Raw genomic sequence first — 144,179 nt, 5'->3', positions numbered from 1 at the left:
ATAAGAGGTATTTGAATATGGGGAAACTAGACATAAATGCCACAGAAATTGGACATTGGATCAAATATTCTAAGTAATGGCACCATCTAAAGGCATAAGTCAAATCTGCATAACCTACTGATTCTTATTCTCTGAACAGAAAGAAGAGCTTTTTTTGGCATAAGAAAAAGTGAAACTTCACAAACTGTATTAGCTGGTAGCAGATATGACAATTGATGTTTACATGTCTATAAATTACTGCTCTTTTCCTTATCTCCATGAAAAGAGATGAGTTATTAATTTTTTAAAGAGTATTGCCAGGCACTGTGAAAAGCCCATGAAATAAACACATTGACACAACAGTGTTTTAATTAGAATCCTCCAGCTCTAGTAGAGAAAAATAGACAACAAACTTTAAATTTTATGTGCTAAATTTTATAAAACATATGCTGACAAAATGCCATGGGATCACTGGTGCCAGTGTCTTAATTCTACCTGGGACACTGGGAAAGTATTCCTAACATTTTATTTGGTTCTTGAAAGGAAGCAGTTTCCAGACAAAGAAAAGACAGACATTCTTGGCATAAAAGCAAAAAGGTAAAGGCATCAAGGGCTGACCAAGCAGAGATGTTCAGGAGTTGCAGTAAGTTCAATAGGACTACAGAGCAGGGTTCATGGTTTGAAGTTTCAGGAAAAGAGGATGGAAAATCAGGTGGAGCCGCTCTGTACCTGAGGTCTTTTAAGCCACATGAAACAGTTCACATTTAATCTTTGAGCCACTGACAAGCCACAGATATGTCTAATAACTTTATTGTGTTTTAAATTAGGACATGTTCATTTAAAAATTAGAACATTCCTGAGATATACCTAAGAAAATAAAATCACCAGTTTTCTAAACCACTCAGGGATAACCACTAGCAATATTTATGGGCAGTTTTTCCAGGCTGTTTGATAAATACACACACTCACACACATACACACATACACACATACACACACTCACAAGAATGTAATACATGTGGTGTTTTGTCTCTAGCTTTTTCTACTTACAAACATATTGAATATAAAGCTCCAATGTAATGAATAGAGTTGTACATTATTGTTTCTTAAAAGATACATGATACTGTATAAATAATGGACGTTAAAAGTATTGTCAACAGTGTAGCAGTGGCATTATCAAATTTGATTTTTAGAAAGAGAACTCTGACAAGAGTGTGGAAGATCTATTTGGGTGAGTGAGAAATGGTAGTCAAACCACCCATTTGGTTGCTATGAGAATAGACTAGATGATTGAAGATGAGGCCTGGAAGTAATGTGAGGACTAGGAAATTAGAAAAGAAAAGCTAGGTCTAAGAGATACAGCAAAGGCAGAATTCATGTTGCTTCCAAACCAGTGTAGGAAGCAAAGGGTTACAAAGCAAGCCAGGGTTGCTTGAAACCCTGAGCATTCAAAAGAAAAGCATGACTTCAGGGCTGACCCTTGGGCAGCTCCTAGGAGATAACCTCCCAGCCCTTGGAATATTCTGCCTAAGAAGAGTGTTTTTGTTTGCCTGAGGTCTTGATGTCTTTTCCTGAGGTTGAGTAAGCATGAGGAGGGGGATGGGGTGTTGGAGTCAAAGTGGCTGCATACTTACAAGACTGACCCCCAGTAAAAACCCTGGACACCATGGCTTGGATGAACTTTCATAGTTAGCCACACTTTGCAGATTGTTGGGAGAATTAAGTGCATCTTCATTAATGCACATTAAGTGTACTACTTCACTGGAAGAGGAGGCTTAGACATTTGCTCCTTGTTTCTCCTGGGCTTTAGACAAGTGCATTTTCCCTTGGCTGATTTTAATCTATGTCTATATGATGCAGGAAAACAGATGTGGGGCATGAGGAAGGCCATGTCCTAGGTCTCTGTTGAGCCCCTGGGACGTGCCTCACCAAGTGTGGGTCCTTGGCTTCATGCAGGAAAGAATTCAAGAGCTAGCCACAGTTGAGTGAAGGTAGATTTATTCAGAGAGATGCATTGAAAGGCAAGAGAAAGGCCAGAGGTGTGGGGGTTGGGTGCTCAGATTGAAAGTAGGTACACATTCAAAGAGGGAGAGAGAGAGAGGCAGCCCCGAGGCTTGGTATTGCTGATTTTTATGGGCTTGGTGGCTTCATAGCTAATAAGTGGAAGGACCAGTTTAACTAGCCTGGGGAAGGGGCTGGGATTCCCAGGAAGCTGGCCATTTCCCACTCTTTGACCTTTTGTGGCTAGCCTTGAGACTGCCGTGGTGCCTGTGGGCATGTTACTCACCATGTTAATATATTACAATGGGCTATAATGAAGCTCAAGGTCTGCTAGAAGTTAAATCTCTCATCATCTTGAGCCTCAAGGCCTATTGGGGGTTGAATTCTTCACCATTTTGATGTTAATTGTTGTGGCATTCCTTGAATGGCTGTGTCCTGCCCCCTTCCTGTCTCAATTTTACTGTGATAAACTATAGACAAGAGTATAATCATTTTTCTGAGTCCTGCATGTCCTTTTAGCAAATCCTGGAGCCTATGAGTGATCTTGGAGTCCCTGACACAGAGGGTGGTAGAGAATTCAGAGTCATGTCTCCTGGGAAACCAAGGGAGATAGGTGCTGTTGACTAAAAATGGGAATCACAGGAGAAACAGCAAATATGAATTTGTGAAAACCAGGATAAAGAATTCAGTGTTAAACATGGTAAGATTAAATTATTAAAGTAGAAGAAGAAGAACCATAGTGCTCAAAAGAAAATGAATACATTTAAAATTGGGGGATTATATACAGTAAAATACAACAGATCAATATAGTTACACAACAGATCAAGATGCAGAATATTTCTATCACTCCATAAACTTTCCCAAGGTCCCTCTCTAGTTACTGTCATCACCTGAGGGAACCTCTGGTTTTGCCTCTATAACAACAGGTTAGTTTAATCAGGGGAGAATATAGCTCAAATGGTAGAGTACATGCTTAGCATGCACCTGGGTTCAGTCTCCAGTACCTCCTCTAAAAAAGGAAAGGAAGAAAGAAAGCTAATTACATCCTCCCCAAAAAAGGATTTTAAAAAATAAATTTTTAAAAAACAAGTTAATTTAGAATCATGCATTATAATCTTTCTATGACCACCTTCTTTTGCTTAACATTATGTCCAAAAGATTCATCCATATCTTTACATGTATGATTAATGCGTTCCTTTTTATTGCTGAGTGCTATTCCATTGTAAGAATAAATGATAAACAATCTTGTGTCAGGCTGAATAATGAACTCCCCACGATGTCTGTGTTCTCATACCTAGAACCTGTGATTTGTTACCTTATATTCAAAAGGGACTTTGCAGATGTAATTAAGTTAAGGACCTTGAGCTGAGAAATTATTCTGCATTATTCTGGTGGGTCCAGCATGATCACAAAAATCCTTATAAGAGGAAAGTGGGAGGTGAAAATAAGGACAAGTTGATGTGATGTTGGAAGCACAGATTGAAGTGACACAGCCAAGAGCTAAGAATGTCACAGCCTCTACAAGCTAATACTTTGGAACCTCCAGAAGGAACTAGCCTTTCTGACACCTTGGTTTTAGCCCTAAATGACCCATTTTAAGCTCCTGACTTTTAGAATTATAAGAGAATAAATTTATATTTTAAGTTACTAAGCTTTGGTAATTTGTTGTAGCAGTAGGAAAATCCTAACACGTTTTTATCTATTCTTCTACAAATGGACATTAAGACTACTTCAATTTTGGGACAATAATGAGTAACATTCCTATGAACGTTTTGCACAATGCTTTTTTTGTGGAAAAATTTACTTATCTTGAGAAGAGAGTATAAGAATAAAACTTCTGGGTAATGAAATAGTTGTATGATTATGTTACTAGAAACAGATAATTTTCCAAAGTGGTTTTACCATTTCATACTCTCACCAGTTGCTCCACATCTCCATAAGTATTTGACAGTTTTAGGTTTTTGAAAACCTAAAATCTCCATTCCTTTGAAATGTCTCACCACCTTCAGACCCCAATTTCCAAAACCCTACATTCCATTTTACACTTAACTCAGGAATTGTCTCCTCTAGGAAATTGTCCTTGATCCTCCCAGTTTCTTCTTTATCAGCTATCTCCTTAATGCCCTATCCCTTTTTTTTTGTTACTAAACTTACTATAGTCTATAATTATATGTTTGTGTCTCTCCTCACATTTTGAACATCTGGAAATCAGTGACTCTGTTAGTCATATGTTAAACAGTATAAAGCTTATGGCTAACATGCAAATATTTGTTGAATAAATAAATAAAAGACAAAACTAAACTTAAAAAAATCATATTGCTAGTAGTTATTACTTCCATAATTCCTACTTTCCAGAATTCAATGAGTAGTGTAATTAATGTAGTCTAAAAACAAGTTTAAAAAAAAAATCCTGGATAGTTTGGGAGAGTAGAAGGGCACTGTCTACAATGACAAACTAATTGTAATGATTTAACTTTATGTTGAATTTGATATTAATGAAAACATCTCTGACCTTTCTGTGCTTTTATAGAAGTCTCTTCATATTTGCATAAGGTCCTTGTAACAAAGAAATATTTTTCTTTTGATATGTATGTTTGTCTCTGGATAATATACACTCCTTAAGTCAGTTTTCAGGTTTTTTGGTTTCTGGTCTTTTGATGCTGCAAAGTAGGTGTTCAATAAATCCTTGTTAAATGGGATTTTTGTTGTTGCTAGATCATTGACCAGGCAATGCCTGAGCAGGATCTAGCCTGACAAATGTTATCATCTGACATTAATTCCTAGGCCAGCTCTGTTTTGTCCCCCCAAAAAAGTCAATAAACAAGCAACAAACTAAAGGCAGAAATATACCAGAAACTAGACTTCCTAGAGAGCATGGCCATAATCCTGTTGCCAGCTGTTAACCTTGTATTAGTCTCAGGGAAAGAAAAGGTTTCTCCTCACTTGCAGTAAACATCATGTTCTCCCTCAACAGGAAGAGAGTAGGCTGCTGGGTATTGTCCCACCCAAGTAAATGCAGTTCTGCTTTGAATTAGAAAAATTCCAGCTGGGGTTCAAGCATGGGAATTCCTTTTGGATAGAGCTAAACTCTCACCCTTCTCTGCACCAAGACTCAATGACTTTATCCATTTACTCATTCATTAAGTTACATATATTGAAGCCTCTACAGCAAATACTCAGTAAGCACAGCAGGCAAAGGAAATTAAAAGACCCATATATGGCTTTTGAAATGAATACTAATAACTAGTATACAAATAACTGCTAGCATTATTTTCTTTCCATGTCGCCTTAATCTATTTACTGCTAATAATTTCACCTTAAGAGTTAGCAAAAGGGAGAACTTTGAAGCAAGCAAGATCTAAATTTATCATTTACTTTTCTTCAAACACATCCTCATTATTTTTCTCGTCCTGCAAATGTCAGAATACAATTGTTCTATTTTCACATGTTTGCTCCAGGAGGAATTCTCTTTCCACCTTTGGTTCTTTAGTGCTTTGACCCATTACTTCCATCCGCTTGCTACTTGTTTCCTTCTGTCATCTTGCTCTGAAGGACTCCCTTCTCTCCTTGAATAGCTCTTTTTCCTACAACTTCAGAACCACTGAGCTAGCTATATCTGGAGGAAATGCTTTTAAAAGGCTTATTTATTAAAGCTGTTCTGCCATTTCTAGATGATAAGTGTGACTGGGTTAAAGAATTTAAAGTAGGCCACCAAGCAATATTTTTGCCAATCCAAGCCAATTTCTGACAATTTCCAAACATTTCTGACAACAAAATTGAGCTTGAAAAAATAAAAAATAAACCTCTTAATGCTCAGTGTTGGCAGAGTGTGAATGCTAAATGGGGATGTGAGAAAAGATTTGTCATAATTCTCCTACTCAAAATTGATAGTGTACTAGAGTGAACTCCTGGTGTTATTAATGATATTTTTTCTGGAGTTTGACCTAACAAAACAAGTAAGGCAAACTCTTGATGTATCCTAAAAAATAAATCATAATAAAACTTTAAGTTTAAGGTAAAAATATAGTTTATTTGTCTTATCAATCATAAACCAATCATATTTAACAAATGGGAGAATAGAATGTTTCTAAACACATGGGCATGTTGAATTACTCTCAGATAATACATAGGGTACTTATTGAGTGTCTAATCTAGTATAGATACTTTGATAAGTGCACCTAACTCACAGAGGGAGAAAAAATAGACATGAGCAGTTTTATGTAAGCAGTAGGATATGTGACTCAACTAAAAGTACACAACTCCTGGTAGAGTTTTCATAGATTTTCTCCCTATTCAGGGCACCAAGAACATTGGATATGTAATTTGAGAAGTGCTACAGTATATTTTATTATTTTTGAGGAATAATCTGTTAATAATAACCTTGCTTCTACTGCATAAGTCTTTTCAGAAAATGTGTTGGTTCATACTTATGATTACCAAGCATAAAATCAACACATGGTATATTTTTTAATTATTTTGTGTACGTTCCTCTAAAAATCAAACAATATAGAATAATCATATAGGGTCATTTTTCTGGAGAGCCTCAGTGTGCAAAGTGTGATTTCAGTTTCAAGACCAAAAACAGGAAAGGTGAGAGGAGTGACAGAGGTATGTCCTGGTTGTGATAACTTCCTAACAGTGGGCACCGCACAGGAGGACAGGTCATACAGGGCACAGTTGTGCTGCAGAGTTCCTTTCATAATTGTATGCTGCACAGGCAAATTTACTATTCCCTTGGATTCCTTATATCAGCTGTTTTACATATTCTTCAGTTAGGAGGTCCGGAGTGGAGCATGAGACTTACTACTTAGACGACTGTTCCAATGGAAAAGTCAAACTTAATCTCTTTGATACTTGGTTTTCCATCAGTAAAATGATGAGATCATATTTGACAACTCAGAAAGTCTGGTCCAACCTTCGATAAACTAGAAGATATACAAATCTGCACACAGACATTTAATCATATGAACAAACTTGTGTATCAAGACATTGTCTGGCCACTGCCCAGGTAGACAACACTGTTCCTACACACTTCTGTTATATTCATGAATGTGTTTACTGCATGACCGAGAAAAAGGGATGCAAATTTTAAAGATAAACTTTATCATGAGCCAAAGATGAGGAAGCAGACCTGGAGAAGGGAGCCAGAATTCTGTCTTCTCCCTCAGGACTAATTTTTAGCAATTGTATGAAACTCTGGCTTCACAAGGAACAATTTTGGATAACAGAGTGACAAATTGTGGAACAGAGAATCTAATGAGCTATTAGCAGATGTGGCACAAGCAGAAGCTTGAAAGGAACTTGTTAACTGTTCACATCTTGCACCTGTGCCATTTCTAGAAGAAACTACTCCCAGTCTATCTAACTGGACCCTGGAAAAGAAAGAGAAAGGTGTGGAGTTGTCCTAGCTAAGCCCATCCCAGCTGACCTCCAGCCAACCAATAACCAATAGCAGAGTCTCCCAGCCCCACCCGACCTAGATCATCTATCCCCCAGCTGAGGTACATAGTCAAGAAAATATGATTGTTAATTTAAGCCATTGGATTTTGGGGTGGATTTTAATGCCACATTTTCTGTGGCAATAGCTGTTTCCACATTTGTGAAACAGATAATAACCACTCATACCTCACAGGGAGATTGTGAAGATTAAATGGGTTGATTTATGTAAAGGCTCAGAAGAAATCTGACATCTAGAAAGCACTAAGTATGTTTGTTATTATTTTTTGAATGAAAAATAGTATATACCCAGAGATTTTTAGGTAATTTGCTCAAGAAAAATTGATAGTAAATGATTGAAATCTGTTTTTGATTTTACTAGACTACCTCAAATATCTAAAATTTTGAACATTCAGAATGTATTAGAAAATTGGAGAACATCACTAATGGAAACTATTCTTGGGAAATGAAACAGGTCATAATATAAACAGCATGGGTTGTGAGTCAGATAGAATTTAAACCCATTCAATAAACATTTAAGTATTCTGTGGGGGCCACTCTGCTGAGCATGAGGGATGTAAAAATATATATTCAAGAGGGTTTCTTTCTTTTTTTTGCTTGAAAATTGTACTTTAACTTCTGCAATCAGATTTGATGCAGTGAGATACAAGTATAAAATCTCATTGTATAAACAGAAAATAAAAAGCACATTTATATAGATTTAGCCCAACAGTTTATTCCTGTAAAAAAAAAGTTTGAATGTAATGAAAGCTACTTTATCTTCAGTGTAAAAAATTGGAGATATAAACAAATTCAAGATAATATATACAGCAAATTAATGTACATTTCCAAACATGCTCAGTGCAGAATTTTAAACAAAGTAAATAGCCTCATTTCAGCTTTTACTGTTAAGTGTAAACCACATCTCAATCTTGAATTAAAATGTCACAATATATAAACTCACTGCAAATTCTGTACACAAATACAAGTTTATAGACATCTGACTTCAAATATAAATACATAAATTGTCATGACCTTACATTTATAACAGCTTATTTTTCTATTGTAATTTTTTAAGAAATTTAAAAACAATTTCAATGCACATTCAACTGCCCTGACAGGGGCCATGACCTTGTGACTTTGAACCATACTTCATGAAATGTAAAGCATCACACCAGGCATTTTTGGAACAAAAATTACTAAGATCCTAAGTCTGAAGAGGCTACTGTGTACATATTCCTGTTATAATACGGTAACAAAATTAGTTAGCTCCATAGTGTATCTAGAAGGCAGTGCTAGTTTAAGAAGGCCCACAGAATGTATGCGAGGTTGGCCAGTGAACTAGGGTATTTTTTTAAGTCTCTATTGCAAACCTAACACTGACCTTACTGGTGAGACTTTAAAGGCAACAAACACTGGGCATGTGTTTGTCTCCCAGATGCATGAATCTTAACTCCTCAACCTCCATGACCTTAACAGGCCAACAGGGCATGGGGAGGACAGCAAAGCAATTTCTTGTGTGTACAAAAGACCATTCAGTGCAAAACGAGAAACTCTTTGTCAATAGTTTCAAAAATTTTTTATTGCCCTTGAGCAACGGAAAGTTTTTCTACGCAGGTGACACTCAAATTCGGATCTATACTGAAGAGCAGATATATATAAAAGGCAAGTGTTAGACATGAAACATTCTGAGATTTCTCCACCTTCCTTTTGTGGAATTTAACAGGTTTCCATAGAAAATGAAGAAAACTAGTCCTTACCAATTGTACTTTCCTGTATTTAAAAATATATATATTGTTTAGACAGCAGATCTAAGAAGGTTACCAGGCATGGTCAAGTTTCTTCTGTGGCTTATTTATTTATTTATTTATTTATTTATTTATTTATTTATTATTTTTTTTTTACTGAAGTATAGTTGATTTACAATGCTGTGTTAGTTTCTGGTGTATAGCAAAGAGATTCAGTTTTACATATATATTCTTCTTTATTATAGGTTATTACAGATATTGAATATAGTTCCCTGTGCTGTATAGTAGGACCTTGTTTTTTATCTATTTTATATATAGTAGTTTGTATCTGCTAATCCCAAGTTCCTAATTTATCCTTCCCCCACTTTTCCCCTTTGGTAACCCCTTTTTTACATCTGCGAGTCTATTTCTGTTTTGTAAATAAGCTCATTTGTATCATTTTTTAGATTCCACATATAAGTGATATCATATAATATTTGTCTCTCTCTATCTGACTTAACTTCATTTAGTATGATAATCTCTAGGTCCACCTAAGTTGCTGCAAATGGCATTATTTCATTCTTTTTATGGCTGAATAATATTCCATTGTATATATATGTCACATCTTCTTTTTCCAGTCATGGACATTTAAGTTTATTCCATGTCTTGGCTGTTACAAATTGTGCTGGTCTAAACTTTGGGGTGCATGTACTTTTCAATCTAGAGTTTTCTCCAGATGCATACCCAGAAGTGGGATTGCTGGATTGTATGGTAATTTAAATCACTGAGGTCCTATGTAATAACCATCACTTCTGATATTCTGTCTTCAATAACAACAAAGAAGAGACCAAGCCCTTCCTCTGACACCTACTATCAGAGTGATCTTGATTACCCTTAGTTAATTTTCTGAGTAATCAATTTTCTAAGTCTTAGTTTCCTCACCTGTGAAATTAGGACAATATTACCTGTCCCCGATAGGGTTTTGTGAGGTTTGAATGCAATGGCATATGTAGCAGACAAGGGCTGTTGCATCCTAAGCAGTGATAAGATACTAGTTTATCTTCTCTCCCTTTTTTTGTTTCCTGTCTCATGAGAGTACTCTCACAGCTCTTTATGTATCTTCTAAAGACTGAGTAAAATTAAATTTCTTCACAATACCTCACAAGAGAAGAGACTTAATTAAGAAAGATGCTTTGGGAAAATCACTTAAGTACAGTCAATTGTAATTATGGAATCCAAATCCCAAAAGTAAATAAAAACAATTTAATCAAAATTAAGTTGTGTGAAGACACACAATTGTTTTCATTTAGACTTCATGGTATTGAATATTGAGCATACCTTTTCTTACCTCATCCCCATCTCCAACCCTAAAAACTGGAGAAAGAACAGATTATCACTTCAAGAGATATTTTATTGAGAAGAACTTTATTCTGTAGAATGGGCCATTCTTTCTCCATTTCCTTCCTTGAACACAGTTCTGACATCTGGAGTTTCCATAATCATCTTAAGCCAAAAAGAAATGGGCAGTTATAGGCCAGAGAAAGGACTCAGCTCCTTGATAATATCAAGGGATGATATTCTAAATATTTAAAAATAATTGCCACATGGCCAACAATCATTCAGAAAAGAGATTAGACTGAAATGGAGGATGGCCAGTTCACTAGACTTTACAAACCCCTGAGCATCAGCTCTGAATTCACTGATATGTTATAATGAATTTGGACTGGACCTTCAAACTTCTTAAGCAACTCTTTGGTATACTTTTCCTTGCAGCTGAAAGCAGTCTTAATAGAAACAAATGCACTATCAGAATCCACAAATAATGCAGCACTATGAAAAAGGATTATGTAAATGGTTTTTTAACAGAATTTTTAATAGAAAAATATTTACATAAAATGTAAAAAAGGAACTATTAGCAACATCTACTTGACTAGCAGCCCTTAATAAAATTGAAATGCCTCATATGAACACATCCTCTGAGAAAGGCAAATTAAGTCAGTATTTTAAACACCATTGCTTTGTAAACATTTTTAATCTTTTAGGGATTTTCAAAAATAAAAAATAAAAATGAAGAAAAGAGATCTGCTTTTCAATTGTGTGCTCATAGTCAACAATGCTGTAATGTGCACTTCAAATTTTGTTGAGAGCATGGATCTCATGAGTTCTTATAATAATAAAAAAAAAAGAAGAGTTTAAGTCAAATAAGTGATTATTTGAAGAATAGTTAAATTCAGTCAAACATCTAGATAACAATCAGTGGTTAATAATGGTAAAATAAAACCCAAATGTCACAATACCTTCCCACAATTTCTCTCTATACCTCAGGACTCTTTGTTATGAATGTATTACTTCAGCTAACATTCAGCACTAGATGCATATGTATTATTTAAAGCACCAAGAACAGTGCCTGATACATAGTAAGAACTGCATGATTCTTAGCTCCATTTCACTTTTTCTTTAATTTTAATTTTAATTTTTTATAGAATGAAAGATTCTTTAAATTCTATATTGCTTTGCAGTTTTCAAAAGTTTCACACAGATGATTTTGAGGTTTCTCAAAAATAAAGTTAGAACTACCATATGACCCAGTAATTCTACTCCTGGATATAGATCCAAAAAGAAACAAAAACACTAATTCTAATAGATACATGTGCCCCAAAGTTCAGAGCAGCATTATTTACAGTTGCCAAGGTATGGAAGCAAACCAAGTGTCCATCAACAGATGATGGATAAAGAAGATGTGGTATATATTCATTTCACTTTTAATTTTAATTCCTGGTGACTATTCATGAATGTCTGCTGAATTGAATTGCAAGCACTTCAAAGTCCAGGTGAAGAGAAACTTTCTCAAAGTATTTTTTGACATAATACCACAGTGATCTCTTCCTTATAGTATTCACTAACCATCTCCCTTATACAGTATAATAGGCACGTATCCATACTGTATTGTGTGTTGCGTTTAGGTAGTATCCTCAGTGACGGTATAAACTCTAACAAGTGATTAGTGCTGCAGGTGATTATCATTCATCCTCCTGTTGTTACACATTGTGCTTTTCACACAGAATTTAAATATTTTTGACAAAGTTGGTTTGGTTGTAGGGACAGACATCATGATTTTAAATATGGCAAGGTCACCCACCTATATGTTTCAAATACAGGATATTTACCCATTGAAACAACATATTAAAGGCCAAATGCATCCCAAAATCTCAGGAGAAAGCTACAGCCTGTTTAAAAGTTAGGTAACCTATTTTTCTCCTGAAGTAATAAATCTGTGTCTCCACCAAGTATTATCTTCATGGTTTCTATAACAAGGTTTCAACCTGAACTCCTTGTTGAAGAATTGTCACCTAGGAAACAAATTTTAAATTATTTGCAAATGGAAAATCTCCCTGGAAGAACCTACAATTTTCAATTTCATACATCAGCAAATAAATAATTTTAAAAGATTATTCTTTCACTGACCTGGAGAAATTTAATCAGATGAAGAGATACTTAAGTTTTTCATTTTTTTCCTGAAAAATGCTCACAGAAAACACTAATCAAAGTTTTATTTTTATTAACTCATTTTCTACAAGATTTTCGCTTTACCTATGTTACTCCCAGTATTATATGAAGATAGAATTTCTTCAGCCTGATGTAAAAAATAGCAACACTGTAGGAATGCGACTATATTACTGTGTTCCTTGATGTACAACGACTATTGCTTCTTTAAGGAAAGAAATTAGTAAAAGTCAAACAAAGTGTGAGAATACAATTCTCACCAAAATTGAGCAGCATAATCCTAAGAAAAGTAAGGGAGGAAAGTTAGAAAAAAAGTGTCTAGATTGTGTGCCACTTAGAAAATATATATTATAAATTAATGTATATTAATGTGTGCATACACTATATAGAATCCTAATTACATAGAATTATACAATTTACATAGAATCAAGTCTTACTATTGTTAGTTTATGCAAGGTGATAGCATTTTCCTTAATAATTTTGGCAACCAGCATTTTCCTCCCCTTAATAGACTGACTAGATTAAACCATTGATTACTTAGCAATTTTTAAAGCATTAAATATCAACCATATTAAAAGCAGTAGCAGTTAACAGTGCCAACATCATCCTTTTTCTTTTTTACTTTTTTTCCCTATGAATGTCTCTGGGTTTGGTTCAGCTTGTCATTCTGCCCACTCCAGACACAAATAAACTGACTTAGACTGCGCTATCCAGAGGTAATCCTTAACAGGAAGGTGCTTAGCAGAAGATGACTGAAATCACACTATCGAGTAAACCATGCTCAATTTAGGAAACTATTAACTTTAGTATGAATCTATTTTACACAGACTAGAAAATAATATACAAATTGAATTAGAGAACATTAGCAATCTTTCTTCACTAAGAACCACACTGTTTACCCATCGCCATGAGGAGTTGGGCAATTGTTTCTACTCTGGGTCTACGCACTTCATCAGCCGTCCCTTGTGTCTGTGTTGTTCTCGGCTCTCCTTCGGGTCTGGTGATGATCCTTGCATCTGACTTGTACAGCTTGGTCCCTTCCAAATTCCTGCATTTGAAAAGCTCAGGAATTAAAGGGCAGATTTTCACAATCCATGTCTGGCTACCTCTGTTCCTATTTGCTGCTTGTACAGTCTGTGTAGGGGCTGGAAGTACGGATCTCCTGTCATTTCTTCCAAGCCCTGGGTCCCTCTCTGGGAAGACGTGGCTCTGGAACACCTACTTCACTAAAGTGATGGATGGTTTAAGACTTCTTATACCTTGGAAGGGGAGAACATTGTTGAGTGCATCTCTACCACTTCTTTTCTGTGATCCCGTCTGAATTTAACTCAATCACTCACTCAGCAGATATTTATTGAGCACTTACTGTATGTCAGACACTGCATCAGCGGCTGAAAATATAGCATTCAATCAGAGAGAAATCTGTATCTTTCTGCCCACTTCAGACAGATAACTGGCTGCCCTTCATGTCTTCATGGAGCTTAACTTCTAGTGGTGAAGGTAGACAATAACAATTAAATAAGTGAAATATGGAGTATATTAGAGAATGGTGGATACTGTGGGGGAGAAAAAGCAGACAGAAGAAGTTGCTAGGTCAGGCCAAGGTGGAGAGTGTTGTGAATGTTAACAGAGCAGTGAGGGCAGTACCCCAAGCTTGCTGAGCAGGCAAGGCACGTTTTTTGTTTTATGTTGCTCTGGGTTTTTTCTCCCTGTGCTTCATGCTACATTACCTGCTCTTATGTATGAAGCAATAAACAGTGTGTTCCTCCCTGACCTGAGGAACAACAGGAAAAAAAAAAGGCTCTTGAGTCCTTTTCTATCCTAGTAGCAACTGAACTGCAGAAAGAGTATGTTTCCCACAGTGAAATGTCACTCAAGTTGAATCCGAAGAGCACGTGCATCAGAATCATCTTAGATGTTTGCTCAAACTTCAGACTTACCAGCTGCATTCCAGATCACAGATCAGGATCTCTGGGAGTGAGCCCATGATGCCCATACTCAGGCACCTGACCAGGTGATTCTTATGGGTGCTATTTAAGGTTAGGTAAATGCCTTAATAAGAACCTTAGATCCCGGCAAGAAGGGCCCTACTCTGACCCTGCTGGGTAAGTCAGGCTGGGCTTTCTAGGAAACAATCTGAGACAAAACTTAATGCAGGAGGTTTATTGGTGGTCAAGGGGCACCTTATGAGAATATATTTTATTTAACAGTTTGTTAGTTTGATAACTTTTTATTATTTAGACATATTGATGTATTTACTCTCCATTTGTACTTTTGTCCCAGGCCCTGAAAATATAATTTGCAGGCTTGAAAAAAAAAAGTAGATTTCTCTGGTGGGAGGAAAGTAAAATATTCTTTTATTCACACTATTACTGATCAACATGGTACAACACTGTAGTGATGGGGTACACTAGAGGAGGATTAAATGGAGATAGTGTCATCCTCTAGCTCTTTCTTACTAAAAGCAAAAAAAAGTTCATCTATTAAGTATTAATTATGCTGGTTTCATTTACATTATGGGCCCCAATGCCTGGAAGTTTGGAGGACTGTGAGGATCCTATTAATGCACATTTCCACGTGCTTCCTAAAGAATTGTCTACAGAAGCTCTCTTAGTATTTGGGCATAGGTTAACATTCTGGGAGGCACTTTTATGCTGAAGCAAGAAGAGTAGAAACACAAAGAGTACATTTCCCCATCAGAGCCCAAGATTTTGAGTTGAGTAGATGCTGCTGCCTCCGAGAGGAGGCTGCCCTGAAGTGTGATGACCTCTTTGTATCTTCCTAAATGATAAGTTTTTGAGGTTTGTTGGATTAATTTTTTTGTTTCTTTATTTAAACATTGGCTTTTAGGATAAAGCTGCTTATTTTAGGAGACTTAGAAGCAGAACATCAATGAAATATGGGAAATTATAGAAAGAAAATTTAAATTCCCTAAGATCCCATTACCCAGCCTATCCACAGTTAACGTTTGAGTGACTGTTCTTACAGACAAACCTACAAATGTAGAAATATAGAAATACACACATTCTTTTACAAAAAATATACTATATATGTTTTTGCAATCTTTTCATACCCAAAAATATGCTTTCAGTATCTTTTCATGTAAACACATATAAACATACTCTATTCTTTTTTACTTGCCACATAGCATTTCATTATATACATATAGCTTTTACTGATTGTTTTCCAGATGCTCTAGAAAATATATTTTTCTAGTCTCAAGTAGGATTTGCATTAATTCTAGTTAACTACAGTTTACTACATAGTTAATTACATAGAGGCAAATAATACAGCTGAAAACTTGGTTTTGAAAGTGTTACAATTGGTAAGATGCCAAATATTATTATTCTTTAACTTTATTACTTGTATATGTTTAAATATGACAACTCCATTTTATTTACTGATTGGTACTTTCTGTATTTACTTTTATGGTCACTTTACTGACTTAAAAATGTTAATATAAAACATTTTTGTAGTGCCAAACTGACTTCTGGGCATAAATCTTTGGCCAAAAGGAATTCTTGCTAACCTATCCCATTGAATCTAAAATGAAGAAAGCTCTTAGACTGAACAAATTGAGTAATTTTCTGGTGGGCTGATATTCATGCTTTATGTTTACAACAAAAAAGAGAACAGTTCTCATAATCAAAGTTTTTGCAAATTATTGCCCTGTCAGCTTTGAGTCAAGGAAGTAACTCATTATTTGTATTATTTTTTTAGAAAAAAAGCAAGCTGGAGTATGTTAGTAAACTACAGCAACATGGTTGAGTTTTAAATTACTTTGACTCATGTTACTTTTGCAACTCATTTTATTCTCATTATTAAAATTCAACTGAAAAATAGTTGGATCTTTGGCATGAGGTTGCATTAATCAAAAGTTTCTAAAGTAAATGAGCAAATGATCCTAAAATTTATATGGAACCACGAAAGACCCTAAATAGCCAAAGCAATCCTGAGAAAAAAAGAACAAATTTGGAGGTATCACAGTTCCTGACTTCAGACTATACAACAAAGCTACAGTAATTGAAACAGTATGATACTGTCACAAAACAGACACAATAGGTCGATGGAACTGAATAGAGAGCCCCAGAAATAAATGCATGCACTTATGGTCAATTAATCTATGAAAAAGGTGGCAAAAATATATAATGGGGGAAAAGATGGTCTCCTCAATAAGTGATGTTGGAAAATTGGACAGTTACATATAAAAGAATCAAATTAGGTTATTTCCTCATACCATTTAAAAAAATAAACTCAAAATGAATTAAAGACTTGAAACCATAAAACTCCTGGAAGAGAACACAGGCAGAATACTCTTTGACATAGATTGTAGCAATAATTTTTTTTGGATCTGTCTTCTAAGGCAAAGGAAACAAAAGCAAAAATAAGCTAATAGAACCAAATTAAACTTAAAAAGCATTTGTACAGCAAAGGAAACTATCAACAAAACAAAAAGACAACCTACTGAAGGGGAGAAAATATTTGCTATAATATGACCAATAAAGGATTAATATCCAAAATATATAAACTGCTTATACAACTCAATGTCTAAAAAACAAACAAACCAATTTAAAAATGGGCAGGAGACCTGAATAGACATTTTTCCAAAGAAGACACAGAAGCACATGAAAAGATGCTCAACATCACTAATCATCAGGGAAATGCAAATCAAAACAACAGTTAGATATCATCTCATATCTGTAGGAATGGCTATCATCAAAAAGAACACATGAATAAATGTATATATTTGTATGACCGAAACATTATTCTGCACACCAGAATTTGACCAACATTGTAAACTGACTATGCTTTAACTAAAAACATACATGAAAACTCTGAAATTTAAAAAACAAGAACATAAATAACAAATGTTGGCAAGGAGTGGAGAAAAGGGGATCCTTGTACCCTCTTGTTGGGAATGTAAATTGGCACAGCCATTGTGGAGAACAGTATGGACATTTCTCAAAAAACTAAAATTAGACCCAGCAATTCCACTCCTGGGTATATATCCAGAAAGAAACAAAAACACAAATTCTAAAAGATACATACATCCCAATGTTCAGAGCAACATTATTTACAATCGCCAAGGTATTTCAGAGCAACATTATTTACAATCGCCAAGGTATGGAAGCAACCTAAATGTCCATCGACAGATCATGGATAAAGAAGATTTGATATACATATACAATGGAATATTACTCAGCTATAAAAAGAATGGAAATTTGCTATTTGCAGCAACTTGGGAGGACCTGGAGGGTGTTATGCTTAGTGAAATAAATCAGAGAGAGAAAGGCAAATGCTGTATGTTTTCACTTAAATGTGGAATCTAAAAAACAAATCAAATGAATAAATATAACAAAACGTAAACAGAATTACAGATACAGAGAACAAACTAGTGGTTACCAGTGAGGAGAGGTATAGGGGGAGCATCAGGATAGGGGGAGGGGATTAAGAGGCTATGTATAAAATAATTAAGACAAAAACTACTATGTATAAAATAAATAAGATACAAAGATATAATAATGCACAGCATAGGGGAAATAGCCAGTATTTTATAACAACTTTAAATGGAGTATAAGCTATTAAAATAGTGAATCACTATATTGTACACCTGAAACTAATATAATACTGTAAATCAACTCTACTTTGATAGAATAAAGTTCTTAAGTATAACTGCATAGTTATATAGCTTTAAATGCCACTTGTAAGTTATTTTAGCCCGTTCACTTATTTCTAATGGAAGGATATATGAATGAAACCTCACTTCTCAGATAACATACAACCCCAGATTCTCTACTACTGATTGGCATACCTGCATTGTTTTCTGTGAGAGAAGCAACTCATGAGCTCTCTAGCCAGACAGAAAGAATAGAATATGTCTTCTGGCGCATTTACCTTACTTATGATCCTAGTTCAGGGTCCACTTTGAGAAACTTTCTGCAGTGTTTAGAAATAGTCTTGTAGCTAATTCCCTGTAGTGACAGGGTGCTCTTTGAATAGCATAGAGTCTATAAGTCACCACACTTCCTGTTCGCTCCCCTTGCCTTCCAATCCATGCCCAAATGATGTGAAATCTTCTTCAGCTCTGCATCCATGCGGATGGAGCTCTGACATTTAGCCTAACAGTTAACAACTGCTTTGACTCTCACTCCTGCTCTGCTCCATTCCCTGGCTGTAAAAATGGATAAAGCACCTGGCTTCACAGCTGTGACATCTGTCTGACCTGGTACATCACCACCTGCCATCTGTGTCTACCTCCTGGCCATGCCTTTTGAATGCGCTGGATGCCCACACTCTGCTGTACACTGTCACTTTCCTGTCTCACCATGTCAAATGTGAACCTGAACTCCACTTGAGTTTCCCTCACCCCCTGCCCATTGTTGGACTGTTTATTCAACTGAAGCAAGAGTAGCAACGGTCCTTTCTACAATTTTTGCTTCTGCTGAGTCTGTATTGGCAAATGTTACTAAAGTTCAAAATCCTTATACCTGTACCCACTCATGTTATGAACAAAATCTAAGCAATAATAAGCATAATGGATAAGATATAGTAGCTTATTAAATTCATTAATTATCTAGCTGAGAACAGGGCCCTGAAATAAAAGAAATCATGTGTTTGCTTTGCTTTTTTAGGAGGAGGAACAGTTTCATGAGAATCTACCCAGAATGGGAAAATACAATGACTTAGCAAAATTGGGTGCTTGGGCAATCTGGAGGTGGTAAGAAGTTGGGGGTTTGGAAAAGAACAAATGGAAATCTGTGCTAATGAATAAAAAGAGTTAATACAGTGGACAATCCTTGGGCTCTTTGCCAATGTTTCCTGGAACTCTGGTCAAAGTTCTGAATAAATCTGCTTAAAAATCCCGGTAAGAAATCTTCCTCTCTCTGTAATGGGGTGACTATTGATCCACTTTGAGAAAACTGGAATTTTACTCCATAGAGAAGGTAAAACAAAGATACTCTGAACTGACAGATACCAGTCACTGATGCAAGCAGGGTTCCTATGCTGAAAGAAAGTAGACAGAAGAACAATTGTATACAGAATCCTGACACTGTCAGATGTCTTGCCCCACAGTTTCCCAGAATTCTGCCAGCCTATCTCTCCCAAGACCCTAAAGGTCTTTCTCTTAGGACTCTTACCAACCAAAGGGGAAAAGCTATTCCTGTGTGTAGATTCGTGATGCATGGCTATCTTTGGATCATATAGTGCTTCTCTCCTTTATACTTTCCTGTATTCTTGCAATCTTATATAAGAAGCATATATTTATTCATGTGTAATCATAAAAATTAACATTCATTGAATAAATACTTGAGTGGGCACTATGCTAAACAACTTAAATCCATTCTCTGTTTTAATTTTCACAGTAATCTTACAAATTAGGTACTATGTAATTTTCATTTATTAATTAAGGAAACCATCTTAGAGGGTTAAATGAATTTTTCAACATCCAGTAATGAATAAGCGACAGTTAGATTTGAACCCAGTCTGTCTGGCTCCAAGCCTGTGTTTCTACTCATATCCTAAAATGCCTCAAGTAATTTTAAAACTTATTTTTGAGAAAGGAGTTTCTAAGTCCTTCAAATTGTTCATTCTCGTTATTCTCATACCTCACCCTCATAAGCTTCAAATTATATTCCAGAATCATTTCTTTTGTCTCCAGTTTCTGTTCTCATAATTTGTTTTTATTATGTGTTTATTGATGTTCCAATACATCCTTTGAACCTGACACTTGATATTTGACTCTGCATTAATTGATACAAATGGGGTAAAGTATCTTGTTAGAATGTGGCGAGGGTGGTCAGAGAAAGAGAGAGCTCAGAAGGAGGTTACAGGTGATTGTGTCTCCCTCTACGCCTGATGCAACTATAAAAGCACATATATATTCAGTTCATACCATGAAATCCTATAGACCAATTAATTATCATATTTCAAGTAATATTTGAATAATTTTACATAATTCTCATAAGATAATGTTGCTATAATTGCAGGATCCAGAAGTGTATGTTTCCAATTTATAAATAACAGTATATATGTGGTGAATGAATATATGTGTGTTATGACTAAGCTAAATTAACATTTGTTAAGTAGAGTACAGGATGCCAGGAGTTAGCTACAGTTCAACAACAGACCACAAGAGAAATTAAAATTGAGAAGATTATTCACCACAGGTCCTGGATGAAGTGCAGCATATGCTTCGAGGAGCCACATGGGAAAGTCAAGGCTGAGTGCAGACAGAGAGAAAGGCAGGACTTGAGACACAAGCCTTTATTAGGGTCCATGGGGAGAGTGCTTTGGGGTTCCCAGGCTGGGCTGGATTGATCAATTCAAACCAAAAGAGCAGGGTGCTGGTAAACACTGCTGGGGTCTCATGTAAGGGACATAAAAAGGGAAGGCAGTGGGAGGCAGGGGAGACCACTAATCACAAGGGCTGCTGGGAAAGTCACATCAGGAACTTCCATTCACTTGTGAGTCTGCAGGCTGCAGTCTAGAGCACATGCTTACATATGATCCCTGCAGGCTACTTGGCCAAACAAAATAGATGCCACTGCAGCAATTCAATGGAGAAGCTTAGCTAAACTCTGAACAGTGTGGACAAGTATTGGCATTAATGTTGTTTACAATATAATGGCCCAGTCAGATCATTTTCAAGTGAAGGCAAAAAGCAACAAACTCTATATATTCTCAAAACTTCCAACCAGCTTTTAGTACCCTTTCTTAAGGATAAATAGACAAATAGGAGTCATTGAATATACATGGAAATTTTTATTATGACAGATACGAACAGAACAAACAACCAAGAAAGGCTATTAGAAGGGAACAAACAGATACTAACCTGGGAGAGAATAATTTCTAAAAATGGGAAAAGAAGCAAAGAAACTATCATATTCTGTAAAAAATAAGAAAAGGTATTGCATTCATGAGAAAGAACAGAAGATTTAATAAAAAGAGTAGATTCAGATAACAGAAGAATCCTAGAATGTTAAAAATACAATGGTAGGAAAAAGGAAGACTCAAAAGAAAATCGAAGAACAAAGTTGAGGAAAATTGCCAGAAAATAGAACAAAACATTAAAAGATTAAAAAAGAAGATGATGATAAAAAAAAAAAAAGAAGTAGTTAGTTAGAGAACAAATCCAGAGAATCTTTCATTGGGTTATCAGAAATAAGGAACAGAAAAAACAGAGAGCATGAAATCATCAAAAAGAGTTTCAGGAATATATCTAAGAACTGAAGAATGTGAGTTTTCAGGTGAAAGAGCCCATAAAATTTCCACAAGCGTGGAAGAAAAACGGGTAACTCAAAGTCCTTGTAACAGTAAAAAAAAAAGAGTGTTGAGACAAGATTCTTGTTTGTCTATCTTTGATAGAGAGAAGGTTTAGATGTTTTCATATTCTTTGAAATACAGAAACACTAATTCAAATAGGTATTTGCATGCGTGTGTTTACAGCAGCATTATTTACAATAGCCAAGATATGAAAAGAACCTAAGTGCCTGTCAATGGATTTATATATATATGTAAATATATATATACCACATCTTCTTGATGTATAAATATGTACAATGGAATAATACTCAGCCATGAAAAGATGAATCTTGCTATTTGTGACAATGTGGATAGACCCAGAGGGTATTATGCTAAATGAAGTAAGTCAGATGGAGAGAAACAAGTACCGCATGATTTCACTCATGTGGAATATAAATGAACAAGCCAAACAAAACCAAACAGATACAGAGAACAGATTGGTGGTTACCAAGGGAAACAGGGTTGGGGGAAGGTGAAATGAGTAAAGGGGATCAACTATAGGGTGACAAATGGAAACTAAACTTGGTAACGATCACACTGTAGCGTATATAGAAGTTGAAATAAAATGTTGGACACTTGAAAGTTATGTAATGTTATAAACCGATGTTACCTCAATAAATTTTGTTTAAAAAATTAATTTTTAATGGTTTTATGCAAAGCAAGGCAAACAGAAACCAGAGAGAAACCTTAAACATCCTGAAGACACAGTGCAGACATTTTTAAGACATGCATGTTCTAGAAAAATTTACCTCCCATGTACCCTTTCTTGGGAAGCTCCTACCAAAATGAAGGAGGAAATTGAGTAAGTGGAAGACAGAAGATATGGAAATGAGGGGATATATCTGAGAAGCAAAGGAAATTTCAGGATGATGGTGTCAACTGAAATAAATGCAAAACCTAAAAGTTGAGAGTTATGTTTTATTCGGTGGGCAATTCTGAGGACTCAGTCTAGGATGACAGCCTCTCAGATCGCTCTGGGAGACTGCTCCGAAGAGGTGGGGGAGGAGCTAGGATATATCGGAGCTTTACAACAAAGACCAGGTAGTTGGAACATTAAAAGATTACTTGTTAACTAAAGAAAACCAGACATCTTAAGTTAAAGAATTTAGCACTTTTGTATGTATGGGAGGAACCAAACATTTGGGCTCATTGAATTCACTCCTTTGACAAGCATCTAGCTATCTAGGGCCAAAATCCTGTCTTTTCTTATTCTGAGTTCCCTCAGGGTGCACCATTGTGAGTGGCTGCAGGGGCTGGGCTGCAGGCTTGTCTTCCCTGGGGCATGGCGGCAGCCGCTGATGACCTGATGGTGTCAGCAGTTTTGTTTACTGATATGGTTTGCAGTATTTTTCATTCACAGTAGCAATGGATGGGAGATCCCATATTGATAGTTGTACTTCATGCATGGAGGCTATCAGTCCGGATGAATGCAAGTCTCCAACTGTATTTTCTAAATTACATAAAATCAAAAAACTACCTGATGTATCTGAACATCAAGAAAGTTTTGGCAAGCTCCAGGAAATTTCTGATAAATCAGGATGATGGTCCTTGACTTCAGTGTGTTTACCATCTAGTAGGGAAGTAGAGATGCTAGATTAAATGTTAAAAATAATTTACGTATATAGTGTCATGATAAAGCATGACAAAATATAATAAAAACCAATAAAAATGGAAATAGCATGGGGATAGAGAAAAGTGGGACAGTGAATTAGATATGGATGATCTCATATACCCTGTTTGGCATATTTAACTCTGAAGAAATATGATGCCTTCCAGAAGTTCAGTTCATTCTCTGAGACTTTCTGTAGCTGCAGATTTCCAAAATAATTCTCTCTAGTCTTTGAAGATGTTCCAAAAGAGTGCCAAGCGTGCTTTGGACAGTATTACATTCTTAGAATAAAAGTATAGAAGACTATTCAATTGAAAAAGCATATGGTTAGATTAGGACAGATATGTTTAAGAAACTTTCTCACTCATTTCTAATAAATTAAATAAAAATAATTAAATCACAGAATTTTAGAGTCTAGGTTTAGTAGATTAATTTCATTTTCTAAACTTGATACAATCACTTTTCTTAACTTGTATAATTCACTCAAAACTCTGAAGAAGACATGTCAGAACCTCAATTTAAATAAAAATTATCCTATTTTTTTTCTGTTCTACTCCATTCGGAAGAAAAAAGGGGTGGGGTATAACTAACTCTCAGAAAAATTTATATTTAACAAATATAGGTATATATATAAATATAAATATATTTATATAAATATGTTAACATATATAAGTATAAATATTAAAAAAATCAGACAGACTAGATTACAAAACTGTAGAAATCACAGTAGATGTTTCTGCAAGTAACTGTATATCAATTTCCAGTAAGAAAGAATTTCATATCACATATGGTGAAAAAAAAACCCTGCAAAATATTAATAGATAAGATGATGAAGTTTTTTATATCAATAAGGTAGGTGATAAATTTTTTTTCCTTCACATTATGACTAGAAATGAGTATATAAACACATTTAATGAAAAGCTACTATTTAATGACACATTTCTTTTTAAGAAACAGCCCATTATTTTGCCAGAGTCTAAGGATAGTCTTCCTTTATCAAAGTCAGAATTCAAGGTTAGAGAATTCTTTGCAATTGTCAAGAAAGCACTCAAATTGTGCACATTTTCCTCAAAAGCTGTCTACTGACTACAAGCATTTTAGGTCATGGGGGAAATTCAAGCTCTTATGTGAATGCCAGCTCTCAGTTACCTTTCTAAATTTTCTCAACAATTGAAGAGCAAATGGAAAAGGGAAAAACTGAACACATGCCAAGTTTGCTTCTTTGTACAGACTTTTAGAATCATAGGAAGAAAAATGGAGGAGAAAGAGGCTGTGTTTTCAAAAGATATCATTTCTGCCAATGATTTCGAAGAAAAGATGCTCATTGTTTGTTTTTCTCAAAAAGAAGACATTAAAAAATACTAAGGATTAACGCAAACATCCACAATCATTCTGCTCTTAAGAGCATATGAGGCTTGGACAGGGGCAGAGAACTAAAAGTTTCTGAGTTTAAAAGTGCCCCCATGTGGAAAGAAGCAATCATTACTACCTCTTACAGTTTTGTTCCATTTATTTCCATACCTGGTACCTTGAGATTCATCAAGATTTCTGATGAAAGCTGCCCAATTTATTATGTCAACAAAATAATTATGATTTATCAGCCTCTTATTTTATTTGATGACGACATTGGTAGATGCAAGCAGATAATACGGACAGCATCATTTTGTTTATCATATATCCCTAATGCTTAGCTAAGCTCTTGGCACAAAATAGAAGATAAATAAATATTTTTTGAACTAACAGAGCTCTGATTGTGCAGTCATATAAGCTAAAAATCTAAAGGCAACATTCATGCTTCTTGTCTTCACAGCCCACATCCAATAATCCGGTTCCATTGATTGTACTTCTGAAACTTGCAAACGTCCCTTGAATCCAGACCTATTCCATTTTGCTGCCCAGGTTGAGGTGCACATAAACTCTTCTCTGGTCGTAGGCAGTGCCTCCTAACTGGTCCAGTCTGACCCAGCATTCGCTGCTAGCAGAGATATCCTAAAACAAAGCTGATGAGCTGTCTTCTTGGCCCTTACAAAATAGTGTGGAGAGATGGGATGTCTAATACGGCAAAGTGAGGAAGCTGGCATAGCCTTTCTACAGAAAATGACTTTAAAAGTAGACAGAATGTTTAAAAACAGACATTTCAGAGCCCTAGAAATAGATGAAAGGTAATGAGCCTAAATAATACCTTTTCAGTAGCCATCAGTACTTAATGTTCTTCGGTATTCCTTTTGGTGACATTATTTGAAATAGTTAAAAGAATAATATATGACTAAATTAAAATTGCAGTTTCCTGGTACATTTTTCAAAAGCTTGCCAATCTTAATATATTTACTTATGTCTTCATTAGAAAGTATTTTGATTTTTTTTAAAAAAGATATTCTTAAAGAAAATTCAAAACCCAGATTAGCATGAATGCATTAAAGATTAATTAAGTTCTTAGTTGATAGTTTAATATTATTTCTAATAATAAAAATTGTACGTATATTTTTTAGAAAATTAGTACTTCTATGTCCCTTTTCATAGTCCATTGTCATTGAAGTAAACAGAAATAACAACAATTTTGAGCTAGAATTCTCTCAGTACTAATTAAATTTATTCAGATTTTATTCATGAAGGAAAGGAGGCCTAGTTATTTAACGAGGAGAATTCAGAGTACATCTCTGCGAGAGAGTGTTTTAAAACTTATCATTTTATCAAAATTATGAATAGTTGGTTAGTTTTAAATATATGTGGTGAGAATTGAGAAGCAGGTAAAGATTTTTTTTTCATTACAATAGTATGAAAAAACAAATTCTTATCTTTTACTTATCTCTTTTCTACTCCCTCTTCCTAGTTAATTTATAATTATTATATAGAGGTTGAAACAAAATGATATTCAGCACATTGGGTCCCAGGTCTGTGCTGATATTGATGATGTTTAGCAAAAATGAGTGTCAAGAATTCTCATGTTTATTTGCCAGCACTGCATTACAGATAGGCACGCTGTGCTGTAGCTGGGAGTTTCTCCTCCCTTCCCTTCCCTGCAGCTTCAGTAGATACTCAGAAAAGCTTGACTTTGAATGCGCATTCTACCTGTTGAATTTAGGAATAATTCCATCCAGTAAACTGAGTTGTTTTGTGTTCTATTATAAAAAAAAAAAAATTCTAAGAACTTTTTGCTCTAAACAAAAGCTTAATATGTGTTTTAAATGTTCATTCCATGAAGTATTAATTATAGCCATCAATACAGAACTCTGATTTCTTGTCCTATAAATGTATCTCCCAAAATGTTGGTAAGAACAAGAACTATACACGTTGAAGTATTAATAGAATTGGTGGTTATTGTAACTCTGATCAAAGATATGACTTCATTGAAAAATAAGTCTTATAATTCCATGGCAGACTTTGTTGTGCAGTGGCCCCATAGTGTAGGCCCCAGTCCTCACCCTGATACCCAAATCATCTTTTCTTGCTTCACTAGCATGACCTTGGATAAGCACCAATATGATGGTGTCACTGCTCTGCTTAAACTGCATCAAGGGTTCTCTTGTGACTATAGAGGATCATCAGACCTCTTTTCCTTCAGGGTCTCCCTCATGTGTTCCTCTCTAACCAGATTCTCCTGCTGCTCCTTCTTCTCAATTATTATGTCAGCAACAGTTGACTCTTTCTAGTTACCCAACCAGACCATGATGCTTCATGCCTCTTTGCATAAACTCAGGCACTTTGCTCTCCCAAGAATCCCCTCTCCAGCTCTCAGTGGATCCTCTTCACCTTCCTTCTGCCATACCTAGCAGATTATTATTAATTTATTAGGCCCCAGATTCCCCAAAAAACTTTTCATAACTTCCCATCCCAAGGGAAAGTTCCTCACACCAGTACTGTGCTTCTTCTGTTTTGGGTCCATGGTTCTGTTGTTGCTCTTACACCATGAATGCAATTTGCTCATTTTTCTATCTTATCAGGCAGGCTGTGATCTCCTTGAGATCAGATCACCAATATTTTACAAACATGCTGATACACAGTGGATTCTAAATAAATGTTTGCTGAAAGAGTAAAAGAAAAACTGTAACCACAGAGGGACTTGGGAATAAGGATCTAAGCAGAAATAAGGATCTAAGCAGGTTTGTGGAAACTGAGTCTATGAACAGAGAGCCTACCAATGAGGATGACAGAATGTTAAGAGAGGCAGACATCTCTGAGTACCAAGAACTTGGAAGGCCTTGTACTATTTATTTAATATAGATGACTTCATTTTTGTCTTTCCCAGACTTCAGTCATTGGCATATTCTTTGCCATATTTACTGAACTTTTATACATACTATTTACTTGATATTTGTATTTAGATGGACTCACATTGTACTCACTAAATTTATTTTAATGGGGACTTTGTATCATTACTATAAATTTGAAATTTATGTTTCAAATACACACATTACACTTAATAATAAATGTAATGAGAGTTCGGCTTAGCTAATGTCACAGTGGGAATTAGGATAAACCCTCCTACTGAGAACAACAGGAAAAACTAAACAAGATATTTTTTTAAAGTTTGTTCCAATGCACTGAAGATCTGCCAAGACTCTGAATTTAAAAATCAATGTGAAAGGCTATACTTAGAAAGCAAAAATGAACTAGGAACATGCTAGTCCTCACAAAGAGTAAAGTCCAGTTCTCAATCTCAAACTTTGATTAGGTTAGGCTGGGGTCTCCAACCTGGCCACATATCAGAAAAAAAGAAATCCTTTCTGAAATGAGATTATGTCGTGAAAATCCCAACAGTTATCTCAACTTTGTTTTATATTCAAGAGACAGGTCATGGATTCACAATCAAAAGAAAAAACAATAGCAAAAGAGCCATAGTTACGAAGCATAGACTTTAAAATAACTATACCTATTTTTTTGAATATTTAAAATTATGTTTAAACGACTATGAAACACAGTTGAAATTTTGGCTGAGAACCAGAAAATAGACATAAGAAAACAACCATACTGAGAGAAGGTGACAAAAAGGATAGAAAAGAGATATTTTAAATGTAAACATTATCAGATAAATGAAGTTCCCTTGTGTTACTAATTTTCTATTTTCTTTGTTATTAATAGATATTGCCTGTAATCAAACGTTTATTTTTCATCTATTGAGATTCTTCTATAATTTTTCTCCTTAATAGTACTGGAATTTTTGTATTTTCTATTTCTTTTGTCAGTTTTGATACATTGTTTTTTTCTAGGAATTTGTCCATTGTTATTTAAATTTTCAAATTTATTGGCATTTTAAGGTCTATAGGATATCCTTTTTGTAAACTCTGATTCTGGTTATTTGTACCTTCTCTCATTTTTTCTTTTCTTCCATCTATTATTTTTTCTTTACAATTTCCTTGGATTTTTCTGCTGTTATTTCCCCTAATTTCTTATACAAATTTGTTCTTTTAGCACTTTCTAGATAATGCAATAACATTTGACTATTTCAACTACTTTTAAGCTTCTTCCAACTAGTATTAAATAGATGTTGGGTATTTTAATTTTCTATATACTCTAAATGTCAAAAGACATTTTTTTCTCTTGTTTTGTACAATTGGTATTTATTTGGATTTCTGTACATGTTTGCCCTTTCCATTGCCCACCATTGCTTCCTGCATCTCGGACCTTCAGTCCAGGATCATTTTCCTTCTCAGGTTCTCCATTAGTCAGGGTCTCCTGATGGTGAATATTCAGAGTTTCTGTTTTTCTAAAGATTGTTATCTCACTTCTTTTTTGAAGTGAAATCATTTGTGCTGAGTCCATAATTCTATTTGCTCATTATTTTTATGGGCCCTTTGAGGACTGGGGGAAAAGGGAGAAAAGAAGACAAGCAAGGTCCTGTGCCATGACTGGGGCAGGAGCAAGCGTGGCGACCCCCAAAACAGCAAGCAGGCTTGAACAACCAGAGGGGGTAAGCTCAGCCCAGAATAGCAGGAAATGAGGCCACAGAGAGATTTGGGACTAAATCCTATAAATTTTTAAAGAGTTCTTACTTTTAAGGTTTTTAACTCTAAATGGAACAGAAAGTCACTAGATCATTTTAAGCAACAGGTTTGCATGAATTAATTAATTTTAAACCAGATTATCTCTATTCTATCTTCTGTACTTAGAATAGATGGGGAAGTGGTTTGCAAACTGAGATCCCATTTAGGGAGCCAATGTAATAACTTACACATAATATAATGAAGACTTGGACTAAGATGATAGCAATGAAAATGGAGGAAAATAGTTGGATAAATAATATTTTTAAGGTAAATCCAAGAGGTTTCACTGATGGATTGAAATGTTTGGTATGAGGAAAAGAGAAAAGTCAAAAATAACTCTAAGTTTTTGACCTAAGCAATACAAGAAGGAGATTTTTCTGTGACTACTTGGATGGTAAAGGAACAAGTATTAGAGGGAAAAAGATCACAAATTCATTTTGGTTATAGTGAATATGGAACAAGACCTTGCTTTCAGACTGAACAGGTACTAAAATGTTTTTTGGTTCATCCTAGGACCAAAAGGTTAAGACTGGAAACACACTAATTAGTATTTACCCAATTGATACTGAAAAAAATGCTAATATCATAATTTCTACTTTGGCGCTTTTACAATTAATCCAATCATTCCAGAATTAAGAAGACTCCTCTGGGGAGGGAAGAATAAGTGGTGCACAAAGGATTTTCAGGGCAGTGAAAATACTCTATATTATACAGTAATGATGGATACATGTCCTATTACCTTTGTACAAATCCATAGAATGTACAACACCAAGAGTGAACCCTAATGTAAACTTTGGGTGATTATGATGTGACAATGTAGTTTCATCAATTGTAGTAAATGTACCACTCTGGTGGGGGATGTTGGTAACGGGGAGACTACACATGTGTTAACCAGCTCTGCTCGTTTAAAGCACAGAAGGTTGATCATGGTACTTTCTTCCCTTGTCTGTATGTGTTTATCCATATCTAAATCTCAACCACCTCCTGAAAAGACTACTGTTTTTTATTGCTCTTACACTATAATCCCAATTCCTGTGTCTAATTGGTTAAGTGGTAGTACTTCACTAAAGATAAGTTAGAATCTCAGTGGTCATGTTGAAGAAGTTTTAAATCTAACCAAGTTTTACAGCTCTGTAGAGTTCTAGAACAGAATGGGAACAAGGTTATATTTTACTTTAGTCTTCCTTTCCAGTTGCTTATAAAATCTGGCATGTGTGCACTCTGGAAATATATCTCGCAGATAAATCTAACATAAAAGGAGTGAAAAGTAATATATCAGCTTCTCAGATCTCTTTTTTTTTTTTAGATGCGCCTGTAGTAATTGGTTTATAGAGATTTTAAAGGCTTATATAAATTTAAGATATGAGAACTCCATAATTTCTAAAGGAAAAAAATTTCTTTAACATTTTAAATATGCTCATTATATAAGGGGGGGGAAGTTATGCTATCATAATAATAATGGCTTTTTGATTTAAGTCAATTTAATGACTTTTTGAGGTTTCAAAATATGGGCTATGGGGATATTCATTCCTTCTAAGTGATTTAGCAAATTTCAATACGTGTATATCTCTAAAAAGGATGACAAATAATATATATTTAATCAAGATGAATTATTGAAATCATACTTGTTTGAGAATATGCTTTCTTTCTGATTTTATCAGAATGTAAAAATAATAAAATATAAAACAATATTAGAAAATATTTCAATTTATGCAAGATCTGGTTACTTTTTAAATAAAAAGCCTAAATAGAAATTTCTAAGCTTCTCATTCGGGCTTTACTGGTCAGATGAACTAACACTTATGTCATAAATATTTCCAATTATGAAAAGGAAAACATGTTTTTAACCAAAGTGATTTATAATAACCAAAGTTTTTATAAAACAGATTGATTCTCACAACTTCAGATACTGTTATAAATTATGTGAATTTAGAGAGCTATTCAACTCAAATCGTTTACATCAATTTTGAAAAGTGATTTGTTTTTATGGAACTTTGTAATATCAACAGTGACCATATTGTTTTTTAAAGAATGACTCTAATTTATTCTCTGTTTTAAAGTCATTGGTGAATAATTTTTTAGTAAAAAAAAAAAAAAATTCCTATGGAAATCAGTCTCCCTAAATCAGAGAGAACAAATATACAGGGTTGTCATATAGTATTTACTTATAATCTTGTGTATATATATATATGTGTGTGTGTGTGTGTGTGTGTATACCTATATAGAATATTCCCACATATAGAGTTGACCCCTGAACAACATAAGTTTGAACTGAACAGGTCCACTTAAACGTGAATTTTTTTCTCTATATATATGCTATAGTGCAACATGATCCATGGTTGGTGGAATCTGTGGTCACAGAACCTCAGATAGGGAAGGCCAACTGCAAAGTTATGTGTGGATGTTTGACTGGGTGGGGAGTTTGCGCCCCTAACCCCTGAGTTGTTCAAGGATCAACTGTATAAGTACCTATATATATTGTGCATTTATATCTTATAACAATTAAATCAAAATGCTAAAATTATTTTAATAAATACATTGTCATATATAAATAAGTTTAATTATATTTTAAGGCCCCCCAAAAAGAGAAACTTTAAATACTACTGTCATCTAACATTGTGCAATATGACTGTTCTGTGTTTAAATATATCATGCCATATCAAAAAGCAAAAGAAAAAAGCCTTAAGTGTAATAAAAAGGAGATAACTGAAAGGACATGAAAACTGTGGTCTTAGAGTATTCAGTTAGCTTTTCATATGAAGGGAAAAAAAGAATTATTGTTTGGCATCTATATATTTTACTCAGAAAATCGAAGCTTATTTTTCCTTATTTATGTAAACTTTTAATTCTCCCGAGTCTAATTTTGTGCTTTCATGCTGTCTTTTACCATGTTCCTAGTTTGTTTTAAATATAATAATAAGAATGTTTCACTCCAAGAACTAGAATTTTCAATGTATGTTACATTTAAACTTTGCATATTTATTTTAAATATTGTTATTGTGACTAATGGAGACACCATCACAGATTTTTTGTGTTTTTGAGCAATATGTTCTGACAATGCTTTTTAATAATATCTTTCCTAATTCTCACCCCATATTCAAAACAATGAAATTGTTGTGATGTTTTTTAAACCTAAACTACTACTAGTATTTCTCAGGTGGCCACTGGGCAACCATAAATATTAGTTCATAAAAGGAGGGAAAAAGGAGTTTTTAAGTGAAATACTCTTTGGATTTTATTTATTATAGTTTTGTTAAGTCAAAACAATTTGAAATCTCTTTTGGTTACTAAATAAAGGTTTTTAAAAAATATTTAATAAATCAAGAGAGAGATCAGCCTTCTTGAGTTAATGATACATAAGTAATGTGTTATTGAGATATTACTTTTCAGAGTCAAAAGAGGCATACTTATGCTTACATAAAAGACTGATACTATGTCTATAATTTGATAACAGAAATGAATTTGTTCCTATATTGAATTGATATAATTATAGCATAATTTATACTAGGAGAGAAAAGAGCACGAGGACTTAGAACACTGGGGAATGGGACCAAATCCAAGACTCGCTGTTGGTTTCTGAGTCAGACTATTCTGGTTACTGCTCTGGGTCCATCCATGGTCCTTCGTGGTGACCACACTCACTTTGTCTTTGGTGATTAAGTGCCACCACTTGGCCCCTGCCACCCCAGGATTACATTTATCTACATCACATTTACAGATCCCAGTTTGATGGTTCCCACTGCCATTTCTGACCTACAGAGAAAAACTACCACAGTTCTGTTCAAGAGTTCTGCTGGGACACTGAGGCTTTCTCACAAATTTATTTCGTTCACTTGTGGGGGAAGGTGCGGCTTCCTAGGGTGAGTAAACAGATCTTACATGACAGAAACACTTTAACTTTCCAATCTCCTTAAGCCTTTGGACACCTCCCTTTGAAAGTATACCAAGACAGTCTTGGCATTTCAATTTCCTTAAATGTAGCATATGTTTGAGTCCATGTTTCAGTTAACTAACCAAACAACTGGAGCATTTTTCAACCCCTCAAGCTAAAACTTTGAATCCAGATTGTCTCATAATTGGGCTCATGTCAATAAAGTTAGTCTGCTGCAATTGTATATTTTCTCATTACTATACCAAACCTTTAAATTCCATTCTCACCACATTCCCAAGATTTCTGTTTATATGAACTGAAAAAAAAAAAAATACAGCTCTTTTGATGTATAGTGAACCTCTTCTTAGATTACAGTCTCTACCTCAGCCTTTGGAGCCTGCTGTGAATTGAGTCTAATGACAGGTTTAGCATCAAAGAAGGGTGGTAGGGGATTTGCCCTGAGGAGAATCAGTAGTGCCTTGTCAGGAACTGCTTCTGGGAGGTCATTATGGTCTCTTTAGGCAAAGATGAAAGGGCTGATTTTCCTGGTGAAGAAGACTTGGCAGAATTTAGGGATTCAATATCCCCAGCTTTATTGGGAGCTACCAGTTTTTAGAATTTCATTCCTTCCTAGTCAGTGCCCTCAGTTTAAAAGAAGACTCCCTGGGAGGTTGGAAATTCAGTTTGCATTATAATTCAGTGAGATACAGGATGAGACTCTGGGTTTGGCTTTCAGAATTCTTAGCCCTGCAACTACAGTAGACAAAAGTTTCTTTTAGGAAAGATATAGATGCTTTAAAATTATTTTTCCAGAGTTTGTACTAAGAATTTGAAGCCCTGAGCTCATCTTTTTTTGCCTCCATATTTTACAGCTCAGTTAGGGGCAACCAATCAATCTCATTATACTATTTAGTTTGACTAAAATATCCCAAAGTAACAAATCTGTGGTCATCCAGAACCTTGCCTTCTATAGATACTTGATTAGGAGTATCCAATGCAATGGTTTTCATATCACCAAGTCATGGATTATTCGTACTCCCTTTACTACTGGAAATAGAGTCATTATTGCCTTGAATCTACCAATTATAGAAAACCCAGAACTAATTCAGAAAACTCATTCTTCAGATTCTGTTCCTCTGACTTCACTCATTTGTATTAGTCAGGGTTCAACAAAAGAAGTAGAACCAGTAGGAGAAATATAATAATACGCTTGTTGTAAGGAATTGGTTTATGTGATTGTCAGGACTGACAAGGCAGGTACAAAATCTGTTGGACAGGATGTCAGAAAGAGCAACCTGGAACTCCCAGGCAGATGCTGAAGTTGCAGTCTGCAGGTAGAATTTCATCTTCAGGGAAACCTCAGCTCTGCTTTTAAGACCTTTCAACAGATTGAATCAAACCTACTCATATTATCTAGAATACTCTCCTTCACTTAAAGTCAACTGATTATGGACTTTAATCACATCCACAAAATACCTTCAAAGCAACACCTAGATTAATGTTTGAGTGATAACTCAAGACTGTAGCCTAGCCAAGTGGATACAACAAAAGACCATTATATGCTTTTTTTTTAATATGAAGCATGTATTACTTTTGTAATTAAAAATAATAAAATATATGACTGAAAGCTTCTCTATTTAAACAATAGCAGATATGTTTAGACTAAAGTTTGTTTTCTTCTTTGTACTTTGCTTAAGCAGTAACATAATTGGATCCCATTATCTTTTCTCATTGACTTTCTTTCATTTGGCCCATTCTGCCTGTGTTTGAACTTTCAAAGACTGGTGATGTAGCACACATAACAGTTCTTGGATGTTGGTTCTAAATTAATTAATTTTTCTTTTTCTAAAATGTTAGGTTATAGCCTAAGAGAATTTTACTTTTGAGTCCCAGAAGCTCCATCATCTTCTATTACATCAAAGTCACGAGTCATTCTTTATAATATTATGAATTCTAAGTTTAGGTGAACAAAAAGTGCACAATGCCTATTGGTTAATGAAACAAAAGGCACATTAATTTAAAAAATAAAGGGGAGACACTTTGCCCTAGTTCCTGTAACAACACAGGGATAACCCAATTCTATACAGCGTGATCTTCAGTCTCCTCATTGGCATGTGCTTGTTTCCATGGTAGATTCAGTTATGTTAAAGGCATAATGTGAAGTCTTTTAAACACATTTTATATCATTTTCATTTTGCTCTGGAATCTTGTTTGGTCTCTGTCATGTTCTAAATGGTTCAACAGAAAGACTCTAAACCACTATCCCCTTCATGTTGATTCATTTTTCCAGGAAATCTCAATGCTGTCTCTTTTCATTATAAAAGAAATGACTAACCAGTCAACCAGCAATTTTTGGTGTCCTTGACAACAAAACAGGGTGACTTCTTTTCAATAAAGACCCTGGAGAAAGTCATCTTTGTCCTGAAAACATATTTATCTCAATTAATATTTTTAAAGGAAAAAAATGCCAGTCTCCTAATTGAATCACAGTGGATAGAAACTTGTTATGTGAACCAAATCACATTATATTAAAAGAATGCATAATTTTAAAATAGAAGGAAGGTATTGCATAGGAATTAACACAGAGAACCCACTTATTTGTTATCTTTGAATGATTAAATAGGTAATGGATTTTTATCCTTAAACCAACTTTTTAGTATATTCCTATACTTTTCCCTTTATCATCTTTGTCTAAAACTGAGATAAGTTCTGAGGATTGAATTGCATACAGCATGGTGACTACAGTTAATAATAATGTAATATTATATATTTGAAAGTTGCTGAAAGTAGATCTTACGGATTCTCACCACAAAAAAAAAAAAAAAAGGAAAAAAGAAAAAAAGGAGTTAACTATGTGAGGTAATGGATGTGTTAATTATATTGATCTTGGCAATCATTCCATTTTATTCTGTTTTTTTTGTGTATGTATATATAATCATCTAATTATAGACTTTAAATATTCATACATCAAAAATTCATCAGTGAAGTCAGAAAAAAACTGAATGGAAAATTATTCTATATAGAAATGCTTCCTAAAAATTATTGGTTTAAAAGGAGTCTTTCATACAACTTGACCTCAAAGCAGTTGTGGAAGAATATTGTTTATATTCAGTTGGAATATTTGTCTTCTCAGTCTGAAAGACTTGGGTGGAGTTTCCTGAACAAGAATGGTCTGATGAGATCTGAGCTAGTGTCTGTAAGGAGATGTTATTTTTTAAACAGAATATTCCCAAGCTGGATGGATTGACCTAGGATATTTATATAATTCTTTACAGTTTACAAAGCATTTCCTTAAATTATCTAATTTAATCATTAATCCTCCCAGTAATCCAGTAAATTAGACACTATTGCCTGGGTTTTTAAAAAGAAGAATTTGAACCTGCGAAAAATTGAGCCCTTTTCCCAGCTTCACATAGTATTTAGCTACATTTCTGACTCCAAATCTCATAGATCTTTTTTTTTATTAGAATGACCTTACCTCTCAGATGAAATCGTTTATGTAATGCTTCTATATTAGTTTCCTAGGACTGCCATAACAAAATGCCACAGACCGGGTGGCTTAAACAACAGAAATGTACTTTCACACAGTTCTGGAGGCTGGAAGTCCAAGATTAAGGTGCAAGCAGGGTCTGTGTCTGATGAAGCCTCTCCCGCTGGTTCGTAGCCAGCCAGCTCCTCATTGTTCTCACATGGCCTTTCTTCTCTGTGCATTTGTGGAGAGAAAGAGGACTCTCTCATCTCTTCTTCTTATAAGGGCACCAGTCCTACCAGATGAAGGTCCTAATTATATTACCTCCTCCTTTATTACACTTATAAGCCCTATTTTCTTCTTCTTCTTCTTCTTTTTAACTTTTTTTTAGAAGTATATTCAGTTTACTATGTTGTGTCAGTTTCTGGTGTACAGCATGTTTCAGTCATACATATACATACATATATTCATTTTCATACTATTTTTCGTTATAGGTCACTATAAGATACTGTATATAGTCTCCTGTGCAATATAGTATAAACTTGTTGTTTGTCTATTTTATATATAGTAGTTAGTATTTGCAAATCTCAAACTCCCAATTTATCCCTTCCCATCCACTCCCCACTGCCCCAGTAACCATAAGTTTTTCTATATCTGAGGTGTTTCTGTTTTGTAAATAAGTTCATTTGTGTCTTTTTTTTTTTTAGATTCTACATATAAGTGATATCATATGGTGTTTTTCTTTCTCTTTCTGGCCTACTCCACTTAGTATGATTATCTCTAGAGTCCATCCATGTTGCTGAAAATGGCATTATTTTATTCTGTTTGTGGCTGAATAGTATTCCATTGTATGTATGTTTATGTGTATGTGTGTAATATAATATCACAATTCTTTATTCAGTCATCTGTCAATGGACATTTAGATTATTTCCATCTTGGCTGTTGTAAATAGTATTTCAAAATACAGTAACATTGTAGGTTAGGATTTTAACATATGAATTTGGGGGGAGCCACAACTCAGTCCATACAGTTTCCTTCCAGAGAGATAAGAATCTTTGTGCTTCATACCAACTCAAAGATTTTTCAGTCTGAAGGAAATTCATTTTACAGTAAAATAGAGAGAAGCCAAGAGAGATAAAGAAACTTATTAATATAAACAATCAAGTAATAGTACAATTGGGACTAAAACTCTGTCCTCCGATTTTTATAGCAATGTTCTTTCCATTAAACAATTCATGTCTTATGATGTCATTGTTCATATACAGTTCCACTATGGTGCACACAAGGCAGAAGGTAGATGCAAACTCATCAACTTGGAAGGGACTTCCAAGGAAACCATTAAAATTTATCTAAGTTGTACATTGATCTAATCCAATATGGGGCCTCAGAGTTGCTGGCTTCATTTTGGTATCATAGCATCCAGTCTTTATACATAAGTGAGAGCTAAGAGCTTCTGAACATCAGGTACTGCCAGGTATCAAAGCAATCATTAGGATAAATTTTGTACACATACAAATGTTTAGCAATTAGGAACTAAGACAGTCATGCAATCTGTTCCCTTAAGTTCAATGGAATATCACCTTTCTGTCCATGTTTAAATGCTTTGACTGTGCTTGGCATGAAAGCTTCTCTAGGAAAAAAAAAAAATACAACTAAAGCCAGGACTCTGCTTATCTACTTGCGAGCAATGGACAATCAGGGTTTTTTTCTGCTTATCTATTTGTAAGCAATGAACAATCAGATATTTTTCAAAATAGAGACTGAATACCAGTCACCTTGGGATAAAAATTCAAGAGTCATCAGAACCATACAGGCTGCTGGGCTTGCTATTTATGTGAAGACCAGTGTCTCTATAGTGTTTCTAACCAACTCATAAGTCTTGACCATTACTCAGTTAATTAATGAAGTCGTTTTTATAACATCTGTTACACTAGGTAAATATCCCCTAGTGTTGATTAGAGATAAACAAGGCTCAAGTCTCCTGACAATATCTCTACCCTCAACAACCTCTTTCATCGTCACTCACTGTTCTTAGCCCCACTAACTTTCTTCTCTGAATATACCAACAGTATTCTAGTATATATATAATTGGTTCTGTTTCTCTGGAGAACCCTGACTAATACATCTATGTGTGCCCCCAAAACTTTAGTGATATACATATATAAGGCATTTTTCTTATACTGCTAGGATTGCACTGAAGTTTCTTAAGTGTATCTCATTGAGACAACCCCTAGTTGCATTATACTATGAACTGTTCAGGCATAAAAGGGAAGCCCCAAAGCCAGTCATTTGGTTTAAGAAAAAGGCTACAGTGATGACTTTAAATCACCAGAGGGTGCCACTAACTCAGCAACTGGTTCTTTAATTCTGAGATGAGACATTTTATTACCCAATACATATTTAAACCTTAAAAGATTCCTACATTTATTGAAAGAAGCAATTACTCAGCACAAAGTATGGGCCAAGCAATGTTCTAGGTCCTGGGGGATACGGCAATGAATAAGAAAAATAAGGTCTCCATCACTGAGCTTACTTAGATTTCACTCAAAAATGACAGTTTGAACATCTAAACTGATTAGAATTAAGACCCAAACAAATGGAAAGAAATCCCATGCTCCTGGATTGAAAGTCTTTATATTGTTAAAATGTCTTTACTACCCAAAGAAAGGTACAGATTTAATACAATACCAATCCCAATGACATTTTTTTTTTACAGAAATAGAAAAAACAATTTTTTTTTAAGTTCACATGGAACTACAGAAGACCAGGGAGAGCCAAATCAAATTTGAGAAAGAAGAAATCCACAACTGATCTTCAACAATGGTATCAAGAATACACAATGGAAAAAGTGATAGTCTCGTTAAGAAATGGTGCTGAGGAAACTAAATACCCACAAAAAAAGAATGAAATTGGACCCTTACCATACACTGTACACAAAAATCAACTTAAAATGGGTTGAAGACTTAAATGCAAGACCTGAAACTTTCTAACTCCTAGAAGAAGACATAAGGAAAAAGCTTCGTAGCTCCAAGACATTGTTCTTGCCAGTGATTTTATTGATGTGACACCAAGAGCCCCGACGACAAAAACAAAAATAAACAGGTGGGACCACATCAAAGTGAAAAGCTCTGCACAGCAAAGCAAACAGGCAGTAGAGTGGAAAGGAAATCTATGGAATGGGAGAAAATATTTGTAAACCATATATCTGGTAAAAGCTTAGTCCCCAAAATATATAAGGAACTACTACAACTCAGTCGTGAAGCTAAACAAAACAAAACGCTAGTAACCCAATTTAAAAATGGGCTGAGAAGTTGAATAGACACTTCTCCAGAGAAGACATGCACATAGCCAACAGGTATATGAAGAGGTGCTCAACATCACTAATCATCAGGGAAATGCAAATTAAAACCACAATGAGATGATCAGCTCACACCTCTGTGGAAGGCTGCTATCAAAAAAACCCCCAAAGACAGCAAATGTTGACTAGGATGCAGAGTAATTAGAAACCTTTCACGTTGTTTGTAGGAATGCAAAATGGTGCATCTGTTATCGAAGACAATATGGAGGTTCCTCTAAACTTAAAAATAGAACTATCATGTGATCCAGTAATCTCACTTCTCGGTCATCTAAAAAAATTAAAATCAGGATCTTGAGAGATATTAACACTTCTGTATTCATTGCAGCACTGTTCACAATAGCAAAGATGTGGAAACAACCTACATGTCCATCAATAGATGAGTGGATAAAGAAAATATGGTAAATAAATACACAATAGAGTACTATGCAGACTTGAAAAAGCAAATTCTACTGTACGTAACAACATGAATGAAACTTGAGGAAATTATGCCAGGTGAAATAAGCCAGTCACAGAAAGACACATACTGCATTATTCCACTTATATGAAGTATCTAAAATCATCAAATTCACAGAGTCAAAGAGTAGAATGTTGGTTACCTGGGGACTGAGGTAGGGAGAAATGAGGAGTTACTAATTAACAGGCATGAAGTTGTAGTCAAGCAAGATGGATATGCTCTGGAAATCTACACTACAGCCTTGTATCTACAGTCAATGATAATGTACTGTACACTTAAACATTGCTAAGAGGATAGATCTCATGTCAATAGAATAAAATAAAACAGAAATAGGAAGATGCTGGAGGGAAAAAGGCTACTGTGTGCCATTGTATTTGGAATGGGTATTCAATAGTAAATAAGACAAGGTGGTCTTAGTTTTTATTGAATTTACAATATAGTAGGGAACACAAAATTAATTTTTAAATGTCTAATTATGACCAGTGATAAGATGATAAATAAATCACAAAGTGATACCACAGTACACTGTAGGGTAACCCAACTAATTTTTTAGAGTTTAGGGAACTCTAAACTGTGAAGAAGGCAAGCATAAGGATAAGTAGAAATAACTTGGGGAAATTTTCCAGAAAGACATTCTAGAGAGAAGTAACTGAAGAGAACTCACTTAAATGTGGCATGATATAAGAAAGATGAAAGAACTGTATAAGCACGAAGAGTGTATGGTATAGAAAAGTGGCTGCGTGGGAAGCTGTACTGATTTTCCTTTCATCCTGGTTTTTTGGGTACGTATCTGTTAATATGGCACCTAATCCCGAGTAACCTCAGCCTTAACAACAGCCCAAAGACCAATCCAGAGCCACAAGACTTTGGGACAAGACCTGGATATTGCCTGTCAAGACAAAGTAAATCTCACTGAGTTTAACTAGAATGAGACTAGCTTTGGACTTATAATAAGTTGAATAGCAATACATGTGACTCATAAACAGACAATTATAGAAAACATGCCAAAAGTCCAGGATGAAAATGCAACATGACACAATACAATCAAAATTAGTTTCGTTTGAAGTAATAATGGCAATTAGTCTCTCCAAGAAACTGGAGATCAGGGGTAGAGCCAAAGAGAAGTCAGGGTACCCTCATGAATCTGAGGGAATGAGGGACCAGAGATTTTTTTAAAATTTAGTTAGCTTCATAAATGAAGCAATTACATGTTAATTTTTAGCTTCTTTTTTATAGACCTGAGAGATTGCTATTTTTTTGTAAAATGGAAGTGTCTTTTGTAAATAAAATATATTGCTAAGCTTACGTATTTTTTTCTATTTGGCTTCCTAGAAAAGTGATTTGAGAACTGCCTGAAATGAAAAGATGAAATAAAAAGTTAAAAGAAAATTAAAAAAGAAAGAACTCACAAAGCCTGAATAAGAAGATAAAAGAATGCCAAAACAGCGATATGGAGAAAAGAATCATAGTATACATGTAGTTATTTAGTATAATTAGTAATGGTCTATTGAAGAGCTACTAAGTGCCAAATACTGGATTAGACTCTGCAAATGAAACAATGACAATACTTTTAAAGTAATAATATTTACACCTTAGCTTTCAGATTTTCTGAGTTTGATCAGGGCAAGAAAGGTCAAAACAATCACAATGCAACATGATAAATTCTATAATCCAGGAGAATACAATCTAAGGTCAGGTGTGAGGAGACACTAAAACAGAGTAATAAATAACACCTAGTAACTTCCGTTATTTTTGCCTTTTCAGTATTTCTTCCCTGTCCTTTCTCAGGTGATGAAAGTCCTCTTTTCGGGGAAAAACCATTTCCTGCGGCTCTGTGAGGCCATAGGGGTATTTCCCGTGACCTGGGTCTCGCCAAAAGGGCTTTGTAGAGCACTGATCAGTGATTAGTTCAGTAATGATCACGGGCTACATGCCAGACAAATATGCCTTAGGGGGAACTTTTCTTTAAGGACTATTGGGAAAGATGATCTTTCCACTAATGTTAGTAAGCTTGAAAGATACAAGTGTAGGGCTTCTGGGAGCCATTTGTGAACCACTGGAACAGAAGAGATGACAGGAGATACAGAATCTGAAGGAGTCCTGGGATCTAGCCATGCCTGAAATCAGCTATACCTCACCACATCTACAAAATTTAGTGTGAGGTTTTTTCCTCCCACTTGCAAGTAAAAAATAATTCTGACATATACAGTGAATATCATTAGAATACAGTCAACTAGTATATACATTTTTTTTTAGTATATACATTTTTTACAAAAAGAAAACCTATCTTGAATTTCAATCTTGACTATTTCTTTAAGGATTTATAAAGTCATATTTTTTCCATTCAAAGGATGACATATCTAATGAATTCTGATTCTTTTTTTGCATTGTTGCTTACGTAGATCTAAAATTGTTCAGAAACATAAAAGAGAAAAAGTAAGTTTATGAGATAGTAGACTACAGGACTTCCGAGATTATTCAGACAACACAATGGCTTGTGTTGGATTCTGAGATGGTGAATCTGGCCAAATGATAAAAATACACACAGGAAATGAAGTGCATTAATGAGTGTGTGGAGATACTCTAATTTAAAATTCATTGTAAAATTTGCCTATTAACAATTTAGGACACTACACATTCACTTACAAGTGTATCTTAATAGACTACAAAATGAAAGATAATTTATGAAGTGTTTAGCTCCCAGCATAAAGCTGCTGGAGTTGACAAGTTCATTTTTAATATTTGATTTGAAAATCTTGGGCACAGCAGTAGCAAGTTAAGATACAAATTAAATTTTTCAGGAAACAGCAGAGATGCACATTTTAATTGAATTTCCCATGAATAAAAGGTTATGAAGTCCCCACGGAGACTGGAGGGGAAGCATCATTGTTTCACAGCCTGAATCTAACTTTGGATGGTTAGGGAGGAAGTCTTAATGTTCTTCTCTTTTTTCCTATTTTGTTCTCCAGCTTGCATTAAGAATCTCAGAATATTATCAGGACTAGTAGAACAGAAACTTTATTTTAAAAACAGTCAGTTAGTTACAAATGTGACCAAGTGAATGAGTTCAGGGGACTTGGGATCAGATGTGAATCCTTTGATCAAGAGAGTTCATTCCCTCAGGGACACCTGCCCAGGTAACACTGGGCTCGCATTTGCATTTAAATGCCATCTGCAGATTTTTGCCTCTAAGAGATCTCATGAGCCTAAACTAAAAATTAAACCCCTTGTTCTTTGATCAGCTAAGGGTAACCAGCCTTTTCTCCTCATGTCCAGGCAGCTCTTCACAGCTTTACATTGAACTTGTAAGACAAATCAAGGTTTAAAAATGCTATTATCAACTCTACTAATGTAATGAATTGTCATGGTCTCTCCTTGAGAGACCCAAAGGCTCACGTGTAACAGGATCCCACTTCATGTCTGATGCTTTCTCTGTAACACAGTAAACATACAGATGAATAAGAGTTTGCTAAGAGAAGAGCAGTAGAAGGAAAAATGGCATCAGGAATAAAGTTTTGAAAGGGGAAATTGTCCTGTATTGATGACAGTGATAAGATTTCAGAATGAAGGTCCCAAAACAATGCCAACAGAGAAACTACAGGATGGAGGTGAGGGAGTGTGGCTTGGGGCCAGGGCTGGGGCTGTCATGTTGCACCTGTGTGAAGTCAGTCTAGTTCCAGGCTGAGCTGGTCACCACAGAGGCAGCTGGGACAAGAGACAAGGGAGACTGAGAGGCACTGAAGCCGTACAGGAGAGGTGTCTGCTACACAGAGACTGATGGAAAACTTAGACCAAGTTTGCGGACAATGAGTGCAGAGAATTTACGCCATGCATTTTGTGCATTAACTCCAATTGCTTTTATTTTAATTTTTAATTTTTTGAACCTTTCCCCAAACTTACTCAATATTCTTCCTTTGTCTTGAAGCAAGTGGGACTTTACAATTATAACCAAACTTGTAACCAAAAAAAAAAAAAAAAAAGAAAGAAAAGAAAACACTATGATAAATACTATACTATATACAAAATTCAATGTTGCACATGATGAACAAAGAGAAAATTTTATATTTTGATGTGTTAGAGATGGCTCAAATTCTACCAATGCAAACCTCTGGCATCAGGAGCTCTGTTTCCTTCTTGTAACCAGCAGTGTTTAATATATTGAAAATACCTTTCAGTTTTCAACATTATATCTTATTTCTGTCTTAGAAACTGAATAATTATTTCACTATTTCTGAACTGTTCATAATGAAGTTTTTAGTGTATGTGTGTAAACATATGTAGAGTATGTTGGATGTATGTATATATAACTTATGGATACAAATAATATATATGTGGAGAGAGAGAGGAGAGGGTTAGGGAGATTACATAAACTTAATTATTTACTACTATAATGAAAACATGAAGTTGATGTTTGTATCTTATATTCTAATTGGTCTAATGCATATTTTAATACATTACATTAAACAGAGAGTCAGTTGCACTGCAGTAAGAGCACTATCCTCATTAACAATGATCCAGAGAAGAAACTACACTTCAGTTTAGTCTGTTGCTATTCCTAGGACATGTAAGCTATTACTGTGTGGAATGTTTGCACATTTAAATATTTATGATTGTTTATAAATATTTATATATTAGTAATTCTCTAGATTAAAAGTAAATGAAAACTACTATAAATATACACTAGAACTGAACAATTAAGTGAATGGATGGTGGGTGGTAGTTGCCAAGTTTCTCATTGTTACAGTGGGAGGTTATAGATAAGCAAGGGAAGAGGCTAGAATGATCCACATGATAGTAGATTATAATTGGAAACATTTGTATCAACTCATTTAGCTTAATATAGATTCAAATGATTACATACAGAAATATATATAGATATGTGTATATACAAAGGCTACTATATTCTCATATGTCTCCTTGCTTTGCAGACTGGGAGGGCCTAGAAACAGCTCAGTAGCAACGAGCACACCTAATGCCCTGATCTTGCTTGCTAATACCATTCTCCAGTAAAAGAAACCAGGGTTCCTTGGATCTATGGAGAAAGTGTTCACACTGTTACTGAGATAGAAAATGCACAAGATGAGGCTGGAGCATTTTGTGGTGTCAGAAAGGAAGGAAGTGCTAAAATGGTTTAAAATAAAAACTATGTTGATGGGAATATATTAAAGACACATAGGAGCCAAATGAAAGAGCTCCAAATGCTACAGCTGAGCAACAAAATAAAGTAGCACTGGATTATAACCCAAAGTATAAAGCAAGTACCAAGTCCAATGAGTCCATCCTAAACTAAATAAATGAGGTAGACTATAACTCCCTACTCTTAAGCGTGTACAGCAGCTAGCAAGTGTTCTGGTTTCAGTTGTGTCCCCCAAAACTTCATATGTTGAAGTCCTAGCTCCTAGTACCTCAGAATTCGGCTTTATTTGGAAATAGGGCCATTGCAGATGTAATTAAGATGAGGCCATACTGGAGAAGGGTGGACTCTTAATCCAATATGAAATCCTTATAAAATGGGGAAATTTGGGCACAGCCACGAGCACAGGGAGAATGCCAAGTGAACATGAAGGTAGATTTCCAGGTGATGTGTGTACACTTCAAAGAACTCCAAAGATGCCAGCAAACCAGCAGAAGCTGGGAGAGAGGTGTGGAACAAATTTTCCTTCATCACCCTCAGGAGCTGAACGTTTCGACTGCTTGCCTTCAGACTTTCTCCCCTCCAGAACTATGAGACAATAAATGAAACTGATTTTGCAGTAATTCTCAACATGCTCATAAAAGCTAATGTGCACATTAAATAAAACATAGTATGATCATCAATCATTAATACAAATTAAGAAGTTCAGTAAGGCAGAATGTATATTTCAAACATGATCTCCAATAGTTTTTCTATCCTTTCAAAATTGAGACTAATAAATTGTTTTTCCCAGTCATTTACCAAGAACCATAATAATCTTTGACATATTATCCTCAGACAGTTACATAAACAACTTCTGGATCACTTAATTTCAGTTGAACAATTTTTTATATTCTACAGTAGTGACTTAAAATAAAAAAGCAGAGTCAAAAATTTATCAGTATTTTTTATTCTGTGTATTATATGCAAAACCAAGCTTGTTTAGAGCAAACTTACTTGTCCTGTTATTCCTTGCCTTGTCAATTTCAGGCTACTGCTTTTTAAAATCAGCAGAAAAGAAGGTAGACCATTTTAAAAAAAATGTGACCCACTAAACTACCAAGTCATGTGTAGTACTTTAATTTTCCCAATAAGGCAAACTTTTTTTTTCGTAATTACCTTTTCTGTGTATGTGTGGTGACAGTATTTAAAAACTACTCTCTTGAGGGGTGAGGCATGTAACTCAGTGGTAGAACTCATGCTTAGCATGCATGAGGTCCTGGGTTCAATCCCCAGTACCTTCATTAAAAACAAAAATAAACAAAAAGATGCCTACTATCTTAGCATGGATTTTGAGACTATAATAAAGCATTGTTAACGATAGGCACTATGCTGTATATTCGATCTCCAGAATTTATGTTATAACTGGAAGTTTGTACAGTTTGACCAATATCTCTCCATTTCCCCAACCCCTGACAACTATAATTCAACTCTGTTTTTATGAGTTTTATACTCTCTGTTTCTATCAGTTCAGCTTTTTTAGATTCCAAATGTAAGATTATACAATATTTGCCTTTGTCTGACTCACTTCCTTTAGCATATTGTTTTCAAGGTCCATCCATGTTGTTGCAAATTGCATGATTTCCTTATTGTTTACTGCTGAATAATCCATTGTATGCATATACCACATTTTCTTTATCCATTTATCTACTGAGGGACCCAGGCTGTTCCCATGTCTTGGCTATTGTGAATGATGCTGCAATAAACATAGGGGTGCAGATATTTTGAGATAGGGACGTTTCTTAAGAGATTAGAAATATTTTTACTGAGAATTCTATGTCTGGGAATAAATAATTAACATTTGCTTCTCATTTCACTAATAATTACCATTCACCCTTTGATCGTGAATCAATCCAAGTTCAGTCAGTGGCGAAGGGTCAGTCTGAGTGTTGTAAGATAAGGGAGTTATTATAGGAAGGAGATCTTACACAAAATGTTAGAAAACAGAGGTCCAGAAGAGATGCTGGATCAGAGATTGAATCAACAACCAATCAATTAAAGAAGCCATGTCCTACCAGCCATACATCTAGAACAGTGAAAGGTGAGTTTGTGGAGAAACATATAAGAAAGCATTGCTTTTGAGTAGCTACTGAATCAGTGAATCCACGGTCAAGTGTCTGGGAGACAGCCTGAGGTCACTGTTGGTCAGCATGGCCAGGAGTCTGGAAGAACAAGTGGACACAGAGCAAACACCTCTGTGAATGTCTGTCACCATATATGGCTGGGGAAAAGGCCTTCAGGGACAATGGATACTGCTTTATTTCTGCATTCCAATTGCATACAAGTCCTTTTGACCAACACTAATTTGGACGCTTGTGGGGAAATGTAACTCCCAGCCTAATCAATTTCACCACCGTGAATGTCATATATATACTCTGTCCTTGTTAAAATCAGATAAAGCTATGAAATCTGTGCTTGAAATTTTTGTCTACATATATGCAAGACTTTATTAGAACACATTTGAGTACCAGAATACAAACTTATTAGAGAACTGAATGTACCCAGATAATGTTATTTTAGTGAGGCATCTACAAATTGAGGTTTCAAAGTGACACTACTTTGTAAATGCTCTCATCAGAAATGTAAGGAAGAAAATAAGAAGCACTCATGGTGCTTGTTATGATTATGTGTATATTTGAGTGGAATTGGCAAATATGTGATACCTGTAGACAAAAATCTGTTATGGAATAGAAATATCTATGGATAGAGCAGAGGAGACAAAGCCAAACTGGTAGCCTGAAGCTAATGATCGAGGGCAAGGAATTCACAGAATGCCAGTGGGTGTAGTAGGAGACAGCACAAATAGTGTTTAAAAGCATCAGACCCCTAGACTTCAGAGCCAGGCAAGCCTGGGTCTACAACTTGACTACCTTGCTTACTACTTACTAGACCCTGATCAGTCCTCCTAAGCCTCGCTCTTTTCATTCTTTAATTGTGTAACGCTGGTCAGAAGAGAAACTACCTCAAAAGCTGTTATGAGCGATTATGGTGAATGTCTGTAAAAACTCAGCACACAATGTCTGGCACACAGTAAATACTCCATGAACATAAGCTCCAGGATTTTCATCTTCTTTGTTCATTGCTGAAACCCCAGCTCCTGACTCTACTTAGTAAACGTTTATATAAGTAATTGATTAATTAATAGCAGTTGCTTGTATTGCTGTGTTTGTATTCGTTGTTCATGTAAGGTCAGGGAGTTTATGATATTTGTAAACAGAGATGTCATGAATTTTTTTAAATCCCCAACCCACCTAGGCATGGACCATCCTTAAAATATTTAGGGAAGGTGTGCTGTTGAGTCTCCATTATACCAGGGGTCACTACATTCTGAGACCAGAAGAATCACTCTTTTCTAACATTCTTATTCTTCAATAGCAATCCCCCTGACCCAAACTCTTTACATGCATGCCCTCTTAATAGCTTGTGGTAGTCACACTTGATTTTTACTTCTCTCCTCAGGCATTGTAGCATATCTTTGTTGAACAAGATACTGTTATTTCCCAGCTCTGGAAGGCTACTTTGTAACACTTGAAGTCATGTGTCATACTGTCTCCTCTCTTCCTGTTAGTTCCTGGGAGTAGCAAATGGCATTTTTGTTTCATGTAACCCTTGCTGTCTCTTGCATATAAAGTGGGGACCAAAGCGTGCCATTTAAAAGGCTACAGCCATTTCTGAATTCTTGGGTGAAGCCAACATCCTCCCTTTGCAATTTTAAGGACCTCTCTGGTCCTTTTAGCCTCCCATATGTAAGGCAGTGAGGAAATAAAAATACTCATGCTTCAGGCCAAGCTGCTATTCCATATTTAATAATGCAAAATGCTCTGTTTACTTTGAGTTGAGTTAGTCTTTGCAAAAGATTACTATGTTGTTAAGATATATTGATTTTCTCTGACTACAAGCAAGGAATGAGGATGAATTAAGAGCTAAGAAAAGATGAATTTATCCCAAAGAAAGAGAATCAGGCCCCAGTAATATGGAAATAAGCCAGCAGCTGAGAAAGATGTGTCTAGTGGGAGAACTTAGATTACAGAGAATGAGCCAACACATTAGAGGAAAATTATCAGATAGCCAGTTTTAATCTTCCCTTCTCTAGATGATAATTCCCTCCCATTTAAGAAAATGAACTCTACAGCCAGACTGCCTGGGATGGAATCCTGGGGTAATCACTTATTAGTTAAATGTCTTTGGGAATTTTACCCTCCCAGTGCTTTGGTATCTTATCTAAAAAATGGGAATAATAATACCTCTATCATAAAATTGGTGGGATAGAGTGAATACATATAATAAGTGAATATATGTATGTGTGTATATATACTGTCTAGTCTTGACAAGTGCTGAATATATTATTATTATTACCTACACTATGACTATCCCCTTGAGTTAGTAAAATAGTAAAGATGAGAGTATTGCTCTAACTACACTTAGGAACCTGTGTTCGTGTTTTGGGATGAAGTATGCTCAGGAATGAGAAAGTGATGATGAGACAGCTGGAGGCAATCTGTAAGGGAGAAAAATAAGTGAGAAGCAGACAAAATGGATTTCTAGAACACAGAAGGAGTGATCTCAGAAATACTTAGGAAGAGAATAGACTTCTTTCATTTATCCAGTATGGGAGATTAGATTATAGTTGCATGTATATGAAAAATAATACACACCCTAGAGGCCTTAAAAACTTTCGGACACTGAAGTTTTAATTATTATTTTAATAAAGATTTATCTATGTCACAGACATAATTAATTGATCACCTGTGTGAGCCTGACCCTTTACTAGGTGTTAGAGATACAGCTCGAACTTACATTTTGGTTGGGGAGAAAGATAATTACAAATGGTGAGAGATGGTATTAAACAAGGCATAGTGGTAGTAATTTCTGAGCTCATACCTTCCATGAGATCATCAGGAAAGGATTCTCTGAAAAAGAAGTGTTTAGGCTGAAACCTAAAATATGTGAAAGAGGAAGCCTAAAATCTAGGAGAATAGTTTACCAGGCGGAGAGAAAGCAAAGTGCAAATGTCCTGAAGCAAGGAAAAGCTTCATGTGTTCAAGACACAAAAAGGAGGCCAGTCTGGCTGGAGCTTTGTGTGGCAGGGAGAGGGAAGAGATGGTGCGGGTGAGACAGGTAGAGCCCAGGAAGTGCTCAATCTTGAAGACAAGGGTGAGGATTGTGGGTTTTCTTCTAAACCCAGGAAAAATCATTCATCAGTTTTAAGTGGGGGGAGGGGGTGAAATAATATATTTTATGATTTAAAATACTGTAGATGAATTTCCATGTTTCTAAAGCAATTCTCTGATGCCCTACATCAAAGACATCGAATTATCCTTTCTAGTGGAATTTTCACAGTAACACATGAATACGCTGTTTTTTCTACTGTCTTTAAAAAGTTTTCTCAACCCCCATTCCCACTTTAAGTATCATCTTGTTTCTCTCATTTCCTTTAGGAAGGAGAGAGGGAAGAAAAAAGAAAGAAAGGAAAGAAAGAGAGAAAGAAAGAAATTGAGAATGGGGCAGGGAGGGAAGGTGGGAGGAAGGAAGAAAGAGAGGGAGGGAGGAAGGGAGAGAAGGTGAGAGGAAGGAAGGAAGAAAGAAAAAGTCTTGAAAAAGTTGTCTATATGCTCTGACTGCAATGTATCTACTTCCATTCGCTCTTAATCCCACATTAGTAGACTAGCAACCTCACTGCTCCACAGAAACAACCCTCTATCATGGTTATCAATGGCCTTCATGTTGCTAGAGCCACCTTGTCTTTTCTCAGTCTTTATCTCAGGTGACCTACCAGCAGCTTCTGCCACTGTTCATGCTATGCCCTCGTTTCATCAGTAGCTTTCAGGACACCATGTTCTCCTAATATCCCTCCAAATTTTTTGGGTCCTCAGTCACTTTTGGTGGTCTCCTCAGTCTCGAAATGTTGGCATCTCCTGCCCCTTGATTCTATCTGTGTCCCCTAGATTATTTGGTCCATGCCTGTGCCTTTTAAATAGCATCTATGTGCTGAAGTCTCTTACATGCATAGCTCCATCTTGGACCTCTACTCTGAACTCCTGATCCACATATACGGTGGTCTACTTAGCACCCTGGAGGTCTAATAGACATTGAAACTGAGCATGTTAAAAGCACAGCTCCTGCTGCCTGTCTCCCACCCACCCCCACAAAAAGGAACGGCTCCACTTCTGTTAATGGTGGCTTCATCGTTCCAACTGCACAGGCCAAAACCTTGAGGCTATTCTTAATGTCTTTTCTTTTACCTACTTTATTGTCAAGCCTGATTGATTCTGCTATCAAAATATAGTCATAATCTCTCTAGTTACTTTTACCTCCACTACTGCTACCCTGAAAAAAGTCATTATCCTCTCTTGTGCAGGTGCTTCCAATTGGCTCCTAACTGGTATCTCTGCTTTTGTTTTTGTTCCCCTAAATATATTCTAAATACAGCAGCCACAGTGATACTCTTCAAACAAACTCATCATATCACTTCTCTCCTTAAAGGTAAGTGGTTTCAGTAGATTCAGTGGCATCCCTTCCCACTCAGAAAACAACCAAAGACTTTTTTCTATCAATTACAAATCCATACATGATTGGCCCCTTTTGACATCTCTAAATGCTTTTCTCACTCACTTTGCTCCAGCTACAGTGACTTCCTTGCTGTTTCTCAAACATTCCAGATGCTTTTCCGCTTTAGAGCTTTGAACTTGTTCCTTCCACTGCCTGGCCAATTCCTCACCTAGACATTCACATGGGAAGTTCACTAACTTGCAGCAGATAGTGATCATCAGGAAACACAAACTACATTGTCTTTCAACAGAGAAGATGTGATATGGAATTGGTGAAGCAGGTGTTGTAGGGCAGGAACAGCCAAAAGCCCAAGAGTAAGGTTAACACTCGTTAATAAAGACAGGAAGCAGCTACCACCTCAAGCAGTAGGAGACACAAATGGAAGGCTTTGGGGCTTTCAAAACCCAGCAGCTCAGAGGACTGGCCATGGAGTCGTGGCTCAGACATCCAAGGATGGCACACTGATCATCTTGTGTTGTCGGGATCTCAGGAGCTCAGAGGAGAAGACGGTAATGTTTGGTCTCATATCTCAGAAGAGGGACCATTGCCTGTCTGCACTGATGCCTCAGGGAACCAAATGAGGGGATTGGAGAGCTGAGGCCTAGATCTGTGAGATGGGGGCTCTCAGGGGCCAAAATGAGACCCTCTTCCAAAGTGCCAAAAAAATTTGAAAACTAGAATCAACTTTTCTTCTAGGGTGAAAGTGCCACTTCTAGAGCAATACTGGCAGGAACAGAAAGCAAATAGGAATGAGGAAATCCCTTCCTTCCTTGCCCTGCATTTCAGTCTCCTTCTAGTGAAACCTATTGGAAGAAATGGGAAGAAAGCAGCTGACAACAGAAAAAAATAATTCACAGAGTTCCAATCATCAGCCTGCAGAACAGAGAATCAGAATGACTTGATTCCTGGGCTCTATTCGTGGAGAGAAAGTCTGACTCAGTAGATCTCAGGTTCTCAAGTAAACACAAAAAAAATCTGTGTTTTTAAGGTCTCCAAGTAATGCTGACATTTAACTGGATTTGGAAACCACCGATCCAGAACCAACCCTCCAGTGTGCAGTGAGGAAACTGAAAGAAGAACAATGAAGTGTCTTACAGTCTATGACGGGCCATTTTATGTTCAATTTGCCTGGATTACCCAGATATTTTAGTCAAAACAGTATCCTGGGTATTTCTGTATTCTGGGATGAGCTTCACATTGAAATTGGTAGACTGAGTAAAGGACTTTGCCCTCAACGATGTGGGTGTGCCTCATCCAATCAGTTGTTCTAATCAAGCCTGCATAGAATAAAAAGGCTGACCTCTCTCTGAATAAGAAAGACTTCCTCCTCCCTGACTGCCTTTGAGCTCAGACGTTGGCTTTTTCCTGCCTTCAGGAAACGAAGACATTGACTCTTTCTAGGTTTCAAGCCTAAAGGTCTTTGAACTACACCTACACCATTGGCTCTCCTGGGTCTCCAGCTTGTTGAATGCAGATATTGGGTTTTGTCACCCTCCATATTTGTATGATCCCATTCTTATAATAAATCTATTTCCCTCTCTCTCTCTCTCTCTCTCTCTCCCTCCCTTCCCCTCCCTCTATCTACATACACACACACACACACACACACATACCCTTTGGTTCTGTTTCTCTGGAGAATCCTGAATAATATATGGTCTGTAACTCTGAAGTTCTAGCTAAATTTAAGAAAAAAAAATTAAAACATATCCTAAATATTTGTCTAAATTGTTTACATTAGCGTGAATGAAAATATAATCACATAGATTATAATGTTGCATTTTTTCCAAATAATTAAGAGATGGACAATAGGGTATCATAAAACCCAGCATTTAGCCCAGTGATGTCTAACAGATTGTTAGACGTTAGACATTATTAGATCTGAAAGAGAGAAAGATAATAGCAAATGTATAAAATATGGGGGTGATGCAAAGATTATAAATGATGCAGCTAACAGTAAAGGGGAAAAATGAAGGAAGTATACTTCAAGGGGATTTTATTTATACAGAATGAACAAAGTAGGATTCAATGTGGAAACAATCCCCCATCAATATGATATGAAGTAAGAAAAATATTCCAGCCAGATATAAGCAGGGTGTGACTCCTTTTCTGCACGGTTTTTGGACAGTGACTCTCTGTGTTTAACAAGCAGATTTGGTGAGGAATAAGAGCTAGCACGTGTTCAGTCTACAGCACTGTGTCATAAATCTGTGTGATTTAGTTTTTAAAAATATCCCAGACCATTGATCAGAGGAACAGGATCAATGGCAGTGAAAGGCACTCTAAAATTACCCTGTCCACACATTTGGAAACAGCGCAGTTACTAAAGTATGAGGGCTAGAATGCCGGTGGAGAATAATCAGAATAATTGTACTTTAAGATTAAAATACAAGTTGGAGAATATCTGATTACTTCTTTTCCCAATTGCTTCTCTTCTCATTAAATATATTAGATATCTATTTGTGCCGCTTCCCCTCAAATATATTAAAATAGACACTATTTTTATTAAACTTGCTGTTTATTCTCAATGAAAATAGAGATAATTCTGTGTGTTTCAAGCCTATGAGATTTTTTCTTTGATTTCATATGCTGTCATTCTTCTACTGACAACATAAGCAGAAAAACACATGCACAGGACTTTGCATGACATCTGCTGGTTAAGGGTGTACATGATGCAAAAGCTAATTTTTTTTCCAAATACATCAGTGGATAACTTCCCACAGGACGAAATGGCTTCCGTTCATCCAAAATGTTTCACATTCTTTAAACAGCAGGATTTCATTTTACACAAGTAAATACTAACACATTAGAGAATAAAAGGCAGTCAGCTTGGGATATCCTAACTTCCTCATTTCCTATGTCTTTATTATTTTCTTGAGTGCTATGGTGTTTCCTCTAAAACTATGTCAACTTAGTAAACCTGCAACTGCAGCTGACCTGAGACTTAGTGAATGACTGAAAGCAGCAGTGTGTCCTAGTGACACAGGTGTGTTAGAGGGATGGCACCTAGTAAGAGATCAGTGTGACCTGAGGGTTAAGAGTTAGCCCTCATCAGCCCAAAATGTTTCTAACATTACCTTAAGCTATACTATTAGAAGATTATGTCTTTAGTATAAGGTATATCCCTTATTCAAATGCAATAATGTAGTTTATCCATTTGCAACATGATTTGAATTATGTTTGTGCTGCTAACTCTCCATTAGCCTCTCACCTGGATCCAGTGTCTGACTTCTGCAACCCCAGGTATTGACCACAGCAGACTGTGGCACCCAGGCTCCCTTGCTGCCTGGCTTCTGGTTGGGCTGGGCAGTGCGAGGCACCAGCAGGAGAACAGGTGGCAGGAGGACTGAGATATCTTGGTGTTTTTCCTTACTCCTTCCCTGCTTGGGTGCTGGGCCTTCGGGTGCTGTGCCTCTGGCAGGAGTTGTATCTCTCCATGAGCACAGCTCCTATCTAAGGCTCTTCCTTCAGGGTGCAGCCACTGCTAATTTCTGAGTGCCTTCACCATCCTTTGGCATTCTCATAGTTTTGATCATGCCTCTTTAAGTAGTGACTTCAATAATGGCTTTTTATTTGAACCCTATCCTTATTTGCCAGGACCTTGAGTGATAACCTTTGTAAGGGAGACCCACTTTATATAAAGGGGGAGAAACAAAAGAAGAGGAGGGATAACATGTGAAGGAGAAAAGACAATGAAAAGTCAGGAGTCTATAAGGGCAGACCCCCTACTTTCTTATTCGGCCACGGACTTTCCCAAAATGACAGCATCCACGTATCTGAGAGCCCCTATTCTTCAAGTTAATATTCTGTATTCTGTGTCTAGGGGTAACTTTTGTGTATTGCTCCATTAGAACTTATGCTCTATGAGAATAGGGTAGTTTGCTCTGAGAACAGGTGGTTTTGTGTTGCTGCTTTTTAATTGATTTGACTACTAATAACCAGATATCTAAAACTAAGCATACAGTAGCTCATCAATAAGTATTTGTTAAATTGAAGAAGTAACTGGATTATTGTTTGAATGCATAAATTAATGGATAGATGAATGGATGGATGAAGAGTCACTGGCTGATTCATTTTCTTTAAATAGGCCACATATCCTTAGATCCTATCCAGACTATTTCTTGAAGACACAGTGAAATGCACTAGCTAAGGTGTACTCAGGAAAGATAGGGGACCCTGAAATGATGTGCTGTGAAAAGGATTCTACTTACATACATTTAACATAAATACACTGTACAGCAATAAGTAAATAAATTAAGCCTCCCAGTTACGGCAAAGATTAAAAACATGCTTATATATTCATTATAACAGTTTTACAGAGACAATCAAATTTCTAGTCTGTCTTTTGGATAAGTTACTTAATTCTTGACATTTTTATTTCTTCATGTATTTAATAGGATACAGTATAATATAATATTTAAAAGCAGTGATATGCTGGTAAGCGTTGAAATTGTCTCTCTAGGAAAATAGAAAAAAACACAAATGCCAATTGATACTATTTGCTGATTTCTGCAGTGTAAATACTCCCACTAAATTCCTTAGTTTTCTGTTGCTGCCATGGAAATTTCCTATCCACACTCATCTCTCTGACCATATTTCTGCTTTTACATATTTTTCTCTGACTACAGGTGGGGAAAGTTCCTTATTTTTAAGGATTCGTGTGATCAGATTGACCCACCTGGATAGTAATCTCCCCAGAGTCAGTATCCTTAATAACATCTTCAAAGTCCCTTTTGACATGTAAAGTAACATGTTCACCGGTTCCAGGGATTACGACAGGGACAACTTTGGGAGGTCGTCATTCTGCCTACAACACTCACTGTGGCCAATTTCAAGCTACCAAGATGAAACAATGGGCTCAAAAAAATTCTGAAATTTTAGCAATCAGCTCATGTGAGCCAGCAGAACAATCAGTTCCTGCTATCAGAATTCAGAGCATGAATTCCAGCATCAGAATGCCTGGATATGAATCTTGACTCTGCAAAATATGGCTATGTGTTTTGAACAAGTTACTTATCCTCTATATGTCTCAATCCTTATCTATATAATGGCAATAAAGTAGGATTTCATTGGGTATTTGAGAGAATTGATAACAGAGATAATTCATGTAAAATACTTAGAAAATTCAAGTACTTGATGTATGTTAATTATTATTTTTATGTTTGTATCATCTTTTTATTGAAGTATAATTGACATATACCATTATATTAGTTTTATGTGTACAACATAATGTATCTATATTTGTAAATGTTGCAAAATTATCACTACAATAAGTGTAGTTAACATCTGGCCCCATACATAGTTACAAAATTGTTTTCTTATGATGAAAATTTTTAAGATCTCTTTTAGCAGCTTTCAAATGTGCAATACAGCATTATTAACCATAGTCATCATGCTGTATATTACATTCCTATTACTTTTTTATTGTATAACTGTCAGTTTGTACTTTTTGACTCTCTTTACCCATTTCTCCCACCCCCAGCCCCTGCCTCTGGCTACCACCAATCTGTTCTCTATCTGTGAGCTTGATTTTGTTTTGTTTTGTTTTAGATTCCACACATAAGTGAGATCATACAGTATTTGTCTTTCTCTGTCTGATTTATTTAACTTAGCATAGTGCCCTCAAGATCCATCCATCTCAAATGGCAAGGTTTCATTTTTGTGGCTGTATAGTATTCCATTGTACATACCACATCTTTATCTTCTTAATTCATTGATCAATGGACCCTTAGGTTGTTTCCATATCTTGGCTATCATAAATGACGCTGCTAATGAACAAGGTGATATGTTCTGTATTGACTTTGTAACCTCCAATTTTATTGAATTTGTTAGGTCTAACAGATTTTTCATGGAGTCTTTAGGGTTTTCTATATATATCATCATGTTATCTGCAAATAGTGAGTTTTGCTTCTTCTTTTCCAATTTGGATGGTTTCAATTTATTTTTCTTACCCATTTGTTCCAGCTAAGACTTTGAATACTATGTTGAATGAAAGTGGTGAGAGTGGGCATTCTTGTCTTGTTCCTGATCCTAGAGGAAAAGCTTTCAGGTTTTCATTGTTGAGTATGATATTAGCTGTTGGCTTGCCTGTATCATCTTTTTAATTGATATTAGGATAATAATCTTTCTTATTCTAGTAAAATAAAATATTAAATCTTCCTATATACAGTGATTACATAAATAGAAAGCTTAAAACACTTGTTTTCTTCCCAAGGCACATGTAATTTATGTTCATAGCAATTATTTTTAGATGTATCAAGTGGCTTATGGACATATTGAAATTTTAAAGAAAGGTGCAATTAGTTTGGCAATGTTTATGTTACTCTTTTGTACTAGCCAAATTCTTGGATATACTGTTATTAAAGTTTTCAAGTAACTACAATATCTAAGCTTAAGAAATAAAAAGGACTCTAAAGTGGACTGCAAAATTGGAGTAGTATCACTTTGGAAGAGAAGAAAAAAACGAATGCGTTCAGAATAAGCTTCTCTCAGTAAGGACATGGGTATAACATGAGGGAGGGGCCGAAGGAAACAGGAAAGAATACTCTTCTAGGTTCTACAGAGTTCTGACAAGGCATTATCTTGAGCAAAGGCTAAATTGCAGCATTTTGCATATTTGACAAGAGGATGAAGAAGTTACCCTATGTCCCTCTTAAACCTTCTTCTAAATAAACATTCCCCCAAAATTGTTCTCATTTCAAGTATCCAAAATATTTCATATCTTTGGAGCCATAACAAAACTGCCAGATGGGACACAACTCACTTATTTGCTTAATTATTAACAAATATTTATTGTAATGATCCAGAAATTATTCATAAAAGAAGCCAGAATAGGGCAAAGGATGTATGAGGTCCAGATGAGATCTGCAAGTTGCTTGCTGCTTTAGCTGGCTCCTAAATCCAATTGATCCAAATGTAGTGAGTAGTTCCTGAGTTATCTAAGGTTACGGAGTGACTTAGGTATTGATTCTCTGCCTCTTGCATGCGATCGATAGAGAAATATATGGAAGAGGCATCCCTGATCCCTAAAAGTTTATGATTGAGATGGGAAACAATATGAGTTACATACACCTGGAAGAGTTAGATAATGTTCAAGTCCAACAATCATAAAATTTGAAAAGTTCTCGTTGGCTTTATTCAACAATTCATAAATCGGGAAGCATCCACTGTAGAAAATAGAATGGAGCTTCAAAGAGTTATACAAAGCTGCAGAATTTTATAGACCAAAGTGAGCAGGAACAAGGAAGTTACACTGGGAGTCTGCTGATTGGTTAAAGCAGGGTTACTTTCCTTATATGGAGCAAAGGGAATTTGCAGCCAGGCCTGGTGACTTGTGTTGAGTAGGCAGACCTGGCTGGTTTGCCTAGGCCTTCCTTTTCTGGAAGAGCTGAGCAGAGGAACTTAGTTAAGTTCAGGTTTGCTGATGTGGAGCTTAGCATAAGCAACCCCATCTTGGGTTTAGTCTGGACACTTTAACGGAAATAGCAAATGAGTAATCTTAAAAAAAAAAAATCACAAAGCATCACGTGGTTAAACAGAGAAATGGGTGATAGAGACAAGTGTAATGAGTTCAGAGGAGTCACTGTGGTTGGAAAGCCCTAAAGGAGAAAAGATTTGAGAAACATCTCATCTGGCTAGAGGTCTGAAGGGAAGAGTTTATTCCAGGCAGAGATAGTTAGTTAGCATGTGCAACAGGCCAGTGCTGTAAGGAATGTTCTTGTAGGACAGTGAGGAGAACATTTGAAATGACCCCTCCTCTTGTTTAGAATTTTCCCCTTTCAATCCCAAATAGTAGACTTTTTCACATCAGCCATCTCTTATCAGACTTTCCAGATTTTCTTCTGAAAAAAAAAAAAATCAGAAATAGCTGTAAAAACTAGCCATAGATTTTATTTTCTTCATGTCACTTTCTTGGTGTGGCTTGTTCTTAAAACCTATCTGTTTTTTGTTTTTGATTTCTATCCTCTATTAGCAGTGTAAGATAAAGGAAACCTAAACTCTCACTTCCTCCCCAGATATTTTGGGATGCCAAACGTCAAAGAACATGACAGGGAGGGAGGTTTCCATGACAAGAAATCCAGCCATGTCACAATTCTGTTTCCTTTTAGGGTCTTTTTGTACTGCTTCATGTCATTTCAATGTGAAAAGTTGTCCTAAAAACAATATACTGATAAAAAGGATCTGTTTATTACTATTCCTTCATGTTTTTTACATCAGCTTTGTATCTATAATTATACTTTCCAAAACTTTATTTTGCATTGAACCGAATGTATATCTCAGCATAATATACTAATATGGTAGATATATTATCAGACTAAGCAGTGTATTTAACAGCCTTCATTTCCAAGGCAAAGATTAACTATGATTTTTTTTTCTCCATGTAGTAAACAGGCTTCTTTTTCTTCCTGATTCTTTGCTTCTGAAAGAATAGGTTTGCCCTGCTGGGAGCATTTAGCCTGCAGCTCCACCCACAAGCCACAGAGAACCCAATAGATTTTATTAGTATTCTCAGCAAAGTATTAAAAGGAAAACTCCAAAATAATGAGGGCAGACACCTGGCCATGTCTGGTTTTGTTTACCATTATATCCTTAGAACCTGGCATAATATATGGCACATAGTAGGTGCTCAAATAATGCATGCTGAATGAAAGACTTAGGGAATGAAAGTTTCTCAGGAAAAAATTATTTTTTTCAAGTTGTTGAAGTTACATCATCTAGCACTCTACCTGACTCTGAGCTGATCAGTATACAATAATTAATTTGATGAAAAACCAATCATGAATGAATGAATGAATGCAAGAACACATTAATGAAATAATCTCCACTGAAATATGCACAGATACTCAAAAGGGATGGATACTACCTCACATTTTCTTTTCTCTAATATGAAAGATACTCAAAAATTGTAATCTATCCGCTGACTCTATTGTCCTAATATATTCCAATGGATACACTTCCAGTTTGCCTGGTGAGCAGAGTACTGTGGAACCTCAGGCTACAAACTGATGAATGGAGAAGTACTTTCCCATTGACCCTTGCAAACTGTGTGGGGCAGGTTTGGCTCTGCATCTGTTACTGTTGCTTATGGTGCCAAGGTCCCCACAGGTACACTTTCTGACTTTTTAGAGCTGCCAAGGAAAGAATCTTTGCAGAATCTGAGGAGGGATAGATATGTTTTCAATCATGTCTCTGGTGTTCAGTTGTCAGATTAATGAGTAGAACAGATATTTCTACTAAGAAAAAAATGATAGAGTGGGTGTCTTTCTCCAAAGCAAGGACTACATCCATCAGTCTTGTACTTCTGCCAGAACAGAAGGGCAAGGAGCACTCCTTTTCTTACCTACTTGTCCTCAGTGTTGATCCAGATGCTTCCTATTAAATAGAAATCATCATTTAACTGTTGTGCCCTTTACAGTGAGCCATAAGTTCCCTCTACTATGACTCCCAAATTACAAGAAAACCCTGCCCAGAAGTGATGTTTTTTATAAAAAGCTTTGACATTTAGATTTTTTTTTAACTGTTCAAAATTGTTTTCCTTGAATGTTGGGCAGACACTAATTGCACTTCTGATGTATCTACAGAAAATCAAAGTAGAGATATTGGATGATAATTCTCCCACACTAGAGTGTAATCTTCTTGAGAACAAAAACTGATGTATTCATCTCTTTATGCCTGATAATATAGATGCTCAATAAATATTTGCTGGTTAGAGGGATGAATGAATGGAGAGACAGATGGACAGATGGGAGGGACCTGCATATACCAAAGCCAAATAGCCCTCAACAAGGAAACAGTGTGAGGAGTAATCTCATTTATTTGCCCTTGGTCCCAGAGATGTACCACTCAAAGGGCTTACAATCTAGCTGATAAGTGATGCAATGGAGAGTTTGCTCACTAGGTAATGTTTTGGAAACATTTCCTACAAACGGAAATTCTAAAATACTTTTGGAAAAGTCCTATCTGGTAGGTCATCACAGGAGCACCTTTCTCAGCCAAGAATAGCAGGGTGACAGGTGAGGTGCTGTAGGGAAATAATTGACTGCCTTTGGCCTTAATGGGGATGAACCATACTTAAGCTGGCATATGTGGTAAGTCAGAGGTGATTCAGACTTTCCCAGAAGCCAGGTCTGGGATCATTGCCAGGCTAACTGAGAAACACTGTTTTTTAATTTGAGAGATTGCCATTTGGTCTCTCTTCTTTAAAAAAATTCTATGCTAGTAAATGGAACTTTTTTCATCTCTATGTTCATGTGAATTTTTTGTATTTTTTCATCAGTAATAATAATAGTGGTTATGTTTTTACTCACAATTTTTGTCTAAAAATTGAGTTTTGTATATATTTCATAAAAGACTTTGGTGAAAATATATAAAAAGACTGCCAAAAAGAGCAGCCTTACAATTAAGTAAGTTTGGTAACCATCTTTGTGGCAAGAATTGAAGGAGTCCAGGAAGGCTCTTGCATACCCTACCACCTGCCACAATGTCTGAATTTGCCCATTGAAATATATATACATATATATGTATAAGTTTTATACATGTGTAAGTATATATATTTAAGTTTTTCAGGCTTTTGGGGGCCCATTATGAGAGTAATAACACTTATTAACGTCAAGTAATCTTTAAGTAGAATTTGCCAGATATGTGATTCATGAGCCATCATGGCATGATCGTTCTCTCTCTCTCACCCTTAAATTGGTCACAGCACTCATGGTGTTGGAATCCTCAAGACAAATTTTTAGGAAGCCATCGCCAAAGGATTGGAATTGAGTTGCAAAATGATACCAACTTGCTCTCCCAGCTCTAAGCAGATTTACTGACAGCTGGCAGTGATCAAGAGATTCACCCACCTTGATCTCAAAATAAGACAAAGCAAGTGATCACAGAAAAATGTCCCTGTGACAGTTTTCTGATTATTAATGATCAACATGTTAGAGTCACTCCAATGGAAAATATACAATAATCTGGGCTTCTCAACAATTGAGAGAGATTAGTGAGGTAAAATTAAAGAAAAGCACAAAGAAGCATTCATTCATCTTCACATGAACTGATTTTGTGAATAAATGTTCCATATCCATTCTGAACATTATCATACAGGCACCCAAGGGAATTGAATAAAGGCATGTGTTCTGCTCTATTGAAGCTTCCAATCAGAAGGAAAGTTATACTGTTGAGCTATGAAACCATAAAACACCATTAAGGAGCTTTGTAAAATATAGACGCAGGACTGAGAAATTTGGAATTTTTAAAATTAAATCAGCAAATAGCATGTCATAGTATAGTCCCTTAACTTTTTTAATAGTGTTTCCCAAACCTGTTATTCCCCTACCACAGTCACAATTTTTAAAATCACAATTTTTCTGCATACTACTTGTATAATTATTTAAATGAAATTTTAAATGAAATTGTTTATTTTTAAATAAACCTTTTTAGAAGAGTTTTAGATTTATAGGAAAATTGTGAATATAGTACAAAGAGTTCCTATATATCCCCTACCCAATTTTCCCTATTTTTAATATCTTATACTAGCACAATGAATGAATCGATACTGATATATTAAGTAAAAGCCATAGTTTACTTGGAGTTCCTTAGTTTTAACTTAATTTCTGTCTTATGTTCCAAAACCCCATCCAAGTTACTACATTACATTAGTCATCATATCCCCCTAGGTTCCTTCTAGCTTTGATGGTTTCTTGGATTTCCATTATTTTGAAAACATTGACATTTCAGGGGAATGTGGGTCAGATATTTTGTAGGATATCTCTCACCTTGAATTTGTCTGATGTTTCTCTCATGATAAGACTGGAGTTACAGGTTTTTGTGAGGAAGACCATGGAGGTAAAGCGCCCGCTCTCATCTCATTACATCAAGATTACATACTCTCACTATGACTTATCTCTTCTGATGTTAACTTTTTTTTTTTTTATTTTTCACTTCAACCTCATCTAACTAGTAGAATTCAGATATATGTTTGGTGGGCTGTATATATTTTTCTAATTCATTTTTTACTCTTTTTATCTTGATGTTTCAACCTGGGTGATTTCTGTTGACCTACCTTCAAGTTCACTGATTCTTTCCTCAGCTGTGTCAGGTCCACTGATGAGCCCATTGAAAGCATTCTTATCTCTGTTACTCTAATTTTATTTCTAATATTTAGTTTTCTTTATTCCTCTATTCTTCACCTCTCTGCTAAAATTCTCCACTTATTCATCCATATTGTCCAACTTTTCCACTAAAGCCTTTACATATTAATCATGGTTATTTAAAATTGGTGTCTGATAGTTCTAACATTTGGGTTCTATGTAAATATGATTTTATTTATTACTTTGTCCATTGATAGTATGTTGTTTTTTGCTTACTTCTTTGTGTGTTTTGTAGTTTCAATTGAAAGTGTAACATTGTGTATAGGACAGTAGAGACTGAAGTAATTAGTATTTATAGCTGGAAGTAGGCAAACCTCTTCTTCTGCTAGTCTTTTAGCATGTAGGGAAGGGGGGATTTTGTTACAGCAAAGATTCACTTTCCATGCATTACTGGCCTCGATTCCTGTAGTATTACCTTGTGCTTGTGGTGAGAGCTAGTTTGCTAGAGGGCTTTTTACAATGCTCCTGTTCCACCCTCAGCTTTAGGCATTTCCTGTGAACCCTTGCTTCAGAGAGGATTTCCTCTCCAAGTTTTTGTCCACCTCCCAGCAAAAGACGGCTGCTGCTTGTTATTCAGTGGTTACTAGTCTGATGGTGGAGGGAAGCAGGGTCCACTATTGCCTTGATTCAGGTTCCGTCTTAGATGGGCTCTGTATCACTGCATCTCAGGTCTTTCTGTGATCCTTCCTCTCCCTCAGTAGTCCAACAAATCTTCTGGCCCAGGCCCAGGAGATTTCCTGTCCCTACCAAGGTGTACAGTGTTTTTTTCCCCCTCTTTTCCAAGCCACACTTGAGTCTTGACCTGTGACCTAACTATGACAAGATTTACTGCCCATCCCCCAGTAACACAAGGCTTTTTTTTCCCCATGGGCCGAAGCATCCAGGTGGACTTTGTCTCTCCCCTAGTAGTGATCCTCCTCCTCTCCAGACCTGGATCGTGAGGGAAGCTTGCTGTCTGTTCTTACCTCTTCCCAATCTTTTTGTAAACATCCAGTGGAGAAGAGCCTCTGAGTGGGTACAAATTCCCCTTGCAGCTTCAGATTCAAGGGGTTCTATGTTCTCACACTTGCCCACACTTCACTTTTAGCAACTTTTCATTAAAAATTTTAGCTGACTTCCTCCTAGCAACATGCATGGAAGCCCCATCTTCCACCTGTGATCTTTCACAGGAGTTGGTGTATAAGGCCTGTATCTCCTTAAAGGTACCTGCCATTCCTTTGACTTCAGGTTAGTTGGTGGACTTGCAGCTCCATCTCTGATGGATTCAAGAAAATTGTAGATCATCTTGCTTTTTCTGGATGTTAGGGTATGAGCAATGCCTTTCCCAGATCTTTGTCTCTTAAGCAGATGCCAGAAGTCCCCAGTCTATTTTAAAATGAATGCATAATAATTTTTAATGCTCATCCATATCCACCTGGAATCATCTAGGTTACTGCCATCTAGGTTACAAAGTGTCAGACTTTGAAATACGCTACTATACTGGAAGGTAAATGGACTAGATATCAAGAAACTTGGGTTCTATCCCTGCTTTGCCAATAAAGAGGTGCATAGCCTATGGGATGTTACTTAAACACTCTGAACTTCAGTCTCCTCATGTGCAAAATGAAGGTGTTGCATCACCTTGTTCCCTAAGAGCCCTTCCAGCTCCAACTCTGTTATATTTCGTATTTTTGTAAAGAAACAAGTATTTTCACTTGCTTTTAATTTGTGTGTACATTTTTCACTGAATAGAGAATTGATGTTAGAACTCGGACAAATTTTTCCTAGAAGCAAACTACTTCCTGGCAGCAAGTTGGATCCTTAGTAAATTGCACTAAATGGTAAATTTAGGAAGTGAAGCTATGAAATAGCCACATGTTTGTGTGCTTTTCTAGCTTAGGAGCCCATTCAGTAAAACAACTGATTAAATTATTGGCAAAATGTGGACAGCAGTAACTCCACAAATTGAAAAATTGTAAAAAAAAAAAAAAAAAAGTTTTCCCTAAATAATACCCGTAGAATTGTACTCCATATTTCCAAGAATATGCTGAGTTTATAATTCACTTGAAAGACTTAAGTTATCAAGAATATGAATATTTTCATAAAAATATATGTATTTATGTGTTCACTTTATCAATCATTTTTACACTAAATGAAGTATCCAAATAAATACTATACTTATTTAAGTGTTAATGTTAATCTCCCAAGATTTCTTTGCCTTGATTTAAGATATAAATAAAAAATTAGACTTGTTGAATTTTTACTACAGTAGAAAAGTTCATGACATATTATAATTTATAATAGAGGAAAATAGGTGCTGGCATAATTATTCCTTAGTTGTCTCCAGTAACAATATTGAATTTTTAATCTATAGTGAGTCTCTTCTTATTCTCTAACTTTATCTGATAAATATTGGCACATAATTTGGGTACATGTCAAATATTACATTAGAAATATTTTTATTTATGTGGATACAATACAGGTTTCAATCTGACCATAGCACTAAGCTATCATACTGACCATTCCCTGATTATTGAGAAAGAGCCATGTTCCTGATTGATCTGCAGGGTGGTTTCCAGGTAAAATGTGAGGTGTAGATCCCTCAGCTTCCAAAAGCAGTCTTAGACACCTGGTGAACTTTCCAGATGTGTGGTCCCACATCCTTACCCCTCTCCTTTGAGGTGTTGTGTCAAGCCCAGTCACATTTGTTGAGCACACACTTTGTACAACATATCAAATATAATGATGCAGTGAGGCATAAATATAAGTAAGACAGTTTTTGCTTTTAATATGCTTATCATCTCAAGGAAAACAAAGAGAAGAAAGTACCCAACACCAAGAGGATGAGCGTCAAACCCAATACAAATAAGCTCTGTAGTTTCAAATATTGTACCAAAATTTTTTGCAGTGCTTCTCAGGAATGCTTCTAAAACCTGATAGTCAGAAGTACATAAGGAACCTATTGAATTGGAAGCACAAGCTGTGGTCCCAGAAATCTAAATTTTTAGAAAATTCAACAATGACTTTGATGATCAGCCAAATAGGCAGCCACTGTTTTAGAGCTTAGCAAAGTGAGGAACATTTTCTTTAACCTATTTTTTTCTCCTGGCAAAATAACCACAATGGTGTGGAGGGACATTCCTTAATTAATGCTTAAGTGTAGGAACATATCTTAATTAATGCTTAAGTGTAGGAAGAAGGGAGGGCTCTCACTCAAGGCTGGCCTTGATGGTACCAGAGCTGTAGGGAAGAGGAGATGATGTTCAGCATAAGGATGGAGAGGTGTGTTGATCACTTTGTTCCTTGTCACCGTGAGCGGCCCAGAACCTGACACCCTTCTGGTCATGAGGACATATTCACAATGATCCAAATTCTATCAGGTGAAGGTTTTGATCATTATTTTTGGCTGAGATTCCTTCTCTTTAGAAACATGTGAAAGAAGGTAGTACAGTCAGCCCTCTGTATCCACCAGTTCCACATCCATGGATTCAACCAACAGTGAGTCAAAAATATTTGAAAAAATATTCCTGCGAGTTTCAGAAAGCAAAACTTGAACTTGTCACACACTGGTAGCTATTTATGTAGCATTTACAATGCACTTACAGCTGTTTACACAACATTTACATTTACTCCAAGTTTGTAATAAAAATGGCAAGCAGATGCAGGAGACTTGGAGGGAAGGAAAGCACCCTGGCGTGCCATCACATGCCACAGGTGTGGCCACCAGCTTATCCTGTTTGTTCCAGCTCCGCTTCTATTTAACCCTGTCTTCCCCTAAAGCTATTGAAGCTTTGTTCTTTTAACTTCTTTAGATCACCCATGTTCCCTGTTTGATCTGTTCTTTCTCTTATAGTTCCTGTCAAGGTAGATGGTCTTAGTAAATTCCCAAGGAAAAGCCTGTTTTTCTCCGCTTGGTTCAAGACCTGGTAAAAGTACACAGTCACTAACAGACTTTTTGATAGTTTAATAATTACATTCTTTGAACCATAAATTCTCTAAGGAAAAAAAAAATCCTTTGGTTCAAGACCCCATTCCACTTTAAAAATGGAAGACCTCAAAGTGCTTTTTTCATGTTGGTTATGTCTGGCTATATTTACCATATTATAAAATAAAATTCATGAAATATTTATTGATTAATTTATTTTAAAATAACAATTATAAGTCCATTATATGTTAACATAACTAAAATATTTTCATTAAAAATAACTATGTTTTCCTAAACAGAAAAATAATAGGGAAGAGTGGCATGGTTTAAATTTTCACAATTTAAATTATGTAGCCTCTAGCAAATTCCACTGTATAATTAATAAAAGGATGAGAATGAAAAGTGCAAATAACATGTTAGTTATATTGCAGAGAGTTTTTGCCTCATCTCCTCAGATCCTCCAAAAGAGTTTCAGGGACCCCACTGACACCAGGAGTTCACGTTTTGAGAACTATTGCTCTAAGTGATAAACTAAAAGAAATATAAGTGGCATCTCGCTGTAGTGCCATCTAGAATAGCAAAAATAACAGGGGAAAAATAAAATTTAATGTATAGTTTTATTTATCCAGTCACTTTGCTTGATATTTACCTGTTTAGGTGCAAAGATGATTACAGATAGATTTCACCTTGTACCTTCTGTTCTGTTGCCACTAGATCCTTGACTGGTGGTGTACAACCAGAAGGATCCTAGTAGGTAAAATATGACTTGATTCTAAAGTCTTTATTATACCCACATTTTAGGAAGGGAGTTCATGTCTCCTGCATGAACCCTCAGACAGAGGGAGGCAGCCTATGGCTGCTATTCACAGTGGTGTTTTCTACATTTAAAATAAAATACATAAAATGACAAAGGTGAAATTATATTGAAATGCAGGCATCAGTATATTTAATTGAGGTATAATAATAACTGGTATTTTAGTAACTCATAAAATAATGAAATCTAATGAGAGGAAAATAACCAATATCATGTCGTAGTACTGGTATGCATAAGTCATACTTTAAGAAACAGATCTAAAACAATCTGAAATAATTGTAAAGTGACAGGAAAATATCTCTGATTTCTATTGTGACAAAGTCAGATACTACTACTATTTCTGCGGTTTATTGCCTACATTCAGCTTTGTTAGTAAAAATATAAATATAATTTTAAACTCATCTTTGTTCATAAAGTCTCTGAATTCTATCCATAGATGCCTTTGCAATATGTGAACTCTAGATTAAGAAATGTTCTTCTAGAGAGCAGATGTTTCTCAAAATGTGCTCCTCAGACCAGCAGAATCACAATCACCTGGAAACTTGTTAGAAATACAATTTGATGGGTCCTACTCCAGACATACCGAATCATTAGCCGGGGGTGGGGGGGGACCAGCCATCGGTGTCTCAGTAGGTACTGATGCACACTAATGTTTGGGAACCCCTGTCCTAGTGGTCCAGTCTACTCAGGAACAGAGTGTCCTGCATTAAAGCAAGGGCGGGTGAGCAAGGCACCTAGTCAAGAGCTGGAGCAAAATGGAGCCCTCTCTGAGGTCATGCAAAATTCTTTGTGCTAGAAGATGCAGCAAGAAACACAGAACACTAAAAGAATTAGAAAAGGATTTGGGGACCGTCTATTTCAGGAGTGGTATATTGTTTCATATTAAATGATAACTCAATGTTAGTAAGTATGTTGAAAACTACTGGGTTTAAGAATGAGGATTTTGGTTGAATTTGAGTGAAGGAATGAATGAATGAATGGTGTCATGATGTTACGGATACGTGTAGGGGTGGGAGAATTACAACCCTCAAGCAGTATGTATTCTACCCCAAATACATCCCATTTTTTCATCCTTAAGTGAAAAAACTTGAGACAGAGGTATCAAGGGACTTGCCAAAAGTTAACAGTCAATTAGTTTCAGTGCCCTGAATATTGATGTTTTCACATAATGTCATAAAGTAGTAACTTCACAGCCCCATACTATGCAATTTTTACATACTCTAACCCAGGCTCTTCTCCAAAAGGCAAAGTTGCTCCTCTGCAAGATTTTATAAACGAGATAAATAGCTCCTTTAGAGCTAACTACAGTGTTCTGTTCAATGACTAGGAGTGGCAATTTAACTTCTTTACATGCTATTCAAAACAGTGCAAGTCCCAAACAGACAATACATGAACAATTCTCTTCTAGAAAGACAACTTGAGACATTAATTGAAACAGATGTTACTGAATCAAAAAGTATTTACATTCCCAAATACATAAGAAAAACAAAGAAGAGGAGAATTGTTTTCTTGAATGGAGACATATAATTCAATGTAATGAGTTAAAATGAAAGAAAAGGAAATTGAACCTGGGTGAAGGGCATCCTGACAGTAAATGCTAACGAATAATGGCGCACACTTCAAGGGAGACACAAGAAGATCCATTACTTAGGAAGCTTAGAATACATTCTCACGACAAGATTTCCTTTCATGAAGCTGTAGGTTGGAGGGCAAGTTTGCTGCTTTTGTGCCTTATTTGTGTATTTGGAGACTTAGTAAACTTTCAAGATCATGTTGTTTAACCCTTTTGTAGTGGATTGTCCAAACCCTTCTAATAATACTGAGTAACATTTCACATAGATCTTGAAATGGGAAAGGAATTCTCTTAAAATAAATAAAAGGGCTTTTATTCTCCAAGTATTTTAGTTAAATGATATTTCATCATAGTTACATATTATGAATAGAGCAAATTTAAACTACCCACGAAGCTTTTGCTCCTGAGGAATACTAAGGTTAAATAAAAAAAGATCTTGCACAAAAATTACAGGGATTTGTCCAAAATAAAAATCTTAAATGGTCAAAGAATATTTAACCCAGGCTACATAAATAAGAAGAGAGGAAAAACGTAAGTGAAGAGAGGTCAAGGTTATTGTAGGAAACACGTACATTGAAATAAAAGATTACAGTAATAAAAGTGCCCTTTTATTTGCTCATACTGTTCTCATGGGAAAAGCTTTTGCATGGACTTCTGAGTCTCACAAAGGAAAGAAGGATGAATTCTAGTCCAACTGCTGCAGAGACGTGGGTAGTCATAACAAAATTTTTAAAATGTAAATGTCTGAATTAAATGACTCACAGCCCTGAAAAATATCTCATGTTCAAAAGTTATATATTATGGTTGGACCACAACTGCCACAGACCTTCACCCAGAGTCAGCAAATATGTATCTGGCAAAATTAATAAAAATTCAGAGACTAACTCTGAAAAGAAGGGACTTGAGAGGTCATAAAATCATAGAAAATCAAATTATAAGCTCTGAATTTAGAAGGAAACATAGAGATCCTCTATTATAATCATTTCTCATTGCTTTTTCTTTTTCCCTTTTCTTGCTTTGCTTTTTATTGAACATATTTCTAAATTCTATCATCATACTTTCCTACCTTCTGAAGCAAATAATTCTGAACATAAACTGTACTTTTGTTAATGATTCAAAGTTACCAGCCAAAAGGGGAATGCATTAGTTTTCTTTTGCTGTGTAGCAAATTATCACATACTTAATGACTTGAAGACCACATATTTATATGCTTATCATTTCCATAGGTTAGGAGTCTGGCACATTTCAGCTAGTCCTTCACTCAAGCTAGGTCTCAGGAGGCTGAATTCAAGATGTTGGCCAGCCTTGTCCTCATTTGGAGGTATGACTAGGGAAAGCTACACTTCCATGCTCCATCAGGCTGTTGATAGACTTCATTTCCTTGGGGTTGTAGGACTGATGTCCCCATTTTCTTGCTAGCTGTCATCAGGGACTGCTTTCTTCTCCTAGAAGCTACACTTAGATCTTTACCATATGCCCCCTTCTAACTCAGAAACTGAGAACCTTCCTCCTCTTGAATCTCTTTCAGTTCTCTCTGACTTTTCCTTCTGAGTCCAGCTCATGTGATTAGGTCAGGCCCAAGTGAATAATCTCATTTTAAAATCAGCTGTGCCAACTCCTAATCCTAGAGTTAAATCCATAACACTCATAATCCTGAGGATTACTTAGAGTGTCTATGACAAAAGACTGAGAAATCTTGGGGGTCATCTTAGAATTCTGCTGACTGCAGAGTTCTATGGAGTGGAGAGAACATAGACTCTTGAAATCAGATAGGGATGGACTTAAAAACCTAACTGCACCACCTGGTATATAATAGCTGCTTTATAAATACTTGTTGATTGAATGATGAATGGGTGAATAGGTAAACAAATGAACAAGGAAATGTGTAAATGAATGAACTTTTAACATTTCAAAACCTGTTCATCATCTAGGAAAGAAAAATAATACCAAATAATTGAAGGATACTTAAGAGAATAAAATGAAATTATACATAAAAAGTTCTTGGCATACAGTCAGCCTTCAATAAATTGGTATTTATTATTTATCTTTCCTCAGTGGCATAATATTTGGGCTTGTCATTCCTATAATGGCTTCTAATTTCCCCCATTTGCTGTGGCAGTCTGCTGTTAATACCAACAGTTCTGATCTTTGCATTTTTGATGCCTTTCTCATCAATTTTTTGTCTTTTTCCTTGCCTATAGAGCCCAGAGCTCTACTGCTTTTATTAAAGTCTGATAGCATTGATAACCAGCGCTAGTCTGGTTTCTTCCTTATACCTGGTAAATTAATTGTATCGATCAGGGTAATAGGAAGTTACAATCAAATATATTTTTTCACATATACTTTCTATGCTATGTATTATAAGCAGGCTGTGAATCTCTTCTGTGCTCTAGGATCCAGGCTAACAGAATATTCTTCATTGAGACTTTGCTGACCTCAAAGCAGGGAGAAAAGAAACATGGTGGAACCACTCAATGGCTATGTAGCTTCTGCTCATATATGTCACATATTTCATTGGGCACTCTAAGTCATATGGCCAAGAGTAACATCAATGGGTCAGGAATGTATTGCTTTCCTACAAAGAGAAATGGCAAATACTTTAATACAGTCAAGTACATTTTAGTAGTCATCTTTGTATGTTTGACTGTTTTCAGTTGTCCTCATTTTTGCTTTATGTTCAGGGGCTTTTCCACTGCCATCACACTGTTGTTGGTTTGTGTGTTTTGTGATGCTTTGTGGAAGGGGTAATATTCATCTTTTTTTAAGAATTCAATCCCAGAAATACATTATTTTAAAATCACAACTAAAATGTTCTGAAAAATATCACTTGATTATTTTTAAATAATAATCTTAATTCAGAATTTGAATTTTAATAAAAATCTTACTTCATTTTGAATGTAAGCCATTTTTATTTACTGACAAACATAGCAACACTCCATTCAGAACCTTTCAGAAGCTAGAAGGTAATTATTTAGACATCAAATCAGTTAATAGCACTTACTGGAAAGTGAAGTGAATCAAAAATACATTTATTCCATAATACTTTTAATAGTTTAACTTTTAATTTCTATATCCAGATAGCTTCAAAGAAATTATACATATTGTTTTCTGTGATCAGTAATAGATTCCACTATTATTTCTGCTGCTTTGATTAAAGAAACAGAAGATACAATGAAACATAAAGCCTCTACAGGTGCTGGAGTTTCTGTGTACCTTGTTCCTTCATATCAAATGAGAATTAGACATTTCAGAATATTAGAGAAGAAGTTAGCCACAGAGTGATGCACTATTACATTAACAGTATATTGACCATAAGTGAGGTTATGCCCTCTGCCCTAAAATAACTTATAAAAAAAATTTAAGTATCATGCAAAACAATTATTCGTCAACATAAAAGGATTTCTCTGTAGTCTTGAATGTTTCCTTAATTTTATCTGAGACACAGAGGCCCTCTTGTGGTGGCATCTAGGTATTTGCCATGACTATTTGTTAAGTTTCAGCTTGTCTGGCACAGATACAGCCTTTCAGGTGGAGCAAGGCCTGGGTCACTTTCAATCTTTGAAGCCATCAGCATGTATAAAAATGGCCAAAAATATGCTATAAATAATATAATACAGTACATTTAAAAATTTTAGCACACAAATATAATGAAATATAATTTTTCTCTTTAAAATGAGAGAAAAAAATCAAAAATACTGATTCACAGTGTATGATTAGGTGTGTAGTCAATTAATGGGACCAAATTTAAAGGTGTACAATAATCACTTCCAGGGATGTCAATTCAGCTTTATAATTTGGGGGTGGCTATTTTCACTAAGACAGATTACTGAAATTATATTTGAGTTCCTCTGGCTCAGTGTCCTCTGAGTCCTTCCCAGCTATCTGAACTCCCTGCCTCAGCTCTTGACTCCACCCTACCTAGTCTTATGAACAGATGAATTGTCTCAAAAGAAGACTATAAACCAAGGGAAAAAACCTTTTATATTCAGCACAGCACAGAGCCTACTCTGTTTCCTCCACTCTCCCTCCTGTGTTACTCTTGGGCCTGTGATAACCATGAAAAATAAAAACAATAATTGAGAGAGTACTTTGGGCAGGAATTCAAAAGAGTAGGCAATACCCTTCAGCTTCCATGTATAGAAAGATCACTTCAGTTATTCACTAAGAATACAGTCTCCTCGAGTCTGTAGCCAAAGTTTCTGGCTTAGAGAGCTAAGCTGTGGTCTGGTGAAACTGAATTTTCACATTCTAGATTTCTCTAGGTCCACTTGGCTAGAAGAATGATTCTTAGCCTTGGCTGCAGAATCAACTGGGGAGCTTTAAAATTATGACTCCCAGGAGTCACCCAAGACTACTTCAATCAGAATTTCTCCAGGTGGATCCAGGCACCCTCTGCTGAGTCTAACATGCTTCCAATTTAGGAACTACTGGACCAGAGCACAGAAGCATAGATGTTGTAGCCCACTCAGCCTCGGACCACCAGGCACATACTTAAAGTTTAACAAAGTTGGGTTTAATGGCTCACTAAAATGAAAGAGACTGTGCACCAGAGAAACAGTGGTGTATCACTAAACAAAGGCAAGGACAGTTACTTGAGGTCTTAGGAGAAGGGTGGAGCTGAGTGTTCTGATGGGTTCAAAGCAAAGCAGAGCTGTGTGAAGGGCTCAACATCAGGTCTTCTCTGCAAAGTGGACCCTGAGTCCTGTTTCCTTGGAAACGTTAATGTTGAGATAGATGTGTTTGTTGTATCCAGAAACCTTTATCCAATGCTCTGTACCCAGGTTGTCAACTGAGACTGCTTTCCTGTCGAAATGACTTACATCCTCCAGGCAAGAGAGCAGTATTTCTTCCTTATTGTTACAATTTCAAACAGCAAAGTTTCTGGTAGTCTTGTGATTTGGGAGAACAAAATTTCTCAGTGTGTAAGAAAGCAGCAGTCTCTCAAAGAAGGGAACACTTTATAGCTGCAGTGTGTTTGAGGGAGAAATACTGAATCCTGTTAACCTTGCAGCTGGCTTCATCTCTGCCTGTTATTCCAGCCTGATGAATGGCAAAGCAGATGTTTACAGTCCACGCTAAATTTTACCTTTTCAGACATGACACCTGCCCCTACAGTGTCGCTTCCAAAAGGAAGATGGAATGGGAAAAGAGGGTCCAAGCCTGTCACTGTGTGGATATTATTCATGCATTAATTCAACAAAGACCTATTGAGTACCTACTATGTGCTGGGACCTGTACAGGGTGCTGAAATTCAATGATGAACAAAACTCGATCTCTGCTTGCAAGACACTTACAGACTGATTGGAGAAAAACACAGATAAATAGGCAATTACTACAGGGTTCAGAAGTGCTATAACTATAAGTAGTGCCAAGGACGATAAAGGTACTCAGGGAACTGGAAAAACGTTACCCGAGGTTATGGAAAAGAGAGGACTACGGAAGGGAGAGGGGTGGAGGGAGCTAAGGGCAGGAAGTCAGAAGTAAAAATAACCAGGAGTTTGAAAACAGAATCGTCTGGGCTCTAATCCAGGCTCTGCCACTGACTGAGCTTCACTGTAACTCTGTGTTGCAGTTTTCTCATCTGTAAAGTAAGGATAAGAAAACAGAGAAACATTCAGTGAGTGCCAGATGGAGTTCTAAGTCATGGGAAGACATCACTGAACAAAAGAGACGGGCTCCCTGACCCTTGCATAGCATGCCCTCAGGCGGGGGTTTGCAAAAAAATAAACAATAACCATAATTGAACTGTGAAATATTTAGTTTGTTAGGTAGTAAATGCAGAGTGGGGAGAATTGAAAGCTCCAGTGGAGGACACCTGAGAGAAGGGGCAAGATGAGGGTTAAATGATGTGCAGTTTGTCAGAACATCTTGACGTCCGTAGCTCGGGGCATTCTGATGAGGTCGAGTCACAGAAGCCACGCTTAGCTAAGCCACAGGGGGACGCCCAAGCCCAGCGTCAGCCACTGTTTCAACTTCACTCAACATTTTCCTTTTCTTCTGGACTACTGCTTTTCTAAATTCAGCGAGCCTGACTGTGTGCCTTAGACAAACTTCTCATTTGATAGCACAACTCTGGCTATAACTCAGAGGGTCCCCTCAGTAGAAGTATGTTGGGACTGCTCATCAAACAGCAGTTGACATTTCTTGCAAACACTGATAGCAGTTGGAGAGTGTATGGTAGGACCCTCTTTTGCTTATAATGTTCCAACTTTCCCTTAACTTATTCCACCCTTTCTTTACGCCCTGCTTCAAACCAAAAGTTAAGACGATTGTTCTCAACACCCTCCCTTAAGGTCCATGCACCCTATTCTTAAGTCCAGTGATAGCATTTCTCTGTTCTCCCAACTGCCCTCCCCCATGCCTGGAACTATGTGGAAGTTTTGTTTCTCACACTTACTAGGGTATGATCTGCATATTTGATAGGTGAAGGTCAGGGGTGCTGAATGGCCTACAATGTGTGAGCCAGTTCAGGTTACTTAAAATATTTCAGCCAAGATGCCAGTAACACTCCCATTGAGAAACACTGGGTTAGGAAAATCGAACTTTCCTCACAAAATTTAGAAATTTTGAAAATTGTATTATGTTGCTTTCAAAGCCTACTTAACTTACTTATTAAGTTGTTTCTATTTTACTTTAAAATATTTCAGAATATACAATGTGATATTGTGTGTGCATTCATTTAAGCTATATTTTTTGGGAATAATCAATTGCTCTAATCATAAATTTATATCTCAGTTATGGTAAGCATTTGTTCAAGATAACTATGATTTAACATCATAGGTTTTGTTAACTAGAATAATAAATGTTAGAAATTTTTTTTTAATTTGTAGAATTTGGTACTTAATAATTAGCAAAATGATGGCTGTAATGGGTTTTCATTAGTGAAACTGATGTGACTCAGGGTATATAGACTGACTCTAAAATGTAGAAACATTCTTACCCCTCTGTGGTATAAAACAGGCATCTCAGTAATGATGCAGAAGGATTCGTTGCTCAACGGTCCTGCTTTGCAGCCACTATTTGGAGGGCTCTTGATGTGCCCAAGTAGCCAAGTTGTGGCAATGTAGCTCTAACTATTGCTGATATCTACCGCAAATAAGCCAATGTTTATGCATCACCAGCTTGTGTTAGGTCAGTTTGCAGTATTATCCTAATCTATCAGTCTCTCAGACAAGTCTTAAGAGAGCATTTAACTAGCTGACTTGGGACAAATATCAATGATCACAATCCCCTCTCACTCCTGCCCCTTCTCCCATCCCCATCCTCATCCGCAAAACCAGTATCTATTTGCACCTCTGATATGAATTAGAAATGTTGTGCGAAATGAGAAGTGGGAATAGTGAAAGTTTAGGAGCAAATCAGTATGTCCATTCCCCTCCTTTTTCTTCTTAGCTTAGTGACAACATGATATGATGGGAACTAAGCCAACAACCTACGTTTGAATCCTATGTCACTCACTTGGGACCATCAGCAGGGCATGGCATGTTTCTAATCTCCAGTCTCCTCTCTTGTAAAACGGGGCGGTGTACCTACCTCATAGGACACTGGGAGAATTAAATAAGTGCATACTTGTAAACGGCTAAGCATGAAGAGCTAGTTTCACTATAGGCAATAAACAATATGTTGATCGCACTCATTGGCTCTTCCTTTACACAGAAAGCATAACCTAGGGACTGTCTCTTACCATTTCTGTGCTCGGGGCAGTGAAAATGTTGCCTGACGCGGGGTTTGTGTTCAATATATATCCACTGAATAAATGAACTTAACATTCCTTTCATTGGCAATTAGCTGTATTTGCTAAGTTCCCTGGTATCCTGGAATCTGTCCATGTATCTGCTCTATTATTTCTCCTTCTGATACTTTTTTAAAATGTCAATACCAGTAGAATATGCTCTATTCATTAGTAGAAGAAACACCATAAAAGATTAGAGCCAATATCTTTTTTTTCTTAATGGAGAAATTAAAGACAATCCAGGTTCACCTAGGTTGTAGAATTTCATGTTATGTGCCTCGTTCATTTATGTATTTAAAATACTGTTGATTCATTTATATACTTAAAATACTGTTTTCCCAAGAATCTTCATAACCTGATGATTGGAATATAAAATGGCAACTTGTGTATCAAGAACCTTAAAAATGTTCCCAGTAAGTAATCCCATTTATTACTGAGAACAGTAATAAAAATGTTTCCAGTAAGTATCCTAATGAAATAATAATTCATATACATATGTAGAAAAATGATCATTGTAGTATTGGTTTATGGAAAGAAGAAAGTCATATGAATATATAACAAGAGGGGAAAGGTTAAATAAATTAGGCATATACTTGGAAGAAATTAGAACATATGTTCACTAAAAAGTGTCTACAGAAAGTTTATAAAATAACTGTTCATGATAGCTCCAAGCTGGAACCCTCTGAAATGCCTATTTACAGTGGAAGAGGTATGTAATTTATAGTATCTGCATAGAATGGAATATTATTTATTAATGGGAAGGAACAAATTATTGCCACACAAACAACATGGTTGAATTTCAACAACATAAAGTTGAATAAAAAAGCCAGATGTGAAAGAATATATACTGCATTATTCCATTTTTAAATTCAAAAATTAGTAATACTAAAATTAATTATGCTATGGCTACGAAGTGGGATATTCTGCAGCTATTAAAACATTTAAAGACATAGGAAAATGTTCACAAATTAATAAAATATGATAATATTTAAAACTACATACAATATATGACCCCCATTTTGGAAAAAAAAAAGTCTAAGTTTCAATGAGAAGTATCAGTCAGGGTCTCAAAGAAACACATGATAACCTCAAATTAGAATAATTAGAGGAGGCTTTGTCTTCAGAGTGGGCAGGGCATGAGGGACCACAAGGGATAGTGCAGTAGTGGAGCTGTCACTGTCCCAGGACTGATGCGGCCCCAGCAGGAGAGATTCCCAGCCCCAGGAGAGAACTGCCAGAAAGGAGAGGAACGGTGGCCATCGGGTGGGGGACACAGCCGGGCCATGGTGAATTCAAGGGAGAAAGAAAGAGGAAGAGTCCAGCTCACCTTCCTCCCTCCTCCCAGCCTCCCGCTGGGGCTCCGCATTACCAAGCCTACAGAGAAGCCAGAGCGTTGGCGACGTGATCCCTCCAGGTCAGCCCACCAGACAGACAGCAGGATGTGTGAGGGTAAGGCATGGGTGTGGCACCCTGAACACACGAGGCACATGCCATGTATGGGACTGATGATTCCTTTGACTACCTAAGGGAGAGCAGGTGCTGCAGAGATGATCCATTTTTATCTTCATATACCTTTATATTATTTTATTGTTGCAATAATATGTGCATTTTTTAATGCTGAGGGAAAATGTGTGTCAGAGTGTATGTGTGAAGGGATGTGTGCCTGTCAGGGTATGAAAGTGAATGAGTGTCTGTGTGTGAGAGAAAGCGATGGGGAGAGAGAGAGAGGTGGGAGCTGTTGTGAGAGTGTATGTGTGTATGTGAAGGTGCACAGGCAATGTGACATGGTGTGTGAGTGTGTGTTGGTGAGGATGTTAACAAGTATATGTGTATGTTAATGAGTGTATGTGTGCATGTGTGTAGGCATGTGTGAAAGTGTCCCTGTGGACCCGAGACTGTCTGTGTGTAAGGGTGGATGTGTGGGGGAGTCGTATGTGAAGCAGTGTGTTTGTGCAAGAGAGGTGGGAGTGGAGTATGCGGGAGGATGTGTGACAGTGTGTGAACACACTTGAGGATGTACAGGAGGATGACAGTCTGTGGGTGTCTGTGTACGGGGCAGGCATATGTGTTGGAGGCTGTTTGTGAAAGGTACGTGGGAGGAGACGTGTGTTTGTGTGAGTGAGACGGCTTGTGGGGGTGTGCGGACATGGGGAGGGGGTGTGAGGAGATGTGTGTAAGTGAGGAGGTGGTGAGTGCGGTGATATGTATGAGGAGATTTGTGTGTGTGTGTGCATAGGTGATTGTGTTTATAGACATCTATATGCACTGAAGTAGAAATATTTCTTTCCAAGAAAAAAGAAAAATCAGAATAAAATATTTTCTTAATAGTCATCTCTAGGGGCAGAGTAAGAGACAAATCTTATTTTCTTGACTTTTTTGTCATTTTGTAGTCATAAAAACAATGAACATTTCAGTCTATTTTCTTCACACATGAAAAATATTGTACCTTTCTGGAAATACATAAAAATAAAAATCCTGCTAAAAGCTTTCTTAATAGGAATGTGTTTGAAAATTGGAATTCTCTTTTTAAATACATAACCAAACAGAGATCTAAGTCCCTGGTTAATTTATAGATGTTATCTTTCAATTTGAGAACCGTATAAGTGTTTAATTTTTCATGTAATTTCATTAATTTTCAGATCATTTCAATAATCGAAACTAATCACTACTGACGTTTGCAAGTCAAGGCCCCAATGGCTTCCCACGCATGACTTGGTGGTACTAATGAAATGCCCCATTCGTGTCACACGGTTTCAGGGAGCTACAGTGCTTTAGGTTTTCCAAGGTCTCAAAATGTAAACACTAAACATTCACAGAGATTATCAATGATGGAGGAACTTAGGTAATTATGATTTGTTTCTTTTAGTTTTGTGTTTTTTACAGGCAGGTTTTTTAAAAAATATAATGAGCATATAGGGCTTGTGTAATAAGGCTTCTGTCAAACTGATTTCGAAGCAGGTTATTTTCCTAAGCAGGTGCAAAAGGCCCTGAGTTCTTTCACTGATAATTTCATTGTCTCTGCGCTACCTCATTTCACTAACAATAAAATATGAGGGTTTCCTAGTCTAGGCTATCTTTTATTAAAAGAAAAATTTGTGGCAGTAAATGGCTGAAGTGTTATTCTATTTTTAATTTATTTCAACCTTGTCTTTTTTTCTTAATTTTTTTATTGAAGTATAGTTGATGTGCAATGTTATGTTAATTTCTGGTGTACAGCATAGTGAGTCAATTATACATATATATTCCTTTACATATTCTTTTTCATTATAGGCTATTACAAGGTATTGAATATAGTTCTTAAAGCGATTTGTTGTCATCAACATCAGGTCTCTGTAGCCCAGTTATGCTTTATTGTTACCTGTGGGCTCCGCGGTACGTGCATAACATGAATTAGTTGCTGGGTGTCCTTCCTGCATGACTAGTTTACTTTCCTGTAGATAACAGTAACAAATGGATCCTGCCTGTATTACCTTTCCTTCACACTTAAAGAGCAACCTCAGCTATGAAATAAAAACAGGGTGAACTCGATTACAAAGGCTACTGAGTTTGGCTGAACTCAAGACAATCCTGCTTGCAGAACATCTATCACTGAACCATGAAGGAGAACTCAAATCCACAAATGTTTTTTATTGTTTGATTAGTGCTTCTTCCCTTGTCTCAATAGCATGTCTGTCAAATAGATTCCCTTCAAACAACATTACTTGGAAACCGCTAGTAAAATGTTGACAGAAGCCATCTTCCAACCGACTAAGACCCTTTCTCTAGAGCAAAAGAAAGAGCAACCCGGCTTTCCTCTGCCACATCGGACCACTGCTGTGGCTCGGTGAACACTTTATTTTCCCACTTGAATTTGAGCTCTTCTGAAAGATCACCCCTGCCGATCTTGCGGAGGTGACGAGCCAGCAGGCGGAGTTTGTCGGTGGAATTTGGGAGTGATTTTTTCCAAAAGCAGAGAAGTTCGTGGGTCTGTTCTGTGAGGTCATCAGGGCTCTTCAGTTTGATGAGCTGAATGGTGCTGCGGCGCAGAGGGAGGGAGGAGGAGAGACACAGGGCGTTTTCCTCGGAGAGCTCCTCTGCCAGCCAGTAGAGCAGGTTGTCCCACAGGGCTTCTGAGGGCACAGGGGTCACTCAGTGTCAGGACCCTTCCACCTGTTCTCAGGACATCTATGCTACACCATCTCTTATTTGGCCTCTGAAAAATGTGGGACCACCCGGATGGACAGTTGAGAGCCTTTGAATCCCTGATCTTTCTGGGATCTTCTTCTAAGGGAACCACCTACACTGCAGACGGTTAGAAATACTTCTCTAATTTTCACTTCCCAGAGATCCAGGAGGACTGGTTAAAATGGTTTTTAGGCCCCTCCCCAGACAGGCTAATTAAGGAAGACTAGGGTAGGGATGAAACGGGATTTTTAACAAGCTCCCAGATGATGCTGACACTGAGGTCCTTAACCATACTTTGAGTGGCACTATGCTAAATGATGTTTTTAGGTTCAAAAGATACTTCTCTTAATTAGTACTAACCAGATGCATAAAGGCAACTAAGCAATGCTTATGCCCCAGCCCCTCAGCTACATGCACGTGCACAGACACACACAACTCACCAAGATCCACTAACCAAAGTACAGTTCAGGGGAAGGTCCTTTACACCAACATTTCCCCTGGCCTCTGGACTATTTAGCAGCACAAACATCTCTGAATATATCCTATGTGTTCAGCATACTCTTTCCTTTACTCTGTGACTCCTGTCTACTGCCTAAATGCATGATTCCCATTTTCTGTTGTTTGGCTGTTATTTATTTCATTGTGTAGCTCAGATCCGTTCCTCGCAGTAAGCCCCCGAGCCCTCCTCCCTCTCTCCTTCCACACGTCAGCCCTAAGCGGCGGCACTTGCACTTGCACATCCCGCTTGCACGCAGACCTCTGCACCAGTTTCCCTGGTCTGGTGTCGGAAAAGAACACTAGGTCTGCCATCTTTTACTCAACTATTCTTTCCATGAACCTACTCACATAAATTGCACCTGCTTTTACACTATAAATCCTGCGGCTTTTCTGTGAAAGCTACTCAGAAAATGGAGCCAACACATCCTTCCTCTCCATTGTCACTTTCAAACCAACATTCTGCTTCCATCTTGCAATATATCCCTTTTAATGTCCTGCTACATGTGTACGCCTTCCTCTCCCCATCTACACCACCTGTCTCCTGCCGTTGGCAGGCAGCATTGTCAGCCACCCTGTGGATAAGGTCACACCTTGGACCACATGGTTTGTTAATCTTGACAATCTCAAGGACCTGTGTGGTGACGCCATATTGGAAACTGACTTGCACGGCAAATCCTTGTGTTTCATCCTCAGCCGGAACAATCCCACCTCCATGGCCTCAGCTTCTCAGTATTGCTGCTGACCACTACCTGACCTCTTAAACTTCCGCAGCTTCTATTCCTTTGCTCCTGCTTAATGTGCTTCTTGCCCCTGTCACCAATAGAACAAGTCCCTTGATGCCGTCAATCATTCCATCGTCTCTGCCTCTGTACCCACACTGCCCTTAACGATTGTCCTCCTTAAAATCTGTTGTCCTCTTTAGCTTTCAATGTGCCCAATTTTTCAATCGCCAATCCTGCCTTACAAACATGGCAGGTCAACTACTGGGGTGCCCAGGCTTACGGAACTGTACTGAATGTGATCAAAAATCTCTGTGCTGGGTACGCCTTAGCAGCTTATAAATCCATTAAAAAGTCTGTTCCCTGAATCCAATTGAAAATTTTCCATAGCAATGACACAAAACTCTACCACCCTTAAGCCTCAGTCTCACTCTTACTCTGTTTCACTCAGCCAGTGTCTGTCTCTCCTAACTTTACCCGAAGCCTTTTGACCTAAGTTCTCATAACCTCGTTTTCATTTCCAAATCAGTTTCTTACAAAATATCCCTCCTCCGTGCTTGCTGGGTTCCATCCCCCACAGTGTTTTTCATCAAGTATTTGTTCCTTCACACCTGTTCCTTAACCACCTCCTCCGTCAGGTGCTTCCCATGCTTCCCACAAGCACTCTCAGGCCTCCCCTCTCCTTGCTTCTGCTGATGTTTCAAGCCCTCATCTCTCCCCTTCCCTTGACCATGAAATCTTTTCATGTATAACATAAACTTGATGCCTTAAGCTCATCACTATTAGCTCACTCCCTGAGCCCTTGCTTTAGGGTGATACATCGTCTCTTAAATCTCTATTAAAACCTTTCTTTCCGGTCTTTCTAGAGCCCTCCTAGATACTACTTACAGCAACTGATTCTTGGTCTGTATCTTCCCTGCCTTCCAGAGCACTGCACCCCTTCCCTTGGGTTCCATGGCCTGCCCTGGTCTTCCTCTTCCCTCCCTTGTCCCTTTGCTGACTCCCTTCCTCCTGATGGTGCTGAATTACTGCTTTCTATCTCAGGGCCCTTCTGTTTCTGCCCATCCCTGCAGTGAATTCACCAAATCTTACTACCTTAACCTTCTCCTCTATGTGAAATATCCCAGATCTACTATCTCTTCAGCTTTGGCTCTGTTTCCCTAAATCCTGGTATAGGTAGAATTTGTTTTCTTGAGTTTTGCTTTATTGCACTTCACAGCTATTGTGTTTTTTTACAAATTGAATATTTGGGGGAGGGTATAGCTCAGTAGTTAAGTGTGTGCTTAGCATGCACTAGGTCCTGGGTTCAATCCCTAGTACCTCCATTAAAAAAAGAAATAAACAAACCTAATTACCCTCCTCCAAGAAATAGACAAATCGAAAACCTGTGGCAACCTTGTGTCAAGCAAATCTACAGGCGCCATTTTTCCAACAGCGTTTGCTCACTTTTTGTCTCTGTGTCACATTTTAGTAATTCTTAAAATATTTCAAACTTTTTTTTTATTATTTTCTTTGTTATGGTGATCAGCAATCAGTGAACATTGATGTTGCTATTGCAAAAAGACTATGAATCCCTGAAGGTTCAGGTGATGATTAACACTAATTTTTAGCAATAAAGTATTTTTAAATTAAGGTAGATACACTTTTTTAGACATAATGCTATTGCACAGTTAATAGACTACAATCTAGTGTAAATATGACTTTTATATGCACTGGGAAACCCCACAATTCATGCGACTCACATTATCATGATATTCGCTTTATTGCAGTGATTTGGAACTAAACTTGCAATGTCTCCAAGGTACAACTGCACAGCATTTGCAATATTCATCTCCTAATTATTGTTACCATTTTATACCACAGCCAATTCAAATTCCATATTTCTGAAATCAGAGTCAACTGTGGTGTTTCCCTCTCTCCACCTGCTCCTTCACTCTAATCATTTTCTTAGTGAATGTGACCACTCAGCTTTGTACACTAACACATGTAATACTATTCCAATTTCTCAAAGCCCATTTCGTATCGCCTGTACTCAAGTTTTATTGGTCCTAACACTAAACATATCTCAGATACTTCCCCACTTTCCAGCCTTACTGACTCAATCTTAACCATGCCCTGCCTCTTTTTCCTGGAGGACTGCAAGAACCAGGGTTCTGAGTCATATCCCTGCTCTCAGTTTTGGCTGACTTTAGTCTTCCACACAGCTAATAGAAGTTTTCGAAGTCCAATCTGATCTTACTCCTTCTTTGTTAATAAATCTCTTGTAGGCACCTACATTGTCTAAACTTCTGAACTTGGCGTTCGAAACTGTTCATAGTTCTATCCTGCTCTAACTGACCATCTACCATCATCCTACAACAGCTCAGGTGGTATTACTGTGCAGGATCACACTGAGAAACAACTTAGGACGTCCTGGTACACTTAGGAGAGATCATTATACCTTTGTCCTCTCCGGTGGTTGGAGCGCTTTTATTTGAACGTCAAGTTCTTCGGGAGTCGACAACACTATCAAACTCACCGGGATTTCAGCTACTGCTGCAGTTGTTTTAACGGGGTTTTCTTCTTTTGGTTTGTGGCTTTAGTATTCTTTGTTTTGCTTCCTCTGTCACCTGTTCTCTCTTTGAAAATAATTTTATTGCCTCTGAGAGAGTGTCTGATGTTAAGGTTTATTCCCATCCTACTCACTTCTAATTTAATTCAGTGAAGCTTGTGCACTTTCTGTACAAGTCCGTAAAGATAACCCTTGAACGGAATGTTACACCATCAGTGGTGAGACTGACACAGCAGTCCAGACGCACTCACTGATGTCTTTTGAAGATCAATAAATTATTGCAGCAGTAACTACTAATATCACAAAATGAATTGTTTCAAAGGTTAAACTAGACTAAAAGTGTCAAATTCTACCCTAAAATATGCATTATTGTTATATAGTTAGATTACACATAACCACAATCAAATATTACATGTTTGCTTTGTGGTTTCGTACCAATGTAACTCTACTTAAAATCTAGTTTAAGATCTGTAACTAAGAGTCAACATTTCAGAACAAACTGTAGTTGTCTATTTACCAAACTAGGCAATTACTAGTTGTCTTAGTTAAATACTACTTAGTTAAATTCATATTTCTCGTAGATCTTAGCAAAATTTTAATTACATCTACATTCAAGAATGGTTTTTTTTTGTTTATATGTGCATGAATTCCGAAGGAAAACTTACTTCTTAGGCTGATAATAAATGATTATTTGATGAAGGATTATTTAATTGCTAAATTCTACATTCTTGTTTATTAAAAGATTCACATAAAATATAAAATATAAGGGGAAAAGAACATCACTGTAATGAGGACATAGAAAATATTCCTTACCTAGAGGGTCTGTAGAAATTCTTTTGGTACTCTGTGGACGGTTGATTAATTTTTCATGCTTTAGGGAGAAAGGGGCACAGAATAAGCAGAAGAAACCATTAATTTGTGAACAAGCCACACATAAAAATCCATCTGAACCTCACCTCAACTTGAAAAAAAGTCTTGAATTGCATGGATTACAAAATTAGATTGTGTATTTGTGCATTCATGCTCAGCAATTGGTTTTCTGAGATAAGGCAACATATATTGACCCACATCTTTCAGAAAATTTAAATGTAAGAATACACATTTAAATATTATTATAGCAGTCATATTAACTCTAAATAAACATTTTCTAAACTAAAACTTAGAGTTGTTAATACTAGCTAACATAGAGCAAGCTACCTCTATGTTACATAGTATTGTGTAAAAACCCTCGTTAGCCAGGCACCTTGCCTCAACACTTAGCACCAAGCCTGGTACCCAATGGGTACTCAAATATTAGTTTTTTTTTAATTGAAGTACTGTCAGTTACAATGTGTCAATTTCTGGTGCACAGCACAATGTTCCAGTCATCAAACATTTGTTTTTGTAATAAATGAGTCAATATGCAGAAGTGATGCTAAAAACCATTAAGTCTTTAAGCAGATATTACTCTGAAACCAAAATTTTGTCAAGAAGAAATCAAATATATAATCATAACTTTTCTATGCTGTCTGCAGAGCAGTTTGTTCTCACTTAATACAGGAGCCTGAAAACAGCACAGGAGGTAAAGTAAAAACATCTGGATTTGGAAACCTGTTAAGTACTTTGCACAGTTTACTTATCCCCTCAATCCCAGCTCTGAAAAGTGATTTATTAAAATGCACACACCCATCACAAAATCCTGTACATAAATGTTCACAGCAACTTTATCTGTAAGAGCCAAAAACTGGAAACAACTACAATTTTCTGCAATAGGTGAATGGCTAAAAAAACTATGGTAAATCCACAGGATGGGATGTTAGTAATAAAATGGATAAATCATTGATATATGCAACGACTTGCATGGACCTTAGGGCATTGTGCTGAGTGAAAAATTACAGTCTCACAAGGTCACATATTCCATGATTCCATTTATATCACATTGTTGAAATTACAGAATTATAAAGATATAAAACAGATTAGTGATTTCTAGGGGTTAGGATGGTGGTGAAAGACCATAAAAAGATAGCACAAGGGAGGTGTTTGTGGTGCCAGAACACTTGTGTATCCTGAATGCAGTGGTTACACGTGGGATAAAATGGTAAAGTACTATAAATACACAATATCCACTTCCTGCTTTCGATATTTCGCTGCAGTTATGTAAGATGTAACCACTGAGGAAGGCTGGGGGAAGAATATATAGCACCTGTCTGTACTATATTTAGCAACTTCCTGTGAACCTATAATTATTTCAAAATAAAACAATTTCTTTTAAAAAGCCTACTCATAGCAATGGTACATGAATGATGTAAGTGCTCTATGTTAATAAATGCACAGCACACTGGTTCATAAAAAGCACTTGATACAGGTTTATTAAATCTGACTATAATATTCTATAGGTATTCAAGTCATAGACATTACATAAACATGTATATAAAACTTCCATTAAGGCATATGAGCAAGGTGCCGGCGTGGAAAGATCCTGAACTCACTTCCTCCTATGGTCACAACAAATCTACAGCCATATATGAAATAATTCCCTCAGAAAAGGACCTAAAACTGGATGAACAAAGCCTCCACAACAAAGGGTAAAAGGAACAGCATGGAGACAGGGAGGAGAGACAGAGATAAAGGTCTCACCAAGGAAAAATCCAAAACCCAGCCACAGCGATCTACAATCAGGAGGGATGACAAAGTACAGATTTTTTTCCCTGAGAAGTGAGGGAATGAAACTCCTCCACACCAGGCACCCAAACCCTAGATCCTAAATAGAAGAGACGAGCCCGTCAAAATACCTGACTTTGAAAACCAACAGAGTGTATACATCCAGGAAAATAACAGAGCAGCAGGGAGCAAGCCTGCTCTTAAAGGGCTTGCACAAAGACTCACTCAACTCAAAAACCAGAGCAAAAACACCAGATTAAAAAGCACATGGACCATAGGAAAAGGGAACCCACTTACTAATCTTAAAGCATCTTCCAGAGAGGCTGCAACCAGGTGGGATATTCCCCAGGAACTGAGTCAGTGATGGGAGTCATTGTCATGATCTCGGGCCACTTTGCTAATATTGGCACTGGCAGATGCTGCTTTGGAACTGGGTAGTCACTAATTTCAAGGGCACCTACAATAATACTATTGCTATTTGGCGGATAAGGAAATAATAAGTGGTAGAGTTCTCTTTTTTAATTTCTACCTGTCTGCTAGTTCTTGCTTGGAGTTTCTCCTCAAGAACCAGTTTTTGTGTAAAGTAACATGCTAAGTACTTTCTGACACTTGAAGCACCATCTAACACAAATGCCACACAGCATTCCAGTAAACGACAGTGTAACACATTTAACAACAACAAAAGTGCCATGCTGGCATTATCATTTGTATCATTTACCCTAAGGCACTTATGCACGAAGAGATTTTCACAGGTTATTATTATAATATCTTGTGGCAACAAGTCCTCCATCCAGCCTTAACCCCCACACTCCGCCCACCTCCAAACACTTACTGTAGAGATTTTTCTGATAAATTGGCCATTTATTTGTAGTCAGAAGATATAAAAGTGAAAGTGGTATGAATAATAACTCAAAGAAGTGTATATAATTAGGATATTTCTGTGTATCTGTAGCACAGATTTTACCAGAGGCCTTTAAGATACCATAGCCAAGTAGTGGTTTTCACTGCTTACTCTATGCTGTATTTATTGCATATAGAGTCCTCTTAACTAAGTAAGAGTTGCCATTTGAGCTCACTGATTGCATCATAATGGTCAACTGTAGCATCTCAGATTTTATGATGTACAACTCCTATAAAATTCTTAGTAATTTTACATTGTAAATAAGTTAGATTAGTTAGACTGAATATTGATTAAAGACGTAATGTGATACAAAAGATTAATGTTAGCATAAAAACTTTGTGCTTCAGTTATGGGTCCAACATAATACAAATCAAATAAAAGCTTGTATCAGTGTTGCATGAGGACATGCTGGCATGACGAACTGAGCTGGACTTTCAGTTTCCAGGCAGGCATGTGAAAGGCTAGAAGTTTCCATTCTGTCACAACAAGTAAAAAGCTGAACAAACTGAAAAATCAACAGCTCTCTTTAGATCTGCCAAAGAAGTAAGGTCACAGGGCAAACCCCTTGCCAAATTGGAAGAAACTGACAGGCAAATACGGAGAAGCACAACTTACCAGAGCAGAAACCCATAAGCACAAACCACCACAGGAACCAGTGCCAGGGTAAGGAAGCTCAACTGTAATCGACAAATTGCTAGAGGCTCAGTGCGGACAAGCCCAAGAGTTAAAAACTCCAGGGGGACCCAGTCATGAGGGCAGTTTCCACACTTTTGTGAATTTTACCTCCAGGAGCTCAACGAGGTTCTCAGAGTGAAGACCTGAGAAAAATCCCATTGTGTTCCCTGCAGGGAGAGGGGAAAGAACCTTTTGAAATGTACCAGAGCACACTGTTCTTAACAAGGCCGGTTAACTAAAGCCTAGTCTGCAGGGGTTTTTCAGAGCCTGACTGACCTTGGGGAAGGGAAATACCCAGCTTCAGGCCCCTCTTAACCATCCTGTCCCACCAAGTGTGGGGGTGGGGAGAAGGCAGAAAATCACATGTGAAGTTCACAGTCAAGAGGCACAGGCTCACTGAAGACCGAGACCTGGTCATAGGCCTACAAACACTTCCCCTCCTCCACACTTACCGCCCTGGCACTAAAGGTCGGTTTACAGTGGTTCCTTTTAGCCAGTACATCACGTTCAGCTCTCAAGAAAAACGATTACAAGACATACTAAATGACAAAAAACACAATTTTAAGAGACAGAGCAAGCATCAGAACCAGACTCAGATATGGCAGAGATGTTAGAATTACCAGACCAGGAATTTTTAAGAACTATGATTAACATACTAAGGGCTCTAGTGAAAAAGTAGACAGCACACAAGAACAGATGGGCAATGTGAGCAGAGGGATGGAAATCCTAAGAAGGAATCCAAAGGAAATATTACAGATCAAAAACTCCGTAACAGAAATGAAGAATATTTTTAATAAGCTTATTAGTAGATGGAGGTGACTGAGGGAAGAATTTGAGCTTGAGGATATCTCAATAGAAACCCCAAAATTGAAAAGAAAAAAGGAAAAAGAGAAAAGCAGAACATCCAAGAACCGTGGAACAACTATAAAAACATACGTGTAATAGGAATTCCAGAATAAGAAAAAGAGAAAGAAAGAGAAGTATATGAAACAATAGTGAGTGAAAGTTTCCACAAATTAACATCAGGCACCAAACCAAAGATCCAAGAAGCTCGGAGAATACCAGGCAGGATAGATGCCAACAACTGGGCTGAATGCGTAACTGTATTATTTCATTCCAAACTCTTAACAGTAGTTTGAAGAACTGTCATCCCGGTTTGACACATGTAGTTTCTCCAAGGTAATATGGACCTAATCTTGAAATCTAGGTCTGTCTAAAGCCCTCACTTAAACAGTAAATAACACTGCCTCCAGAGAATGATATCACCTACTATTTTTAATTACTTACCATGCACCAGTGATTACTCTAACAATTGAAAATATATTCTATAACCTTGGCAGAGTCTAGTGTATCTAGAATCTTGTGAGCTAGTCGTTATGCTTACTTTACAAATGAGAAAACTGAGGTTTCGAGAGGTAAAATAATCTGACCAAAAACGTATACACTAAGTGGCAGATGTAATGTGTAAACTGCCGTCTGTAAGTCTGCAGATCCTTTATTCATAGTCTGTAAGTTAAAACTTGTACATAAAGTGAGGGTTGTAAGGACTTTCACTCAGTCATTCCAGGACCTCCTGCATTCTGCTCACCATTCATATATGTCAACATCGCTGCTCTGGACTCGGAAGCAGTATTAGATGGAGGGAAAGAGCTCAACTCCTAATCACACTACTTATTAACGTTGTGATCTTGCAGGTTTGTGCCTTGCTCGCCTCACTTATGAAGTGGGCATGATAATAGTATCCGCTTCACACTGCCCTTAAAGGGAACATCCAGTCACATCATGTAACCCAGAGCAGGGCATCATATATAAATAAGTGATTGAAACCATAGCTGTTATTTCTTAATGTTTTTCTTTAAAGTTACTTTTTTTTACCTACACAAATTCATTTTTCAAAGAAACTCATATTTCAGTCCTAAGTGGTAATGCCATTTAACTTGTATAAACACATGGAAACCTTAACAACCAATACAGTTAGAACAAAACAATATCATTAAATTCTGTTGCCAGCCAAGATCTCTGAGCCTGAGAGTTGTTCTCTTCTTATTAACAGGGAAACCTTGAAAGAGAGAGAGAGAGAAACGTGCAGGCACCAACCTGCGATCTACTCAGTGGATCAAGGAAGGAATTAAAAAGAGAATAACTGCCTCACTATATGAATCCATTTTGAATCCATTTTATTCAAAGCTGGCATGTTATTGTCCTTAAAATAAAAAGCACTTATAATTCCAAAAATTTTGAAAAATATAAATAAGTATCACCTTTTATTTGCTGAGAATTGTATCTTTTACCATCTTTTACTGTAAACATGCATGCAAAGTATTTTTGTTCTTTTAAAATTGTGGAGAACATTTTGAGGGCATCCGAGTGATAAGTCATCAACAAAAAGCAAGGAACGTGAACTCATAACGTAGGACAGAGAAAGCTAGAGCCTTTATCATCTTTAAGGGATGGCCATTATCTCTGCTCTGAAATGAGGAGCTATGAGATGTCCCTTACATGGATGCAACAGAGGAACATATTGGACTGTTCAGAAGTAACTCTGCACTTACAACCAAGATGATGCAGAAAGTCTGCTTCTGCCTCAGGAGCTGAAAAATTCCAAATAAAAAAGGAAACCGCCATCCAAAGCTACAGTTGCTCTTTTCCAAAGCTTAGCTTCAACAAAAGGTACAACCACTCTGGCTTTCTGGGAGATCTAGATTTGCGCTAAACATTTTGAAGGGGACAAAAAACACGAGAGGCAATGTAACATAGTGATAAAAGTGGACAATGTAAGGACACAAAAGCTCTGACCTGTGCAAGGAATGGGGGAAGTGAAAGAGCATAAAGAGAAATGACTTTAATTTCCAGATCCTCGCGTAGCCTCTGCCCCTGCGAAGTCATGTAAGCCTAGGCAAGCCAACTAAACGCTCTGGCTAAATCCTCAAACTGGTGAAACAGAGATGATGGCTCCTACCTCTGACGTATGCTACAAGGCTAGAGTGAAATGTCTGTAAAGGACGTTACCTACACTGAGAATTCAGCAAATGATGGAGGAGGCCCACAAACCAAATGAAGTGTGTGAATACTTTTTAAACCTTGTTTTTGAAAATTAACTGTAAAAAGAGAAAAGTGAGTCAGTAGATGAATATAGATCATGGATGGGATAGGAGATGCTGTTAAGTGATAGCTGCTAATTTTATTAGGTTTTGCAGTGGTTTGTGGTTGTTTGTTTGTTTGTTTTAAAAGTCCTTGCCTCTCAGAGAAACATATAGGATTATTTACAAGTAAAATGATAGAATAGCTATGATTTGCTTTAAAATACTCAAACAAACAAAACCTGTTAGACGGAAGAGGAATGGCAGAAATGTTGGGTGGTGGATCCATATAGATTCATTGTATAGTTTCTCTATTTCTGTGTGCCTTTGCAATTAGCCACACACACACACACACACACAGCTTTTAAAATAAATATGTATAGATTAAAATACACCAGCATCAGTCAGTAAACATCCTGTGGTTGTATTAATCACGGATATTATTATAACTGCACATTCAGTGTTAAACTTCCTGAAGGCTTGGTCCTCACAATAAAAGGAAAGGCTTTTACATAGAAAGATCTGAAGACCAGCATAAACCCACAGAGATGTAAGTTTAGTGTGGAAAAAAGAACTGAGTTTAGAGCAAGTAGAGCTGACCCAGAGGAGTCTCAAGTGCAATATATTTAGGAATTAAGATTTTTGGAAAAGAAATCAGGCTGTTATCAATCCCAGAAGACATGCCCATTCATATCATTGTTTAGCTCAGGTCTTTCTCAGTTTTAAACCCTGCACCTTTTACTGCAGCCAAACTTACGTTTTGTTTATTCATTATTTTTTCAATTGCTTCTTAGAAAATGACTTTTTTTTTAAGGCTTCAGTTTGATTATGGCTTTGTCAAGAGGAAGGAATTAAAATATCTTTCAGCCTTTGAAGGAGTCAGTCACAAAAGAAGACAGCTTAGGACCCTGGAAACCAGATAGACCAATTCAAGAAACCCCAATTGATCCAAGCAGCTGGAACAGACAGCAGGAAGGGGCTTTTGGGGATGGCTGCAGGGATAAAGTGAGGAAAGTTCTGGATAAGTCAGGAAATATATATGGAATACACATGGAGTCAGTCAAGAAAAGTTGTCAAAAGCAACCTGGAATAGATAAACCTCATTTCCAAATTAATATCTCAGTTTCACGTTTCATCTACCAAAGGGCAAAGCAGTATACATACCACGTGGGATTGCAGGAAGGATTAAATGACATCATGTATATGGAATGCTTCAGACATGTCTGACACTTAACCAAGCACTCCATCAATGGTAGCTATTGTGAATATGCTTAAAACTTTGCTCACTATTCCAAGCAATTCTGGCAAAAGCAGATTCTTTGATCCGTAAATGCAGCCATGTAGGAGACCTTATTGATTTTAAAAAGCAACTCAACAAATTAAAGACATACAACACTATTAGAACTTGCATAAACTTCCACCTCATTCCTTTATTGTTCCATTCTAAAATTATAATCCTAACAAGTTTCTGTCAGTTATGAAGACCTGTCAAGCTTCCTATTCAACTCTAAGCAAAGTTTTTTCTAGAATATCCTAACAGACTTTTTAAAACTTCCTGTCTTTTTTTTTTTTTTTTTGGCTTATAGATAGGAATATCCTTTCTGACAGAAAGAGTGATATGAATGTACTGGGAAAGGCCTGGATAGCCACAAACATCTTCCTCCCATGTCTGGCCACAGTGTGTGAAATCCCCACATTAGTCATTCGCTTGTCGGCATGAAAGGCTTCTGCTAAATGTAACTATTACCTGGGAAAGGAAACAGGTAAAGCTTTTATCAGCTATTAAGTCTCCACCTTTAATTGCTTTATCAATTTTCCCAGCATGCATTCATTTATTCTTTAATAGTTCAACAAAATACTATTGAATGTGTCCTAGAGATGGGATTACAAAATTGGATGAGCTGTGCTCCCAGCCCTGACGAACTCAGTCACAAAAGGAAACACTGGTACAGAGATTGGGAGTGCCACCATTGGAACCAGATGAACTTGGGTTCAAACAGTAACACTGCCATTCTCTAGCTATTTCCTGTTGAGCAAACCTTTCTGTGCCTCAGTTGATTCAACCATCTACCTTTTCAGCAAATGAGTCAATATGTGTAAATGCTTTATCAAGTTACTAGCAAGAAATAACAATATTAGTTATCATTACCTTTATTATTACACAAATTAAAATTATAACAGACCATACGTTAGTATGTATTCAGGGCTTTAGTTAATACATACCACTGTAGTACCTAATTCTGCCTTGGAAATTTAGTCTTCTTCTAAAGAGATGATCATACAGCTAAGTCAGTGCTGTCACAAGGGCAGCTGTGGGAAGAACCTCTGAGGAAATTAAGACCATAATGTGTAGAAGAAATGAGATCTTAAGTGGAACTGCAGCAAAAGACATTAGTTGGGTAAATGCAGTAGGAATGAGTTAGAGGGGGTTGTGAAGGGCCTTAAATGCCAGAGTAAGTGGCTTGGACTTTTGATCAATAGACATAAAGTCTGAGCCAACTGAGAAGTTTTAGGAGAAGAGTGAAAAGTCATATCTGTTTTTGAAAAAAAAATACCCCATCTGTTGTGTGATCTAGATAGAAAATGGGGCCGGTGATAGGCCTTCAAGGAGAATTTATAATCAGCCACTGGATAGGGCAATATTAGGGGGAACAGAGATGAAATGCAAGTCTGAACACACTTCTAAACTAGTTAGTGAAACACTCTGTTGTATCATAGGACCATAGCTCAAACCTGTGTCCTGGGAGCCACCCTAGGAAGCGCCCAGTCCACAACTTCCACTGTCTCCCGGTCCCTACTCGTATTCACTCTTTCACCGAGTCCAGTTGATCTCAAATCCTAACTCCCTCTCTGACCTCTGCTCTCTCTATCATTACTGCCGTGGTCTGAACATCAGGCCATCATCATCTCTTCCGTGGACAACTCATTAGCCCTTTATTTTGCTGTTGCTAAGCTCACCTTTTTCTGATTTATCCTTATAGGCTATCACAATGATATGCTAACAAAATTTGATCATGTTGCCCTCCTGGTTAAAATTTTCCAAGGGCTTGCCACTACTTATAGGATAAAAGATGTTCAATGAAAACTAGCTAGATACCCGCTGCTCCATCCTCAGTTATGGCCAGACTCATTCCAAGAGCACAGCAGCTGAGAGATTGTGTTGTTTCCTCATACCCTAAGAATCTCGGATGTGAATCTCGGCTTTGCACATGATCTCTATATTATGAAATGAGTCACATCCTTCTGACAAATTTTGACAAAAGGACCCCCCATAACAATTTCACAGAAACATTTGGATGACCTAAACAAGGCATTCAGAATCCTCCATAACTTTTCCCCAATGTATCTCCAGTATGATTTTTCCAAATATTTCACTCAAGCCACACAGATCTATTCATTGTCCTTTCTTGAAGCGTGCTTTGTGCTTTGCAACTTCTTTTTTTCCCCTTTACTTCATTATTTTTTAATTGAAGTATAGTTTAGTTCCAATATTGTGTTAGTTTTACGTGTACAGCATAGTGATTCAGTATTTTTACTGATTACACTCCATTAAAAGTTACTACAAGATAACTATGATTCCCTGTGCTATACAACTTATCCTTGTTGCAAATTTATTACAGTATGGTTGATTTACAATGTTGTGTAAGTTTCAGATGTAAAGCAAAATATTTCAGGTACATATATATGTGTGTGTATATATATATATATACACATACATATTTATATATATACACATACATATTTATATATATACATATATATATATATATTCTTTGTCAGATTCTTTTCCATTATAGGTTATTACAGTAGATCCTTGTTGTTTATCTATTTTATATATAGTAGTTTGTATCTGTTAATACCAAATTCCCAATTTATCCCTCCCCCATCCTTTTTCTCCTTTGGTAACAGTAAGTTTTTTATCCATGTCTGTGAATCTGTTTCTGTTTTGTGAATAAGTTCCTTTGTGTCATTTTTTTTTAAACTTCTAAGTTTCAGCTCAGGTCATCCCCCTTGTATGGAACCCACTCCTCTTTCTCTCTTCCTCTCCAGAACGAATCATCCTCTACAACTCTCTTGCTCTGTAAAGTGTCCCCAAGTCACCTCAGCCCACTGGAATTCCTGCCTTCTCTGAAATGTCCCAGCACTTACCATCTTAGTCATTTATTTGCAAATTATCATCACTTCCTGTCTTATGATATTACTGTATTGTTGTATTCAATTATTATTTATCTTTTGCATTGTTTTACAACTTTTAAAGTGTTTATGTTTTATTTCCTGAACTGGACTGTGATTTCCTGGAAAGCTAGGACTTTGACAGGTATTACTTTCTTTTAAGGCCCTACATAATGTCTCATATATAGTAGGCACTTAATTAGTATTTGTTAATTGGTATGTTTGCTGCTATATCTACAAAAAAAAAAACAGTTGCAGTTCATGAACTAGAAAATTGTCAGAATTAATGAACATCATTTTTCACTTATTAAATGTTATAATTTTAACAGAATAAATGCAAACACATCAATATAGTGCACAATTCCTGGTTTAGTTATACTGCTGATTGAGCAGAGAAAACCTTCCCTTTTATGGACAGCGGGTGAAGGAGGAAGGAGGAGGAGGAACAGAGAAGGAGAAAGGAGAAGGGAGGGGAAGAGATGCGGGGAGAAGAGGAGAAGAAGGGAGAGGGAAAGAAAAGGAAGGGGGAAGAATAAGAGGAAGGAGGAGGAAAAGAGAGGGCAAGATTCTCTTCTGATTAAATTGGTGGGCAAAGCACTTCCCAGAAAAGAATAGAGGATCCTGTTGCTGACTAAACTAGTTTTGTTCATTTTCTCCCTTTCACATCTCACGTACAATATAAAATCAGTTCTTGGTGACATGGTCAAAACTGTGTCTTTGAAGGTCTTTCTGATGGCTTAGAGGAAGGTTAGATGACAGACAGGGAGGACATGTCTAGGCAGAGCCAAGGAGTGCCAGAACTGAATCACTGCAAAGAGTGAGGTAGCTTTTAAAGCTTTCCTGGGTTAAAGAAATTGACATGATATCTCTCCTTATCAAGATTCAAATGACTTTCTTCTATAATTGGTAGGGGGTGGAGGATGAAGTAACGTACACATTATTGGAATTAACTGTAGTGTAGAGAGCATAAAACTAAGTTACCAAAAAAATGTTTAAATTACTATTTAAAATTCCCTATTGCTATTTTAAATTCACCATTTCCCACAACAGACATAACCCTGATTTCTCTTAAAGGATTTTTAAAAGTCTATATTTTTCTTAACCTCCTTTCTTAATAGCTACCATAAGGGTTATAAATTCCATTTCATTTTTGAACCTTAATATAATTTTGTAAGTTACTACAATGAAAAATCCTAAGTACAACTGAAGTGCCTATGAATGCAAACATTTGCAATAGTTTGGAATCTTCTCATTTATTTAGCCAGGATTGTTCTTTAGGTTTTCATATGGTTAGGAAGGAAAAATCATATAGAAAAGAAAGTCAACCCTGGCAGGGCAGGGAGATGGTAATGAAAGTCCAAAGTGGTGAGAAAGTGGTGATTCTGAAGAACTGGATGTGACACCAGCCTCTGCTTGCTTCCTCCCTTTGACACAGCAAGTTATTTAATGTGTTGAGAATTCAGTGTTGAAACAGTATCATTATTTACTAGAAATCACATGTCAGGAGATCAGTTTAAAAAAAAAAAGAGGAAGTTCAGGCTAAGCAAAACTTGGGTCAACGGATGGCTTACGTAAATATGTAGGTTAGGTATGACTGGGACACTGCAGCCTCAGTCAGAGTCCTGCAAAAACAGCCACCTGGAGCCCTTCTCTCCTTCAAAGCAAAGCCTCTGAGCAGACAGGAAGAGTCAAAAGCAGTCACAACTCAAGCTGGTGCAAATAACCTAACAGCACAGACAGTCACCTATGTGACGTGATTTCAGAAGCACATACGCACACCACTTCCTGCCACCTAAAAAGTCTTTGACAGTTCTTTGAAACTTGCCTTATTTCTGTCAAAGCACAAATAGACATAAGGTGAACTGAATTCACCTGAATATGTTTGTAAAAAGAGGAAGTTTGAAGCACAACCTAGGAAAAGTTTAGAGATAAATCATCACTCTTCTCAGCCATACATTTTCACATATATTGATTTTATGACTGTTTTCAGATTCTGTTGAAATCTCAACTATCACCAGGGCCTCTTTATCTTTCAAGCCTCATCACCTTTCTCTGTTCCTCATGTGTGCATTCACCATAATGGTCTTCCTTCGAGTCTTTGATGAGACACTGATGCCCAGTCCAGTCTTGGAACTTGCTGTTTGCCTCCCAGTGTGCTTTTCTGGCCACACAAGCACACAGGCTTCTTGTCACCATGGCTCCTCAGCCCAGAAATCACCTCCACCGTGAAGCCCTCACTGGCCATCCCTTCTATAAGTGTCCACTGCCAGCTCTGACAACCCTCTGATGTGAACTTACTTTTCTTCTTGACACTTCTTACTTCCTCTTCGCGCTTTTGGTATTTAAAATGCAAGCTCTCTTCATGAATTCACCCATTCAACAAACATTTATTGAGCACCTAACAGATGCCAGACACTCTTCTAGGTCCTTGTGATTCATTGGTGAATGAAACAGATAAAGTTCTTTGCCCTCAAGGAGCTTATGTCCTAGCTGTAGGATGGAGGTGCTCCTACGATAAACATAATAAATGGGGAAATACATGCTTGAAGGTAACAATGTTTTAGATGAAAGGAGAAAATCAGAGCAAGGTAAGGAGTGTCAGGCTGTGTGGGTAGGAACAGACTGAAATAACAAACAGAATCAAGGTAAGCCTCAGAAGGTGAAATTTGATCACGTTAAAGGAGATGAAGGTGTTAGCCATGCAGGTATCTGATGGTTGGAAGAGCATTTCAGGCAGGGGAACTGCTAATACAAAAACCCAAAGCCGATGCATGGGTGGCAAGTTCCAGACAGCCAGAGAGCTGTTGTGCCTACAGTTAAGTGAAGAGGAGACAATGGGAAGGAATGCCCTAGAGTCAGTGGGGCCAAGTTCATTTAGAATCTTTGACTTTGAGTGAAACTGATAGTCATTGCAGGGCTTGGAGCAGAGGCAGGAGGGAATCTGACTGATGGTTTAAAAGCTCACTCTGCCCTCTGACATGAAAATAGTCCATAGAGAGGGAAGGGAAGAATGAGACCATGCATGGACAGAAACACCGCGAGCGTGGCCCATGGATGCAGGAAGTCTTCGTTGAATGAATTAATAGATGACTGAATGGAAGGTGGAGGCTGAAGAGTAAGATGAACAGAGAGCCTCACAAGCATGAGGTAATGGGTGATATATTCACTGCTTTGGTAAACAGGCACAGTACATTAAGGCCACACCTTGGGATTATTTGTATGTGAATGTGTGTGTGTTTATATCCATATACATACATATGAATATTTCCTGCTTGCCTTCTCCGTGGAAAACAGTTTCAATTTTGACAGATGCCTTCCCCTCATTTATGCTACACCTATAAATGTATGCATAATATAGTGTTCATTAATGCCGAGCTCCACCTTTTATGGCTACTTCCATTTCCTGAAAAAATAGCACATTCTAACACTGCCTAGCTGAGATGGATTTTTTAAAATTCTAAACTTTATGGAAGAAGTCTGTTCTCATAAAAATAGAGGTCATGGTTTCAGTTCCCATTTAGGTATGTTAGTTTTAAAAGAGGAGAATTTTCTCTAGCCACAGATTCTTTCTCAACACCAACAAACTTACTTGTAAAGACTTAGTTTAGGCATGAGAAAGGGCCCAAAAAGTGACTCTGGAAAACCCTATACAAACTTATCCGGAAGGAAAAAAAAAATGACATATTAGCAGCAGATTCATATATGAAAGGCAGCAGGCATTTAAAACGTAATTTTTTTAAATCCCAGTATAGTTTCAAGATGATAAATTTCAAGGTTGGGCAATGTTAAGTTATGAAAAATTGTCTCCTTTATCTAATCACTCACAAATAATTTTCAAGTGTGTACTATGTGCCTGGCACTGACCGTACAAGCTGAGCAAGACAGTGGATGTGCCTGCATGGTTGATTGCCCACATTCCCAACCAAAGTAACATCACCCTCAAGGAGAGAAAATTTGCTCTGGGGCAAGACAAAAAAGTTTAAACTTTTAATGTATAAAATATAGATACACATATAATACATAAACAGACATATAGTTTAGAGACTCCTTAGGAGGAAAAACAAATAAGGTTGAGAAACACTTGTCTACTGGAAGGCTAGTGATTATGATAAAATACGGTAACTGCAGTGATGGGGGAACGTATAGAACGTTGTGGAAACACATGCAGGGAACAGCTAACTTGGAGCAGGGGTCAGGGAGGGCTTCCAGGGAGAAGTCACACTTCAGCAGAGCTGTGAGAGATGACCAGGAGGAACTGCTCAGGCAAGCAGATGGAGAGTGCTGCTCTAGAATCAAAGCAGAGAAGAGCTCATGCAAAAGACAGGGACAATCACTGAATGGGACTTTCATTGAGGAAAAGCTATATAAACCCCTTAATTATCTAGCTTGGCTAATTTGATTAATGAATTCATGAAGTCAGGGCACAGAGAAAATACTGCAAACTGAAAGCTGGATTTGTTTCATATTTGGTACCTCTAGTCTGTCCTCTCTCACCTAAAGGCCTTTCATTCCATTGTCCACCATCATCACAGAGAGGTGCTCACCACCTCCTGCCAGAGAATTCCCACAGCCGCCCTCACTGGTCTCCCTCTGGGCACCCCACAGCATCATATCAACATAGTGACCTCAGGAAGTAAAGTGCTAAATCTAGCTGTTGAGAGAGCACCCCGATGTAACCTTCCTCTGCTCTCAAATCTTCATGTTGATCCAAATCACCCCTTGGCCTGCCAGCTAAGCATTTGTACAGCCAGGCTCTACACCACTGATCTGGGACTACTCAAGCATTCCTTTAAGTCAACAGTTCTTAAACATGTAGAATGTAATGAACTCTACAGCCCTCCCCTCATCCCTCCAGTCACAAATACGCAGAGTGCCTACGAGGTGCCGGGCACGGTTGTAATCACTGAGTACAGGGCCCGAACAGGGTGGAATAGGTCCTTCCCTCATGGACTTGCCTTCTCAGGGAGCAAAGGCAAGTAGAAATGTAATGAACAAGTAAATAAATCAAATGATTTCAATGAATGGTAAGTGCTGCGAAGTAAGTTTTAAAAGAGTCAGGGGTTAAAGAGTGACTGTAGATAAGGAGATGGAGGAGTAGGGTGAAGGGGTTGATACTTGAGCTGAGACCTGGATGGAAAATAACCAGCTACGTGACTATCAGAGGGAAGAAGCCCCCAAACGCGGGGAGCAGCCACTACAAAGGCCCTAGGATGGAAATGAAAATGCACAGAGGAGACATTGATGGTGGGGATACACCTCTCTAGCTATGCTGTTCTTAAAATATGATTTTCAGTATCAATGGTCTAATAGACTCTGCTACCCTACACATGCCTCCCAGGAACCCCAGGGTTTCCCCCAAAACAGTAAGTAAAGAGTTAATGTCTCCAGGACCCTGCACTTCAGATCAAATGGCTCCTTTCAGTGCAAATGACCAGAATCCATGTCCTATCATGTGTTAAATAATTTTACTATCACCTCTACACTGGAGCATAGTGTAGTGAAATTGTCATACCAACTTCCAGGGAGAACCTGAAGATCCTAGAATCCATCCTGTATCTTTGACTAAGAATCCTAGCTTTATCTGCTAAAGAGGGAACGGCACACAGTGGTTGCACTTGTGTGAAGCATATTTTCTCAGTTTGAATCCTAGTTCTGACACTTAAGAAGTTGTGAGTCCATGGGAAAGTTGCCTAAAATTTCTATGTCTGAGTTTCTTATAAAATGAGAACAATGATAATGCTTCATAGGGTTTTTTTGTGAGGAATTAATGACACAATGCATGGAAAGCACTTGAAAGACTTTTGGCATCTTAGAAATTATTCTAGTGGTTCTTTTATTTTTTTTTGAACCATAGTCAGTTACAATGTGTTAATTTCTGATGTACAGCACAATGTCCCAGGCATGCATATACATAAATATATTATTTTTCAGTAAAAGTTATTACATGATATTGAATATAGCTCCCTGTGCTATACAGAATAAATTTTTTAATCTCCCAAATTTATCTCTTCCCACCCCTTTTCCCCCAGTAACCATAAGATTGCTTACTATGTCTGCGAGTCTGTTTCTGTTTTGTAGATGAGTTCATTAATGTCCTCTTTTTTTCTTTTCTTAGATTCCACATGTAAATGGTATATGGCATTTTACTTTCTCTTTCTGGCTTACTACAGTTAGAATGACAATCTCTAGGTCCATCCATGTTGCTGCAAATGACATTATTTTATTCTTTTTTTATGGTTGAGTAGTATTCCATTGTATAAGTAGACCACAGCTTCTTTATCTAATCATCTGTTGGACATTTAGCTTTCTTCCATGTCTTGGCTATTGTAGATAATGCTGCTAGGAACATTGGGGTGCATGTATCTTTTTGAATTAGAGGTCCTGCCAGATATATACCCAGGAGTGGGATTGCTGGATCATTTGATATGTTCATTTTTAGTTTTTTGAAGAATCTCCATGCTGTTTTCCATAATGGCTGTACCAAACTGCATTCCCACCAGTAGCATAGAAGGGTTCCATTTTCTCCACACTCTCTCCAGCATTTATCTCATGAACTTTTTAATGATGGCCATTCTGGCTAGTCTGAGGTGATACTTAATTGTAGTTTTGATTTGCATTTATCTGACAGTTAGTGATATTGAACATTTTTTCACGTGCCTTTTGGCCATTTGTATGTCTTCACTGGAGAATTGCTTGTTTGGGTCTTCTGTTCATTTTGGGGTTCATTTCATGTTTGTTTTTTTTGTTTTGTTTTGTTTTTAAGTTGTATGAGCTGTTTATACATTCTGGAAATTAAGCCTTTGTCAGTCACATCATTTGCAAATATTTTCTCACATTCCATAGGTTGTCATTTTGCTTTGCTTATGGTTTCCTTTGCTGTGCAAAAGCTTATAAGTTTAAATAGGTCCCACTTGTTAATTTTTCTTTTTATTTCTATTGCCTGGGTAGACTGCCCTAGGAGAATGTTGCTAAGATTTATGCCAGAGAATGTTTTGCCTGTATTTTCTTCTAGGAGGTTTATCATGTCTTGTCTCATACTTGTCTTTAAGACATTTTGAGTTCATTTTTGTGTATGGTGTGAAAGAGTGTTCTAACTCCATTGATTTACATGCTGCTGTCCAGTTTTCCAACACCACTTGCTAAAGAGACTGTCTTCTCTCCATTATATATTCTTGCCTCCTTTGTCAAAGATTAATTGATCCTAGATCTGTGGGTTTATTTCTGGCTTTCTATTCTGTTCCATTGATCCATATGTCTGTTTTTATGCCAGTATCATGCTGTCTTGATTACTGTAGCTCTCTAGTATTATCTGAAGTCTGGGAGGGTTATTCCTCCAGCTTCATTCTTATGTGACTTACGAATTTCTGCTAAGTTATGCCTACCATCCCCACTCAAATTCATTCCATCTCCTCAGCCAAACATACTTTTTCCAATAGCCAAATCTCTACCAACTTAACAAAGCTCAGATAAAATACCACAACCACCATGAAACTTCTATTGATTTTAGCTTCCAGAAGAACCATTACCCTCCTCTGAATAACTATTAGTACACTGTTGATACTATGAGTCTAATTATTCGCTGTATTACAAAGTTGACTTTGTATAAATGTTTGGCATACTCTGCTAGATTATAAACCATTTAGAGCAACGCTGTCCCATAGAAATACAGTTTGAAATACATAAATAATTTAAAATGTTCTATTTAGCCACATAAAATTTTGAAGTGGTGAGATTAAGTTTAGTAATATATTTTTATTTAACTGCATAAGCAAAATATTGTAATTTACAATGAAAACAATTTAAACAAATTATTGAAATTTTTTCTATTTTCTTTTTTGTGCTAAGTCTTTGGAATCCGGTATGTATTTGACCCTTATAGTACATCTCAATTTGGACTAGCCATATTTCGAGTGCTCCATGGACACGTGTGGATAGTGGCCATCATTATGGAAAATGCAGCTTTAGGTAGGACATGTATTTTCCTATATAAGCTCTGTATTTATCATAATGTCTAGCATAGCTCATTCCCTATTTCAGAAGTTCAATTAATATGTGTCAAATTAATTACTCATCTTAGTAATTTATTTAAAATCAGTACAAAAATCTAACCCCGTGAAAACTATATTACTACTGTTCATAATACAAGTAAAAACACAGAAAAATATCTTGGTTTTCTTTAAAGGATAAGAAGTTTGTTCTTCCTCTGGAGTAATAAAATAAATTTTTCAGTTATATCTCTCATTAGAATGTAGTTTAGAAGTACAAGTTCTGGATCACTGAAAGAAATAGTATGTACAGCAAGAAAATTATTTAAATTTTTGTTTGTTTCCTGATAAGAGTAAGAATTTTAAACAAAAGTGAACAAAAGTAACTTTTTTTTTAATTTAGGTAAAATTGATTATATATGCTTCGGGTGTACAACGTTACAATTCAGAATCTGTATACACTACAAAGTGAGCAACACCAAAAATCTAGTTACCAACTATCAAGTGACATTCTTCAAACATTTTGTGGACCCCTCCAAAACCTCCCTCCTTTCTGGTTGGTAGTCACCAATCTAATATCTGTATTTCTGAGTTTGTTTTTGTTTTGTTTTGTTTGATTACGTGGTTTTTGTTTTGTTTTGTGTTTTAGATTCCGCATATGAGTGAAATCATATGCTATTTGTCTTTCTCTGTCTGACTTACTTCACTTGTCATAATATTCTCAAGGTCCAACTACGTTGTCGCAAATGGAAAGATGTCATTCTTTTTTATCGCTGAGTAGTATTCCATTGTATATATGTATCACATCTTTCTTATCCATTCACCCATGTATGAACACTTAAGTTGTTTCCATATCTTGGCTATTACAAATAATGCTGCAATAAACGTAGGCTGCATATATCTTTTCAAATTTGTAATTTTGTATTCTTTGGATAAATATCCAAAAATGGAATAGCTGGATCTTTTGGTAATTATATTCTCAATTCTTCATACTATTTTTCATACTGGTTAGACCAATTACATTCCCACCAATTTACATTCCCACCAACAGCAAAATGTACAAAGGTTCTCTTTTCTCCACATCCTCTCCAACACTTTTTATTTCTTGTCTTTTTGATAACAGCCACCTTGAGAGTTTTTAGATAACTCATTGTGGTGTGGATTCTCATTTCCCTAATAACTAGTGGTATTGGACATCTTTTAATATGCCTATTGGCCATCTGTATGTCTTCTTTGGAAAAGTGTCTATTTAGGTCCCCTGCCCATTTTAAATTGAGTTGTTTGGGGTTTTTTCATTGTTGTGTTATATGCCTTCTTTATATATTTTGGATATTAACCCCTTGTCAAACATATGATTTGTAAACATCTTTTCTCATTCAGTAGGTTCCCTTTTCATTTTGATGATGATTTCCTCTACTGCCTAGAAGGTTTTTAGTTTGATGTAGTTGTTTATTTTTGCTTTTGTTTCCTTTGTCTTTGGAGTCAGATCCAAAAAACACATTTCTAAGACCAATGTCAAGAGGTTGTGCCTATGTTTTCCTCTAGGATTTTCAGTGTTACATTCAAGTCTTTAATCCATTTTGAGTTAATTTTTATGTATGGTATAAGATACTGGTCTAGTTTTATTGTTTTGCATGTGACTGTTCAGTTTTCCCAATACCATTCATTGAAGAGACTTTCCTTTCTCTGTGGTATGTTCTTGGCTCCAATGTCATGAATTAATTCTCCATATATGTGTGGGTTTACTTCTGGGTTCTCTATTCTGTTCCACTGATTTATGTGTATGTTTTTATACAGATACCATATTGTTTTGATTACTGTAGACTTGTAGTATAGTTTGAAATCAGGGAGCATGATCCCTTCAGTTTTGTTTTTTATTCTCAAGATTGCTTTAGCTATCTGGGTTCTTTTGTGTTTCCATACAAATTTTAAAGTTATTTGCTCTAGTTCTGTGAAAAATGTCTGAAATTTTGTTAGGGAGTGCACTGACTCTGTAGATTGCTTTAGTTAGTGTGGATATTTTGATAATATTAATTCTTCCAGTCCATGAGCACAGGATATCATTCCATTTATTTGTGTCTTCACCAATTTCTTTTATTTATGTCTTACAGTTTTTAGTGTACAGGTATTTCACCTCCTTAGTTAAATTTATTACTAGATTTGTTTTTTTTTGGTTGCAATTGTAAATGGGATTGCTTTCTTAATTTCTCATTCTGCTAGTTCATTATTAGGGAATGGAAATGCCACAGCTTTCTGTATATTGATTTTGTGTTCTGAAACTTTACTGAATTGATATATTAGTTCTCCCAGTTTTTTCATGAATTTTTAGAGCTTTCTATATGTAGTATTATACCATGTGCAAATAGTGACAGTTTTACATTTTATTTTTTGATTTGGATGCCTTTTATTTTTTTTTCTTGTCTAACTGCTATGGCTAAGACTTTCAGTACTAAGTTGAATAAAAGTGGTGAGAGTGAGCATCCTTGTCCTGTTCCTGATCGTAGTGTAAATGCTTTTAGCTTTTCACCATTGAGAATGATGTTTGCTGTGGGTTTGTCATATATGACTTATTATGTTGAGGTACCTTTTCTCTTTACCCACTTTGCTGACAGTTTCTATCATATATGGATGTTGAATTTTATCAGATTCCTTTTCTGCTTCTATTGAGATGATCATATGGTTCTTATCCTTCATTTTGTTAATATGGTGCATCATATTGATTGATTTGTGAAAGTTGAACTATCCTTGCATCCCTGGAATAAATCCCACTTGATCGTGGCATATGATTATTTTAATGTATTATTGGAGTCAGTTTGCTAATATTTTCTTGAGAATTTTTGCACCTATGTTGATCAAGGATATTGGCCTGTAACTTTCTCTTTTTTTTGTAGTATTCTTGTCTGGTTTTGGTACCAGAGTCACACTGGCTTCATAAAATGAGGTTGGGAGAGTTCACTCCTTTTCAACTTTTTGGAAGAGTTTGAGAAGGATTGGTATTATATATTCTTTGACTGTTTGGTAGAATTCACCCATGAATTCATCTGGTCCTGGATTTTTGTTTGTTGGGAAGTTTTTGATTACTGTTTCAATCTTCTTTACTAGAAATCAATCTGTTCATATTTTCTATTTCTTCATGATTCAGTCTTGGAAGATTACCCATTTCTTCTAGGTTGCCCAATTTTTTGGTGTGTAATTGTTTGTAGTAGTTTATTATAATCTTTTTTATTTCAGTGGTATCAGTTGTAATTTCTCCTCTAGGTATTACATTTATAAATATATATGCACATAATAAAGGAGCACCAAAATAAATAAAACAAATATCAACTGATCTAAAGGGAGAAATTGACAGAAATACAATAATAATAAGGGACTTTACATCAATGGATAGTTCATCCATACAAAAAATCAATAAGGAAACATCAACTTTAAACAAACACATTAAGTAAAATGAACCTAATAGGTATATATATAGAACATTCCATTCAAAAGCAGCAGAATATACATTTTTCTCAAGTGCACATAGACTGTTCTTCAGACTAGATTGCACATTAGGCCACAAAAGAAGTCTCAATTAATTCAAGGAGATTGAAATCCTATCAAACATATTCTCCAGCAAAAAAAAAAAAAAAAAATGACATGAAACTAGTAATCAACTACAAGAATAAACTGGAAAAATCACAAAAATGTAGAGATTAAACAACATGCTAGTAAACAACCAATGGATCACTAGGAAATTAAGGACAAAATAAAAAATATATATACAAATGAAAACAGAAACACAACATACCAAAATCTATGGAATGCAGCTAAAGCAGTTGTAAGAGGAAAGTTTATGATGATACAGGCTTACCTCAGGAAACAAGAAAAATTACAAATAAATAATCTTACTTCATACTTAAAGAAATTAGGAAAAGAACAAACAAGTCCAAAGTTAATAGGAGGAAGGAGATAAATATTATAGTGCATATAAATGAAAAAGACAGTAGAAAAAAATCAATGAAATGAAGAGTTTGTTCTTTGATAAGAAACAATGACAAAGCTTTAGCTAGACTAACCAAGAGAAAAAGAACTCAAACAAAATCAGAAATGAAGAGTAATTAACTCTTAAATGTGCAGGATTTTTCTCATTCAAAATATTTTGATGTCATTTTCCTAGTCACCACATGATTTTTTCTTAAAATGTTGTGTTCTGAAATGTATTCAATGTTTTTTATAAATGACTTTTCTAGTTGCTCAGATACAGTTACAGAAAATTTATAACATTTTTTTTCAATAGTCATTAACAATATACTGTCAGGACCAGACCGACTTGAATTGTTCCTATTAGAAAGTTGATATGAAAGAAAGTAGAAATTCTGATTAGGTGATCTATCACTTTAAAATTATAGCTACCCACTCCTTCCTTATCAATGTTACTCCTATTTTTTCTTTTAACCATAAGTATCCATATGTCTGCAGTATTGATTCTGGTAGATAATTATAAAGAACTGACCAAACACAGTAATTATGGAAGTAAAATAACTCACCTTTGGCAGTCTCAATGGTAATTTGCAAATTGGCAACTGATAATGATTTTCATTAAGTATAAGAGATTGATCCAAGTTGTGGGCTATCCTTTCTTTAGGTACTTTATAAACTACCAGGGTGCCCTTATAATGAGGACAGCTATAGTTTCCAAATTCATCCACCTCTTTGATTTGGAGTTCCAGTCTAGGTTTCCTTTGTAAATGAAAAATAAGCTTGTAGTCTTTTCCATAATCCTTCCCATTGCCTAAATAGAAGTAAAATGCATTTGTTACTATGAAGACATAGCGTGTTTCCTTACTTAATTTTTTAAAATCCAAACAATCATTTGTTTTTCAAAATGCATCCTTTTTGTGTAATTGACTCTTGTCAAAACATAACCTAACAGGGCAGCAGTAGGCTGAGACTACAGATTACTGAAACGATTCATCTGGTTGAACCAAGAGCTCTCTGGCTGCTTCTAGATCTAATAATCTTTGAGTTTCTTTTTCTATTCCATTTTCTTTTTCAATTCCATTTTGTTATAACAAGAAACCATTGGGTATATCCCGCTCTTTCTCTACTTAAAAAATTATTTTCACTTCTTAAGAATTATATTTTCCTTTCCTTTAAGTAGTCATACAATGTTTCCCACCATCACAACCTCACAATGGACATTCTAGAATGGCACTCTCCTATATGGTAGCCACTAGCAACACGTGGCTTTTTAAATTAAAGTTAAAATTTATTAAAAAATGAAAAATTCAGTTCCATAGGCACTCGTCACGTTTCATGTGTTCAGTAGCCACATTTGTCTAGTAGCTGCCTTATTGAACAGTACAAATATAAAGCATTTTCACCATCGCAGGAATACAGTGCTGTTCTAGAACTTCCAAATGGAATAGTTACTAGATTAAATAGTTACTAAAATTTCTATTAAAACCTGGTGAATTCCTCCCAAACAAGGATATGTAAAAGTCTTCTCTACTGTCCACTGAAAATAATGGCACTTTAGTGAACATAATGTTTCACTCACAGGGGTTTTACCATGACAATCAGGATATCTGATCCTGTCACTGCAAAAGTACAACAGACACTGCCGTATTTCCTAAGGCAGAGTACATTACCCTTTGCAAATTGAAAAGTAAGCTTTTACAATGTAGCAGTTATGATATGTTTCTGAAACATAAAGATGTAGACTCAAGTTCAGCCTCTACTATTAATCTCCTCTGTCATATTTATCCACTTCTTTTATGTCTCTGAACTTCTTGACGTCTTAATATCCTTACCTTTAAAACAAGAGAAATGAAACTCATCTTCTAGCATTGTTTTGGAATGAAATGAGATAATATAGGTAGAATGATTGGCACATGGCCTGGCACATAATAAGGGCACAGCAAATAACAGCGGTGATAGCAGATGAGAAGAAAGAAGCAGGACTCTTCCACTGTTTTGAATTTGTATGACAAAAAAACAACCCATTTAAAATTTTTAAAGAAATGTTAATATGAAACTTCTATATCTAAGTTGCAGCTTCCTGCTGCTCTGAGAGGTCTGAAAGATGACTGCCCAGAGTTCTCTCTCTCCCTCTCTCTCATGGGAAGGTTTCCATCTTGCCCAGTGAAATAAGAGTAAGAGATGTAGATGACACCAATACCTTTCTCCTTGTTGTAACTGCTAGAGGTCATTTTTGTGAATTTCTAAGCACGGTTAACTCTAGACTTAGAATACCTCAGGTTAGGGAAGGTACAGGAGTATGTTCCTTTGCACAAATTTCTATTTTACAGGCAACCTGGCTCCTTGAACAAAACAGATTCCTAGGACATCCTAGGACAGTTATGGCTAGCCAGGGTTTGCCTTCTTAAGTTTCACTCTGGTAAAAAGGAAAAAACAAAGAAAAGAAAAAAGAAAAATTATTTGGAGTCACTGAAATAGTAAATAGTAAATTAGAGTTTCTGGATCACTGGGGTAACTAACATCTGGCACACTTCTGCTTCCATATCACTAAAGTACTATCAAGAAATCTGTTGCTACTTTGGTCACAATAGAATAAAATTTAGTAAATTTCTCCTTCCACCCCTTGAAAGATACTCCCTCCATGTACATAATTACTTATAAGGAATAATTTATATACAGTGTATAAGGATTGAGGAAGAAACATAGCCACATAGGTTCAATTTAGACATAAAATGTATCTACCTCTTATTGCCAGTTGATTTTAAAAAACAAAAATATGTAATGCAAATCTCTGAGTCATACTTATATATAAAATAAGGATGAAATTATTGAGGATTTACTAACAATAAATAGCATGATTTTGGTGTTATAAACAGAAAGCATTATGCAGATTTTTTAAAAAGATATCACACTATATTTTGGAGATCCTTTGTCACAGAAAAAAAAGAGAACTGATAAAAGGACAAATAGCACAAAGAAATTGTAGTGTTTTTTTTTTTTTCTCCCACTCTGGCATATTTAGAGAAGTCAACCCAAAAGCTGTTATTGCATACTAAAATTATGAAGTCAATCATTAGCTAACCTTTTGAGAACCTCTTTCTCCTCAACATATTATGTGTATAATTCCTAGTAAGGATAGTAGGCTAACAGCTATACAATAAATATTTGTCATATAAAGAACTACAGAATTTATTTATATTTTGTGAGTTACTAGAGATTTCTTATAGCAATATATTTTCTTCTCAATAATGAGTATTAAACTATTTTTCATTGAAGACATAGGAATTACAAATGCAGAAATGTATGCTTTTGCTTAGAAAAGTCAGATGAGGAGGTGACAGGCTAGCAACCCGGAGACCCAGAAGACTCCTATGAGAACCACTGGCTCGGAATATTCCTATATTCTAACACATTTCCACCAGTTTTAAGTACTTTCACCATAAGCATCTTTGCTGTAGACATCTTTGCCACAAGCATTTTTGCCACAAACATTTTACCATATATCTGGCTAGAAGGCAATTTTACCATAAAAGATAAAATAACTGGCTAGTAGTTTGGTTTGATATATACAACAACAACAAAAAAATCATGACAGATGACAGTGATTTACCCCAAAAATTGGTTTCTCATTTTGAAACATACTAAATTGGGGGAGAAAGAGGCTGAGACGAAGGGCCTGACAAGCTCAAAGTTGAACCTCCATTTCCCGCAGAACTTTGGAACATCTACCAATGGACATGTGACAGTAGGCCAAGGGCACACAGTGTCTACAGGTTTCACAACGCAACACAAATCTCAGTTATAAATAGGCATCCTTGTATTTGGGAACTGATATCTCTTTTAATGAAGGATAAGCGTTAGCAAATAAGAAAAAGTGTGATGCTAAACAAAGAGACTAATCAACAAGTTTTTAAAAAAATGTCTAAAATATTATGAACAAAAGACTTGGAAGGTAAGATCTTAGGTACAGCCCACAAAATAAAATCAGTTATCTGTGCAGCATTGCCATGAATCTATGCACATTTTCATTGTATTTAAATATTTTCTATTTCACAATACAGTCTTTAAAATTTTGTTATTTTATTTCTCCTGTTATATTATGTCCTTTTAAATTCCCTTTTATTTTTTTTTAATTGTATCTTTTATAACAAAATTGCCTTACAGCCAGTTAGTTATACGGCAAAAATGCTTGTGGCTAGCTGTCTATGCGAAAGATAGTGATGGTGAAAGTATCAGACATGATCTTCAACACTTTCACATCTAAGCTTCCATCTTCCATTGCTTGGTTCACTGCAGTGGCACATTAACTGGTCTTCCTGCTTCTACCCTTGCCTTACACAATCTGCCCTAAACAAGAGAGGGTTACTGACCTTCTCATAGGCAAGGGCTGAGTGTCCTATTGCCTGTGGTAGGGAGTGGAGCATCTGCTAAAATAAGAGTGCCTGGAGGTAGCCAGCACGTGTGCAGTTCCTCCATATAGGAATGGAGAAGTCGTCTTCACTCAAGGAAAATGAGTCAGGCAGGATGCTGGGATCCTTTCTGCTTTGCCTTTCCTAGAGACCTAGGCTCTATCTGGAACCTCACTGGATTTTCTCCATCTAACAGGAGCAAGACCCTCAGTAAGGAACTGATACTTCATCCTTCCATGAGGGCTCATGGTCACCTCTGTGAATCTCACAGACAAATAGCCAGAGGGAAACACAGCTGCTGTCCCAAGTATTACAGGAAGTCATTTGCATCATGAGTTTGGGTGGAACACTTCCAGGTTTTGACTGTTTTCTTAGAGGGATTGTCTCAGGGTGGTTTCTGCTCCGGAAGCCAAGTAGGAAGGGATCTCTTCCACCCTTCCTCCCCGCCCTCCTCTCCTTTCCCTTCCCCTTTTCCTGACATTCTGTCACTCACACTGTGGCCCATCAGCTGGCCCAGAGGACTGCAACTCTGCACATGAAAGTGGAAGAGATACTTCAAACTGAGACACCTAGATTCTCACTTATTTCTGGGACACTAGAAAAAAAGGCAGCCTCGGCTTCAAAGCCACATGCTTTCTGAAGCAAGAGGGAGCAAAGAGCCAGTGGAGCTTGGAGTAATTTCCGGAATCAGAGAGAAAATGGGCACTATTTAAAAATCAATGGAATCTATACTAATTTATAAGTAAACAGAGAATATTACCAATCAAGTTTATCTCAAGACCCCTGGACCAGAAATCCCCACAAAACCCATTCCTGAATTTCCCCTCACACCTCATCCTTACATGTGTACCTGTTAGATCTTATTCCACCTTGAGGAAAGGAGTTAGAAGGGCTGGGGGGTGGAGGGGGCGGGATTAATGAAAAAGAAATTGCTGTGCTGGCAACTCCCCCAAGGATCTTTTTCTCTCTTCTCTCTCACAGCTGCTTTCTTTGTGTTCTCCTTCGGCTTCCTTTTCTCTTTCTCTTTCTCTCCTTTTATCTCTTCTGTCTCGTCCATTCCCTCACCTTCCCCACCTCTCCTGCCACCTCTCATCATCATTCACCCTGTTTGTTTTCCTCAGCGTTGTCATATCTTCCTTCATTCACTACTTATGTATTTATGGTAGTGATGACGTAGCGATGTCCTGGGCTCCATTCCAGGCTCGGGGGTGCACAGCAAGAAAGACACAGTCCCTGCCCCCATGGAATTTATATTCCAGTGAGGAACTGAAGTATAGGAATGAAAAGAAGTAAACAGATAAATAAATAAAGTAATTGCAGGTTGTGGTAAGATTTATAATGGAAATAGAAATCACTAGATAAAGATAAAGGTAAGAGGGAAGCTGGGGTGTGTCATCTAGATCTGGGGCTCTGAACAGCTTTTGTGTCATGAATGCTTTTGGAGTTTGGTGAAACTTCTGGATTCCTTCTCAGGGTAGTCTTTTAAATATATAAAATAGAATGAATGGAATGATAAATAGGACAAGTATACTGGAATATAGTACTAATGACACTTCTCGTGGGAGTCCACTGACCCCAGATTGGATTCTTTGTAGGACAACATAAAGAGTTTGGATATTGTTTTAAGTAGAATGGGAAGTAATTATAGAGTTTTAATCAGGGGAGTAATAAAGTATGATTTATATTTTTAGACCGCTGTTGTTAATGTATGGAAATACATTTCATGTGGCTAATAGTGAAAGCTGAGGAATATTTAGGAGGTGGCTACACTGGTGTAAGAAAGAGATGATCCTAGCTTGGACTCAGATACAGTGACTACGGAGGAAACTTTCTAAAAGAATGTCTGTGCACAAAGGAACACGCATACCCTGAAAAGAGAAGAAAGAGACTGGAAAGGAAGAAGCACATAGGTCTCTTTTCTCTTCCTACTTTTCCAAAGCCTCCACTTAATCCTTTGAAGATTTGCTTAGTAAAACACATTTAGTGAGCTCCTTCTGAAGCTTGTGGCCAGTAGCCCACAGAATATGCAAAAAGTTTTTTTTTATATACTTACTTGAAGCAAATATGTTTCCAGTAAACCTTAAAAGAAGTTGTTCTCCTTCTTTCACTTGGAAATGGCGAGATGGCTCTGGAGGACCACTGAACCCTTCCAAGCGCAAATTCCTAAGCACCTGGTTTAAATCCTTAGCAGGCACCACTAAAATAACGACTCTCTGTGGGTTGTCTTTCTCATGATACAGCACAACGCAGGCAGTGGTGCTGAGCGTGGCTTCCTCCAAAGACTTGACGAAAGAAACCAAATGGATGTTGTCCACCATGGAAGACAGGTGAAGCACGATAAGCCTGCATGGAAGGAAAAAAGAGTGAGCAGAGGGAAGTATCCAGTCTCAAAAATACTACTAAAACAAATCCCTCTCCCTGGGCTGGACCACCCGTCACTTAGTCATTCTCCAGAAAACTGCCTGTAAGCGCCCCCTCCCCTAGAACAGCCGCACATTCACAAAGACAAACTGATGCAGGCGTGTAAAGCCAGCCCCCTTGGTACTCACGCTTCAGAGCTTCCCTGAGGTATCAGGCTGAGCCCAAACCCTAGTTTTTCCCATTTCTTCCCTTGCCCTGCCTGCTTCTTTCCTTCCCTTACAGGAGTCACCTGATAGCCCTCTCTCAATGAGTCACTCACATTCTCATCTTAATCTCTTTTTCTAGGGACCCTGACCCAAGACAACTGTAGATGTGAGCTTTTCCTTTATGAGATAAAAGCTATCTTTGGACATATGACTGCCCTCTCTTTATGAGTGTCTACTTCTTGTGAACCTTAAAATTGTCTAAAACTCCTCTCATAATGAGCTGTCTAGAGAACATGGAAATGAGAAAGCAAAATCAGGACACTGAAGTAACAAATTCAGTTTCTATATGCATAGTTAGCAGATGAGCATAATATGAACAGTTAATTACTATCTCCATGGAATTTCAGCAATGAAGGTGCTATTTTAAAACTATTTTGGAGTTAGAAGAAAGCTGTAAAAATAAATCTAAGTTAAGAGTGGTTTCCAGAAGCACTTATTAAACTATCATGAATGAAATTACAGATAGCATATTCATGTCGGATCTAGTTTGCATTTTTAGCACACCCTAAAGGACAATCCATAATTCTATTTGAGGAACAAAAAATCTCGTCCTATGATTGTGCTTCTGTAAACATCAATTATGAACCATGAGGATATCATCTCATCAACTGGTATTGTTTACTGTAGTATTACCTCTCTAAATGGTCACACAATTCAAATGATATCAAGCCACTCTGCATGGTTCTCACCGCAACCCCGTCAAGCACAAACCAACCACTATCTCGGCTTCTGAATCCCAATAATTTCAAAGATTCACAGGCGTTGTTCCCAGGTTTTCTTATGGAGGTGCTTTTTGTCCTGTATTGCAGTAGCAGGAGAGAAATTGGTGAAATTTGAGTAGCATAAATTATATTTAATGCATTCATTCTCTTATTAAGTGAATAATCCAATAACAATTCATTAAGTATATGCTATGTGCCAGTAATTATGTTGTGCACCAGGAGTACAAAGATAAGAAATATATTGCTCTTGCCCTACAGAAGCTCACAGTATTAACAATATGAAACAGTTACAGGCCAAGGAGATCTGTGTGGCAATGATGGGAATGTATAGGGTTGTTTAACAGCAGAAGAAAGGTGCTTGGGAAAGCTTGCAAAGTGGAAATGCTAATACCTGAGATGAGCTTGGGAGAATGAGAAGCATTTTACTACTGGCAAAAGAGCTTTTTAAAGGACTCCAAACATTAATAAACTCAATAACGTAAACCGGATGCTTCAGGATAGCCAAGACTCGTGGTATAGCAATCATTGACTCTGGAGCAATCCTGCCTACTTTCAACTTCTGAGTGGCTCTGCTTTGCCTCTAACTAAATGTATGACCATGGGCAAGTTATTTGATCTCCTTGTATCTCAGTCTTTTTATTTGTATCATGAGAGTAATAATACTATCTATATCATAGGGTTAAATGTGTTAATATTTGTAAAGCACTTAAAATTATAATAAGCATAAATGGTATCGATAACCTCATCCTAACTCCTACAGCAGACATGGTCAATTAGTTTCTCATACAGTTCTCCCTCTTGCTTAACCTGCCCACCCAGAAGCTATGAAAGAGGCAGTTGCGTGTACTATGTGATACTTTCCCCAACCAGAGCTGATTTTACTAGCAGGAGACCAATTTCCAAAACCCAGACAATGTGATTCCTTTCTTTGGAAGAGCCCAGAGATTGTAACTTGTTGTCCTGGCTATGAAAATGAATAAGCAGAGAGGTTGTTAAGAAAGGGGAAACAGAGCAGATGCTAAAAGAGAAAAGGAGAAAAATCAAGATGAAAGAATCAATGTAGTCTTATAGCTGGAGAAAGCAGCTATTATAGCCTTACAATAAACTCTTCTTTTCTTAAATTCACTTGAATGGATATCTGTTTCTCACAACTAAAAGAAGAAAAATCCTTGATCCTGAACAGCTTGCTGGAAAAACCTAAACAAAACCTGGTCTAATGGTGCTACAAGCCACAAGAGGACAGAACCATTCTAGCGAGGTACTCAGAATGAAGATGCAAGTGTGAATCCCACATCTTTATTTGTGAATAGAATTTGTTACGGTTTTAAAACTACTTTAGTTTCACAGGTTGAGCTGTCCTGTGAACCAAAGATTAGGAAATGAGCTAGATTTTAAATGTCTACTCTGAAAACTTTAGACTAGGTCGATCAACCAGATTAAAATCAGGAGGACAGGGGAAAACAGAACAGTTTTTGGCTTTTGGTTTATAACCACAAATATGGTAAATTTTTTAACCCTTGTAAGTTAATAATTTATTAACACAGGAAGTTACATTCATACTGAATTGAGAACTTTGGTCATTTACTAGAAATTGACTTAATTATATGTAATTTTTTTTTCTGTTAACAACTCTCACATTTTTTCTGCTCATCACCTAAGTTTTCCATGAAGACCTACGTGTTCTCAATTGTAATGGGGCTGACCCTACTCCCAGGTGTAGGTGGGGATATAATCTGAGCCAAATAGTGCATTTGGCATTCATTTTGCCAAAAAAAATCCAATTTCCCCTCATTCTGAGCACGATAGGGTCGTACTTCCTTGTTGCCTGTGGTTGAGTGGAGCCATGTGACTAGTTCTGGTTAATGAATAGTGAACAAAGTCATTTTGTCATTTTCAGGTTAAGCATTTAATTGCTAGTGCGGGTCTATCCAAAGCTCTTTCTTCTACCACCATGATAGCAACCAAACAGTGGGAGCCCTTCAGCTTCAGTCTAGGGGTGAGGATGACCAGGTAGCAGCCTGTCTTTGGTGAAACAGGTTATTGTTATCATACCATAAACTAGGCTGGTCTGCCCCAGTACTTCCTTTTAGTCTCAGTGATCTGTTCAGTGACGGGTTTGTGACAGATTTGGCGTAAGAATAAGACCCAGGCTTTTACGTATACTCACAGGGAATAAAAGATTCTTCTTTTCTACTGAACTTGTGGTTTTGATGATGTAGCCATATTGCCAGCATGAGGAATAAGCATGTTGGAGAATGGAATTGCCACAGAGGAAGGCAGACAGAGAAGACGAGAGACTGGGCTCTTTCTAGTTCAAGAAAGCTATTAAGATAAATACATTTCCAGATTTTTAATTTACATGGACCAAAGAATTCATTTTTCCTTGAGCACTTTGGGTTTGCATTTCTGTCACTTAAAGTCAAAAAAGTCCTTAATGATATAAAGATCAAATTTGGACTTTATTTTTTTCCAGTTGAAATGCAGCTGACATGTAACATTGTGCAAGCTTAATATGTACAATGTGATGACTTGATACTTATATATATTGCAAAATTATTACTGCAATAAGGTTAGAGAGCACATCTATCACCTCAAATTTAGACTTTAATATGATAAGAGATACAACTCATACTGAAATTAAATAATTTAGTGGCGTCCTTATTTATCTCAGCTGTTCTTAGCAGCTCTGCAACTAACCTCTTCCTTTCATGGATGCTATTAGCAAACTTTGACAACTAGTGTTGCCTGGTAGTGGATAGCACGTGATCATACAACACAAAAGATGACATTTTTATGTACTAATAGTTCCATAAAACATAATCAACCTTTATTAGATCAATTTGTTTATTTAGGAATAACTGATTTTGCTATTTCTTGAGTACAAAACTCTCTCCATGTCCAAAATTCCAGGCATTAAGGGAATATGATTGGCCCATTTTGGGTTAAATATTCAGTTATAATAGGGACATTGAAGAACATGAAAGCTCCCATTAGAGCCACATGGATAGAGAAGATAATTTCCAGTATAATTACCCAAAAATAAAGTGGCAAGATAGACAAACCAACAGGTATCTACTCCAGGCTGCCTTTTTCACATCTAACAGTGTCCTGATGCCTTTAATGCCACAATGGAAAGACATGCAGAAGATTTTTCCTAAGATAAAAATGGTCTGTTCCAAGGTACCTCAATATTTTGTCTCTGTAAGTAGAAATAGACATAATAGGAAACTTTTCAAGGAAAGCTTTGTTTGTTTTTTAGACTATATTTTTAGTGCAGTTTTAAGTTCACAGCAAAATTACGAGGAAGATACGGAGATTTCCCATGTATCTTCTGCCCCCATACATACATAGCCTCCTCCATGATCAACATTCCCCACTAGAGTGGTACATCTGCTACAGTTGATGAACTTATATTGATACATCATAATCACCCAAAGTCCATAGTTTCAGTAGAGTTCACTCTTCGTGTTGTACATACTGTGGGCTTGACAAATATATAATAACATGTATCTATCATTATCACATAGTACAGAGAATTTTTAGGGTCATGAAAATACTCGCTACCCCAAAAAGTCTGTGTTCTTTTTGTTCATCCCTCTCCAACACCAAACTCTGAAAACCACTGATTTTTTTTACTATCTTCATAGTTTTGCCTTTTCTAGAATGTCACACAGTCTGTATCATAAAGTATGTAGCCTTTTCAGATTGGCTTCCTTCACTTAGCAAAATGCATTGAAGATTCCTCCATGTCTTCCTGTGGCTTGTTAGCTCATTCCTTTTTGGTGCTGAAACACATTTTATTATATGGATGTTATTTATTCATTCATTCACATGCTGAAGGACAGCTTGCTTGCTTCCAAGTTTTCACAATTATGAACAAAGCTGCTTTAACATCTGTGTGCAGGTTTTTGTGTGCATATACATTTTTAACTCCCTTGGGGGAAATACCAAGGAGTGCTATTGCTGGATCATATGGTAAGATTATATTTAGTTTTTTAAGAAACAAACAAACTGTCTTCCAGAGTATACCATTTTGCATTCCCACTAGCAACAAATGAGAATTCCTTCTGCTCCCCATCCTCACCAGCAATTGAGGTTGTTAGTGTTCAGGATTTTCGCCATTCTTCTAGGTATGTAGTGGTATCTCCTTGTTGTTTTCATTTGCATCTCACTGATGACATATGATATGGATCATCTTTTCAAATGCTTATTTGTCAATTGCATCTCTTCTTTGGTAAAATGTCTATTAAGATTTTTGGCCCATTTTTGAATCAGGTTTTAGGAGTTCTTTGTATATTTTGGATAACAGTCCTTTATCAGATGTGTCTTTTGCAAATATTTTCTCCCAGTTTGTAGTTCATCTTCTCATTCTCTTGACATTATCTTTCCCAAAGTAGAAGTTTTTAATTTTATGAAGTCCAGCATACCAATTATTTCTTTCAAGGGCCATGCCTTTGGTATTGTGTCTAAAAATTCATCACCATACCCAAGATCATCTAGGCCTTCACCTATGTTATCTTCTAGGAGTTTTATAGTTTCGTGTTTTACATTTATGTTTACATTCTGAGTTAGTTTTTGTGAAGGGTATAAGATTTGTGTCTACATTCATTTTTTCACATATGGATATTCGCTTGTTCCAGCCCCATTTGTTGAAGAGACTATTTTTGCTCCATTATATTGCCTTTTCTCCTTTGTGAAAGATCGGTTGTAGATCTACTTCTGGGCTCTCTATTCTGTTCCATTGATCTGTGTGTCTCTTCTTTTGTCAGTACCACACTGTCTTGATTACCATAGCTTTACAGCAGGTCATGAAGTCAGGTAGTGTCAGTCCTCCAGTTTTGTCCTTTTCCTTCAATATTGTGTTGGCTATTCTAGGTGACAGTTTCTTTTTGATTTGGAAAATTAAATTCATCCTTGCTTGGCTTTCAAATCCACAGGTAACATTACATGCTTTTGCATACAAAGGTATATAATGAACTAAAAATATTTCCAGTATCCTATTTCCATATTTAATAAATGTGAAAAATCATATTTTCTCAGTAAGCATTTGCTTCAAAATTTTGCTAAACCCATTTCACTCTATTGAATGAGGTTAACCTATGCTGACAGTATAGTACTGGCTGATCAGTACAAAGAAAAGTATGGCATGTGTGGCTTTACTTCTTATAAAGCTACTATTTCTTAACATAAAACATGGTGATTGGAGTTGATAGCACTGCGTTGTATAGTTGAAATTTGCTAAGAGAGTAGAATTTAAATGTTCCCACCAAAATGTTTTTAAAAGATCAGTATGTGAGGTGATGGATGTGTTAATTAGGTAGATGGGTAGATTGAAGGAATTTTTCACAATGTATCCATATGTAAAATCACTGTGATCTATGCTTCAAATATTTTTCAATGTTATTTGTCAACTATACTTCAATAAAACAAACAAATAAAATAAATAAATAAATAAATAAATAAATAAATAAATAAATAAATAAATAAATAAATAAAATGACCTTTTAGGTGGAATCTTTTAAATATTATAGATTACATTCACAAAACACAAGATTATAAATAACAAATTGAGAGTAAGTAATCTAGGCCTCTCCGTCCCTAATATTAAACAACTAGATCCTGATAAATATACTTTTTAATGCATTTGGGGGTGGGGTTTGAACTTAGCAGGAGGAATGTTAAGGGAATGTCTCAAATTCCCCTCCAAAACATGAGTGCAGCCAGGGTTGAATGTCAGGGAACAAACAGCCAGGAATAATGGGATTACTATAAGGACAAATTCTTTTCCAATAACTTAGATACAGGAGAATAAAACTGTAAGTGATAATCAAGTGAGCAGAACAAAGAACTGTGATCCTTGAGATCCTCATCATAAAAGGTGAACTTGAGATCTTGACTGAGACTCTCAAGGAGGCTGAAGTAGTCCCAGGGAAGTAGCACCTGGTTCTCAGCAAAGACAGAAATAAATGCCATCTGGAACAAAGCAGCTCCTTTTATGCCTGCAGGAATCTCATCTATATGTGATCACAAACAAAAGTCCCCAAACAAGTAAAGAGGTAAATACCATAGATCACAGTCGGCAGAAGCAACAGGCAACACCCTCAAAAACTACACTTCTTAGAATGAGTAGCTACCAAATGAAAACAACTATGTATGAAAAGTTTAATTAGATAAAGAATAGTCTAAAAATAAGCAGTCAGCAAGAGACTATCAAGAATGATGAGGGATATCTGGATATGAGCTACAAAGAATCTTAAGATGTAAAAAATATAATTGCTGAAAACAATAACTCAACCATAAATTAAAAGTGTATTTTAAAGTATATAATATTTGTGGCACTTGAACTGAAATGTGAAAACAGTACACAGGATATAGCATTTACATATAGACACAAGAAGATGGAAAATGTAAAAGAAAAGAAAAGAAATATGGAATTTAGAAGGGCATGGTCTAACATACAACTCACTGGATACCTAGAAGAATAGAGTGCATAAAGTGGAGGTGAGGCAATATTTGATTGGAAAACATATATTAATTTTTCATAAATGTGAAAGGACAAAATTCCAGTTAGAAAGCACAATGTATTATATTCACAAAAAGTTTTTAAAATTCACATCTAGATACATTATAGAAAAATGCAGAACACCAAGTACAAAGAAAAGATCTTAAAAGCAGCCAGGAAGATAAAGCAGATCACCCGTCAAGTTATGAAAATCTAATTTACTGAGGTCTTCACAGCAGCAGTAGTAAAATCCATAAACAGTAGCATAATATCACCAAGGAAATGAAAAAAAAAAAACAATGTAAATCTAGAATCTTACGCCAAATGTGGTAGCAGGTCTCCAAAGACACTCCCCATGCCTCTCCAATATTCATGTCCTTGTGTAACACTTCCCCACAATGAACTAGGGTCAGCTCTGTGACTCACTTCCATCAGTAGACTGTTATAGAAGTAATGATCTGATAACAGGCTTAGGAATTAAGAAAGCCTCACAGCATCTGCTTTTGTACTTTTGAAAGTCCTGATCCTCATGTCAGCAATCCAGCTACTCTTCTGGAAAGAGCACATGACAGAAAGAGGTGATATGGAGAAGTCAGGTGGAAAGAAAGAGTCCTTGGGACTCCTTGGAGAGAGAACAAGGCCCAACCACTTCTGCATACCAGCTACCACTGCCAAGCCTCCAGACGTGAATAATGCTATCTTGGACTTCCCAACATCAGACACTCTCTTACTGCAATGCATAACAGACTCTAAAAAGATAAACAAAACAACCTTCCAGCTGAGGCCCCAAACAAACTACAGAATCATGAGAACTAGTGAAGTGGTTTTTTGGGGGAGTATTTTGATATGAAGAGATAGGTAACTGTAACACCGAGCAAAATTCTATTCAAGGAAAATGATATGCAGACAAATGGAAAAATGTCTCATGTTTGTAGACTGGAAGAATTAATATTCTGTACTACCCAAGGTGATCTACAGATTCAATACAATCCCTATCAAAATCCCAATGGTATTTTTTACAGAAATAGAAAAAAAATTTCTAAAATTCATATAGAACCAAAAAAGATCCTGAATAGCCAAAGCAATCTTGAGCAAGAAGAACAATGCTGGAGGTACCACAAAGCTACAGTAATCAAAACAGTGTGGTATTGGCATAAAAACAGACATATAGACCAATGGAACAGAATGGAGAACCTAGAAATAAATCCACACATCTATAGTCAATTGATCTATGACAAGGATGCCAAGAACACACAATGGAGAAAGGCTATCCTATTCAATAAATGGTTTGGTGAAAACTGGATATCTGTATACAGAAGAATGAAATTGGACTTAGACCACATACAAAAATTAACTCAAAATTAATTAAATGCATAAACATGATGACTGGAAGGAAAAACAAAATTATCATTGCTTAAAGATGATGCAAGAATTTACATAGAAAACTTGAAGGAATTCTCAAAAAGAAAATATTAGAAATAATGAGAAGATTTAGAAAGGTGGCTGGCTTCAATACCATTGTAGAAAAATCCACTACATATATTCATATATGTGTGTGTGTATATATATATATATATATATATATACACACATATATACATACATATATACACACACACATATATACATACATATAAATATATATATCCCCAATAGAGAAAACCAAAATTTTGAATATTGTTAATAGTAGTCAAAACTATAAAGTATCTAGGAATAAACCTAGCAAAGCATGTGTAGTACATGTGTGGAGAGTCTTATAACACTTCAATGAAAGACATTAGAAAACTACACTGATAGAAGCATATATTGTAGGAAATAGATTAAAAGACTTAATATGCTAATGATGTCATTTTTCTCCAAACTGACCCATATGTCACAGGCAATTATTAGCAAAATCCCAACAGAGTTTGTTCTTGTGGACCTTAATAAACTGATTCTATTTTATATGAATGGGAAAGTTTCAAGAAAAAAAGAACAAAAATTCTCCTAAATAAGAAGAATGTGATGTGATTTACCTACCATATATAGACTTATTATAAAGCCTTAATAATTATGATGGTGTTAGATTGGCTCAAAAAGACTGACCAGAGGAACAACTCAGAATAAGGAAACTTGTTATATGACAGAGGAGGCATTGCAGGTTGTTGGGGAAAGAATCATTCAATGAATCATGCTGCTAAAACATTACCCGCATTAGAAAAAAATGAATTCCTACCTCACACTGTATATAAAAGCCAATTTCAGATGGCTTGAAGACTTACATGAAATTAAAGTCTTTAAAATTATAAGATAGCAGAGAAGAACATTTTTATAATTTCAGGAGATAGAAGTATTTTAGGACTAGACAAAAAGCACTAATCATAAAAGAAAAGTATAATAAATTTGGCACATGAATATAAAAATAAAGGCCACAAACTGGCAAAGGATTAGCATTGAGAATATAGATAATCTTATAAATCAGTGTAAAAAATTAAAAAATTAGCAAAGAAATTAACAGACATTTCACATAAGAAAACACAAATGGCTAACAAAAGACATTATGAAATATGTTACCTTCATTGTGATCAGAGCATTACAGATTAAAACCAGATGAGACCCATTTTACACCTATTTGATTTTCAAAATTATAAAGTCTGAAAATATACAAAGCTAGAAAAGATAAGGGGCAAGAGTGGGAGTTTGAAGTTTAGTTCTACCAGTTCATAAAACTTGTGAAATTGTACATGTGCATACCCCCATGACTCAACAAGACTTCTGGGTATACACTCTAAAGAAGTACTTGTAGTGAAGTACTTTGAGTGAAGACTAATCATAATAGTACTATTTGTATTAGCAAAAATTGAAAACTACTCAAATGTCCAGCAGTAAGAACATTGATAAGTGAAATATGAAATTATTCAACAGAATATTATATAGAAATGAAAATGAACTTTATCCAACTATAAATGAAAGGGCAAGACCATAAGACCATAGTAGGGTGTCATTTTCACAAACAGCAAGCCAAAGAAGACATTGTATAGGGATGAATAAAAACGTATGTGATAAAACTAAGAATGAAAGAAAAGCAAAGGAATGACTTAAAATTTCCAAATAGTGGTTAACTTTGGTGAAAATGAAGAGCAATTATGTTAAGGAGGCAAGAAATGGAATGAGGAGCCAACTAAGGAAATATTATTGTATTGATGTTATCTCATTTCTGAAGTTATGTGGTAGCTGTACCAATTTGCCCATTTTAATACTTTTTGTGATATGATGCATATATTGTACAGGTATTCTTGTATACGACTCACATACTACATTTGAATAGATAACCTTAAAACCAATAGCACTATGTAGAAATGGCATTTTTCATGCAAAAAAAAATTTCCCATCTAACTCTCAAACATATTTTATTGCATAATATGGAATACGTTTCTATTCAGTAAATTAATTTCTCCTTCCATTACTGTCAAGAAATCTTTTCTGGCTCATAATTAAGTGACTCATTTTTTTCCCCCGAGAAATCATTCACACATGTAAGAATGTATTGCAATAAAGATCTTTTATTCTTTATATTCAGCCTATGTTTTTGCCTCAAATTGGTTTTATCTTTTCGTTTTATGGGGCATGGATTGCTTCAGTGTGTTTCCATTTCCACAGAAAATGTTCAACTGACATTCACCCTTTGATGAAAGAATGTTAAATAAATAATTCATATAGGTTCTCATTTGATCGTTGTCTGCTCCACTGGATAGGGAAAATGCATCTCCCATTTCTAGCACTAATAGCAACAGAGCATATTGTAACTTACCAATTTAGTATTGTCAGAAAGTATAGAGAATTAATAGCACAACTTACATTTCCACAAATTTACTCATTAATATATTTGCTTCACCGAATTCAACATGGCCAGCTACTATGCTGCAATTACGCTGAGTGAAGATAGATGGGAGAGGGAATATCCTAGCATTACAGCATGATAGAGGATGTTCACAAATAGGGCTGCCACAAAGAGAGGAACAGTCAGTCCCTCCCCGAGATCACAGAGCGTCTTGACAGATAGGGAAATATTTGAGCTTCAGCTTACAGAATAAATGAGAGGTCTTCAGCTAAACATGGTAGAAAAAGGGTTTCCTAGCAGAGAGATCATGTACTAAGGAAGGCAAGGAAATGGAGGAAAAAAACGAAATTGGACCTTGGCCAACGGAATCAATGACAAATGGCAGTCCTAGAACACTGGACTAAATGTCACACACACACACACACACACACACACACACACACACACACACACACAAATTAGAGGAACTCAAAAAGTGGAAAGAAAATCCCCTAAATCTGGGGGGAGGGGAATTGCAAAAAGCTAGGATTCTCTTTCCTCCCTAGGGAACGTGAGGGACTGATTCTAGGAACCCTCCCACTCTTATCAGGCTGTCCCTACCCCACCAACCATGCACACACGCCCGATGTTGGGGGTGGGGGGGCTGGAGTTTAACACTCACTCAGGCACATGAGATACAGCCTCCAACTGTTGTTAGCTGGAACTAACTCACTCATAAAACTGGAATCCCCAAAGGGCAGCACTGGCCATGAAATAAGAAACAACAAAAACAACCCAAATCCCACTGAATGTTAGCTCAAGAAAGCACCAGTGAAGCACACAGAAGCTCTCTGCGTGGAAGGGGAGGGGAGGAGGAAAGCTGATCTGATCAAAAATTATAATCAATACTTGGAAATGAATTTCTAAAGCTAAGAGATACGGAGCGGAATTAGTGATGATAGGCATTTTACTAGATGACACCATGCTAACAGGTATCATAGTTAATAACATCATGCTAATAGGTGATCGAATAATCCAAATGAGAAATAAAATGTAACTGTTTGCAATGATTAAAGGAATAAAAGAAGAAATAGAAAGCATACTGATACAGGGGTAACTTGGAAAAAGGTTTTTAAAATACAGCAATAGCCTTTTAGAAATGCCAATTCTAATTATTAAAATAAGCAGCTTAAACTGACAGTAAAACTGGTAAAATATATAATAAACCAAAGGAAGTCTTTACAAATACAGCATATAAAATATTTTTTAAAATATTAAACATTAAGATTAAGATGGACAATGGTATAAGTTATGTTTAACCCATCTATATTTATTTAATACAACTGATGATTTTATTTATATAATCTTTTTGTCATCATACTGTTTTCTTGTTTTCTTTCTGTTATCTTTTTGCCATATGAACTTTACTTTGTCTTTTTCTTTTTGCTTTTATATTATTTATGTTCAATTCCAGATTTTTGAAAATAAGAATGACTCTCTATTCTTGATTTCTTAAATTTTATTTTATCAAATCAGCCCATTAATTTTATCTACTGATTTATTGTAAGAACATGTGAGTAGCACATTTTGTGAGCCCCTGTATTTAAAAAAAAAACAAAACACTTTTTTTTAGATGAAAACCCTTCCCTTTGAAGGTTTTAGTCCATTTTTCCTTGATATTCACTGCTACAAAGAATGAAACTGGGACTAGACTGATTTTATCCTTTTTACTTAATCTATTTCTGCTGAATGGATGCTTATAAAATGTATGTTTTATTTAAATGTACAGTTTAATTTGCCATATTATGTCTAAATATGGGATTTTTTCATAAATTTTGAAATCAGACTTTCTAACTCAAAGTTTTAATCAACATCAGCAAATTACATTTAACTACGCCTTTGATTATTGCTTCTTTTACGGTCATTTTGGTCTCTTTTTCAATGGTTCTTGTAATTATTAGGTTACATAACTTCAGATGAGTCCTTATCATACTTGGTGACTTTTCATCTCAGCTTGTAATCTTTGTGTCTCATCCTGTTGTCCTTTACACTTCTCCTGGTCTATCCTGATGGCTTTCTGTTTCTTAGAAATTTTGCTTACTGGGTACTACCAAACTTACAAAATAGATTTCTATAATATTCTCCAGGTAACTATAATTCTCATTATTCAAATTACTGTGAAATGTCAGGATGATGTCCTATTTCCTTATGTCTATAGTTTTTTGTTGTTGTTGTTGTTGTTATTTTTGTTCTTCTTTTGAAATCTTGGTGTTGATTGGTATTGATTTTTTTTCCTTAAGACATCATGGAGAATTTGGATTTTTTTTCCTATCTTTGAATGAATATTTGTCCACCCACTTTTCAGTTTGGTAGCCACTTAAATCTCTTTCACAGATCTAGAGGGCAGATCCGTGTGCATACTTTCTAAACCAATTTTCAGTGTCTAGTCATTTTTACTGAGTATAATTTCTCTGGGCAGAGGTGTAACCTTCTCCTATCTGTGCTGACTAGTTTTCCGATGCTTTGAATCGATTAAGTGTGTGAAAACATGCCACCCTCAGCATGAATGTCTATTAGGCCTCTTATTGCCTCTACTTTTACCCCTATGCTTTCAGCAACTTCACTTTTTTTTTTAATTACAAATTTCCAATTTCTTTCCACATTCTGCCCTGTTGTTTCTGAGGGATGTGGAAATATAGCAAAGGAGGGGCAAAGAAACTCTCATCTAGTCACTTCCACAAATATGTGTGTATTACAGGGACACATTTATATTCTCATTAGTATACACAGACTATGCGATTAACAATCAGGGACAGGAAAATTGTTTTTTCTATCATCTTTCTGGCAAATGGAGCTGCTTTGTTTTATGATGTAAAGTACATGTCAGGCACAAATTATTTTTCATTAATCCTTTGCAATCTACCAAATGGACAATAGAAATTCTTACTAGATTCTAGCAATAGGTCAACAGTTGGAATCAATTTTTAGAGTTACATGCTCACCTTTAAATATATGTGTGTGTGTGTGTGTGTGTGTCTGGTATATATGTATATAAAATACATATGTATATGTATTTGGGGGTATTTGAAAGTGAATGTCTTAATCTGTTAGACTAATACATTTTAAATTGGAAGTTCCAGGATATTTTTGGTTTTAAATCTTACTTTACCATGATAGACAGGAACACGGATTAACTCAGTTGCCAATTGGAGTATAATTTCCCAAGTAGCAAAAATCTGAATCATGCCTATATTTCTATGTCACCTCTCACTTAGCTAACACTAGGGGAAGTCTAACTTCTCCTAGCCACAACCCAGTGTTCTACTATTGCCAGCTTCCTAAATTAGAAATACAGTGGGAAGTGCAAATATTCCACTTCTCAATTGCTAGTTTTGCAGCCTCAAACTGAACAGATGATGACTACATATAGTCATGACTAGAAATGGAGATACTTGAGTCCAGACCAAGCCTTAGTCCATCCTCCCTCGATGTCCACAAGACATTGATTCCAGGACCCCACAGATACCAAAATCTGTGGATGCTCGAGTCCCTCAAGTAAAATATGGCACAGTCTTTGCATATAACCTGCACGTATCTTCCTGTATACTTTTAATTATTTCAAGATTACTTATAATACTTAGTACAGAGTAAACACTATGTAAATAGTTGCCAGTTTGTAGCAAATTCAAGTTTTGCTTTGGAGAAGTTTCCAGAATTTTTTTTTGTTTTTGTAAAATTTTCACCCCACAGTAGGGTTGAAAGTAGTATCAACCTACAGATAGTTGTACTAGTTCTTAGTCTCATTGAGTTTCAATCTCTTACTGATGAAATGAAGGTAAGGTGGTGGGGAGGTTGGATGAGAATCTACAAAAGGAACCCGGCAAATAGTAGCTTCTCAGTTAATAGTAGTTATTATTTCAATCAAATGTCTGAAGTTGTTTCTCCCTCCGATGGTTTTTCAAAGAAGAAAAAAATTTCCCTTCAGAACCAAAGAATAGAAAGTTTCCCTTCTTCCTTTCTTATTAGGGAAAAAAGTATTAAATGAAAGGACAGGAATTAAGATCAGAATTAGTATTACTCAGTGTACCCTATTTGTTATTAGCATTTCACTTCTGATTTCATCTCTGGCTAGTTACTCAGTATGTAAATTAGTCTTATTCATGAGGATTTTGTTTAATTATAGAAATTAGGAGAGAAAGGAAACTGCCTACATGGTAAATATAGACTCAAATTTAACTTGTTTTGTAGACGATCAGGTTAATCTTTTCCCCACATTAATAGAACACTCTTAACCACAGAAATTAAAATCATCATATCATATCTTTATAATTAATCATATAATTTTTTTTTGAAATCAAGGATTAATTTTACCTCTTTTGTGTCAATCTTATCACATAGCATACATTTGGACACTTTACAGCTAAAATCATTACCCTTCTGGATCCACAATATTTTTTTCTACATTAAAAATATTTCATAATATCAGTACTGATATTTAAATATGACATCTGGTTACATTTTTAATCACTTAAGTTTCTTTGTTTACCATCAAGTTAATTAGTGACAGTAAGGTCTAACTCACCGGTTGAGGTATAAAGGTATGATTCTGTTTGTCATGGCACTAGTTGCTGTTTTATGATCTATCTCAGATCCAAGATTTTTTTTATCAGGGTGTGGAGAACAAGGTAGGAATACAGTGACTGGCTTCTGGAAAAGGTGTGTTGATGGGTGCTGAACATGAATCAGAGGGCTTGTGGAGAGTAGTGAGTAGAAAGTATCTTGCTGAGCTTTTAAATATGCCACCAGAGATGGGTCAATTGGTTGGACCTAAACAAAGAAAAAAATATATATATATATATTCCTGTATTTTGATAGCAAAGGATGCAAAATATCAGCACATTTCTGAGTCAGTTTTCTGAAAATTTAATAGAACATAGTTTTATACTTTTTCTATACCTTATTGGCTGGAATCAACACTACAATTGTTTATAAAAGAGCACAGCATTTGGTCCTCTCTTTAGAAAGCCTTTCTGAAATCTAGGTTCCCTCTCCTATGTTATAAATAACTGAGAAACACACTTAATTGTAGGCAACAAAGTGACCTAGAAAATAAAATAGACATTTTACATAATTTCTAATTAGAACTATTGTTAGAGCGGGTGATTTTCAGAAACTAGAAAAACAAGACTATATTTATTTGTTTCCTCTCATATAAAAATGGCTAACAAAAAATCTAGCATAATTCCAAAATTTCAACGTTTATGGAAAATATTTATAAATACATTATTTATGTTTTCTCCCTAACTTTTCTTCTTCATTTACCACTTACAGTAACAATGGAGAAACAGGGAGAGCTTGAGGGAGAGTTGAGGCCAGAAGGATAGGAAATATTGAGGAAACATGTCTTCTAAACTGTACATTGATGCATCATTGTACACCTTGCAAATAATGTTTGTGTGTATTAAATCCTCATCCCCCAAATTAAATGTAACCAAATATTCATAATCATAAATTTTTAATTGATTAGCCTCTTATTTAGCCATCCTCTCAGGTGGAAATCTTGAATCAGATGAAAGTCCCAATGTCTGGCATCAATTCTATCATAGATATTCAGTATTTTTTTTTTGTCAACAAATATCATAAACAAAACAACAGAAAAAAAAAATAGCTAGAAAAGACTTTCAAATAAGGCAAGGATTTATTTTGGAATGAGATTCAATATGCTCCAAATCGTCACTGTATCACTGATGACACTAGCGTTAGATCATTAAAACTATAGGAGAAAAATTCATTTACTATTATTTTACATATTTATGTCTTCTTCATCCTTTTAGGACCATGTTTGATGGCCCACAAAATCTAGGAGAAGAAACCCACCAGCTTTTAATATTTACCTTTAACTGTACAAGCACTGGTGAGCTGAAAACTCCTGGAGGGTAATTTAAGGATATTCTGGGATCCATGCTTGGCTTAAGAGTAAGGCCTTTCTTTGTTACTGTAAAAGACTCTTTCTTTAAACAAGACACAACAGAAAAGATACCCAACTTGTAAACTTTCACTTCAGCACAGGCCCCCTGTATAGATTAAAGGACATTAAGACAATAAGATTAAAAGACATCAATACAGCAGTGTTCTGGGAGTACATGCTGTGTATGACTGTGGAAAGGGAAAAAAGACCCCTAAAAACTATATGCTGTCCCTATAATCTCCCACAGTCGAGAATTACTTCATTAACCCCAAAAGGATGGTCCTTTCATGAGATGAAGTAGTAGATATTAGGAGTTTCTCAAATTTGGACTACACAGCAGAAAAGAGAGAAATGTATTTTTAAAATTAAATTATTTCCCCCAAAGTGTAAATGTATAATGGGCAATCACATTTAGTGTTTTCACAAATATTAATTATTTTGGAATCCTATCCTCTTTTACCAGCATGGACTTTAAATATTGGCCTTTACTCAGAAGATTTAACACTGTTTTAGGAATTACAAGGACTGAAATTTCATCATTTGGGTAGTTTACACAAGTACTGTAGCACCCGTACTGTCAGTAAATTCCTCCTTCTGACAACTCACAATCTCGTGATAAAGTCGTTTTCTCTATTTCCCTCTTCCATGCAGTGGGAGCAGATGACTGCAAAGAGACACATTTGTGTTTCTTTTTCACATAGTGACATTTAAAATTGGAGTGCATAGATGCAGGGACATATTCGAGCTTTTTTGTCACACAAAAAGGAACTGAGTACATAAATGAAAACAGAATTATCTATTCAGATAATCACCAAAGCTTAAAATGAAGAGGAAGACTTAGAAGTAATCTGGTCTATTCATGTTTCCCTAAACACCAGCCGGGCTCCACCCTGGCATGAGTGGATAATCATGCAGACACACACACAAACATTTCAAGGACAATCACAATGGAAAATAATCTATCATTTGAAAACTGACTAAGAAAGAGATTTCACAATTTCTCTGTGTGAATCCATCGCTAGGAAAATTCAGGGCATGATGAATGTTCCTAATTGGCTGGAGGGAAACAGTGAGAGAGAGAGAAGGGTTTTCTGGGAACTGGTGGTGGTTGCCATGCATTTAGAGTATTTGGCAGATTCTGGGGAAACGGAAGGGTTTTTAAGTGGGGGCGCGTCATGAATAGAACTCTGACGATAGTTTATCTGACTCCAGAATTAGAATTCATAAATGTCATATGAACCGCATAAACATTTGGAAGGAATCCAGAGTTTAAATTCTCTTTAGTTAAAAATAGGGATAACTACAATTAGAAAAACATAAAAAGAAAAGTGTATGCTTTGTTTTTTCAGTAGACAATGGTTCTCTTACTTTTTTTCTCTTGTATTACTAAACATCTTGCATGTCTATTTGTTGAAAAGCACATGTGCTATGAAGTTTTTGTTTTTTTGTGACAGTCAGTGGAGTGGTCAAGATTAAACAGCCACAATCAAGGGCAATGCTGACTAGATTATTATACTTACAGGCTTCCTAGACTAAATGTAAAATGTCTTAATTGCATGAACAGTAGTAAATAATTAGAACAGGCTTAGCTTTCATATTCAAATGTATAATCTTGTTTGTAGCTCAGAAAAGACCCAAGTCAGAAAAGGAAGAGATGAATTAAAAAATTGTTTGTATGAGTGGATTTTTTTTAATATTTATTCTTTGCCCTCCTCTTCAAATAATGACAACTTATATAAAACTGAAAAGAGAAATATTTTAATTGTTTAAAAGTAAGTTCAGTGGTCCACAGAAGAACTTTAAATTTTAGTTCCCATCAACTCTATGCTAAGTTTAATAATTGTGTATATATCTTCTTCAAAACATATGAATTTATCTCCGTAGATGGCTTTGGAGTTATTATAAAAAAGTCTACCATGAAAAATGACAATTTATTAGCTACTAGCATGTGTTTATAGGCTTCCTTTTATCTTCTTAAGAGCATTTTTTTTTTCATTTAATCGTTATGACCCTATCAGGTAGACACTGTTGTGTTCAGTTTTTAGATGAAGGAATTGAGTCATAGTGAGGTTACATAATTTACTCAAGCTCACATAGCAAGAAAGTGTAGGAACCAAACTTCAGACCAAGCCAGTCCTCCTCCACAACCCACCTCCTAACTACCACATATACTGTTTTCCATGCACAGACTAAAAACATGATTTGTAGACTTAATAACTATCTCAAGGCACACACACAAACAAATTGTTTATTTTTTACATATTTTTCCAATCCATGAATGATAAAAATAAACTACTATCATCTGGGGATTCTAGAATTTTTAAATTTAGACCATCACAAGAAATGTTCATCTAAAGCTAGTCAAAGGCTTGAAGCTGATTAAACCATGATGTTGGCTTTGCTTCCCAGGCAAAATGATAACACTTTATGGGCCCTACACTTAAGTTCTTCATTCCCTAATTTGACCAATAAGCTCTGCTCTGTGACCTTTATGGTCGGCAAGGAGAAAAAACAGAAAAAGCACGAATTTACTGGCATAAATCTTAATCAACCCTTCCATTTGTTACCAGTGGAGCAACTGTATCTATACTAGCCTGTATAATATTTAGAAGAGGAGTGAAACAGCAAATGTAGATGTAGCCAAGGATTTACTGACCTTGTAACTTCCTCTCATTCCTTCCAGTGAATTTGGAGTCAGGTAACTTGATTGCATGTTTACGTCAGACACTTTCACCATGATGTCTCTGTAATTTCCCCTGTAACGTGCAGCAAATGGAATTGCAATGCTTATTGGAAATGGAATTCTCTTTTCCATATCTGAGCACTTAACAGTGATGACATTGCTGACCAATTCTTCATTATCGCTCACTGTTAAAGAACTCATGCTATTAATTATCCGGCATTCTAGATGTTGTAGAACATAGGATGGTGCTGTAATATAACAAGACACTTGGGGGACAGTATCGTCACTCAGCACATCAAGAAATCTGCAGGGGGAAAAAAGGACATCATTTTTTCAGTTATTTGAATTATGGACTATGCAGTGAAATGCATAGAAGCACAAGTCGTAGCCCCATATTGTCTTGCTATGACTCCCACTCTCCCACTTACTGACGGTGACTTTGGGCAAGGTACTCAGCCTCTCTGTGCTTCAGTTTCATCAACTGTAAAGTGACGATAAAATAATATGTATCTCATAGGAAGGCTGTGAGAATTAAATGAACTATTATGAGTTAAGAAATTAAAAAGCTATGCCTGGCACATAGTAGATACTGTATATGTTAGCTACTGTTACTCTTGTTACTATTGTTATTAGTATAATTATTTAAGCAGTCGATTTATTCCTCAATTTTGTTCATTCAAATATGAATCTTAAAATTGCTGGAAGCTTCTTGATAAACCAAGTCCTAATACCTGAGTAATTTTCTAAATTTTGATATTTGAATTTATATATATATGTAGTATTGGAATTGTTTAAACACCTTAGATCTAATGATGATGTTTATTGTATTTTTAAGAAAAATTGAGAAAGGTACAAAAGTACTGTGAATTTATGATTAATCAAGGTAATTAGAATATTTACAATTCTCAAAGAATCAATTCAAAAGCTTATTTTGACAATTGGTTTTACTGTTGCTTTTTGTACCATCACCTTTGCCAAAGATTTTAGAGTCTTACAGATTGAATTCAATTTTGAGGTCAGTCCCTTACTATTTGTTTGACCTTCAACATTAATAATTATTATTAAAATACTTTAGCTCTTTCTATGAACCAGGTTTTAGGCTACACATTATTTCATTTAATCCTCATACTATGGAGTCAGGCAGTACCATTTTACAGATAAGGTAACTGAGGTTTAGAAAATTTAACTTGCTGAAGATCATACAGGTGGTAAGTCGTAGAATCAATAACTGAATCCATCCATCTTTAACTCAAAACCCCAGACTTCCTAGTATAATATCATACTTCCTCAAATCATTCCAAAACACTGGTTTCTTTATCCATTACAAAATTGAAACTAATACTAAATCTACAACAGTGTGAAGATTGAATAAGATAAAATATTTGAACTTCTTATAATAGTGAGTTAACACAAAATGAGTGCTCCATAAATGCTATATCTCTACATTAAAACTACCACTTTATGTTTCTCCTTGCTACTTCTCGTTTCATACCAGTGAAATGATTGAAATGTAAGCAGTGTTAAAAATAAGAGGATCTCTGTAAAATGCAGCATTAGTACCCAGTTGTAGAATAATCAGGTTTTAACTATTTTTCAATTAGTAGTCAATCGACTTTTACAGTGCCCTCTAGCCTAGAAATCTAAAAAAAATGTTGAAATTGCAGAGAGTTATTTGTATTTATAATTCTGAACCCATGACCTTAGAAGGAATAGAAAATGACCCAGCACATGGTTCTGTCTGAGTATTCTCTGATAATGGTGATGATGGTACTTCAGAAAATGAGATACACTGTTTAATAGAGGAGACAATGATCCAGTCTTATGTAACGTCAAATATGACCCTCCTCGTGCCCTGGACAACCATCTCAATGCATTCTTCCAAAAGGCTGACAGACAAAGTAGGGTGAGGAACCCTGTAAATGCTTCTATTTCCCCTAGCCCTAATCAAATAGATCTAGTCCAGCCACTAAAACGATCACATTGGTTTATTCTAGTGGTGTTTCCCTTTGAGTTTGTACACACTAGGACAACTACCCTGGAAGAGAGGGGCTTTTTTCAGAACGCTCTCCAGGGAGGATGCACAAGAGGTTCCAAGCTAGGTTTTGTTTATGAGATTCATCTTTTTTGTGGCATGATGGCTTCCTAGCCTGAGGGATCGCAATGAGTAGTCATCTTCTCAAACATGCAAGCCAAGCAAAATTGGTTTGCATGCCACAGAGAGGAAATCGCTCACTAGGGAACACCTAAAGGAGGTGTCAGAGGGAGTGGTTCAGCAGTGACTCATTAGTTGATGCTTTGAGTCATTTCTGAATGTGAAGATGTAAAGTGTTAATGTTTTTCTCAAGTGAAATGGGCGGCCACATATTGACTAACAGTTGTTTTAAAGGATCAGTAAGTCTTTCAAACCAGGGGGGGTCTTTCATGCACTGAATGTAGTTCTGTGACATCTGCAGAATTCATTAGATTTTTTTCAGACGTGTAGGGAATCTCACAGCTAAACTAGCTCAACCCTTTCATTCTGTAGATGAGATAACTAAAGTTAAAGTGAGCAAAATGACTAAAATGACTTGCCTAAGAGCACTGACTCATTTGTGATGTTGTGCTGGAAATGGCATTGTACGTCTGAAAGAGCAGAGGGGCTCAGTGAAAGGAGGTAGTGTGTGGGAGGTGGAGAAAGTGAGGGTTGCTGGGGGTGAGATAAATCAACACACTGTTATTGAGCTAAGTGGGAACATCTGCCAAGAGACAAGTGCTAGGCCCTTTACATGACTTTTTCATTTGACCTTCCCAACTACTCCAAGAAGTATATACAATTTCTACAAATAAGAAAACAAGGCTAAGAAATAAAACAAGTTGCCCAAGATCATAGAACTCGTATATCATATTTTTAGAGAAAAATTTAAAGCTGACTCCTAAATCAGTGATTTTTTAAATTACTTTTCCCCATTGCCTTCTAAGTTTCTTATTTTTACCGAGAAAGTAAGGCTTGTGAATATTTTATTTGGCAAGTATGGATTATTATTCCTTTGTACAGGGGAGATAATTCATTAAATAGATCAGTCAATTTCAACATTTTTTTTGAAGGCTCGGGCTCTCTGAGAACCTGGTGAAAGCTCTGAACACCCCCAAGGAGATAAAATAGGTATGAAAATATACATTCAATTTTACGAACCTCCCAAAGCTTATCCATGAGCCTTCCTAGAGTTCTCCAGACACGGGGTAAGAATTCATGATGATTTATAAGTAAAATGATTCTGGGAATTTATTTGAAGATACAAATAAGATAAATCTGAGGCTACAAAATTCTCTTTTAATATTTGAACTCTGCAGCTTCCTAGTTTTTCTTATGATAACTAAAGAGTAGTTATTTAGAAAAGTGTCCATTCTGGACAATTGTTCATTTTGACTACTTTATTACACAGTTACTTCCTTCTTCCTTTAAAGAAACATTTAATGTTTGTTTACTGAAACTAAACAATATTAGAAATAGCAGCCATATATATTTTTATGGGATTAATTTACATGGAATTATTGACATGTAATATCTTTTGGAGATCTGAAAAGTAAATATAAAATTTTATCCATGTATAAAAGCTATGTTTTATGTACAAGTGGAGACACACCTGTAAGTCGGCATATAGAAGCACCTCTCACATTGCATTTACTTACTCCTTTTCCATTATGTTTTTCCTTTGCTTTAGACTCTCTGAATCACTGAGAAGACTATTCATGCGTTTATTGGAGACATCACATGCTGTTGAGGATGTGGTAATCTCTTCTCTTTGGCTTTCTGAGGTCTCTTGAATCTCTCTTTCTGTTGTCTGGATTACGTCATGTGTCTCTTCCCTGTTGGCATTTATGTTTTCAACAGTCATGTGTTCTATTTGTTTACCATCTTCATTTTCTGCATTATCTGGGAACATTTTGTTCTGTGACTCTTCTTGCCCTGTTACATCTCCATTTAATAATGGATTGTTTTCTTTTTCCACTAATTCTGAACCCTTATGTATTTTATTTTTTTTAAACTGAACCTGGTTTGTGTAATGACTTTCCTCTCCATTTGTGGGAGAAACAGGAACTGTTTCTATGACATTTTGTTCCCCTCTTGCAGCAATGTCTGTTGCTTTGATATCTTGAATGGCGGACATTGTCTGCCGTGGAATACATTCATCACGCATGCCGCATAAATTACACATCTCCTTTTCTTCTTTCTTTAGAAATGTAGCAGTGCTCCCCAAACATTCATTTATTTTCATGAGGCAGTCTATGGAAGGAATGATTTCTACACACACAAGACACATAAAAAAATTAATACAAAACTAAACCAAATTATGTTTCTCCAATGATATGCCATGAGGTATGGAGAGATACACCCAGAAATCTACAAAGACCCTTACCAGGCATTTAAGCCCCTCTCCCTCTTGAAGAAAAAGTCACTTGTACAACTGTAACTTTTTTTTTTAACACACCTAGGAGTTGGGGACATGTTGTCTTTTAATATAGTAGCAAAGAGTCAATCTAATTCCTCTTGCATGTGAAAATGTTTTGAACATTTGAAGACAGGTATCATAACCCCCTCCATAAGATACTATTCAATTGAAGTCAACATCTTCAATCATTCCTCATTCAGAATGATTTTGAGAATTGTTTTCTTCTTTGGATATACTATACAGTTTATCAATGATCCATCTGTAATTATTTGCCTAAAGTTTAGCAGAGCTCTTCAGATGAGACTTGGGTAGTAGGCATACCATAGATACATTACCTCTGCTGGTGAAGATGGTATATTTTATTGAGTACTTTGTTTGTCATGGTGATTGGATTAGGTTCACACCATTCCTCCTGCCGAGCTTGTGATCATTGGCAATTTTCAAATGAGTCTTTCAAAGAATAGCTCTTATCATACCAATTCTCTGATTAGAACCTGGCTACTCAAGAAGTAATAAACCAAGTGAAGCCTCATCACCCTGGTATAAGCCCTCACCATGATCTGATCTGATGTACTCTCTCCCTGCATCCCCATTTCTTGTTATTCTCCTATTTGTCCATTCCTCCTCTCCTCACAGCTGGAGTCACCTGATGGCTTCCTACAGGCTTAGCGACTCTCCAATCTTTAGAATTCAGTTCTGAACTCGGGAATATGTCACTTAAGGCCCCATAGTTAGTGTTTTCAGAATCATCACTAAATCATCCTTTCACTAGTCTAACTTTATTTTCAGGCTCCAGTTCTGACAACTTGTTTTTTGTCTTATGTCTGAGACCCTGTCTTTATTTTGAACTCCTCTTCTGGTAGCTGAGTCCTTCTCATTTTCCATGAGTAATTATTTGTCTTTGTATGTTGCCTAGAACCACATTCAGTTTTCTCCAGAGATTCGGTTCCTATCTATGTACTCTAGCTGATGATCTCTGGGTCACACGCTTTTGGACAGATTCCCCTGATGTCCACTATCTGCCTTCTAGACTGAATTTCTTAATACTATCTGCCCTGGATTCCTGATTGATGAGACCTGCCCACTTGCCTTGACATCATTTTTGTGTGTGTGTCTTTTTGGGGGGGGGGGTTCTTTTTTCTTTTATTGAAGTATAGTCAATTTACAATGTGTGTTAATTTCTGATTATACAGATAGTCATTCATTTATACATATATATTCTTTTTCATACTCTTTTTCTTTATGGGCCATTACAAGGTATTGAATATAGTTCCCTATGCTATACAGCAAGACCTTATTTTTTAAATCTATTTTATATATACTAGTTAGTGTCTACAAATCTTGAACTCTCAATTTATCCCTCCCTACCCGCTTTCCCCACTGGTAAACATAAGTTTATTTTCTGTATCTGTGAGTCTGTCTCTGTTTTGTAAATAATTTTTTTGCGGACAGTATATTATTTAGAGTTGGATTTCACGATGCCACCCATCTTCTTATCTAGAGTAACTGTTGTTGTTTAAGATCATATGCATCGGATATCACGTTCTTCCTGCGCACTGTACTTCTCAGTATCCATAACTCAGCCTATTGCCGAGAACCTGTGCCCCTCTTAGTGTGTGTAGAGGTCTAATTCCATATCCCATCCCATCTCAGTCTTCCTAGTGTTTTTGCGACTAATAGGTTCAAGTTTAAATAAGTATAAAAATAGAATATCATATTCCAATATAGAAAAACTGCTTGTTCTGTCTCAAACTAAGCCTATAGTTTCCTACATCTAAACCTTGGATCCTGCTAACAACACCTCTGTCTGGAATGCTCTTTCCAGGTGCCCAATTTCTGGCTGCATAAATCCTATTTATTCCTTAAGCTTCAGATTAAATACTACATTTGTTCTAGAGATAGTCCCAATTCCCCACTCTAAAAATAGAATCTCACCCACTTCAGAAGACTTAACCCACTTCATTTGTATATCTTTCATGGAATTGGCCTCAGCGTCCCTTGCATTATCGTGTGTTTGTCTTACCTAATTTCCCCTGTTGCATTGTTAGTCCCTTGTGGACAAAGACTCTATCTTAGCCTTTGTATGCTCCTTAGCCCCCTCTCAGAGTGGCTATCAATCAATATTTCTTAGAGAAAGAATAAACAGAAGAAATACTTGCCTTGTCTCCAGGTACCATGATCCTGTTTGTCCAGCAGCACGTACAGCTGCTGGCAGGCGGAGTGCAGAGTGCCTGCAGCGTGCTCCAGGAGCTGGTGGAGGGCCCCGCTGAGCTCCTGACCCAGAAAGACCACCGTGGCTACCCAGGTGGCCCCACCAGCCCCTGCGCCAGGGTCACTGCCCAGCAGCGCCTGCTTTAGCATCAGGTTTTGTTTCCAAATCTGCTTCAGCGTTTGGCCTAGTTTACCTGAGCCTATGTCTTCTGTATCCATGTTAGGCTCCAAGAGTGACAACAAAGCCTAAAGGTTTAGCAAATTCAAGCTTGGTGATAGTTTTTTTCCTTCTAAAACCTAGGAGACGATCCAAGTCAGCTAGCCAAGTGCTTTCCTGCAACATAATAGTTTGTTCAGCTTCTTGTTGACTAGTGAAAAGTTACTAGGTGACCAAAGCAGGGGCATTCCTGCACCCCGGCTGCAATTGTGTACAGAACAGATCAACTGCAGGGACAGAGCTGGCTCACACTATCCCACTCTCCCTGTAAGGCTTACACTTCAGTGTACGAAGGAAGCCCCATATACTTGTCAAGTTCTGAGGCAACAAAATATGGATTCTGTGGTAGGATGAGAAGTATATTAATCAAAGGTAAATTCTTTTAAAAGTATTGCTAATAATAATTCTATGTGATACTCAAAAATACTTATGAATGAACTAATATGATATCTGAATTGCTTCAAAGTTATCTGGGAGCTTGGAGAGTAGTGTGTAGATGAATAAGATTGGCAATAAGTTAATAATCCTTGAAGATGAATACGGTTACATGGGGTGGGGGGGGTCTTGATAATTCTCTCTAATTAGCATATATTTATCATATTTTTATTTTTTTAAATGTAAAAACTCCTCCTCTGCTGGAGCAGAGTCTATTAGCACTGGTTAGGTAAGTTTAATTAGTACCTCTCCTCCG

The 144,179-nt window shown here is 36.4% G+C and overlaps 1 protein-coding gene across 1 annotated transcript; it reads right to left on the bottom strand.

Moving 5' to 3' along the window:
* Window positions 1-81,834: 81,834 nt before the first annotated feature.
* Window positions 81,835-143,490, bottom strand: DTHD1 (death domain containing 1). The gene is made up of 10 exons (XM_006191178.2): window positions 143,220-143,490; window positions 140,300-140,912; window positions 136,604-136,934; window positions 133,874-134,053; window positions 132,562-132,806; window positions 117,590-117,754; window positions 116,383-116,672; window positions 110,487-110,731; window positions 87,320-87,377; window positions 81,835-82,683 (listed from the first exon to the last, which is right to left on the bottom strand). The coding sequence occupies exons 1-10, from the start codon at window positions 143,488-143,490 to the stop codon at window positions 82,322-82,324; spliced, it is 2,760 nt and encodes a 919-aa protein (XP_006191240.2). The 3' UTR covers window positions 81,835-82,321.
* Between the last annotated feature and the right edge of the window lie 689 nt (window positions 143,491-144,179).

Source organism: Camelus ferus, chromosome 2 (genome assembly GCF_009834535.1).
Source record: "Camelus ferus isolate YT-003-E chromosome 2, BCGSAC_Cfer_1.0, whole genome shotgun sequence".
Taxonomy (NCBI): Eukaryota; Metazoa; Chordata; class Mammalia; order Artiodactyla; family Camelidae; genus Camelus; species Camelus ferus.
This window is presented reverse-complemented; position numbering and strand designations above follow the sequence as displayed.

Excerpts from the sequence above, each read along its gene's own strand:
- DTHD1 (XM_006191178.2), bottom strand. The coding sequence starts at position 143,490 with ATGGATACAGAAGACATAGGCTCAGGTAAACTAGGCCAAACGCTGAAG. Across the intron at positions 117,755-132,561 it reads ATACCTTTATACCTCAACCG|GACAAAAAGCACCTCCATAA; the intron begins GTGAGTTAGACC and ends ACTGCAATACAG. Across the intron at positions 116,673-117,589 it reads TTGTGTGACCATTTAGAGAG|GCTTATCGTGCTTCACCTGT; the intron begins GTAATACTACAG and ends CCTTCCATGCAG.